Here is a 144179-nt window from a genome sequence, read left to right on the forward strand (position 1 = left end):
TAAAAATTCCTTTTATTTATAGACGTCTTTTCAAGATGCTCAAAGATGCTTTACACAACAAGAAATAAGGAATATTTACAGCTTCTTTCAATAATGTTAAACAGCTTCTGAGCAGAGACTAAAAATCATCAGACCTGTATCAGCGGGTCATGAGAAGGTTCATCTTTGTTTGTTTGTTTTTTACATTTGAGACCTACGGTAAACACAGCTCTGATGATGGAGATGAAAAATATTCATATAACCAGCGACGTCAGAGTGCCTGTACAGGTTGGACGGCTCCTCGTGAAAAAAAGTCATCATCATGTTTCTCTTGGGCCTCGAGGCCGCATGTCAGATACTCGGATGAGCTCTGGTCAGAGACACGTTTGGACAGCCCGGTTTCTGTTGCTCTTACTTCAGCATTTATTATCCCTGAGCCACCAAGTAGCTGCATGTTGAAGCATGTAAGACTGAAATATTTTATGCGGAGGATGTGAACTTTTAAAGTAAAAAAATCAAACAAGTAAATAAAGGATGATTTAAAGATTTGATATGCACACAAAGACATTCACATGCAGTATATACAAACATACTTTTATGTACATATACTCAGTCATATATACATTTAAAGTAAACAAATGCTTGTGCAGAAGAGGAAGCTAAAACTTCGTACAAAGATCAACAGAATTACATTAAATAAAAATAATGAGGAATAGAAAGGCCACAACAAAATGAAGAAATGTAAGTAAAAATAGAGATATATTATCAGTAAAGTGTACGTTAAGTTAAGTTACTACAATTCTAATGTTGTAGCAACTTGAGGTGGAGTTAATTTAACTACTTAGTTTGATGTATAAAAATGCCTCATCATTTGTTGGATGTTCAGCTGTTTTGAATTATTTAAAGGGGAAATATTCTGCACATTTCCAGGTCTATATTTATATTCTGGGGCTCTAATGGAATATCTTTGCTTGATTTAAAGTTAAAAACTCCTTATTTATATTATACTGGCTCTTTATGCAGCCCCTCAGTTCAGCCTCTGTCTGAAACAGGCTGTTTTAGCTCCTGTCTCTTTAAGGCCCGCCTCCTGATGAGCCCACACTGCTCTGATTGGTCATCGTCCAGAAGCTGCCCCTCAGTTCCGGAGGCTACGTAAACAAACAACAGTAGTAGGATTTCACTTCTTTTTCTTGTTCTTTACTCGAAATGGAAACTTCTCAAATAAATCTGTACATGTTTGAGCCCAAATCCGATCAGAAAAATGCAAGTGGACAATGTGAACAATCCGTTGAACGACTTTAGCAACAAAGGCTATCTCACGTCAGTTTGATGATGAAATAAAGGTGATATTACAAACGAAGCTTTCAGTGCAGGTTGAAGCCGTGACTTTTGACTTTCAACATACATTTTTACATACATTCATCTCAAGTTTTGGAACTTTAACCATGTTTAACGTAGACATCTGACATCATAACAGTATAAAAATGACAGACAATCACAAAAAGCATGATATGTCCCCTTTAATGTAGTGAAGGGGAAGTATAAATCAGCGCAAAATGGAAATACTCAAGTAGAAATACCTCAAAATTGCACTTAAGTACAGTACTTGAGTTAATGTATGTAGTTGATTTCCTTCCTTCACCCATTCCTACTTCCTCTCACTGAACTAGAAATGTCTGAAACACAAAGTCTCGTCCTAAACTATGCAGGACTAAGTGGACTACGGCACATACGTTTTCTGAACAGTGACAGCCAGGAACGGATCCAAAGATCTCTAGTGTGTTGTTGAGGTTTTCAGGTCTGGGGTTGTCATTTTTCATGAAGTCTCCTCCTCAACAACTACATTATGAAACCAGCGTTCATTCCACAGGAAAATAAGCCCTCTGTGCAGCAAAATCTCTCTTGCAGATACTAACGCTTTTCCCTGAAGAGAGACCTTGAGCTCTGACTAAAGACCTCTCTGATTATTCCTCTCTGCCAGGATTTGGGACACCCTTCGCTTTCATTAAACAATTATCCCTGACAGGCGAGGAGGATGCGCAAATCAGGTCCCAGGCCCGCACCCACACTGGTCCCACGTGGACTCTTTATGCCAATCTGACATTAACTCAGCAAGCTGGAAATCCTGCCCTAATTGGGGCCTTGTTAGAGGACCCCTCGAGCATTGGCTCAGGGAACGCTTCCAGTAAATTGTGCTCTGGGGTAAAAGAGGGGAGAAGGAGGGGAAAAAAACAGAAGCTGTCTTTAAGGTGGTCGCACTTTGAACGTTAGTTTCTATCTTCAGTAATTGAACCTGATTAGTGTGAGTCTCTGGGTGAGGAAGCACCCAAGGGTCCTCTGGTCTCCAGGGTTAAAAACATTTCTTCCCTCTAAAAAGGCAAAACCAGGAAGGCAAACTTTACATTGCACAGCGAGTAGTTAGAAGGTTTTTAACGATACGTAATATATATGTTTTTTGGAATTTAAGCTGGCAACGAACGTGATCTTCATTATTTTTTTAGTTGGACTATTTGCATACTTAAAATATATTTCTCACACACTTTTGTAACTTTCAGGGTAAAAAAAAGCTTATGATAAAACTGATACACAACAAAAACAACAAAAAGAGACCCAAAACAATACATTTTTGGACAATTACAGTCAAATTTGGTACATTTCACGAAAATTGATGCAGCAGAACCAGAGATATCATCCTTTTTGTTTCACACATTATTCTTTCTTGTCAAAATCTGGCACCTACATTAAATCTACATTACCCACAATGCATAATGACTCGATTCACTCGACTGTACAGATTTGGGTGTGTTATGCTAGTAGCGGCTAATGTAGCTTGGAGCCTCCAGCAGAGATGAGGAGCAGCTATAAAGGTCTGCTAACCTCACTTCTTTCTAACTCCACGCCTCCAGATTCATTTTCATTTTAAAAACTTGTAGTCTTCAGCCCCAGCCGACGCTGACTCGAGTGACATCACTTAAGGCAATTTATCAGATTTCACACAGCAGCTCCCTCTGGAGACACAGGAGGCTTTATACCAGTTTTTTTTTCAGATGTGCAGTAGTACTCACGCGGTGTTACTGTGTGTTCTGCTGTGTTACTGTGTGTTCTGTCGATGTTTTGCTGCTATGTTGCGTGTGAGGACACTGCCATGTCAGCAGCGTTTCCACCCTGATCCCCGGGTGCCTGCGCTGAGCCGAATGCAGCTGAGTGAGCGTTTTGACATGGCTGTCCCTGCACTGCCAACCCCCTCTCTCTCTCTAACACACACACACACACTCTCTCTCATACACACACACACACACTGCCCTTCGCTCAGCTCCCAGCACCATACATGCTGCTGCCGCTGCTCCATATGTATGACGGCCTCTGGGTTCAGTCCAGGTACAGTGTCCCTGGGTGCTTGTCCAAAAGTCTCAGTGTGAAATTCACGGGGCGTCCACCTCCATCTCACCTCAGTGAAAGATGCTCACCTGGCCTCAGGTCGCTGCAGTAACGCTGCAGTTTGTGCTGCAATGCCGTAGAGGACATTAGTATTCTCTCAACCTTTATTTATTGATGGAAAGTCAGCTGAGCACCATGTTGTTTTGCAGTACTCACATTACACATAGAGTTTAACCGTTGTTAGTTATCTCATTTTGTGCTCTTACATTTGATGGTTTTCATGCAAAATAATAAATTAAACTGTGGAGACTAAACTTCTTCAAAGTTTAGTTCACATTGACTTCTGTTGTGCTGACTGTGTGGAAGAGTTTTGTAAAAGTGAACTCAGTATCAGTGGTGGAATAATAGTATTCTGATCCTTTACTTAAGTAAAAGTATCAATACAGCAAGTATTATGAGCTTGATGTAGTTAAAGTATTGCAGTAAAAGTAGTGGTTTGGTCCCTCTGACTGATATATTATTATATATGACATCATTAGATTATTAATAGTGAAGCATCAGTGTTAGAGCAGCATGTTACTGTTGTAGCTGCTGGAGGTGGAGCTAGTTTCAACTACTTTATATACAGTTAGCTGGTTTAGTCCAGTGGTTCCCAACCTAGAGGTCGGGGCCTCTCCAAAGGGTCAGCAGATAAATCTGAGAGGTCATAAGATGATTAATGGGAGAGGAAAGAAGAAAAAACAAAGTTCTGATACACAAATCTGTTTCCAGTTTCTGGACTTTTTCTCTAATCTTTGATTTTTGCTGAAATATTGGATCATTTGAACATTTATTGAAATGAAAGCATGTGAGAAGTTTAGAGGGAAAAATCACTATTTGGTGGAGCTGTTAACAACTCATAGACATGTGAAATGTGACCCCGACTACACACTGCTTTTTGTAAGACGTCAAAAGACAAAAAGGTTGGAAACCACTGGTTTCATCTTTAACAATGTGTTGTATTTTAAAAGCTTGTTATATTATCCATTGTGTCAAATCTTCATCTGAAAAGTAACTAAAGCTGTTTAATAAATGTAGTGGAGTAGAAAGTAGAATACTTCCCTCTGAAGTGGAGTGGAGTGGAAGTATAAAGTAGCATCAAATATAAATACTCAAGTAAAGTACAAGTACCTCAAAATTGTACTTAAGTACAGTACTTGAGTAAATATACTTAGTTACTTTCCACCACTGCTCAGTATTGAGAAATGCATGTTAACAATTGTAAAACACCTGTCATGTCACAACTCTACATACTCCGATGCAGCAGGAGGCGCTGTGCAGCTTTTACGCTGCGATCCGCCAATAAACACGAAGACGACGATGAAGAATTTATAAAACCCAAAGTTGCAGAATAGAAACTGTTAGTGGAACATCGTTGACGTGACCGGACCGACCGGACCCAGACCACGTCATCGGTGTCTCAGTACGGTTGTCTTGTTTGGACCTCACCGGTGTGTTCAGACCTGCTCTGATGAAGCTTTGCAACGGGGGAAACGAATCAGAGTCTGAAACAACTGAACTAAAAACAACGCAGGTTTGTAAACTCCCAGATATTTACATCTGTCCACACTGTCACGTGGTTATCAGCTGAGTGTGTGATGTCAGTGTCAGTCAGTGTCAGTGTGTTGGTTTGTTTACAGTTACAGGTGGTGTACGGACACTGAGCAGCGGATGTGGCAGCAGGACACAAACAATCACATGCTGCTTTGTGTGTGTGTGTGTGTGTGTGTGTGTGTGTGTGTGTGTGCGTGTGTGTGTGTGTGTGAGGGAGAGAGTGAGTCTTTGCATTTTATAACTTTTTCATGTTATCTTTTTTGTTTTATTTCTGTTTCTAACAGGAAAACTAGAGAATGATCAACTCAAACTGCGCCCTCTCTTTCCAATTCCCTGCTTTCTTTTCTTTCCTTGTTTGTTTGTTTGTTTGTTTGTTTGTTTCACCAAAAAAATTAGGCTACTATTATTTCAAATGTCAATATGATCCTTTAAACGCCATAAATAGTGTTTTATTTCAATCTTTGCCACAAAGAGCGCCGTCTTTTACCGCACCAGTAGGCCTGTACTGGTTTTAATATGTTGCACACTGGGCTGGGTAGTAACTCGTTACAAGTAACGCAAATGATTAAAAAAAGTGTTTTTTTAGGACCTTTTTAAGGACCTTTTTAGTAACTTTTCACGTTCTCTTTTAAACGGCACTTTTACTTTCTACTTTAGTATATTTTAGGCCAGTAATCTACTTTTAACTTCACTCCATTTGCCATTTATACCGTCGTTACAACTAGTCTGTAGTTGTATCTACTATGAATCTATTATGCATTTTATTACATTAACTGAAATAAGTTGTCATCCAAGCTGTGTGCGCTCGGGTTACGCAGCAGAGCTTTAACTTGTCTCCTTTGCTTTGTGCCAGATATCAATGAGCTGGACAAATGCAAAAAAAAAAAAAAAGAGAAAATCAGGCAAATAACTTTTCAATTTAAAGTTTGGTTGTTTTACGAATGTAACAGTTATTCAAATCCAGTAACTACACATTGTGCCACTGTGCACCCTGCAACCCTTTTCACAAGTCGGTAGAAATACTTTCACTTTCTTTGAAGGGCGTATTAAAAAAAAAGTCTATGCAGAACAGATGTAGGCTTCACACTGAATAAACATCTAAATCAGACGATCACTGTATGATTCTGATGTATTAACAGAATCCTCTCGTTAATCTATTTCTTTTCTCTAATTCGCATTAGTTGTTATTTGTTTTATAGAGATGAATGATGGTGAATTCATTAAAAAGAATGTGACCGGTGAAACTCAGCTTGGCTTTCACTCAGCGGGCTTCCAGTTGTTATCTACTCAGGAAACACACATAGGCAGAGAGCAAATATGGGCGGATGAAACAGTCCTGTTGGGGTTTCCGCGTGACGCACGCGCCTCAACAATGCGCCGCTCCCATGTTATGACCACAATGAGTCTTTACACTGTAAAGATTATGCTTTAGGAATAATCATATTGTTTTGAGTGCCTGTGCTATTGGAGGAGGCAAATCATAAGTAGCGCCCTTCATATCAAAGCAAGTGGTTTAGTTGGCTACATGTCCATATACAGATAACAACACATACAGGCAACAATAGCAGGCTAGACAGCTAGCATGTATGATATTTTAAAGCGATACCTTCATATAGATTTTTAAAAAATGAAGTAAAATAAATAAAAACAAAAGTAATAGCTAAATTACAGATAATTAACATGTAAAGCAAAGTGCATTCCCTAGAAATAACCATGTTGCACAGTGGATTAACACTTATTATTCCAAAAAGAGACTTGACTCACACTCTTCATCAAAGACTTGAGATGTGGCTTGTACTTGCATAAACTGACACACTAAACAATATTAAACACGAGGTAACTTGTACTTGGAGTAGTTTATTGACCAAGTACTTTTATACTTTTAGTTGAGTAGGTTTGTGAAATGGTAATTTTTTACTTTGATTTGAGTATTTTTTATGGGAGTAATTGTACTTTTACTCGTGTAAGAACATTTCAGTACTCTACACACCACTGGTTGCACAGTAAACATCATATAGCGGTTTTGATGTTGGATATTAAGACATTCGACCTTGTTAACCCTCAATAATTGTTGAGTGAGATCATCAATCCTCACCAGATTTGTTGTGCATTAAAGAATAAAACTGATACAAGGAAAATAACAGGCTGAAGTTAGGGACTGTCTGTAAAGTACATTTATATTTCAAACTAGCTTTATTGTTCATCTCTGAGTCCACCTACTGCGCGCACATTCCCTATTTTTATAGATTAAAACCATGAAATATGGACTAATAAGGTGTTACAGCATTTTTTCTATAATTTATTTAATCTGAGACACTTGTTTTAATCTTGGCCTCCTCCCACTAGATGCACAATCCCCAGCTTTTCGATAAATGCATTATATTAGCTCAGGGGGCGATATCATGCAATATGGCCCAATGAACTATTACAGCCTGTTTTTCCCAAAGCTTTCCACACCTTCTGTCTGAGACTTGTCAAACCAGCTTTTTTTCATCTGGGCGTCCTCCAACTAAATGTTCCAGTTTTTAGATAAATATCATGCAATATTGCCCAATGAGCTACTGTCTATATATATTACTGTTAGAATAATGTATATAAGGATGTGAATAAAAAGCTTAGAAACAGATGTGGAGAAGAAAAGCTGTCCGATCTTCTGCTGTTGTCCATTGAGAAGGACGTCCCAATTGACCATAACGAGGCCGTTAACATTTACAAACTCATAGCCAAAAGAATTCTCCTTTTTATTTCAACAATCTTGCTTCTTGCAAGACAAGACTGCTCAAAGCAGCTAATTTTACAAAATGTTAATACAGTAGTTCCATGTTTTTACTACAGATGTGTTTGAGAAATAAAGATTTAAAACGTTACCCATTCTCAATAAATTATATTACAGTTTAAAAAGTAAATCCTCTTGAATACAGATGTATTGTTTTCCTTATATTCAGATTCATAAAATGTTTTTTAATTTATTCCTCTTCTAAAATAAATGAGATAAATAAATGCAGAGAGCATGAAAAACTAAATGACCACTATCTTTATGTCTCTACTTTACTTACAGTAAGACTGTCAGCATTAAAAATGTCTTTCACTCTGTTTATGTCTCAATGTGTCTGTATGATGAAGCTTTATAAATCCATTAAACTAAATCCCATAATGTGAGTTTATTCATGTGTAGGCCTACAGCACTGGAGAAAACCCAGAAAATAATTAGAAGATATTTTCTGGACAGTGTTTTGCGTTCAAAACCTTAAATTTTCTGTTTTTCAGTTCACAATTATTTTGTCTTCTGTTGTCTCTGGAGTCAGATCTGAGATGTGTTTAATGTGTCAGAGGTGTCATCCACGTGTAGTTGTGTGAGGAGTGAACTGAGATCAGCAGGGAACAAATACAGATGTTCTGGATGTCTCGTTTCCATGGAAACCACTGATTCTGCCCTGCCTCCTACAGCCTGTGTGTACACACCGCTGTTCACAGCACATTTGCAGTGCTTTTATGAAGGCTACTGTAGGTCATCTAATTTAAGTTTCTACCAGCTTATCTCCAGCAGGGTTCACATCAGTGAGTAATCTATTATATCATCTGAACATATTTCAGAATCTCTTTTAGTAATTATCATAAATTCATATTTTTTCTTTTTTGCAAAAAGGAAAAAGGAGATAAGTTTTGATGTAAAGATGCCTTTCCACCACTAGATGGTGTTATTGTACAAGATTTATGATATGTGATCTGTTGCTGAACAGTTCTGAACATATACTATTGTACTATAAGCTTTTAGATTTTTTTTTTTTCAATTATTATTTAATTAATTATTATTTCAACCTCTTTTAAGGTTAAAGTTTGGCACAGCAATGCAGAAAATGTATAAGTAAAAGCAGAGTAGGGAACTTCACCTATTAACAAAGATGCATGAAAAAGGAAAGAAATATGAAGGGATCAAGACTCCAAACTTTTTCACATCAAGGATCCCTAAACTGACACAAATTAGACCACAGACCCCCATCTGATTAGATGTTTACTTTTAGATGTTTTATTAAAGAAAGCGTATGAAACCCATGACCAAAACAGTCGTTGTGTTACTTATGGATGGAATTACAGTGAAAAGAAGTTATTCCCCTTTTTGCTGGGGAACCCCTGAAACCCTCTCAAGGATCCCTGGAGGTCCCCAGACCCCACTTTGAGAACCAGTGCTATAAAGAACAAGCGCGTTTTGGATCATGGCCTTCAGCAGTGTCTGTTTAGGCGTACAACACACCACAAAGAACACATACACAGGATACTTATGGGGAGATTTCAATTATATTTATTATTGCTTTGGGTTATATCATTAAGTAATTTGTGCTTTCCCGACAGCACTTGAAGGCAGCATCAGGTAAGCATTTGTCAGGTGAAAGTGTGCTGCTGCCTGGACTTTAAACTTTAATCGATATCACACACAGTTTCAGCTTCCTAAATAAAATCAACTGACTGATAAGTCCTGAATGAGTTACGTGCAGAAACGGGCATGTTTTAACTTGTTGATGTGAAGTAAGGAAAACGAAAGTAACAGTTGAGTCACACCCATGGAAATTTTGCCTTGCATAATTACTAACCAGGTGATTTAATCATTTCAACAGATTCAGTGGACTCAACTCATGCGTTGTGATCTCCAGCACAGTAAACGATCACAATCCTTATTTATTTATTTTTTATCCATGCAGGTAATACGATGGTGAGGCTCTAACAAGGAAACAGCACACTGAGACAAGAAAAATGGCTGCGCCAAGGTAAAGTTCGAATCTCTAAGTTGCTGCTACTGCACAGAAAATGAGGGAAAGGCTTTTAATACTTTAACAACAAAGTGTCAAAATGGTGGAAGTATGTTTTCCTGGAAAATTTCTATGTAATTTGCAGGTATGTAACGGTTATTTTTAGGACATTTTACAAAATTGGTGATGCAGTTTGGTTCAAATTTGGTTTATAGTTTGGTTCATATGTTAATTTGCAAAAAAAGGCTTAAGTTTGTGTGTCTTATGATAGCATATTAAGTTGTTTCTTAAAAACTGTATATTAGTGAGGGTCTGTCAACAATTTCAGTAGCACTTTTACTTTCACTTTTTATTTTACACATCTCTTTCTTTTCTACTAATTTCCAGGACATGTTTAAAATGCCAAGGCACTTACCATCTCAACCAACTTCACGCTTTCTTCAGTTTTTTCTTATAATTTGTCGCCAGTTTTAGGACACTTTTCTGCAAAGTGGCCTAAAGGTTAACTGTTTAATATTTGCAAATTACTCCAAAAATTTAAAAGAAATTAATATAAATTAAAGGACCTGTAAAACAAAGTGTTACTAAATAATAATAACTAATAACTTGTTAAAATATTTATAAAGATGTTAAGAAAAATCCAATATTACTGTTTTTTTTAACCCTCAGTGCACACTCACATACCTGACCCATATGGGTAGTAAATATAGAAATATATAATGTCTTTTAAACATTGTATTAATCATTGTTGTATTAATCATCATTGTAAATTAATCATACAGTTTAAAATATACTATACTGCAAATAATTATGCCCAAAGAATGAGTAAAATACTGCGTAATGATGGCAAAAATGAAGTTTTCTGAAACCTTGAATTCAGTTGCTTTAAACAGTGACTCACTGTGAAACCATGTGTGATCTGGCGACATCTGCTGGTGTATAAGTGTGAATGCAACAGCAAACCAAAAAAAAAAAAACACCCTTTGTAGGCCTTTTTCACAGCTGTTCACCTGTTTACACCTGGTATTAACATCCGTCTCGGGTGATCCGATCACAATTGGACAGCTTTAAGTACGTCTGTTTACACCTGGCATTAACATGCGTCTCCACATTCATCTTGAGTGACCACCTGTGATCAGATCTCCCCGCTCTATATGCAAATAAACACGGACATCATTTCCATTCGCAAACACCAAATTCGTTTGTTATTATCCGGCGAGAGAACTGAGAGGGAAGGAGAGAGAGAGAGAAAACCGGTTAAGGGAACGGGAAAAACAGGAAAAAACGGGAGGTGGATTACGGTTTTTTAATTCACATGAAAAACAAATTAATTATTTGTTCATCCTGTTATCAAACAAGTTGAACAGCTTTGGACCTGGAGGCAGCAATTCAATTCCCTGCCTAGTCTGACAGAAAATAGAGGATGTTGGTTGAGTGGGCGTCCAGGACGCATCTGCTGGTGTATTTGTGTGAATGCAACAGCAGACAAAAAACAGTGATACACCCTTTGTAGGCCTTTTTCACAGCAGACATTTGTATTTGTCACGGTAAGAAAAGCACACGTGTTACAGATGTTACTGAAGCCCCAGTAAACTGTGACTGTGACAATACCAGGATCTTGACACTGCAGTTACATTGAATTTAGTCATCATTCATTTTATTATTTACATGTCATTTACATGTCAAAATATCCTCCATGAAAAAGGCCTATTATTATGTAGAAAAGTTGTTCTCAACCTTTTTGGCTTGTGACCCTTAAAACAAAGCAATCTCTACTTGTGACCCATTGGCACTGGTTATATTGGGGCCTGAAGAGGTAAAATAATACATTATTTCACAAGCAAGTAAAAAAGTGTATAAATAAAGTGTATGTGTCTATATGTGTATTTGTGTTAAGTGTGAACTTTTCCTGCTATGGGCATTATTATCAGCTAACAAAAATTCTGGCTCAGAACTGAATTGATTATTTCTGTCATTTAAGAACATTAAAAGCTCAGCTGAGAGTAAAGGTTGGACTGGAGGGCAGAATATTTTCAGCAGCTCAGTGCTGACAAGACAGAGGTTCTGGTTTTTGCCCCAGAAAAGGTTGCCCCTGTGATTATAAAAAGTATTGAGCCTCTTTCCTCCGCTGCCCACTCCAACCTGCGCAATTTAGGGGAAATATTTGATCAATCCTCGTTGTTCGACACCCATATAAAGCAGCTGACCAGATCTTGTTTTTTCCACTTAAGAAATATCAGTAAATTGAGATCTGTTGAACTAGAAATGCTTATATATGCCTTTATCTCTTCTTGCATTGACTACTGTGACATACTATTCTCCTCTCTTAGTATCTCTGCCCTTGATCGTCTGCAGACGATCCAAAATTGGGTAACCTGTAAGAAACAAGTTGGCGTTTTTATGTTTTTATTGTGTATTTTATACTGCAGACTGTGGTTTTTATTGTACTGTGTTTGTCTATTTCGCACTTTTTAATCAAGTGACTTGGGTGGTCACCTCATCTGTTATTTCTTTCTTTGTTGCATCATGCTAATGTAAATCATTTTGTGACTAATGTCTATAGAAAGCTCTATATAACTAAATTTTACTTACTTTACTTACTATTAATCTCTCTAGCTCTCCTTTTTCATTCATGACACAACTATTTCTGTCACTCTTCATGCGAACAGTCGAGTGCAACACTATGAATGTCTTACAAGAGAGACTGTCTGAAAATGTGCGCTGTTATCCCTGTATTTTAATATTGCGTTGCCTCCATCCCCCTTCCCTCTCCGTGACGGTCTGCCTGTTGCTACAACACATTTGTCGTAAGAACCAGTTTTGATCGACCATAAATAGACCTTTACTAACTGCAGCTGAGTGTCATAAACATGTACAGTACATTTTAGAACAATATATAATGATGACATCAGCATAAAACTGAGACTCAAAGTTGACAACTAATGTTATTAGTGTTAATCATAAACATTAGAGGATCCAGTGCAGATCCCTGTGGTACACCCCTGGGGAATTATAGCAATTTTGACATAGAAACATTTTATTGTTTTATTGTTTTTTACTCCGTTGGAGTGTTAGGACTACTTCAGAGCTGTGTGCTCAGGTAGTGAGAACCAACAGTTAAGACTTTGGATTAAAAAAAACTGTCAGGCAATTTTCAGTGCTGAATATTTTTTGTCAGCAAATGCAGAATGGTAGATTCTGCCAGATCTTTCTCCTGTACTGGCACAGAGCAAATGTGGAGCTGTTTGGTTTACTCCACATTAACAGTCCTGTTGATTGTTTGAATTTATTTTGAAATCTCACACACTGGATGTTGTTTTGTTTTACAGAGAGGAACTACAGGAGGCCTTGTGCCAGTACACTACAGATACCCTTATCTGCATTGACACAGTGAGAGGATTCTGTGAGAAGATCTCTAAATGGATGCTTGGGAGGGAAACAGAGTTAAACATGATTATGGACATTAAAATCAGAGCTGACAAAATTGACCTGAGCATCAGCCATGTTACCCAGTCAGAGAACAGAGGCAATGCTTTTCTGGAATATATGAAGAGCAAGGTGACCCATGTGACTGCAGACAGCCGGCGTGAAGAGCTGGAGCAGGAGCTGGCTGCTGTGCTGAAGGACACTCTGGGAGGCCTGGAGAAGCTCGACTGCTTCCTGGATGCAGTGGAGAGGCTGGCGGTCACCTCGCTGCATGTGTTTAATGAGGAGAACCGGGTGTCGCATCTGCCCCAAGAGATCAGCCCTGACACTGTTCAGGTTGGCATCATTGCTGCACGGCGGGTCTGCCCACTCCTCCTCCAGTTTAAAAGAGATGCAAGCATCTTCTTCCTTCCCAAACTTCAGAATGTGGAAGTGTTCGCATATCAGTTGGACAGATACATCCAGACCACCCAGAAGATCTGTGACACATTAGAGAAAAGGTAAACTGACACTTCATTTTCAACAGCACATTCTGTTCTTTAAAATAATATACAGATTTGGAAAAGAAACAATATCTATTGTAGAAAGTAAGTGGAACTGTGTCGTTCACAGCTGTTTCAGTGAGTTTTCCCTGAAGATGGCTATGAATACTGTGGTAGACCTCGATGTGAATATGTCTGAAGATGACATACGAAGGATGCTTTGTCACATTAATCAGCTTGAGGAAATCAGGTAAGCAATGCTCCTGTGTTTGACCCACAGTATAGAAAGATGGGCGTAGCGAGGTGTGATGTCACCTATTGGTTTTCATTGGAGCCAGTGTGAAGCCCTGTCGCAACACTGAATGGTGCACACTTGGGTTAACACTAGCACAATTTAGTTAAAGTAGCTAACAGGGCAGGTATCATAATCAAGTAACATCAAACTTACTGAAATATTGCGACAATAGTCAGACTGAGTGTGAATCCTGGAGCCGGGAGAGCAGCAGGTGAGCCAAATGTCAGTCATAGCTGTCGATCAACGCCCACACAGCAGACACTAAAGCTAGGCTCCTATATCTCTTCAAATCTTGTTAACGGAGCAATAATTTCCAAAATGACTGCCAGCACATTCATAAAAAGGTCTGAATCAAGCAATTATTGTGACTTTGATGAAAACAATGATTGACTCTGTATTTCTACAGAGAAGTTGACACTTCTGGAATGGGAGTCAATTGGAGCCAGCATTTAACGGCCATCACTGGCGTTGCACTGCATGTGCTTCCACATTGGCTTCAGCCTCAAGCTGATGTAGTTGTAGTTTGTTTTGTCCCCAAATATTATGTTAGCACGGTTGTGCACAGTGTCTGTAGTTACAATAATGTAAATTTAATCAGCATGAATGATCCTCAAAAGACTGTTTGATAAATACTGCAAAAATAGGTGTATAGTGCAAAAGTATGTGTTTGCTTGCTTGATGGCATCCTACTCTGCAGAAAGGTCACAGTCCAAGCAATGCTATAAATCAATCTCTGTCTTGATTTTATTAGATATGCTTGTGGCAACAGCGCAGTGGATATTAATGTCAGTCTGTCGGACTGTCAATGTACCACTTTGGTTCAGATTGAAATATGTCAACAACTATTGGATGGATTGCCATAAACTTTGCTGTAAAACATTCATGGTCCCCAGACAGTGTCGTCTAATGACTTCGGTGATTAGGTCTAAATCCACAGTGTGTCCACACAGTCACTTTGTTCAAAAATGCATTTAAAAGTTGATCTGAAGCTTATATGAGGCTTCAGCAGTCTGAGTTAGTCTTATCAAGTGGATATCTACATTTACAGTCTTTTTAGCATCAAATTCCCACTGAGATAAACTTTTGTTTTTGCATAGAAGAATGCTTGTGGATTTTCACTTACATTGTAAGTGCATTATGAAGGGATCTTCTAATGGCCAGTATGGTCAGGAGAAATGATTATGGCCAGAGAAACCTATTTCAATGTTCATTTGGGCACCTGACTGTTATTTTAAGGGACGTAAAAAATTGTGAACCCGTCCTTTTAAAGCTAATTTTCATTCAGACTTTTGAGATGTGAAATCTTCTTATATATTCTTTTTTCTTTTCTCTTCATCAGGATGGACCAGCACTTCCGGATGGTGTTCTTGTTCGAGGAGGAATCATGTCGTCACTTCATCAGTGAGTTTGATGAACGACAGCCCAGGATGCTGCAGTTTCTAAATGACCTGGAGGAGATTGCTGTTCAGCTAGACAGGATGAATAAAGGGGCAAAGATCTCCAGCGTGGCAGGAAGCTCGGTTGGCGCGGTTGGAGGTGTTCTTTCCATCATTGGTTTGGCATTAATTCCTGTAACAGCTGGAGTGTCTCTTGCTCTGACAATGACTGGGGTGGGGCTGGGAATTACCAGTGGAGTTAACAGCGCTGTCACCACAGCCACAGAGATTGGAGTCAACCGCACATATCAAAAGAAAGCCAGTGAAGCCTTCCAGAGCTTCATGGAGGATGTGCAGAGTCTCCAGGATTGTCTGGACGAGGTCACCAACAGGGAAGCAAGTCAGATAGATGTGGCTGTGGGAGTAAGCAAGGTGCTTTGTAAAGTTGGTCTTGTTGGAAAAAGCATAGATTCACTTGCTGATGCTGCCTCTGCTGTTAAGATGTTGAAAAGTGAGGAGCTGATTGTAGGTGCTGGTAAGGTGGTGGCCCAGGAAGGTAAAGCATTACGTAATGTACCCAGAGTGGCGTCAGATATCCCAGATATTGGTCAGGCAGCAGTCAAAGGGCCCCTTGCTCTCACCAAGTCAGCCAGGGCTGGTCTCATTGCACTCAATGCTCTTTTCGTTGGCATGGACATCTTCTTCATCTGTAAAGACAGCATCAGTCTGGCCAAAGGCAACGAGACCGAAGTCTCACAGTTCATTAGAGCCAGAGCTGCACTTTGGAGCTCAGAGATGGACTCATGGAAGAAAACTCGCGATTCGCTGTGTCAGGGTCTGCTGACATCAGAGAAAAAACAAGTTATCCTGGAGACACCATTTGAGCCAGAGATGGAGATCAAGAAAGATAAAGAAACAGAAATGGAATTTCCATCTGACGAAGTGGATGAAAAAGTGAAAGAAAAACAGTCTTGTGTAATACAGTAGAACAGCTGGAAATCTTTGATCAGTGTTGAACATCATTTAAGTCTTTGAGCAATTCTTAATTAGCTGCATTTCTAATGACATGAACTGATGTATTGAGTGTATGATTTTTGACTGGATTTATATACCTTTTGCCAACTTTGAAGCTTGTTTAAACACATAATGCATTACATCTGCCATTCAGTGATACATTTGACATAGAATAGTATGTGAAAAATAAGAAAACTACTTTTAACGCAAGAGTTGTCATTTTCTACCATGTCCAATGCTTCAGTGTATGTTTTAATAACAGAGCACAATACTTAAATTAGATTGTATTAGAATAATGCTAGGTGCCTTTTCTGCTTCATTTATCAGACACCAAGCAGCCAAAATAAATGTGTTTTGATGTTGTTTTTTTTGTGATATTTACTTAACTATCTCTGAAGATATAGCATCACTTATGCTGTAGCACTTACTTTCCTGCACTCATCTGTAAATAATACTGTATTTTTGCACTTCTGGTTGGATGCTAACTGCATTTCATTGGCTTTGTACCCGTACTCTGAACAATGACAAAGTTGGATCTAATCTATTGTTTCATGAAATGGAGGCAGTTTTCAAAGATGTGGTGTCCATGGAGATACCTGCTTTTGTCTTTGCAGTGTCTTATTTTTGTAATGTTTTGATTTTATAATGAAACTATATCACTGTTTTCACTATTTTTACTATCTTGTTATTCTGACTTGAGAAAAGATCTGTATTCAATAAATGTATGTAAATGTAAGACACAGATTGACTTTCTTTCTTCTCTTTGTCTTAAACTTTTAGTCTTGTTTAGTTTAGTTTAGTTTGGTAAGTTTTATTACTAAAGTACTCTACTTTGACTTGACTTCAACCACTGGACACAAGATGTCTCCTACTTCACTGTAAAGTCCATTCTCAGTGTTTGTGCTCTGGAGGCTTCAAGTTTCCACATCACACCTGTGTAAGTTGCATACTGGACCATGATTGGCTGCCAACTGGTTGTGATGTCACTGCTTGTACCATGGTACCAATCCTGTATTTACATTTTTTATTAGTGAATTCAATTTTTAACTTGAAGTTATAAGATTTGTATCATCAATGGAAACAAATCTTTGCAGACTGACTGGAAAGACAGTTTGCTGAAGAGAACAACTTTAGGTTACAAAACAAGTGGAGTTTTCAGAATATGCATAGAGCCATGCAATTTCAGAGAACGTTTTTTACTCTGGCATGCAGACTTTGCTATCTGTTGAACAAATTGCAACTTATTTTAGTGACCAGTATTCACACGGGGACTTGACAAATTGACATGGAAAGGTGCATAGTGAGTCTACACCACAGATCTGTGTCTCAATACTGATGCTCATTTTATGTGGCCAGTTGCGGGACCTACACAGGAGGTGGGAAGACTTTTCTCATTTGTGTTAACAGACACGTCACTCATAATCATTAATCACTGCAGACCCCTCACACCCTGGACATAACCTGTTCCACCTTCTCCTCTCTGGTAGGCGCTACAGACCACGTTACACCAAAACCACCAGACACAGTTTCTTCCCTCTCGCCGTCACACTGATGAACAGTTAAATCAGTCATCCATCACTGTCAAATATATATTTAAGCAGGCTGTATACACTGTTCACAGACATGTACACCTGCATATACTGGACATAACTACTTACTATACGTATAAAAAGTAAATTATTTTTCATTCAGTATTTATTTCAGCAGTCTTACACACCTTTACACTACTTGTTGACAATCTACAGAAACTGTTAACCTGTATATAGACCTGTATGTTGTTGTCCATTTGTTGTTTCTATATGTATATATCTATTTTTTTCACCTACTGGCTTGTAAATAATAGTCATACATTTATGTTTACATATCTCTGTTCAGCTTGTTGTCCTTGTTTTGGCTGTATATCCATGTGTATCTCCTGAACATTGTTGTACATTGAGAGCCACTGGAATCTGGAGTCAAATTTCTTTTATACATAAACATACTGTACTTGGCCTCTTGTGACAACCTACACAAAATTATGTCCAGTCACTCAGCACGTATACAACTTCCTTCACAGCTGTGTAGCAGACCTGCAGAGGTCTGATGCTGATTTCCTGTAAGTCTGAAATACAATTTCACATGGTAGTCAAGGTGGCCTAAACCTCCTCAAATAGAAGAAAAGTGGGGAAAAGTCTGTTAATCTTTATTTGCAGTGATAATTTAAACCAATCAAGCAAAAAGCAACAAAACGTCATACATGTGGTGTAGCAGCATCCCAATGTCAGACAGCTACCATGACAAGCTTGCAACTTGTTCTTAAGCAGGATCAAAAGAGATCTGCTGAGCTGACATGATGTAAATGTAAATGTAGAAAATTAGAAAAAATACATAATCATCTCAGTAATAACACAGTAATACGGGGTAACAATAGGCTAATCTACTCACAATAAACACATTATATAAGGGTCATATCCTATCAATAATAGTGGGATAATAAGTAAAATGTCTGCATTTTGAAAACAGTAATGATTGTTATATTAAAGGATAACGCGGGTGACTTTCTATATTTATCTATTATTTCTATTATTATCTATTATCTATATTCCTCTGTGCTGTAGACCTCTGCTGTTGTCCAAAACTATAAAAACAAGTCAGTGAGTCAAACTGCTGCACTGGTTGACATGTTCTTTCACCAATAAGAGTTTGGGTATGTTAGTTTGGTTAAAAACGGCTCCAAAGACTAATAACAGTGATCATGTTTTCTGTCTAAGCTACTTTTTGACCCATGAAACACTTTTACTTAGATGCTGTGTAATCATTTTATTAAACATTGAACCAGGAATAGAAAGTTTACTTGTTCATTTTGGTTGTACAGAGGAAGACACTGAGACAAAAGGAGAAGATAAACAGACTAAGCATAAACTGGTAGCCACAGAAAAAGAAAGTGTAAGTAAGAAAACAACAAGACAGAACAGCAGCAAAGAATCACAAACCGAGTCAAAGTTTCATGGATGGAAACAGTGAAAACATAACAGTCGGTCAAATAAATAATGTTTTCCTTTCCCTTCTGGCCAAAGTGATGTGGAGGTTATTACAAACATTATTCAGAATTTACATTATATCAATTAATTCACGTGTTTATATATTTACAAGTATGAAATATTTAACACATTTTAATGCGTCTGAATGATGAACTTTTATAAATCCACTAAACTAAATCTTATAATGCCAGTTTATTCATGTGTAGGCCTACAGCACTGGAGAAAATACAGAATATATTTAGAAGATATTTTCTGGACAGTGTTTTGCATTCAAACATTAAATTTGCTGTTTTTCAGTTTAATTTGTCTTCTGTTGTCTCTGGAGTCAGATCTGAGATCTGTTTAATGTGTCAGAGGTGTTATCCACGTGTAGTTGTGTGAGGAGTGAACTGAGATCAGCTGGGAACAAATACAGATCTTCTGGATGTCCCGTTTCCATGGAAACAACACTGATTCCGCCCTGCCTCCTACAGCTTGCGTACACACCGCTGTTCACAGCACATTTGCAATGTTTTTATAAAGGCTACTGTAGGTCATCTAATGTAAGTTTCTACCAGCTTATCTCCAGCATGTTTTACAGCAGTGTTTAATCTATTGCATCATCTAAACATATTTCAAAATGTTTTTAGTAATTATCATAAATTCATATTTTTTGCTATTTTTCAAAATGGAAAAAAAGTGATACGTTTTGATGTAAAGATGCCTTTTCACCACTAGATGGTGGTGTTATACAAGACTTATAATATGTGAACTGTTACTGAACCATGCAGTAAAAAAAAGTTTTGGACATCATTACTTTATATTACTATCAAATATATTAGTAACATATTCTATTGTATTAATCATTTTTAGATTTATAATATTAATGATATTAATAATTGTTATTATTATTTACACATCAAAGGGCACCTAAAAACATTTTTCACTTATTTTTTTACCTCTTTTAAGGTTAAAGTTTGGCACAGCAATGCAGAAAATGTTTGAGTAAAAGCAGAGAAGGGATTTCTGGCACAACTTCACCGACTAACAAAGATGCATGAAGAAGGAAAGAAGTATGAAGGGGTCAAGACTCCAGCAACACTTGTACTACAATGCAGTGGTTCTCACACTTTTTAATGTCAAGGATCCCTAAACTGACACAAATTAGACCACAGACCCCCATCTGATTAGATTTTTGCTTTTAGATGTTTTATTAAAGAAAGTGTATGAAATACATGACCAAACTAGTCATACATTCTGTCGTTGTGTTACTTATGGATGGGCCCCGAATCCCACTTTGAGAACCAATGCTATAAAGAACAGTTGCGTTTTGGCTCGTGGCCTTCATCAGGGTCAGTTTAGGCCTACAACATATCACAAAGAATACTTACACAGGATACTTATGAAGAGATTTCAATTTGTTTTGAGTTATATCATCAAGTTATCTATGTTTCTCCCAAAGGCACTTGAAGGAAGCATCAGGTAAAAAGAGTTGGTCAGGTGAAGGTGTGCTGCTGCCTGGACTTTAAACACTTTTATTGCTACCACACACAGTTTCTGCCTCCCAAATGAACGCTGACTGAGTTACATACAGAAACGGGTGTGGTTTAACTTTATGAGGAGAAAGGAAAACGAAATCTAACACACCTGAGTGTCACCTGTCAAAGTTTTGCCTTGCATGATTACTAACCAGGTCATTTAGTTATTTCATCAGATTCAGTTGACACATGGGTTGTGATCTTCAGCACAGTATACGATCACATTTCCAATCTTGAATTTTGTTTTTTATCCATGCAGGTAATACGTTGATAAGGCTCTAATAAGGAAACAGCACACCGAGAGAAGAAAAATGGCTGCGCCAAGGTAAAGTTTGAATCTTTAAGCTGCTGCTGCTGCAAGGAAAATGAGGGAAAGGCCTTAAGTAACAAAAGTGTAAAAAAGACCTAAACTCCAAAACTCAAGAAAAAATATTTGGTAATGCTTTATGTTACAGGTCCTTACATTTTTCCCAAATGTTCCTAGAAAAATTCTATGTAATTTGCAGGTATGTAACAATTAATTTTAAGGAGTTTTTGCAAAATTGGTGGTGCAATTTGGCTCATAGTTAGTTGGGTTCATATGTTAATTTGCTTGTTTATTAAAAACTCTATAATGAGTGATAGTTTATCATCAATTTCAGTAGCACTTTATTTTACACGTCTCTTTCTTTCCTACAATTTCCAGGAGAATTTTTTCAACAATTTCCTAAAAGTAGCTACTGAGTAAAGGTCATATAATTTGGTAGTACTATATGGGAAATACATGTTGAAGAAAGAATTTGCTAAAATGTATTTCTGTCAGTTCTGTCATAATTTTTAAGTGTATTGAGAATTTCTAAAAACAACTATCCTACATATAAACCTAAATATAATGAGTTAGTTATCATCTCAACCAACTTTCTTCAGTTTTTTCTAAGAATTTGTAGCCAATTTGAGGACAGTTTTCTGCAAAGTGGCCTAAAAATGTACTGTTAAATACTTACAAATTACTCAGGAAATTTCAAAAAAATTAGTATAAAATTAAAGTACCTGTAAAAGAAAGTATTATCAAATAATAATAGCTTGTTAAATATTCTATCAAAATGTTAAATGTTAAAAATCCAATATCAAACCATTTTTTTAAACCCTCAGTGCGCACTCACATGCCTGATCCATATAAGTAGTAAATATAGAAATAAATGTATTTTAAACATTATGTTAAACATTGTTGTATTAATCATCAATATAAATTCACCACACAGTTTAAAATATGTTATTCTGCAAAGAATTATTCCCAAAGAATGTGTAAAATGATGGCAAAAATGAAGTTTTCTGAAGCATTGACCTCATTTGCTTCAGTGAGTTAGTGTGAAACCATGTGTGCTCTGGCGACATCTGCTGGTCTGTTTGTGTAAATGCAACAGCAAACAAAAACAGTTCTACACCCTGAACAGGACCTTTTCACAGCTGACATCTTGATTTGTCACAGTAGGAAAAGCACAGGCATTACAGATGTTACTGATATCATTGATGCCCCAGTAAGGCGTGACTGTGACAATACCAGGATCTTGACACTGCATTTATATTCAATTTAGCCATCATTAATTTTACTATTTAAACATATGCCTTTTCTACTCAGACATGTCAAAATGTCCTCAGTGAAAAAAGCCTATTATTATGCAAATCAGTGGTGCCAACCTTTTGACTTGTGACCCTTAAAACAAAGAAATCTCTACTTGTGACCCTTCATCACTGGTTGAAAATGTCTATTAATTATGATTCTTTTGTTTAATCTGAATTATTTTATTGAGGTTTGTGCACGGCAATTTCTGTAACTTTATGAAACAAATAAGCCGACATTCTCATACACTTGACACCATTGTATGTCAGCTGTGGAAGTGAGAAAGGAGTCAAGGTTTGAATTTCTCTCTGTTTTTCTCCTTTTTCACAACAACTACTTTTGTCACTTTTCATGTGAACAGTCAAGTGACAGTCTGCTTTTTTACTCCACCTTTTGAATGAAGCTGTTTGGAAACAGCTATAAACATATTTGTCACAAGAACCAGTTCTGACTGACCATAAATTGACCTTTACAAATGCTAACTGCAGCTGAGTGTCATAAATGTGTACAGTACATTTTAGAACAACATATAATGATGACATCAGCATGACACTGAGACTCAGCAGTTGACAACCAATGTTATCAGTGTAAATCATAAACATTAGAGGATCCAGTGCAGATCCCTGTGGTACACCCCTTGAGAGTTATACCAATTTTGACATAGGAACATTTTGTTTTATTGTTTTTTACTCTGTTGGAGTCTTTGGACTATACCACTGAGCCGTGTACCCAGGCACTCAGATGTCTGTCGTGAGGTGATAGTTAAGGCTTTGGTTTAAAAAAATTTTCAGGTAATTTTCAACAGTTCTGAATATATTTTGTCAGCAAATGCAGAACTGTAGATTCTGCCAGATCTTTCTCCTGTACTGGCACAGAGCAAATATGGAGGGTTTTGGTTTACTCCAACAATCCTGTTGAATGTTTGAATTTATTTTGAAATCTCACACACTGGATGTTGTTTTATCTTACAGAGAGGAACTACAGGAGGCCTTGTTCAAGTACACCACAGATACCCTTATCTGCATTGACACAGTGAGAGGCTTCTGTGAGAAGATCTCTAAATGGATGCTTGGGAGGGAAACAGAGTTAAACATGATTATGGACATTAAAGACAGAGCTGACAAAATCGACCTGAGCATCAGCCAAGTTAAACAGTCAAAGAAGAGAGGCAAGGCTTTTCTGGAATATATGAAGAGCAAGGTGACCCACGTGACTGCAGACAGCAGGCGTGAAAAGCTGGAGCAGGAGCTGGCTGCTGTGTTGAAGGACACTCTGGGAGGCCTGGAAAAGCTCAACTGCTTCCTGGATGCAGTGGAGAGGCTGGCGGTTACCTCACTGCATGTGTTTAATGAGGAGAACCGGGTGTCGCATCTGCCCCAAGAGATCAGCCCTGACACTGTTCAGGTTGTCATCATTGCTGCACGGCTGGTCTACCCACTCCTCCTCCAGTTTAAAACAGATGCAAAGGCCTTCTTCCTTCCCAAACTCCAGAATGTGGAAGTGCTCGCATATCAGTTGGACAAATACATCCAGACCACCCAGAAGATCTGTGACAAGTTAGAGAAAAGGTAAACTGACAGTTCATTTTCAACAGCACATTCTGTTCTTAAAAATAATATACAGATTTGGGAAAGAAACAATATCTATTGTAGAAAGTAAGTGGAACTGTTTCTTTCACAGCTGTTTCAGTGAGTTTTCCCTGAAGATGGCTATGAATACTGTGGTAGACCTCGATGTGAATATGTCTGAAGATGACATACGAAGGATGCTTTGTCACATTAATCAGCTTGAGGAAATCAGGTAAGCAATGCTCCTGTGTTTGACCCACAGTATAGAAAGATGGGCATAGCGAGGTGTGATGTCACCTATTGGTTTGCATTGGAGCCAGTTTGAAGCCCTGTCGCAACACTGAATGGTGCACACTTGGGTTAACACTAGCACAATTTAGTTAAAGTAGCTAACAGGGCAGGTATCGTAATCAAGTAACATTAAACTTACTGAAATATTGCGACAATAGTTCGACTGAGTGTGAATCCTGGAGCTGGGAGAGCAGCAGGTGAGCCAAATGTCATCATCTGTCAAACAACGCCCACACAGCAGACACCAAAGCTAGGCTCCTATATCTCTTCAAATCTTGTTAACGGAGCAATAATTTCCAAAATGACTGCCAGCACATTTATAAAAAGGTCTGAATCAAGCAATTATAATGACTTTGATGAAAACAATGATTGACTCTGTATTTCTACAGAGAAGTTGACACTTCTTGAATGGGAGTCAAATGGAGCCAGCATTTAACGGCCATCACTGGCTTTGCACCGCATGTGCTTCCACATTGGCTTAAGCCTCAAGCCGATGAAGTTGTAGTTTGTTTTGTCTCCAAATATTATGTTAGCACGGTTGTGCACAGTGTCTGTAGTTACAGCAGTCTGAGTTAGTCTTATCAAGTGGATATCTACATTTACAGTCTTTTTAGCATCAAATTCCCACTGAGATAAACTTTTGTTTTTGCATATAAGAAGGCTTGTGGATTTTCACTTACATTGTAAGTGCATTATGAAGGGGTCTTCTAATGGCCAGTATGGTCAGGAGAAATGATTATGGCCAGAGAAACCTATTTCAATGTTCATTTGGGCACCTGACTGTTATTTTAAGGGACGTAAAAAATTGTGAACCCGTCCTTTTAAAGCTAATTTTCATTCATTCTTTTGAGACGTGTAATCTTCTTATATATTCTATTTCTTAATTTTTTCTTTTCTCTTCATCAGGATGGACCAGCACTTCCGGATGGTGTTCTTGTTCGAGGAGGAATCATGTCATCACTTCATCAGTGAGTTTGATGAACGACAGCCCAGGATGCTGCAGTTTCTAAATGACCTGGAGGAGAGTGCTGTTCAGCTAGACAGGATGAATAAAGGGGCAAAGATTTCCAGCGTGGCAGGAAGCTCGGTTGGTGCGGTTGGCGGTGTTCTTTCCATCATTGGTTTGGCATTAATTCCTGTAACAGCTGGAGTGTCTCTCGCTCTGACAATGACTGGGGTGGGGCTGGGAATTACCAGTGGAGTTAACAGCGCTGTCACCACAGCCACAGAGATTGGAGTCAACCGCACATATCAAAAGAAAGCCAGTGAAGCCTTCCAGAGCTTCATGGAAGATGTGCAGAGTCTCCAGGATTGTCTGGACGAGGTCACCAACAGGGAAGCAAGTCAGATAGATGTGGCTGTGGGAGTAAGCAAGGTGCTTTGTAAAGTTGGTCTTGTTGGAAAAAGCATAGATTCTGATGCTGCCTCTGCTGTTAAGATGTTGAAAAGTGAGGAGCTGATTGTAGGTGCTGGTAAGGTGGTGGCCCAGGGGGGTAAAGCATTACGTAATGTACCCAGAGTGGCATCAGATATCCCAGATATTGGTCAGGCAGCAGTCAAAGGGCCCCTTGCTCTCACCAAGTCAGCCAGGGCTGGTCTCATTGCACTTAATGCTCTTTTTGTTGGCATGGACATCTTCTTCATCTGTAAAGACAGCATCAGTCTGGCCAAAGGCAACGAGACCGAAGTCTCACAGTTCATCAGAGCCAGAGCTGCACTTTGGAGCTCAGAGATGGAGTCATGGAAGAAAACCCGCGATTCGCTGTGTCAGGGTCTGCTGACATCAGAGAAAAAACAAGTTATCCTGGAGACACCATTTGAGCCAGAGATGGAGATCAAGAAAGATAAAGAAACAGAAATGGAATTTCCATCTGACGAAGTGGATGAAAAAGTGAAAGAAAAACAGTCTTGTGTAATACAGTAGAACCAGCAGTAGTCTCACAAAGTGCTTTTTTGACAACTCTGATTAATGTGAATGAACCATGTATGAAAATTCAGTCTTGCTAATAGCTGGAATTCATTGATCAGTGTTGAACATCATTTAAGTCTTTGAGGAATTCTCAATTAGCTGCATTTCTAATGACATAAACTGATGTATTGAGTGTATGATTTTTGACTGGATTTATATACCTTTTGCCAACTTTGAAGCTTGTTTAAACACATAATGCATAAACACATTTGATATAGAATAGTATGTGAAAAATAAGAAAACTACTTTTAACACAAGAGTTGCCATTTTCTACCATGTCCAATGCTTCAGTGTATGTTTTAATTACAGAGCACACTACTTAGATTAGATTGTAGTAGAATAATGCTAGGTGCCTTTTCTGCTTCATTTATTAGACACCAAGTAGCCAATATAAATGTGTTTTGATGTTTGTTGTTTTTCTTCATACAATGTGGGATATTTTGGTGCGTGCACATCGTGAGGCTCAGCGTCTCACCATTTTTTGTGATATTTACTCAACTTTCTCTGGAGATATAGCATCACTTATGCTGTAGCACTTACTTTCCTGCACTCATCTGTAAATAATACCGTATTTTTGCACTTCTGGTTGGATGCTAACTGCATTTCATTGGCTTTGTACCCGTACTCTGAACAATGACAAAGTTGGATCTAATCTATTGTTTCATTAAACGGAGGCAGTTTTCCAAAGATGTGGTGTCCATGGAGATACCTGCTTTTGTCTTTGCAGTGTCTTATTTTTGTAATGCTTTGATTTTATAATGAAATTATATCACTGTTTTCACTATTTTTACCATCTTGTTATTCTGACTTGAGAAAAGATCTGTATTCAATAAACGTATGTAAATGTAAGACACAGATTGACTTTCTTTCTTCTCTTTGTCTTAAACTTTTAGTCTTGTTTAGTTTAATTTAGTTTGGTAAGTTTTATTACTAAAATACTCTACTCTGACTTGACTTCAACCACTGGACACAAGATGTCTCCTACTTCACTGAAAAGTCCATTATTAGTGTTTGTGCTCTGGAGGCTTCAAGTTTCCACATCACACTTGTGTAAGTTGCATACTGGACCATGATTGGCTGCCAACTGGTTTTGATGTCACTGCTTGTACCAAGGTACCAATCCTGTATTTACATTTTTTATGTACAAGTGAATTCAATTTTTAATTTGAAGTTATAAGATTTGTATCATCAATGGAAACAAATCTTTGCAGACTGACAGGAAGGACAGTTCGCTGAAGAGAACAACTTTAAGTTACAAAACAAGTGGAGTTTTCAGAATATGCATAGAGCCATGCAATTTCAGAGAACCTTTTTACTCTAGTATGCAGACATTGCTATCTATTGAACAAATTGCAACTTGTTTTAGTGACCAGTATTCACATGGGGACTTGACAAATTGACACAGAAAGGCACATAATGAGTTTACACCACAGATCTGTGTCTCAATACTGATGCTCATTTTATGTGGCCAGTTGCAGGACCTACGCCGGAGGTGGGAAGACTTTTCTCATTTGTGTTAACAGACACGTCACTCATAATAATTAATCACTGCAGACCCCTCACACCCTGGACATAACCTGGTCCACCTTCTCCCCTCTGGTAGGCGCTACAGAACACGTATCAACAAAACCACCAGACACAGTTTCTTCCTTCTCGCCGTCACACTGATGAACAGTTAAATCAGTCATCCATCACTGTCAAATATATATTTAAGCAGGCTGTATACACTGTTCACAGACGTGTACACCTGCATATACTGGACATAACTACTTACTATACGTATAAAAAGTAAATTATTTTTCATTCAATGTTTATTTCAGCAGTCTTACACACCTTTACACTACTTATTGACAATCTACAGAAACTGTTAACCTGTATATAGACATGTATGTTGTTGTCCATGTGTTGTTTCTATATGTATATATCTATTTTTTCACCTACTGACTTGTAAATAATAGTCATACATTTATGTTTACATATCTCTGTTCAGCTTGTTGTCCTTGTTTTGACTGTATATCCATGTGTATCTCCTGAACATTGTTGTACATTGAGAGCCACTAGAAACTGGAGTCAAATTCAATGTATACATAGACATACTGTACTTGGTACCTTTTGTGACAACCTACACAAAGTTATATCCTGTCACTCGGCACGTATACAACTTCCTTCACAGTTGTGGTTACAGCTGCAGAGGTCTGATGCTGATTTCCTGTAAGTCTGAAATACAATTTCACATGGTAGTCAAGGTGGCCTAAACCTCCTCAAATAGAAGAAAAGAGGGGAAAAGTCTGTTAATCTTTTTTTGCAGTGATAATTTAAACTAATCAAGCAAAAAGCAACAAAACGTCATACATGTGGTGTAGCAGCGTCCCAATTTCAGACAGCTACCATGTCAAGCTTGCAACTCGTTTTTAAGCAGGATCAAAAGAGATCTGCTGAGCTGACATGACACTACACATGTAGTAAATTAGAAAAAATACATAATCATCTCAGTAATAACACAGTAATACGGGGACAACAATAGGCTAATCTACTCACAATAAACACATTATATAAGGGTCATATCCTATTAATAATAGTGGGATAACAAGGTAAAATCTCTGCATTTTGAAAACAGTAATGATTGTTATATTAAAGGATAAGATAAGGATAAGTGTTTTTCTATATTTTTCTTATTGTCAACAAATGTATTCTGTATTCCTCTGTGCTGTAAACCTCTGCTGTTGTCCAAAAATATAAATACTTGTAAAAGAGCCACACCGCTGCACTTGGTGACATGTTCTTTCACCACGCAGAGTTTGGTCATGTTAGTTTGGGTTAGAAACGGCTCCAAAGACTAATAACAGTGATCATGTTTTCAGTCTAAGCTACTTTTTTTTTTTTTTACCCATGAAACACTTTTACTCAGATACTGTGTAATCATGTAACCATGAACAGAAAGTTCACAGTCATGTGGGTTTTACAAATGTTATTTAGAATTTACAATTTATGAATGAATTCATTTATTTACATTTTTACAAGTGTGAAATATTTAACACATTTTTATGTTTTTGGATGGAAACTGAAGGAAATATGGTAGAAGGCATCACTGTAAGTCTGTTGGTTTCAATAATAAATCTATACCTTAATGTCAGAGTCTGAGTAACTTTCACAGAGGAAGGAAGTATATGGGTGGGGTATTGTTTGTTGGAATGGCTTTGTCTTAAAAAGCTGCTCAACAACTGTATCTCAATAGACACATATTAGTACATAAGAGACGAAGACACTCAGAGGCGACAAATGTCTGCAGAAAGGTAAGTTTTAAATCAGAGCTACTGCTGCCTCTGTGTAGTAATTTCAATATACACTTTATATCCAAATCAACATGTAATTAATATATTTGACATATTTTATATTGTAAACACCAAAACTGTATATTATATTATACTTGGGGTGTGTGCGTGTGTTGGTGGTGGTTATAAATGCAACAAAAACAACAACAAAAAGATATCAACAAAACACATCCACTACAATAAGGTGAATGTATTTGTCTTCACAGGCCTTGGGGTTACATTTTAATCATTTACTTTATATAATTTATGGATGCATACATATAGGGCATTCATATGTGTGTTGTTTTTAATTGATCTGATTGAATTAAAAAATCACTTGTGTATTGTATACTGTAAAAAAAACAATTCTGTCAATCAGAAACATTTGACAATTTTTTTTTTTTTTGTTGCTTTTATTGCATATAAATATCAGATAACTTGCACAATTGATTGTGGAATCTGAAGGAAAAAACACTTCTCTCAGGAAACACCTAAACAGTCTTACTAAACTTAAACCCAGACAACAAAAATCAATAATGGAGCTGGAAGTAAACGGAGTGATTATCACTGACAGTACAGAAATTGCAAATGAATTTAATCATTACTTCATTCAGTCAGTGGAGGAGTTTGCTGAAAATTTTGAACCAGCAAAATTACCACAGGTTATTTTGACAGATTCATCACAATCTTTCTACATTAAGGAGGTTGACCAAGAGAAAGTGGGTAAAATCATCAGTAAACTAAGTAACTCAAAGTCAAAGGATCTGTTTGGGTTGGATACTGTTCTTATCAAAACACACAGCTCCACCCTGATCAAACCTATAACGCATCTGATAAACCTCTCCATCAGAACTAGTAAATTCCCACAAAGCTGAAAAACAGCGATCATGACACCAATTTTTGAGGCTGGAGCACCAGACTAAGTGGGAAATTATCGACCAATTTCGATTAAACCTGTTTTCTCAAGTCTTGGAAAAAATTATTGCAGAGCTGGTTCCACACTGAAAACATCAAGAGCTCACTAGACAAGGGTAATGTAGTGGGAGCTGTGTTTTTAGACCTCAAAAAGGCTTTTGACACTGTGAACCATGACATACTTCTGAACAAACTTTAACCTTTAATTTTTCTGAGCAAGCAATTGGCTGGTTTGCATCATATCTTGACTGTAGAGAGCAACGTGTTAAAATCAATGCAAAGCTATCAGTCCCTTGATGATCTGATCCAACAATATACATAAATGACTTACCAACATGCTGTAAAAGAGCTGGTTGTCAAATGTACGCTGATGATACAATAATTTATGTATCAGCTAAAACTTCTGTTGCAACAGAGATATTAACAAATTAAATGGAGGGTGTATCCCAATGGCTCAAAAACAATCATCTAATGCTGAATCTTAAAAAGACTGTGTCAATGTGTTTCTCTGTGAGAAGGAAAGAAAAAGATAAATTTACAATCACAATAGATCAAGAGGAAATAAAAGAAGTCAGTGATTTTAAATTTTTAGGTGTCATTTTGGATTCCCAACTCAAACTTGATAAACATGTTAAAAAGCTATGCAAGACTGTAAAGACAAATTTGAACTATTTTAGAACAATTTTTGAACAACCTCACCCCAGCTGTACTTTGTCCATATGTAACAAATTTAAACACCAATAGAATTGCCAAAAGGGGATCAGAAAATGGCAACTGGAGGGTGGCATAGTGCAAAACCACTTTCAGTCAGTCATCTTTTTCAGTAAAAGGGATACATCTTTGGAATGCCTTTCCAACAGAAATAAAAATACAAAGTGATCTGAAAATGTTTAATGAAAAGGTGAAACATTGGCTGAAACAAAACCAAATCTGTGATCATTGATCAATGATCATGCACTTGTGCATGCACACATGCACATTGACATGTACACACAGATAGAGGAACAGATACATACAGATAAAGATACATGCATACTGATACAGACTATGCATGTATGTACACAGACACACACCTATAAATATTATGCACATAAATACATCATTGCCATGAATTAGGGAAAATACACACATGCACACATACATAACACATGTAAATTGATTGTTATGTGATGTAAATATTGTCATTATTGAGAATGTCACTATTTATTATGAGCTCTATTTAACTAATGTATTTCTGGTAATGATATGTAATGACTATCTTCACCATAGCAACGGTCGTTGAGGATCATGGGTAGGCTAATGTAGTCGCTTCCGCTTTTCGCTTGGTTTCTTTCTTTTCTTCTCCATTTCGTTTTCCTCTGCTCCATCCTATTCTTCAAAACTTTCTAATGAGTAAGCTTTGACAGCTTTGCTCTTTAATATTGCTATAGTTACAGGTTGGGTAGCGGATGAATTTAGAATGGTGATTAAACTTGAGCCGAGCTACGTTTGCATTAAACGGTTTTAACGCACACCTGCTGGTCAATCAGAAAAGAGTATTGACCCAGACCATGATATAATAAAGCATATCTTTTATTATTGAAAAAGGAGGTTCTGCCAGGTCTTTCTCCAAACTATCATTAGTTTACACACATGTTGTTTTGTCTTACAGAGGGAACCTGCAGAAGGCCTTGTGCCGGTACACCAAAGATACCTTCAGTTATATTAACAAGCTAATTGAATTCAGTGAGAAGCTTCCTGAATGGATAAATGAAAGGAAGACAGAGTTGAAGAAGGTGATAGATATCAAAGACAGAGGTGACAGTAAAAAGCGTGAAAAACTGGAGCAGGAGCTTGCTGCTGTGTTGGAAGACACTCTGGGAGGTCTCAAGAAGCTTGACTGCTTCCTGGATGCAGTGGAGAGGCTGGCGGTCACCTCGCTGCATGTGTTTAATGAGGAGAACTGGGTGTTACATCTGCCCCAAGAGATCAGACTTGGCAGTGTTCAGGATGTCATCAATGCTGCTCGGCTGGTCTGCCCACTCCTCCTCAACTTTAAAAGAGATGCAAAGGCCTTCTTCCTTCCCAAACTTCAGAATGTGAAAATGCTGGAATATCAGTTGAACAGATACATCCAGACCACCCAGGAGATCTGTGACAAGTTAAAGGAAAGGTAAAATTTTTCATAAACTTTGTTCATGAAATGCTACAATCCAAGCCTAAAAATGATTAATTGAGAACTTAGGAACATTTAATAAATGAAACAACATAGTTTCTATAAATTAATGGTATAGTCATATAATTCACAGCTCTTTCAGTGAGTTTCCCCTGAAGACAAATATGGAAACCGTGGTAGATCTTGATTTGTCTGAAGATGACATACAAGAGAAGCTTTGTCACATCAAGCAGCTTAATAAAATCAGGTAAGCATGAAGTGATAAAATATTACCTCATTGCAGTTGTACAAAGTTGTGTATTTCTGAAATGTAGTTGACACTTTCAATAGTAGAGACAGTTTGAGCTTTGTTTGGTGTTTCAGCTATTTAAAGACATGTTGTATAGAACAGATGTTTACAAAATTATTGGGCATCCAAAAGCACAAATATCCTGTAGAGGTTTGAGTGATCTAAAAATAGTCAAAAAAAGTTGTCTTTAGAATGCAATACTGAAAGGTTCAAGTACATCTAATCAGTATTATGTCAGTGTACTGTAGTGTAGTTTTCAATAGACTTTACAGACAACTACTTCTCACTGTGTCAAAGATTAAAATCAAATCAAATCAAGTTTATTTATAAAGCGCATTTAAAAACGACCAGAGTTGACCAAAGTGCTGTACAATAAAATGACAAAAGTAAATTAAAACAACATAACAAGGTTACAGCAATATGACATAACAATACTATCCCATACACATACACAAATAAATAAGTAATAGTAAAACATAAAGCTTTAAAGACACTCAAAGGCCCAAGAAAACTTGTGTCTTAAGGTTAGCCTTAAAAGTGTCTACAGAAGGGGAACAATTAATTGCAAAAGGTAAAGTGTTCCAAAGTTTTGAGATGGCTATGGCAAACACACGTCGCCCTTACCCCGCAGCCTCGAGGTTCAGTGTGTTGCGACACATAGTGAGGAGGAGCCAGGGATTGACCCACCTACCCTATGATTAGTAACTAAAATATGGCAGGTATATCCAACTGGTGGTATAAAACTGGACATGTAAGTTTCTGGAGACAGTTTCGGTTGAGGTGGAAAAGAGACAGGAAGGCCTTCTTTGACAATAAAAAGGATTTCTAAGTTAGTCAGTTCATTAAGCCCAGATTCTGAATTTTGTTCTCTGCAGATTTTATGACTTCCTATAACTTCCTATGGTTTATGTTAAATAAATGTGGAAAACATGTACCAAATCCCGAGTGGTTTTCATACTGTATTTTTAAATATCATGTTATACATAACAATGTCTCCTGTTTTTTTTCTTTCTTCTTTTCTTAATTTTATCTTTTCTCTTGATCAGGATGGACCAGCACTTCCGGATGGTGTTCTTGTTTGAGGAGGAATCACGTTGTCACTTCATCAAAGAGTTTGATGAACGACAGCCCAGGATGCTGAAGTTTCTACACGACCTGGAGGAGAGTGCTGATCAGCTAGACAGGATGAATAAGGGGGCAAAGATCTCCAGTGTGACAGGAAGCTCAGTGGGGCTGATTGGAGGCATTTTTTCCCTTGCTGGTTTGGCATTAATGCCTGTAACAGCTGGAGTGTCCTTCCCTCTGACAATGACTGGGGTGGGGCTGGGAGTTACCAGAGGAGTCAACAGTGCTGTCACCAGATTCACAAAGATTGGAGTCAACCACACATATAAAAAGAAAGCCAGAGAAGCCTTACAGAGCTTAATGAAGGATGTGCAGAGTCTCCAGGATTGTCTTGAGGAGATGTCCAGTCAAAGAGTCACCAACATGAAAGTAAGAAAGAAATATATGGCTATGGGAGAAGCTGAGGTGTTTTTGACAGTTTGTGGTGCTGGAAAAGGTACTCAGTCATTTGCTGATGCTGCCTCTGCTATGAGGATGTTGGAGAGCGAAGACCTGATTGCAAAGGCTAGTGAGGTGGTGGCCCAGGAAGGTAAAATGTTAGGTGACGTGCCCAATGTAGTGTCAGATATCCCAGATGTTGGTGAGGCAGCAGTCAACGGGCCCCTTGCTCTGTCTGATGCAGTCAGGGCTGGTTCCATTGCACTCAATGCTCTTTTCATTGTCAAAGACATCTACACCATCATTAAAGGCAGCATCAGTCTGGCCAAAGGCAGCAAGACCGAATTCTTACAGTTCATCAGAGCCAGAGCTGCACTTTGTAGTTCAGAGATGGACTCGTGGCAGAAGATCCGCGGTTCGCTGCGTAAGGGTCTGATGAAATCAGAGAGAAGACGAGCTATCCTGGACAAGCCATTTAAGCTGAAGATGGAGATCAAGAAATATGAAAAACAGAAATGGAATTTCCATCTGATGAAGTGGATGAAAAAGTGAAAGAAAAACAGTTTTGTGTACAGTAGAACCAGCAGTAGTCTCACAATGTGCTTCTTTGACAACTCTTATTGATGTGAATGAACCATGTATGAAAATTCAGTCTTTCTAATAGCAGGAAATCACTGATCAAAAATAAGTGTTTTGATGTTTGTTGTTTTTCTTTATACAATGTGGGATATTGTGGTGCATGCACATTGTGAGGCTCAGCGTCTCACCATTTTTTGTTTTAACGTATGCTGTAGTACTTACTTTCCTGCACTCATCTGTAAATAATACTGTATTTTTGCACTTCTGGTTGGATGCTAACTGCATTTGATTGGCTTTGTACCCGTACTCTGAACAATGACAAAGTTGGATCTAATCTATTGTTTCATAAAACGGAAGTAGTTCTCCAAAGATGTGGTGTCCATGGAGATACCTGCTTTTGTCTTTGCAGTATCTTATTTTTGTAATGCTTTGATTTTATAATGAAACTATATCACTGGTTTCGCTACCTTTACTGTCTTGTTATTCTGACTTGAGAAAAGTTCTGTATTCAATAAATGCATGTAAATGTAAGACACAGATTAACTTTCTTTCTTCTCTTTGTCTTAAACCTTTAGTCTTGTTTAGTTTAGTTTGGTAAGTTTTATTTGTATTCTAGAAAATTGAGTGGACACTAATTTTAAAGAAGAAATTTTGAAATACTCTTCTTTGACTTGACTTCAACCACTGGAAGCAAGATGTCTCCTACTTCACTGTAAAGTCCATTCTCAGTGTTTGTGCTCTGGAGGCTTCAAGTTTCCACATCACACTTGTGTAAGTTGCATACTGGACCGTGATTGGCTGCTAACTGGTTTTGATGTCACAAATCATGCTCAAGGTACCAATTCTGTATTTACATTTTGTATTAGTGAATTCAATTTTTAATTTGAAGTTATAAGATTTGTATCAACAATGGAAACAAATCTTTGCAGACTGACTGCAAAGACAGTTTGCTGAAGAGAACAACTTTAGGTTACAAAACAAGTGGAGTTTTCAGAATATGCATAGAGCCATGCAATTTCAGAGAACGTTTTTTACTCTGGTATGCAGACTTTGCTATCTGTTGAACAAATAGCAACTTGTTTTAGTGACCGGTATTCACATGGGGACTTGACAAATTGACACAGAAAGGCACATAATGAGTCTACACCACAGATCTGTGTCTCAAAACTGCTGCTCAATTTATGTGGCCAGTTGCGGGACCTACGCAGGAGGTGGGAAGACTTTTCTCATTTTTCTTACTAGGCACATCACTCATAATCATTAATCACTGCAGACCCCTCACACCCTGGACATAACCTGTTCCACCTTCTCCTCTCTGGTAGGTACTACAGACCACGTTACACCAAAACAACAACAACAACAACAACAACAACAACAACAACAATAATAATAATAATGATAATAACAATGCAGCTCAAAATACTTTACAACAAAAGAATTTATGTGCACAAAGTGCTTGACATCAAAAAAGACTAAATGAACATAAAAACATGGGAATATACATAAGATGGAAAATAAAACCCACTTGATAATAATAAAAAAGATGAAATAAAGTGAAAATAGAATACATAGAATGCATACTTCAGTGGTGGAAATTTGAAACTTAATAAGCAAAAACTCAGAAAGTATTTCGCCATGTGTACACAATCTATAAACCAGCGCCTAGGTCTCTGAAGCCACAAGCATAACATAACCTCCCTTTTCCCAACGCACACAAACTCACCACTGGTCTTAAATAATTGAAACAAGCCTCTTTCAGCTTACCCCAGGACGTCTTCCCACAGTTTTAACTTCACAGTGGGTCTTATCTTATTTATTTTGATAAATAATCATCATTAATGTGGATATAATGACTAAGTGGGTAAAGGCTAATAATAGAACAGCTAGAACAGTCTGGTGAGTTCAGAAAATAACATCACTTTACTGTATCATGATATAAAATCACGATATTACGATATCCAAAATCTAAGACAAGTCTCATATCACAGTATTGATATAATATTGATATATTGCCCAGTCCTAGGCTAATCTACTCACAATAAACACATTATATCAGGGTCATATCCTATCAATAATCGTGGGATAATAAGGTAAAATCTTTGCAACTTGAAAACAGTCATGAGTGTAATATTAAAGATAAAGGGCTGGTGATTTTCTATATTTTTCTTATTGTCAACAAATGCCTGTATCTCTCTGTGCTGTAGGCCTCCGCTGTTGTCCAAAAATATAAAATCACATCAATGAGTCCCACTGCTGCACTGGGTGACATGTTCTTTCACCACAAAGAGTTTGGGTATGTTAGTTTGGTTAAAAACAGCTCCAAAGACTAATTACAGATATCATGTTTTCAGTCTAAGCTACTTTAACCCATGAAACACTGTTACTCAGAAGTTGTGTGATCATTTTATGAAACATTAAACTATGATCAGAAAGTTTCCTTGGTCATTATGGTTGGACAGAGGAAGACACTGAGACAAAAAGGAAAAGATAAAGAGACTAAGCATGAACTGGTAGCCACAGAAAAACAAAGGGTTAATAAGAAAACAACAAGACAGACCAGCAGCGAAGAATCACCAACTGAGTCAAAGTGTCATGGATGGAAACACAGTGAAAACAAAACATTGTCAGTCAGATTAATAATGTTTTCCTTTCCCTTCTGGCCACAGTGATGTGGAGGTTATTACAAACATTATTCAGAATTTACATTATATCAATTAATTCATGTGTTTATATATTTACAAGTATGAAATATTTAACACATTTTAATATTTTAATGCGTCTGAATGATGAACTTTTATAAATCCACTAAACTAAATCTTATAATGCCAGTTTATTCATGTGAAGGCCTAAAGCAAAATACAGAATATGTTTAGAGGATATTTTCTGGACAGTGTTTTGCATTCAAACATTAAATTTGCTGTTTTTCATTTTAATTTGTCTTCTGTTGTCTCTGGAGTCAGATCTGAGATCTGTTTAATGTGTCAGAGGTGTTATCCACGTGTAGTTGTGTGAGGAGTGAACTGAGATCAGCTGGGAACAAATACAGATCTTCTGGGTGTCCCGTTTCCATGGAAACAACACTGATTCCGCCCTGCCTCCTACAGCTTGCGTACACACCGCTGTTCACAGCACATTTGCAATGTTTTTATAAAGGCTACTGTAGGTCATCTAATGTAAGTTTCTACCAGCTTATCTCCAGCATGTTTTACAGCAGTGTGTAATCTATTGCATCATCTAAACATATTTCAAAATCTTTTTTAGTAATTATCATAAATTCATATTTTTTGCTATTTTTCAAAATGGAAAAAAGTGATACGTTTTGATGTAAAGATGCCTTTTCACCACTAGATGGTGGTGTTATACAAGACTTATAATATGTGAACTGTTACTGAACCATACAGTAAAAAAAAGTTTTGGACATCATTACTTTATATTACTATCAAATATATTAGTTACATATTCTATTGTATTAATCATTTTTAGATTTATAATATTAATAGTATTAATAATTGTTATTATTATTTACACATCAAAGGACACCTAAAAAACATTTTTCACTTATTTATTTATTTTTTTTTACCTCTTTTAAGGTTAAAGTTTGGCACAGAAATGCAGAAAATGTTTGAGTAAAAGCAGAGAGGGGATTTCTGGCACAACTTCACCGACTAACAAAGATGCATGAAGAAGGAAAGAAGTATGAAGGGGTCAAGACTCCAGCAACACTTGTACTACAATGCAGTGGTTCTCACACTTTTTAATGTCAAGGATCCCTAAACTGACACAAATTAGACCACAGACCCCCATCTGATTAGATTTTTGCTTTTAGATGTTTTATTACAGAAAGTGTATGAAATACATGACCAAACTAGTCATACATTCTGTCATCGTGTTACTTATGGATGGTCCCTGAACCTCACTTTGAGAACCAATGCTGTAAAGAACAGTTGCCTTCATCAGGGTCAGTTTAGGCCTACAACATATCACAAAGAATACCTACACAGAATACTTATGAAGAGATTTCAATTTGTTTTGAGTTATATCATCAAGTTATCTATGTTTCTCCCAAAGGCACTTGAAGAAAGCATCAGGTAAAAAGAGTTGGTCAGGTGAAGGTGTGCTGCTGCCTGGACTTTAAACACTTTTATTGCTACCACACACAGTTTCTGCCTCCCAAATAAACGCTGACTGAGTTACATGCAGAAACGGGCGTGGTTTAACTTTATGAGGAGAAAGGAAAACGAAATCTAACACACCTGAGTGTCACCTGTCAAAGTTTTGCCTTGCATGATTACTAACCAGGTCATTTAGTTATTTCATCAGATTCAGTTGACACATGGGTTGTGATCTTCAGCACAGTATACGATCACATTTCCAATCTTGAATTTTGTTTTTTATCCATGCAGGTAATACGATGATAAGGCTCTAATAAGGAAACAGCACACCGAGAGAAGAAAAATGGCTGCGCCAAGGTAAAGTTTGAATCTTTAAGCTGCTGCTGCTGCAAGGAAAATGAGGGAAAGGCCTTAAGTAACAAAAGTGTAAAAAAGACGAAAGGATGTATGTTGATTAGACAGATCTATCAGACCTAAACTCCAAAACTCAAGAAAAAATATTTGGTAATGCTTTATGTTACAGGTCCTTACATTTTTCCCAAATGTTCCTAGAAAAATTCTATGTAATTTGCAGGTATGTAACAATTAATTTTAAGGCGTTTTTGCAAAATTGGTGGTGCAATTTGGCTTATAGTTAGTTGGGTTTATATGTTAATTTGCTTGTTTATTAAAAACTCTATAATGAGTGATAGTTTATCATCAATTTCAGTAGCACTTTATTTTACACGTCTCTTTCTTTCCTACAAATTTCCAGGAGAATTTTTTCAACAATTTCCTAAAAGTAGCTACTGAGTAAAGGTCATATAATTTGGTAGTACTATATGGGAAATGCATGTTTAAGAAAGAATATACTAAAATGTATTTCTGTCAGTTCTGTCATAATTTTTAAGTGTATTGAGAATTTCTAAAAACAACTATCCTACATATGAACCTAAATATAATGAGTTAGTTATCATCTCAACCAACTTTCTTCAGTTTTTTCTAAAAATTTGTAGCCAATTTGAGGACAGTTTTCTGCAAAGTGGCCTAAAAATGTACTGTTAAATACCTGCAAATTACTCAGGAAATTTCCAAAAAAATGAGTATAAAATTAAAGTACCTGTAAAAGAAAGTATTATCAAATAATAATAGCTTGTTAAATATTCTATCAAAATGTTAAATGTTAAAAATCCAATATCAAACCATTTTTTTAAACCCTCAGTGCGCACTCACATGCCTGACCCATATAAGTAGTAAAAATAGAAATAAATGTCTTTTAAACATTGTTGTATTAATCATCAATATAAATTCACCACACAGTTTAAAATATGTTATTCTGCAAATAATTATTCCCAAAGAATGTGTAAAATGATGACAAAAATGAAGTTTTCTGAAACATTGACCTCATTTGCTTCAGTGACTTAGTGTGAAACCATGTGTGCTCTGGCGACATCTGCTTGTCTGTTTGTGTAAATGCAACAGCAAACAAAAACAGTTCTACACCCTGAACAGGCCCTTTTCACAGCTGACATCTTGATTTGTCACAGTAGGAAAAGCACAGGCATTACAGATGTTACTGGTAACACTGATGCCCCAGTAAGGTGTGACTGTGACAATACCAGGATCTTGACACTGCATTTATATTAAATTTAGCCATCATTAATTTTACTATTTAAACATATGCTTTTTCTACTCAGACATGTCAAAATGTCCTCAGTGAAAAAGGCCTATTATTATGCAAATCAGTGGTGCCAACCTTTTGGCTTGTGACCCTTAAAACAAAGAAATCTCTACTTGTGACCCTTCATCACTGGTTGAAAATGTCTATTAATTATGATTCTTTTGTTTAATCTGAATTATTTTATTGAGGTTTGTGCACGGCAATTTCTGTAACTTTACGAAACAAATAAGCCGACATTCTCATACACTTGACGCCATTGTATATCAGCTGTGGAAGTGAGAAAGGAGTCAGGGTTTGAATTTCTCTCTGTTTTTCTCCTTTTTCACAACAACAAATTTTGTCACTTTTCATGTGAACAGTCAAGTGACAGTCTGCTTTTTTTACTCCACCTTTTGAATGAAGCTGTTTGGAAACAACTATAAACATATTTGTCACAAGAACCAGTTCAGATTGACCATAAATTGACCTTTACAAATGCTAACTGCAGCTGAGTGTCATAAATGTGTACAGTACATTTTAGAACAACATATAATGATGACATCAGCATGACACTGAGACTCAGCAGTTGACAACCAATGTTATCAGTGTAAATCATAAACATTAGAGGATCCAGTGCAGATCCCTGTGGTACACCCCTTGAGAGTTATAGCAATTTTAACATAGGAACATTTTGTTTTATTGTTTTTTACTCTGTTGGAGTCTTTGGACTGTACCGCTGAGCCGTGTACCCAGGCACTCAGATGTCTGTCGTGAGGTGATAGTTAAGGCTTTGGTTTAAAAAAATTTTCAGGTAATTTTCAACAGTTCTGAACATATTTTGTCAGCAAATGCAGAACTGTAGATTCTGCCAGATCTTTCTCCTGTACTGGCACAGAGCAAATGTGGAGGGTTTTGGTTTACTCCACATTAACAGTCCTGTTGAATGTTTGAATTTATTTTGAAATCTCACACACTGGATGTTGTTTTATCTTACAGAGAGGAACTACAGGAGGCCTTGTTCAAGTACACCACAGATACCCTTATCTGCATTGACACAGTGAGAGGATTCTGTGAGAAGATCCCTAAATGGATGCTTGGGAGGGAAACAGAGTTAAACATGATTATGGACATTAAAGACAGAGCTGACAAAATCGACCTGAGCATCAGCCAAGTTAAACAGTCAAAGAAGAGAGGCAAGGCTTTTCTGGAATACATGAAGAGCAAGGCGACCCAGATGACTGCAGACAGCAAACGTAAAGAGCTGGAGCAGGAGCTGGCTGCTGTGCTGAAGGACACTCTGGGAGGCCTGGAGAAGCTCAACTGCTTCCTGGATGCAGTGGAGAGGCTGGCGGTCACCTCGCTGCATGTGTTTAATGAGGAGAACCGGGTGTTGCATCTGCCCCAAGAGATCAGTCCTGGCACTGTTCAGGTTGTCATCATTGCTGCACGGCTGGTCTGCCCACTCCTCCTCCAGTTTAAAAGAGATGCAAAGGCCTTCTTCCTTCCCAAACTTCAGAATGTGGAAGTTCTCACATATCAGTTGGACAAATACATCCAGACCACCCAGAAGATCTGTGACAAGTTAGAGAAAAGGTAAACTGACAGTTCATTTTCAACAGCACATTCTGTTCTTTAAAATAATATACAGATTTGGAAAAGAAACAATATCTATTGTAGAGAGTAAATGGAAGTGTTTCTTTCACAGCTGTTTCAGTGAGTTTTCCCTGGAGATGGCCACCAATACTGTGGTAGACCTCGAGGTGAATATGTCTGAAGATGACATACGAAGGATGCTTTGTCACATTAATCAGCTCGAGGAAATCAGGTAAGCAATGCTCCTGTGTTTGGCCCATAGACTTTATATAAAGATGGGCATAGCGAGGTGTGATGTCACCGATTGGTTTACACTGGAGTTGGTTTGACGGTCTGTTGCAGCACTGAGCTGTGCACACTTGGGTTAACGTTAGCACAAATTTTACTGAAATATTGTAACAATAGTCCGACTCAGTGTGAGTCCTCATAGCTTTCAATCAGTGCCCACAGGGAAGACACCAAATGCTAATATACATCTTCAGATCTTATGAACGGAGTAATAATTTCCAAAATGACCACCAGCACACTTGTAAGAGGGTCTGAATTAAGCGATTGAGACTATAATGACACATGGTTCCCAGACATTGTATTATATTGATTATATTGGTGATTTTTATAAGGGGACCTTTCTTCTAGCACCGCTATGAGTTTGACATTTGTGATTTTGAGTGTCTTGACAGCTATTGGATGGATTACCAAAAAATTTGGTACAGACATTCATGTTCCCCTTGAGATTAATCGTAACAACCCTTACCTTTTCATCTACAGCAGCGCCACCATCAGGTCAAAACCAGGGATCTTAAATATTGAGTTGTAGCATAAGTACAGTTTTCATATCGCATGCTGAGTTGATTACTTTTTGATGGAGTTTAGATTACAGATGGCCTTGGGAAAGAAACTGTTCATGTAGTTTGTTTGTGTAGATTTGAATGACCTGTAATGCCAGAGGGCAACGGGTCAAACAGGTGGTGACCAGGGTGTGAACAATCTTGTTTAATGTTTGTGGCTCTGGAAAGGTAGTGGGTGTTGGCGATGTCCTCCACGGAGAGAGGAGAGCAGCCAGTGATTTTTCGTGCTGTATTTATGACCCTTTGAAGAGCTCTTTTTCTGCTGCTGCTGAGCAGCTGGCACACCACACTGTAATGCAGTAAAACAAAATGCTCTCTATCTAGGAGCGATAAAAGGTCATCAGCAGCTTTTCATTCAGTCCATTTTTCCTGAGCACTTTCAGGAAGTGGAGATGCTGCTATGCCTTTTTGACAACAGCTGTGGTGTTGGCAGACCAGGAGAGTTTGTCAGAAATGTGAATTCCCAGGAATTTGAAGTTCTGAACCCTTTCCACACAGTCTCCATTGATGATTAGTGAGAGGGGGTCTGACTACAGTAGTGTCATCCACAAATTTAATGATGGTGTTGGTGGGCCTAGATGTGGAGGAGGCACAGTTCTGTTGACATGCTTTATGTTGGAATACACATGGTCGAGTGTATTATTCCCCCTTGGTGGGGGTTCACATAGTGGGTGAATTTGGGGTGTACTTTCTTTAAGCATGCTTGATTAAAGTTCCCACCTATGATATAAAACTCCATCAGAATGGGCACGCTGCTGTATGTTTATGGTATTGTGTAGGTGGGCGAGGGCTAGCATCTGGTGGGATGTAGACAGCTGTAACAATTATTACTACAGTTAGCTCTCTTGTCAAATAGAAAGGTCTGGATATGACTGATAGAACCCCCAGATCAGGGTAACAGTGACTGTCTATGTGTACACCAGTCATTGTGCACATAAATGCAAAGTCCTCCTCCTCTGCTCTTTCCGGAGATTGTTTTTCTGTCTTGGCGGTGGATCGTGTGGCCTGCTAGCTGTACTGCAGCGCCGGGGATCGATGTGTGAAGCCAGGTTTCCGTTATTATCATCGCACAGCAATTTTGGATCAAACTGTTTGCCGCAATCTGCAGATTCAATTCATCCATTTTGTGAGCGATGGATCTGGTATTGGAGAGAACGATGCCTGGGAGGTTTGTGTGGTTGTTTCCTCAACCTAGCCAGTAGTCCTGCCTGGCATCCTCGCTTCTGCTTTCTCTCCCTGCGCTGCCTTCACAGTGGTCTCGGTATGTCCCCTGGTATATTGTGAGTCTGTTGAAAGTCACTTGCAACGGCTGTATTGTTTTGTAGACCAAAGTTAACTAAGTCCTGGTGACTATAGACATCATTTGCTCAACAAAACTCAAGAAGCAAAAGCAAGAAATACACAGAGAGCATAGAGCCACTGCACTCGTGTGCACCGCTATCCAAAAGAGGGACTTTGGCACTGAAAAACTATAATGATGAAAATTATCTACTTGGTTTGACTCATTTGGACAGCTGAAGGTTCGCTTCAGATGAAGTGTTAAATACATTTTCGCACAGAAGAACTGTGGATTTTCACTTACTTTGTAAGTGCATTACGAAGGGATCTTCTAACGGCCAGTATGATTATGGCAAGGAAAACCTATTTTAATGTTCATTTGGACACCTGACTGTTCATTTTATTGCTTCTTGTTTCCTCTTGTGTGTTCCAAAAATGTTATACTGACTTTTGAGATGTGTAATCTTCTCATATATTCTATTTCTTAATTTTTCTTTTCTCTTCATCAGGATGGATGAGAGCTTCCGGATGGTTTTCTTGTTCAAGGAGGAATCATGTCGTCACTTCATCAGTGAGTTTGATGAACGACAGCCCAGGATGCTGCAGTTTCTAAATGACCTGGAGGAGAGTGCTGTTCAGCTAGACAGGATGAATAAAGGGGCAAAGATCTCCAGTGTGGCAGGAAGCTCGGTGGGGGCGGTTGGTGGTGTTCTTGCCATCATTGGTTTGGCACTAATTCCTGTAACAGCTGGAGTGTCTGTCGCTCTGACAATGACTGGGATGGGGCTGGGAATTACCAGTGGAGTTAACAGCGCTGTCACCACAGCCACAGAGACTGGAGTCAACCGCACATATCAAAAGAAAGCCAGTGAAGCCTTCAAGAGCTTCATGGAGGATGTGCAGAGTCTCCAGGATTGTCTGGACGAGGTCACCAACAGGGAAGCAAGTCAGATAGATGTGGCTGTGGGAGTAAGCAAGGTGCTTTGTAAAGTTGGTCTTGTTGGAAAACGCATAGATTCACTTGTTGATTTTGCCCCTGCTGTTAAGATGTTGAAAAGTGAGGAGCTGATTGTAGGTGCTGGTAAGGCGGTGGCCCAGGAAGGTAAAGCATTATGTAACGTACCCAGAGTGGTATCAGATATCCCAGATATTGGTCAGGCAGCAGTCAAAGGGCCCCTTGCTCTCTCCAGAGCTAGTGTCATGGCGCTCAATGCTCTTTTCGTTGGCATGGACATCTTCGTCATCTGTAAAGACAGCATCAGTCTGGCCAAAGGCAGCAAGACCGAAGTCTCACGGCTTATCAGAGCCAGAGCTGCACTTTGGAGCTCAGAGATGGACTCGTGGAAGAAAATCCACGATTCACTGTGTCAGGGTCTGCTGACATCAGAGAAGAAACGAGCTATCCTGAAGACGCCATTTGAGCTAGAGATGGAGATCAAGAAAGATAAAGAAAGAAATGGAATTTCCATCTGAAGAAGTGGAGGAAAGAAAAACAGTTTTGTGTAATACAGTAGAACCAGCAGTAGTCTCACAATGTGCTTTTTTGCCAACTCTGATTAATGTGAATGAACCATGTACGAGAATTCAGTCTTGCTAATAGCTGTAAATCATTGATCATCGTTGAACATTATTTAAGTCTGTTCATGAGGAATTCTTAATTAGCTGCATTTCTAATGACATCAACTGATGTATTGAATCTGTATGTGTTTTCCTTGACTAGATTTATATACCTTTTGCCAACTTTGAAGCTTGTTTAAACACATAATACATTATATCTGCCATTCAGTGATACTTTTGATTTAGAATAATGATATGTGAAAAATAAGAAAACTACTTCTAACACAAGAGTTGTCATTTTCCTACTATGTCCAATGCTCCAGTGTATATTTTACCACATAAAGAGAGCACAATACTTAGATTAGATTGTATTGGAATAATGCTAGGTACCTTTTCTGCTTCATTTATTAGGCCAAGTTGCCAAAATAAATATGTTTTGATGTTTGTTGTTTTGCTTCCTACAATGTGGGATGTTGTTTCATAAAGTGGAAGCAGTTTTCCAAAGATGTTTCCATGGAGGTGCCTGTTTTACCTATCTCACCTATTTTTTTTTCTTTCCCTATATTTACTGTCTTAACAGGACTTCACTCTTTTCTACTAGTGGTTATTATCCTGACTTGAGGAAAGAGCTGTATTCAATAAATGTGTCTAAGACATAAATGGACTTTCTTGGATGATGATGATGATGGTGATGGATGATTTTTTTTAAAAAAGCTACATAATTTGTTTGTTTAGATTTAAGGTTTGTAATTAACAGACTGCTTCTCTTGTTTGTTGTCTTGTTTGGTTTAGTAATTGAAATAAAGTCATTATTAATCAGGGATATCAGGGAGAGCCATGATGTATTTTTTTTATTCAGCAGTTAGTAAAGTTTGGTGGCTTGATGAAAGTATTGATTAATTTCAGTAGTAAGGGAACGGACCCGTCTGAGTTCTTAGCAAGGCATTTTTAACCTTTACTTAACCAGTGAAATATTAGTGAGAGCCAGACTCTCTCTTTCAGAATTTCCCTGTTCACACTCACACAGTTCTACACATTCACACTTCAAGTCTGCCCAGTACAGTACAATCAGGTTGCCAATGAGCAGCTCCACTGGACTGGTTTCCCTTCCTCAAGGGCACCTCAGTATTGGTAATGACGGAGGGGACAGTGCCACTCTTTCACTTTCCCTGCCCTGACGTATCCTGCCAGACTGGTGACCTTCTGGTCACATGGACAGTGTAGTGGACTAGTTCACAATGGTTTCTATGGCTTTCACATTTAAACTCCCATCTCTGGGTGACTTCTAATTTTTAAGGTGGGTCAGGACTACATAATGAGATGCATCTGTAGCCTCCTCATGCTGCAGAAAGACAAATGGTCCAAATAAGGGAAATTATACTCAAGACTTGTCACTTTAGTGTGGTACCAGATGAGATTTGAAATGAGGAACTACGTGGATAATAAACTCTATATACACATTTAACTACCAGTTTAAAGTTATTCATATGGCCCCAATATTCCAAAACTAAACTAAGTGAAATCTATCTCATAGTATCACTAATATGTGATTGGCTGAAGGGTCACACGGTCATTTATTGTGATTTGGTCTTGGCTTTAAGTAGTGATTATTTTTTAGGGTATTAGGGTTCACAATTTTTCAAGTCTGTCCTAAAACAACAGTCAGGAGCCCAAATGAACATTGAAGCATGTTTTTCTTGCTGTAATCATTCCTCCTGGTCATACTGATCATCAGAAGATCCCTTCATAATGCATTTTCAATGTAAGAGATGGGGGACAAAATCCACAGTCCTCCTTCTGTGCAAAAATGTATTCAAAAGTTTATCTGAAACTAATATGAAGCTTCAGCATCCAAATGAGTCAAATCAAGTAGATATCTTTCAACGTTACAGTCTTTTTAGTGCCAAAGTTCCTCTTTTTGTTACTACACTTCCACCACAGCTCAACAGGAAACACAAAGAGGGAAGTTGATGCTTGATGAAATGTATTTTTAAAGCAACACAAATCATTTCATCTCATTTCATCAATAATGAAAACTATTTCTGTGAAGTGTTATAGAAAAGTTTGAATTTTAATTAAAATCTATGCATGCATATATACAATGTATGCATGTTGGATTACAAGTTTGCAGCTGTCATTGTATTCATGTCAATCTGCACATTTGTGAATATTCTTTCTGTGACTTCACATTTATAAAACGGGCGTGTAAATATTTTCTAAGGGGACATTTTTTCAACAAGCTCTTTTTTTTCTTTCTGTGAATTCAAATTGAGCTCACATGTGAGTGGATATTTTATACAAGGGAAAATATACGAGTTCAGATTTTTTTTTACAAGTTTTACAAGTTCTCACATCGGAAGTCTACAAGCTCTAACATTTTGCAACATTTTTACCTTCATAGAAAAGTCCATTCTCAGTGTTTGTGCACTGGTGGCTTCAAGTTTCCACATCCCACTTGTGTAAGTTGCATACAGAACCATGATAGACTGCAAACTGGTTGTGATGTCACAAATCATGCTCGTAGGTACAAAGTTTATATTTATTTATTTTGTATCAGTGAATCCAATTTTTAATTTGAATATATAAGATTTGTATAATCAATGGAAACGAATATTTGAAGAGCGGAAAGACAGTTTGCTGAAGAGAACAACGTGAGGTTACAAAACAAGTGGAGTTTTCAGAATATGCATAGAGCCATGCAATTTCAGAGAACATTTTTACACTGGCATGCAAACTTTGCTATCTGTTGAACAAATAGCAACTTGTTTTAGTGACCAGTATTCACATGGGGACTTGACGAATTGACACAGTAAGGCACATAATGAGTCTACACCACAGATCTGTGTCTCAATACTGATGGTCATTTTATGTGACCAGTTGCAGGACCTATGCAGGAGGTGGGAAGACTTTTCTAATTTTTCTTACTAGACACGTCACTCATAATCATTAATCACTGCAGACCCCTCACACCCTGGACATAACCTGTTCCACTTTCTCCTCTCTGGTAGCTGCTACAGACCACGTTGCACCAAAACCACCAAACACAGTTTCTTCCCTCTTGCCGTCACACTGATGAACAGTTAAAGCTACTTTTTTTTTTTTTTTTACCTATGAAACACTTTCACTCAGATTCTGTGTAATCATTTTTTTTAAACATTAAACCATGAACAGAAAGTTCACAGTCATGTGGATTTTACAAACATTATTTAAAATTTACAATTTATCAATGAACTCATGTGTTTACATATTTGATATTAGTAAAGTATGAAATATTTAATATAATTTAGTATTTTTGGATGGAAACAGAAGGAAATAGGGTGGAAGGCATCACTGTAAGACTGTTGGTTTCAATAATCAATCTAAACCTTAATGTCACAGTCTGAATAACTTGCACAGAAGAAGGAAGTATATGGGTGGGTGTTGTTTGTTGGAACGACTTTGTCTTAAAAAGCTGCTCAACAACTGTATCTCAATAGACACATATTAGTACATAAGGGAAGAAGACACTGAGAGACGACAAATGTCTGCAGAAAGGTAAGTTTTGATTCATTGAACTACTGCTGCCTCTGTGTAGTAATTTCAATATGCACTTTATATCCAAATCAACCTGTAATTAATATATTTGACATATTTTGTATTGTAAACACCAAACATATATTATATATTATGTTATATTTGGGGTGTGTGTGTTGCTCATTTTCAGCAGCAAACTGAGGTGCGCATGCTCACCCCTGCTTCTGGGTTGGGTTGCCAGGTCACCATCTCACACAGAAACTGGGGAGCCCCCATTTGTTTTGTATCATCATGAAATCCAATTTAAGTAAATTTTAAAAAAAATTATATAGTGACAAATCATAACAAAAGTTATCTCAGGGCACTTTTTACATAGAGCAGGTCTAGACTGTTAAATGGGACATTAACGGGAGAAATTACCAATTGGGAGAAAGGATTAATAATAGGGAGACTACTGCAAAAAGTGGGAGTGTTGGAAAGTGTGTTAATTTGGATCTGATCATCTGTCAAACCCCTTATGTATCAGTGTTCCACTGGATTTAAAATCTGGTGTTTTGATCAGTTTAATAAAGTTTATCTTTTATTATTGAAAAAGGAGGTTCTGTCAGGTCTCTCTCCCGCACTGACTTGCAAAACTAGTGTGGACATAAAGTAGGTGTTGCAAGTCCCTGATGATATTTTCTTTTCATTTGTTTGCACATTTCACTTCCTGGACAACTATCTTCGGTTTACACAAACGTTGTTGTTTTGTCTTACAGAGGAAAACTGCAGAAGGCCTTGTGCCAGTACAAAAAAGAAACCCTCACTGATATTAATGTGCTAAAAGAATTCAATGAGAGCCTCCCTGAATGGAAAGATGCAAGGAAGAAAGAGTTACAAAGGATCAGGGACATTAAAGACAGAGCTGATGAAATTGACCTGAGCATCGGCCATGTTAAACAGTCAGAGAACAAAGGCAAGGCTTTTCTGAAATACATGAAGAGCAAGGTGACCCATGCGTACTTTTCAACAGTTCTGAATATTTTTTTCCATCAAATGCAGAATGGTAGATTTTCAGACTTTTCTCCTGTACTGGCACAGAGCAAATGTGGAGGGGGTTGGTTTACTCCACATTAACAGTCCTGTTGATTGTTTGAATTAGTTTTGAAATCTCACACACTGGATGTTGTTTTGTCTTACAGAGAGGAACTACAGGAGGCCTTGTGCCAGTACACCACAGATACCCTTATCTGCATTGACACAGTGAGAGGCTTCTGTGAGAAGATCCCTAAATGGATGCTTGGGAGGGAAACAGAGTTAAACATGATTATGGACATTAAAGACAGAGCTGACAAAATCGACCTGAGCATTGGCCATGTTACCCAGTCAGAGAACAGAGGCAAGGCTTTTCTGGAATACATGAAGAGCAAGGTGACCCAGATGACTGCAGACAGCAGACGTAAAGAGCTGGAGCAGGAGCTGGCTGCTGTGCTGAAGGACACTCTGGGAGGCCTGGAGAAGCTCAACTGCTTCCTGGATGCAGTGGAGAGGCTGGCGGTCACCTCGCTGCATGTGTTTAATGAGGAGAACCGGGTGTCGCATCTGCCCCAAGAGATCAGCCCTGACACTGTTCAGGTTGTCATCATTGCTGCACGGCTAGTCTGCCCACTCCTCCTCCAGTTTAAAAGAGATGCAAATGCCTTCTTCCTTCCCAAACTTCAGAATGTGGAAGTGCTCACATATCAGTTGGACAGATACATCCAGACCACCCAGAAGATCTGTGACAAGTTAGAGAAAAGGTAAACTGACAGTTCATTTACAACAGCACATTCTGTTCTTTAAAATAATATACAGATTTGGAAAAGAAACAATATCTATTGTAGAAAGTAAGTGGAACTGTGTCGTTCACAGCTGTTTCAGTGAGTTTTCCCTGAAGATGGCTACGAATACTGTGGTAGACCTCGATGTGAATATGTCTGAAGATGACATACGAAGGATGCTTTGTCACATTAATCAGCTTGAGGAAATCAGGTAAGCAATGCTCCTGTGTTTGACCCACAGTATAGAAAGATGGGCGCAGCAAGGTGTGATGTCACCTATTGGTTGCCATTGGAGCCAGTTTGAAGCCCTGTCGCAACACCGAATGGTGCACACTTGGGTTAACGCTAGCACAATTTAGTTAAAGTAGCTAACAGGACAGGTGTCATAATCAAGTAACATTAAACTTACTGAAATATTGCGACAATAGTCAGACTGAGTGTGAATCCTGGAGCCGGGAGAGCAGCACGTGAGCCAAATGTCATCAGCTGTCAATCAATGCCCACACAGCAGACACCAAAGCTAGGCTCCTATATGTCTTCAAATCTTAATAATGGAGCAATAATTTCCAAAATGACCACCAGCACATTTATAAGAAGGTCTGAATCAAGCAATTATTGTGACTTTGATGAGAGCAATGATTGACTTTGTATTTCTACAGAGAAGTTGATGCTTTTTGAATGTGAGTCAATTGGAGCCAGCATTTAACGGCCATCACTGGCGTTGCACTGCATGTGCTTCCACATTGGCTTCAGCCTCAAGCTGATGTAGTTATAGTTTGTTTTGTCCCCAAATATTATGTCAGCATGGTTGTGCACAGTGTCTGTAGTTACAGTAATGTAAATTTAATCAGCACGAATGATCCTCAAAAGTCTGGTAACATACTGCAAAAATAGGTGTACAGTGCAAAAGTATGTGTTTGCTTGCTTGATGGCATCCTACTCTGCAGAAAGGTCACAGTCCAAGCTGCTAGTGGCAACAGCGCAGTGGATATTAATGTCAGTCTGTCGGACTGTCAATGTACCACTTTGGTTCAGATTGAAATATGTCAACAACTATTGGATGGATTGCCATAAACTTTGCTGTGAAACATTCACGGTCCCCAGACAGTGTAGTCTAATGACTTTGGTGATTAGGTCGAAATCCACAGTGTGTCCGCACAGTCATTTTGTGCAAAAACACATTTAAAAGTTGATCTGATGCTCATATGAGGCTTCAGCAGCCTGAGTCAGTCTTATCAAGTGGATATCTGCCACATTTACAGACTTTTCAGAATCAAATTCCCTCTTTGTGTTTCCTCGGACAGATTTTCCCTGTTGAGCTGCGTTGTAAGTATAGTAACAAAAAGAGGACTTTGGACGACTGAAGCTTCATATTAGCATCAGATAAACTTTTTTTTTGCACAGAAGAAGGCGTGTGGATTTTCACTTACATTGTAAGTGCATTATGAAGGGATCTTCTAATGGCCAGTATGGTCAGGAGAAATGATTATGGCCAGAGAAACCTATTTCAATGTTCATTTGGGCACCTGACTGTTATTTCAAGGGACTTAAAAAATTGTGAACCTGTCCTTTTAAAGCTAATTTTCATTCTTTTGAGACGTGTAATCTTCTTATATATTCTATTTCTTAATTTTTTCTTTTCTCTTCATCAGGATGGACCAGCACTTCCGGATGGTGTTCTTGTTCGAGGAGGAATCATGTCATCACTTCATCAGTGAGTTTGATGAACGACAGCCCAGGATGCTGCAGTTTCTAAATGACCTGGAGGAGAGTGCTGTTCAGCTAGACAGGATGAATAAGGGGGCAAAGATCTCCAGCGTGGCAGGAAGCTCGGTTGGCGCGGTTGGAGGTGTTCTTTCCATCATTGGTTTGGCATTAATTCCTGTAACAGCCGGAGTGTCTCTCGCTCTGACAATGACTGGGGTGGGGATGGGAATTACCAGTGGAGTTAACAGCGCTGTCACCACAGCCACAGAGATTGGAGTCAACCGCACATATCAAAAGAAAGCCAGTGAAGCCTTCAAGAGCTTCATGGAGGATGTGCAGAGTCTCCAGGATTGTCTGGACGAGGTCACCAACAGGGAAGCAAGTCAGATAGATGTGGCTGTGGGAGTAAGCAAGGTGCTTTGTAAAGTTGGTCTTGTTGGAAAAAGCATAGATTCATTTGTTGATGCTGCCTCTGCTGTTAAGATGTTGAAAAGTGAAGAGCTGATTGTAGGTGCTGGTAAGGTGGTGGCCCAGGAAGGTAAAGCATTACGTAACGTGCCCAGAGTGGCATCAGATATCCCAGATATTGGTCAGGCAGCAGTCAAAGGGCCCCTTGCTCTCTCCAAGTCAGCCAGGGCTGGTTTCATTGCGCTCAATGCTCTTTTCGTTGGCATGGACATCTTCGTCATCTGTAAAGACAGCATCAGTCTGGCCAAAGGCAACGAGACCGAAGTCTCACAGTTCATCAGAGCCAGAGCTGCACTTTGGAGCTCAGAGATGGACTCATGGAAGAAAACTCGCGATTCGCTGTGTCAGGGTCTGCTGACATCAGAAAAAAAACAAGCTATTCTGGAGACGCCATTTGAGCCAGAGATGGAGATCAAGAAAGATAAAGAAACAGAAATGGAATTTCCATCCGGTGGATGAAAAAGTGAAAGAAAAACAGTCTTGTGTAATACAGTAGAACCAGCAGTAGTCTCACAAAGTGCTTTTTTGACAACTCTGATTAATGTGAATGAAACATGTATGAAGATTCAATCTTGCTAACAGCTGTAATCATTGATCAGTGTTGAACATCATTTAAGTCTGTTCATGAGAAATTCTTAATTAGCTGCATTTCTAATGACAAACCGATTAATTGAGTCTGTATGTGTTTTCCTTGACTAGATTTATATACCTTTTGCCAACTTTGAAGCTTGTTTAAACACATAATGCATTATATCTGCCATTCAGTGATATGATATTTGATATTTGATATTTGATTTAGAATAATAGAATGAGAAAAATAAGAAAATTACTTTTAACACAAGAGTTGCCATTTTCTACCATGTCCAATGCTCCAGTGTATATTTTACCACATAAAGAGAGCACAATACTTAGATTATTAGATATTGTATTAGAATAATGCTAGATGCCTTTTCTGCTTCATTTATTAGACACCAAGTAGATATTGTGGTGCGTGCACATTGTGAGGCTCAGCATCTCACCGTATTTTTGGGATTTACTTAACTATCTCTGAAGATATAGCATCACTTATGCTGTAGCACTTACTTTCCTGCACTCATCTGTAAATAATACTGTATTTTTGCACTTCTGGTTGGATGCTAACTGCATTTCATTGGCTTTGTACCTGTACTCTGCACAATGACAAAGTTGGATCTAATCTATTGTTTCATAAAACAGAAGCAGTTTTCCAAAGATGTGGTGTCCATGGAGATACCTGCTTTTGTCTTTGCAGTGTCTTATTTTTGTAATGCTTTGATTTTACAATGAAACTATATTACTGGCTTCACTACTTTTACTGTCTTGTTATTCTGACTTGAGAAAAGATCTGTATTCAATAAATGTATGTAAATGTAAGACACAGACTGACTTTCTTTCTTCTCTTTGTCTTAAACCTTTAGTCTTGTTTAGTTTAGTTTGGTAAGTTTTATTTGTATTCTAGAAAATTGAGTTTGGACACTAATTTTAAAGAAGAAATTTTAAAATGCTCTTCTTTGACTTGACTTCAACTGCTGGATGCAAGATGTCTCCTACTTCACTGTAAAGTCCATTCTCAGTGTTTGTGCTCTGGAGGCTTCAAGTTTCCACATCCCACTTGTGTAAGTTGCATACTGGACCATGATTGGCTGCTAAATGGTTTTGATGTCACAAATCATGCTTGTACCAAGGTACCAATTCTGTATTTACATTTTGTATTAGTGAATTCAATTTTTAATTTGAAGTTATAAGATTTGTATCATCAATGGCAACAAATCTTTGCAAACTGATCGGAAAGCTATCTGTTGAACAAATAGCAACTGTTTTAGTGACCAGTATTCACATGGGGACTTGACAAATTCACACAGAAAGGTGCATAATGAGTTCACACCACATAATAATAATAATAATAATAATAATAATAATAATAATAATAACAACAATAATAATATTATTATTATATATACCTAACAACTTTATTTGTATAGCACCTTTCACACAAAAAATGCAGCTCAAAGAACTTAACAACAGAAGAAATTACATGCTCACATAAAAAATACATAAAATGAACATAAAAAATGCAAATATACATAATATGGAAAATAAAACCCACTTGATAATATTAATAAATGTGAGATAAAATAACGTGAAAATAGAATACATAAAATGCATATTTCGGTGGTGGTAATTTGAGACTTCATAAGCAGAAAATCAAAGTACTTTGCAATGTGTACACAGTCTATAAATCAGCACCAAGGTCTTTGAAACCAGAGGCATAACAGCACTCCCTTTTCGCAATGGACACAAACTCACCACTGGTCATGATTAACTGAAATAAGCTTCTTTCAGCCCTTTTAACCCTAGAACATCTTCCCATGGTTTTAACCTCACGGAGGGTCTTATCTGTGTCAGGAGCAAGCTGAAGCTGCCCTGGAAAAAAAACAAACAATGGACATAGACTCACCACTGATTGATATTGCAACAATATTGTAGGGATGACTATTGACACTTTCACAAAATATTTACACAATGAGGTTTTTGATAAATAATCATCATTAATGTGGATGTAATGACCAAGTGGGTAAAGGCAAAGAATAGAACAGCTAGAACAGTCTGGTGAGTTCAGAAAATAACATCACTTTACTGTAGTGCAGCCTTTAAAACCAGGAAAAGCAACACTAATATCACAATATTACGATATCCAAAATCGAAGACAATATCTAGTCTCATATCACAGTACTGATATAATATTAATATACTGCCCAGCAAGTCTAATCTACTCACAATAAACACATTATATCAGGGTCATATCCTATCAATAATCGTGGGATAATAAGGTCAAATCTTTGCGGTTTGAAAACAGTCATGAGTGTAATATTAAAGGAAAGGGCTGGTGATTTTCTATATTTTTCTTATTGTCAACAAATGCCTGTATTCCTCTGTGCTGTAGGCCTCCACTGTTGCCCAAAATATAAAAACAAATCAATGAGTCCCACCACTGCACTGGGTCATATGTTCTTTCACCACAAAGAGTTTGGTCATGTTAGTTTGGTTAAAAATGGCTCCAAAGACTAATAATAGTGATCATGAAACACTTTTACTCAGAAGTTGTGTGATCATTTTATGAAACATTAAACCATGATCAGAAAGTTTCCTTGGTCATTATGGTTGGACAGAGGAAGACACTGAGACAAAAGGAGAAGATAAAGAGACTGAGCATGAACTGGTAGCCGCAGAAAAACAAAGGGTTAATAAGAAAACAACAAGACAGAACAGCAGCGAAGAATCACCAACTGAGTCAAAGTGTCATGGATGGAAACACAGTGAAAACAAAACATTGTCAGTCAGATTAATAATGTTTTCCTTTCCCTTCTGGCCAAAGTGATGTGGAGGTTATTACAAACATTATTCAGAATTTACATTATATCAATTAATTCATGTGTTTATATATTTACAAGTATGAAATATTTAATAGATTTTAATATTTTAATGCGTCTGAACGATGAACTTTTACAAATCCGCTGAACTAAATCTTATAAATTTATGAATATGCAAATATTTTTCATATCAAATGTTTAGCTGCTGGACACAAGATGTCTCCTACTTCACTGAGAAGTATGAATGCATACTGTGAGTCAGGAGGAACTGGTGCTATAAGTGTTTCTGTGTAGATGCATTCATGTACCATTAATGCATGTTACTAACTTGGCCTCATCTTATAATGTCAGTTTATTCATGTGTAGGCCCACAGCACTGGAGAAAATACAGGATATATTTAGAAGATATTTTCTGCACAGTGTTTTGCATTCAAACATTAAATTTGTTGTTTTTCAGTTCACAGTTACTTTGTCTTCTGTTGTGTCTGGAGTCAGATCTGAGATCTGTTAAATGTAAGCACAAAGTCAGAGGTGTTATCCATGTGTAGTTGTGTAAGGAGTGAACTGAGATCAGCTGGGAACAAATACAGATGTTCTGGGTGTCCCGTTTCCATGGAAACAACACTGTTTCCGCCCTGCCTCCTACAGCTTGTGTACACACCACTGTTCACAGTGCTTTTATAAAGGCTACTGTAGGTCATCTAATTTCATTTTCTACCAGTTTATCTCCAGCAGGTTTTACAGCAGTGTGTAATCTTTTACATCATCTAAACATATTTCAGAATATATTTTAATAATTATCATGAACTCATATTTTTTCTATTTTGCAAAAAAGAAAAAAAAGACACTTTTCGATGTAAAGATGCCTTTCCACCACTAGATGGTGGTGTTATACAAGACTTATGATATGTGAGCTGTTACTGAACCATGCAGTAAAAAAGTTATTTTTACTTTATATTACTATTAAATATGATAGTTTTTTTGATATAAATATTACTTTATATTCTTATTCTTATTCTTATTCTTATTCTTAAATTTTACACATCAAAGGGCACAGCAATGCAGAAAATGTATGAGTACAAGCAGAGTAGGGATTTCTGGCACAACTTTACCTAATTCCACGGTGCATGAAGAAGAAAATAAGTATGAAGGTTTTCAAGACTCCAGCAACACTTGTACTATAATGACTTTATCATGAGACCAGCGTGTTTCAACTCATGACCTTCATCAGGGTCAGTTTAGGCTTACAACACACCACAAAGAACATAGAAAATTTAATTCGGTCACCAACCAATAGGTTTAAACCTACAAAGGATACTTATGGAGAGATTTCATTTATATTTATTATTGTTCTGGGTTATCTCATCAAGTTATTTGTGTTTTTCCAACAGCACTTGAAGGCAGCATCAGGTAAACAGCGTTGGTCGGGTGAAGGTGTGCTGCTGTGTGCGCTGTCTAACAGAGTTAGATATAACCGCTATTATTAATTTCTACAAAATTGATATGCTTGTCTTACATATGTATAGTTTGAGAGCCACTTGGTGGGTTAATAACTGCATAGATAGGGTTCCTCTTTGTGCACTGTATGTACCTCAGCAAAGAAAAATATTTCCAAGCTGGAAGTGGGTACATGTTAGCAATGTTGCAATGGATATTTTTAGGTTTCATTCCTTTAAATGTTTTTTGCAACAATCAGTGGCATGCATTTTGACTGTAAATACTACTATCATGTAATTGGAAAGTTACAGGCATTTGTTTGCAGGAATAGTAACTTTATCCACAAGCGGTTGCATGTTGAGCTAATGCTAGTTAGCTAGCCATGCACTTACTGGCTTGCTCCCAGCCGTAATATTTTCTAGTAATTATTTTAGATCGTAATTTTTCTACTCTTTGTTACATAGATCTGAATGCTTGCAGCTGTATAACACACTGTTGATGACAACAACCATTTTTACAGGTAGGCTTTGTGAAATGTGGGTTTCACATATTGTCATTGCATGAAAACCTCATGATTCCAGTTTTGTGATTTGTGTGAAATTAAGGCTTTTGTTGTCTTTCATTGGCCAATAGCGTTTCATGTCCCATTTATAGGCCATTGTAGAATTTTAGAGGTATATGGTAGTACAGTATAACACTATAAAAGTACATTTATTTTTCTGCATTCCTAAAATTTTGAAACAATGTTTTTGAACAACAGCAATAACATGTTGCACTATATAGGGCACAAAATGGTCTTTCATTTATTGTCTATGGACAAAATGTTTATTTAGAACATTTTAGAATCTTTATTGTGAATGTAAAAGAAAATAGGTCTTATTGTTTAGGTGCTCTATAGAAAATCATACATAATATTACCACTATACGATTACATGTTTGTTTTATAGCTAGAATGAAAGGAAAAAGACGATAATAGCATTGTAATGTGAAAATGTATTTTATATTGGTCTTTTGCTGAATGCTTGCAGTTGCATAACACACTATTGATGGCAACTGTGTGTTGCTGATTTTTGCACCAACTCCAGAATAAAGAGAGAAGCAGAGTGAGAGCAAGTCCTGTGTGGCCATGCTGTCCTTCCACCATCATGGACATAAGGGGACACAGCCACCATAAATCCACAGATAGACACAACCCATTACACCTGGACTTCAAACACTTTTATCGCTACCACACACAGTTTCAGCCTCCCACATATACTCACCTGGCTGCTGGGCCTGGAATGAGTTACTGCGGAAATGGGCGTGTGTCAACTTATTACTGTGAAGAACAGAAAACGAAAGCTAGAACACCTGAACCTCAAAGTCAAAGTCAAAACACTAATAAGGAAACAGCACAAAGAGAAGAAAAATGGCTGCACCAAGGTAAAGTTTGAATCTTTAAGCTGCTGCTGCACAGAAAATGAGGGAAAGGCTTTTAATACTATAAGAACAAAGTGTCAAAAAGGTGAAAGTGGATGTGTTGATTAGACAGCTCTTATAGACCTAAACTCAAAAACAAAAGAAAATTATTTGTTAATGGTTTATGTTACAGGTCCTTAAATTTTACACATTTTTTCTGGAAAATTTCTCTGTAATTTGTAAACACTTTGCAAAATTGATGGTGCAATTTGGTGCAATTAAAAGAAAAATAGAAAAGACTTCTGTTAGTTTATATTTGGGTTAATTTTCAAAAAAAGAGTGTCCGTGTAGTTTGTGTGTCTAATGATAAATTAGCATATTAGATTGTTTCTATAATGAGTTAGGGTCTATCAACAATCTCTTTCTTTCCTGTACTTTCCAGGATATTTTTTCAACAATTTCCTAAAAGTAGCTGCTTTGTAAGGGTTATGTAATTCGGTAGTATACGAGAAATTCATGTTTAAGAAAAAAATATGCTAAATGTATTTCTGTCAGTTCTGTCAGAATTCTGATGAGTATAATTTATTGAGAGATTCTGAAAATAAACAACTAACATGTGAACCTAAATATAATGAGTTGGCACCTTAAATTTTAATTAGGTCTCATTATTGATCACGAACGGCAGCCAATCAGAAAGCGGTAATTTGGTGCAAACCAAGAAGCATTCTTATTAATTGTGCCAATGGAAAACAAGAGCAGCCTACCAAGGAAAAAGCCTGAGGCCATTGTAAAAAAGTAGGATATGATTCCATAGCTGAGGTGTTCAATAGAACTTGCTGATATGATATGATTATTGTTGTTTTATTATGCTGTTTAGTTTATGACGGACTTGCAGCGGTCTGGCAGAGAGCTCAAGTAAAATAACAAGGTCAAAGGTCCACAGAGGATTTGGGGGTCCTCCCCCAAGAAAATTTGATGTGCCATAAAAAATAATAATCAGAAAACATTGGTAAAACAGGCTTATAGCGAATGGATTTAAACAGCGATTTTCTCATCCTCCCATAGTCAGACTGTAGCCACTAGCCAGCTGTAGGGACAGCTATGGTTAGAATTTTATCTTTTATCTTACCCACAAACAATTTATTTCTCGTTTTGCACATATCACAGACATACAACAGACTGCATTAATGCCATCTCGCCACTTTTTATTTCCTTGTTCCTACAACTGATAAAGATTTATACTGTTTGTTAATATTTGACTTTTGTTCCAGGTTTCTCATTCCAAAGCTGCTGTTCTATGATCAGATTTCCTTAAAGAACACTTCAGATTAAAGATGAATACAAAGAGTTAAGACTGTTTGTGAATCAACAGACCTGAAAAACCTGCTGGGAGTTTCATGTTTGTTCTTCTTCTGGCTGATTTCCTGGTTGAAGCTGCTGATTAATTTCATCTTCACTCATCAGCTTGATTCAGATTATTTTCAGTATCTAAAGGTATCATAACCAACAGTTTTGTGTCTACGGGTGTTAAAATGATTTGATAACAGTAGAGATGGTAATTATAGTGATGAGTTATGTTGCTTTGTTGACTGCATTGATGGAATGAACGAAACAACACAAGAAAGAAATGAACCAATAAAGAGTATTTATCAATACTCTTTATCGGTTCTTTTACATTACTAAATAATTGGGGGGTTTTGAATTATTATTTAAAAAATAATAACATAATAAATAACATCTCACTTGAAAGAAATACAAAATGTCAGTAAAATAAACAATATTCATGACATTAAAGTCCTGAGTGAAGTTTAGAAAGAATGACGAACACAGACATCAGTCAGTATCTTCATCCTGTCCTCCTCCTCCTCCTCCCTCTGCTTCTGGTTGAGATCAGGGTCTGTTTTCAGCCAGTAGCTATAAGTTTACAAGAATTTAACACATTTTAATATACGTTACAAACTAAGCTAAATACAAACACCGACAAACAGAGCAGAGGAGAGGACAGAGACGTTAGCACGACGATATGTGACAGCAAAACGCGGTAGAGACTCTCAATAGTTTCCCTGTGTGCCTACACAGGAGGCGTTCAGTTACACTGTTGAGCGTAGGTCACCCGCGTTTTCAAGAGCGCTCAGAGCCCAATACTCAAATTTGTATGTAGTTACATGCGCAAAACGGAGGAAAAAAAGACTCGAAAGCCTGTGAAAAAACACAGGAAAACCGAATGTAGGACTAAACTGGCAATAAAGACAGACACGCCCCCCAAGAACACCTCAGCACCCCTCTTTCAAAAACATTGCTTGCCTGAATACAAATGTGGCTTCTCTGAATTGGCACACGTCATTGTGCCAATGACATGTTTACCAGCCAAATCTGCCTTTTCTGGCTTCTACCTCTAAAAATGTTTTTTTGCATTTCACTCGCAGTTTTTCTACATCATCACGGGCCTCTTTGCAATAAGTGACATTTCTCTCCACTGTTGCACCACTCCAGTGTGGTAGTATGCTAATTACCAATAGTGGGCACATGCCTGTCAGTTTGGAATGAATCTGATTCACTAACATACGCATGGTGCTAAGAACAAAATTGGCTGGTGTGCACATGTCATGAATCCAACAGTAATTTTGCATGTGCACTTATTTTGTGCACAAAGTAAGAACCTTTCTATGCATGCATTAGTGAGGCCCAATGTCTTGTTGGAAGGTGAACCTTTGGCCCAGTCTGAGGTCCTGCGCGCTCTTGACCAGGTTTTCATTAAGTAGTAGGTTTTCCTGTGTCTTTCACTGGGGAGAGGTTTCCGTCCAGCCACTCTGCCATAAAGTCTGGATTGGTGGAGTATTGCAGTGATGGTTGTCCTTCTGAGAGTTTCTCCCATCTCAAATCAGGATCTCTGGAGATTGACCAGAGTGACCATTGGGTTCTTGGTCACCTCTCTTACCAAGGCCCTTCTTCCCTGATTGCTCAGTTTGGCTGGGCGGACAGCTCTAGGAAGGGTCCTGGTTGTTCCAAACTTCTTCCATTTAAGAATTATGAAGGCCGCTGTGCTCTTGGGAACCTTCAATGCCGCAGAAATTTTTTGTAGCCTTCCCCAGATCTGTGCCTCAAATCAATCTTGTCTGCAGCTAGCTCCTTCGACCTCATGGCTTGGTTATTGCTTTGATATGTATTTTCAGCTCTGAGACCTTATATAGACAGGTGTATGCCTTTCCAAATCATGTCCAATCAATTGAATATACCACAGGTGGTGTAGAAACATTTCAAAGATGATCAAGAAAAATGGAAGCCAACTGAGCAAAATTTCAAGCCTTTGAAGATATTAAACAAATGACATATAACGTGTTAATTAGTGAGCATTGAAGATGCTGGTAAGTGGATTTTGTTAGTTGTTTTGTTGTTGTATCGTCTTTGTGCTAGCGAATCATTTCATTTCATTTCAAGTGTCCGAATACTTATGTCAATGTGATATTTCCATTTTTCAGTTTGAATAAATTTGCAAAAATTTCTAAAATCCTGTTTTCGCTTTGTCATTATGGAATAGTGAGTTTAGACTGATGAGGGAAAAAAATGTCACTTCCTGGACAATTATCATTGGTTTGCACACATGTTGTTGTTTTGTCTTACAGAGGGAACCTGCAGAGGGCCTTGTGCCAGTACACCAAAGATACCCTCAGTTATATTTACACGCTAAAAGAATTCAGAGAGAGGCTTCCTGAATGGATAGATGCAAGGAAGAAAGAGATGAAGAAGGTGACAGATATCAAAAAGAGAGGTGAGAAGCATGAAGAACTGGAGAAGGAGTTTGCTACTGTGTTGAAGGTCACTCTGGGAGGTCTGGAGAAGCTCGACTGCTTCCTGGATGCAGTGGAGAGGCTGGCGGTCACCTCACTGCATGTGTTTGAGGAGGAGAACCAGGTGTTACATCTGCCCCAAGACATCAGCTCTGTCACTGTTCAGGATGTCATCACTGCTGCTCGGCGGGTCTGCCCACTCATCCTTGACTTTAAAAGAGATGCGAAGGCCCAAGTGCTGGAATATCAGTTGGACAAATACATCCAGACCACCCAGAAGATCTGTGACAAGTTAGAGGAAAGGTAAAATCTTTCAGTCATGAACAGCACCTTCTAATTTTTGTTGAAATAATACGCTGATTGTGAAAAAGACATTATTTGAAATCATATCTATAAATTAATGGTATAATTATATAATTCACAGCTCTTTCAGTGAGTTTTGCCAGAGGATGAATATGGAAACTGTGGTAGATCTTGATGTGGATTTGTCTGAAGATGACATACAAAGGATGCTTTGTCACATCAATCAGCTTAATGAAATCAGGTAAGCATGAAGTGATAATAAGAGGTTTGGTGGTGCTAAAATATTACCTCATTGCAGTTGTGCAAAGTTGTGTATTTCTGAAATGTAGTCGACACTTTCAATAGTAGAGACAGTTTGAGCTATAATTGGTATTTCAGCTATTTAAAAACATGTTGTATAGAACAGATGTTTACAAAATTATTGGGCATCCAAAAGCACAAATATTCTGTAGAGGTTTGGCTGGAAGTTGTCTTTAGAACGCAATACTGAAAGGTTCAAGTAGTTAATTTACTTTTGATTCCATTTCGTCAACAACATCTAATCAGTATTATGTCAGTGTACTGTAGAGTTCAATAGACTTTACAGACAACAACTTCTCTCTGTACCAAAGATTAAAATACAGTATGTCTGATATAATAAAAGCCTTTTAAACACTAAATTCAGTGACAAATGGGATTACATTTCCAATGATTAATTGATCTCTCATTATGTTATAACTAGTACAATCTGTATGAATCATGTAAACTCGAAACATTGAAAATATATGCAATGATTACATGTTATTTGTTTATTGATAAAAGAATGCAGGTGCACTGAAAGGACACTAGGGGACAATATGACCCTGATTATGAAGAACACATGACAGTTTATATGGGTGGCTGTAGTTCAACTAGTAGAGCAGAACATCCATTGACTGCAGGAGAGTTTGTGGTTCAATCCCCTGCTTCTTCTTTCCACATGTTGAAGTGTGTAAATGAGAGGGAAATTGTGCTAAATAACTGCAGCAAAACTTACCTTGTCTGTTCAAATAGCAGATATACTCTCTCTTACTTCAACTCTCTACCTTTAATGTCCAGTATTAAATTGAGTAAGATATAAAATGATAATTACCAAAACACAGTTACTTATCTAACAAAAAATACAGCTTGATGTGGCTCATTTGACAAATGCTTTTGTCCAAAGTGACTTCCTATTCATACAATTGAGAATAATTTTCAAGGTTCAGTGTGTTGCTTGAGGACACTTCGACACATGGAAAGGAGGAGCCAGGGATTGACCCACCAACTCTATGATTAGTAACTAAATTATGGCGAGTATATCCAACTGGTAGTATATATCAGACATGTAAGTTTCTGGAGACAGTTTTGGTTCAGGTGTTCATTGAGCCCAGATTCTGAGTTTTGTTCTCTGCTGATTTTATGACTTGTAACAATTTTGTGCTCATCTTTGCTGAGGTGATTTATTGCTGCTTTAGCCTCCTATAGTGTGTGTTAAATAAATGTAGAAAACATGTACCAAATCCCAAGTGTTTTTCATACTGTATTTTCAAATATCATGTTATAGTTAACAATGTCTACTCTTTTTTTCTCTCTTCTTTTCTTCTTTTATCTTTTCTCTTCATCAGGATGGACCAACACTTCCGGATGGTGTTCTTGTTCAAGGAGGAATCATGTCGTCACTTCATCAGTGAGTTTGATGAACGACAGACCAGAATGCTACAGTTTCTAAATGACCTGGAGGAGAGTGCTGTTAAGCTTGACAGGATGAATAAAGGGGCAAAGATCTCCAGTGTGGCAGGAAGCTCGGTTGGCGCGGTTGGAGGTGTCCTTTCCATCATTGGTTTGGCATTAAGTCCTGTAACTGCTGGAGTGTCTCTCACTTTGACAATGACTGGGGCAGGGCTGGGAATTACCCGCGGAGTTAATAGCATAGTCACCACAGTCACAGAGATTGGTGTCAACTGCACATATCAAACGAAAGCCAGTGAGGCCTTCAAGAGCTTCATGGAGGATGTGCAGAGTCTCCAGGATTGTCTGGAGGAGGTGTCCAGACAAACAGTCACCAACATGGAAGCAAGTAAGATATATATGGGTATGGGAGTAGGCAAGGTGCTTTTGAAAGTTGGTGGTGTTGGAAAAGGTATTAAGTCACTTGCTGATGATGCTTCTGCTTTGAAGTTGTTGAAAAGTAAAAAGCAGATAGCAGGTGCTGGCAAAGTAGTGGCCGAGGAAGGTAAATTGTTACGTAACATGTCCAAAGTGGCATCAGATGTCCCAGATGCTGGTCAGGCAGCAGTCAAAGGGTCCCTTGCTCTCACCAAGTCAGCCAGGGCTGGTCTCATCGGGCTCAATGCTCTTTCCGTTGGCATGGACATCTTCACCATCTATAAAGACAGCATCAGTCTGGCCAAAGGCAGTGAGACCGAAGTCTCAAAGCTCATCAGAGCCAGAGCTGCACTTTGGAGCTCAGAGATGGACTCGTGGAAGAAGATCCATGATTCTTTGCATCAGGGTCTGCTGACATCAGAGAAAAAACGAGCTATCCTGGAGACACAGTTTTATCCACAGAGGTAGATAAGAGACACAATGAAATTCCCATCTGATCAAGTGGGTGAAAAACAAATGAAAAACTATTTTGTGCATGTATGAGGATTTAACCCTGCATACAGCAGAAAATCAATGAATATCCTCATTTAAATTTATCTTTAGAGAATAAGCTTCTTATGACTGTTAACCAATTACTGTTTTCAATGATTACATAACCAGCATGTCTTTTTGTTTCTTGTTTCAGTCTATATATCGTACCTTTTGCTGATTATTTTAGTACATATATATATCACAAGTATATCACAAATACTTTAACTGAGAATAATTAAATGTCAATATAAAATGATTATGTTGGGTGTTAACCTCAGAGTTGCCATTTGAGGCCATTTGCTGTAGTTCTTTACTTTCTGTAACATTTACTGATAATCTGAAGATAATCAGAATATGTGCAGTAGATTGTATTACTAGGCATTTACTGTGCTTTAATCATCAGACACTGAAGTCAAATTATATCAGCATCTGGTTTGTTTTTTCCCTTTTGTTTTAAGTTTAATGTGTGACAACGTTTCATAAATTGGATCCATTATTACAGAGTCTGCTTGGACGCTGTAATAACACTGTTTTACCTCTTTGAAATGTTTTATTGTTGTAATGTTTTCATTTTATAATAAAGTCTTGCTGTTTCGTGATCTGTAACACCCATCTCAACATGTATGTAGCTCTTGTATGTACTCCTGATGAATCCAAATAAATGTAAATTCTGAACACAGACTTTAACAATCAATAAACAGATTTCTTCAAGTATCTTCTCATACCAAATGTGTTGTAGTTTGTTCATGATTCTCTTATATTTTAAAGCCATGATGAAGATAAGAGTAGGGGGCAGATAATAGGGACCTTCTGAGTTTACAGCAACCAAGATAAAGCAAAATCAAGGTTCAAGGTTAAGCTTTATTGTATTTACACAACATAGGATTGCTGCTGTCATTATATCCACATCAATGCTGTAGTCAATACTTGTCACTTTAGTGTGGTACCAGATGAGATTAGAAATGAGGAACTAGGTGGATTATAGACTCTATATGAAAATTTAAATACAAGTTTTAAGTTATTCATATTGCCCCAATATTCCAAAACTAAACTAAGTGAAATCTATCCGATAGCATCAATAATATGTGATTGGCCGAGGGGTCACATGGTCATTTATTTTGATTTTGTTCTGGCTGTAAGTATTCAGAATATTTTTAGGGTAGTTAAAGGACAGGTATGTCTGTAAATATGCTGTAATCATTCCTCCTGTTCATACTGACCATTAGAAGATCCCTTCATAATGCACTTACAATGTAAGTGATGGGGGACAAAATCCACAGTCCTCCTTCTGTGCAAAAATGTATTTGAAAGTTTAGCTGAAGCTAATAAGTCAAATCAAGTCGATATCTTTCAATGTTACAGTCTTTTTAGTGCTAAAGTCCCTCTTTTTGTTACTATACTTCCACCGCAGCTCAACAGAGAAACACTGTCTGAGGAAACAACTATGTAACAAAATGGCCGCCACGGCCCGTAGGAATGTCGTAGAGAGATCAAACCAAAACTCAATTATTCGTCTCATCAAGACCTACAAATCATATGCTGACACCCCTGACCTAAATCCAACAGGAAGTCTGCAATCAGCCTTTCAAAATAAGACTTTGCCCCAATTTTGGACACCAAACAAACGCTATCTCCTCTGAGGGCGTTGATGGTATCAGCTTCAAACTTTGATACATGACTTATGACGCCGTGCTGAAAAAAAGTTGTTAAAAACTTTGTAATAACTTGAACGGTTTGGATTTAATAAGCCCTGAAAGTTGCAGTACCACATCACACCTTACAATGTAAACCAATGGGGAGGCAATCTATGGGCATGAACTTTGTGTCAAACAGAGGCTTCTGATGTCTAAACTATAAGTCTGACCACTTTCAAACTTGTATCAATGGATTCGCCACAAAATTTCGTACAAAAAAAATGATTTTTAATGTAAGATTTGGCCAAAGTCATGGGATTTATGAGGAGATTTCACAAGAACCATTCTCTAAAATCCTCCTCTCCAAGTGCTCCTGGTGATGTCACTCCCTCAGTGCTGTGAAACATTCCGCAATACACACTCATTATAAAATCACAGGAGGAGCAAGAAAAGACTCTAAAACTCACACTCTAATATCTCAAAAACAATAAAAGATAGAAAAAACATGTAAATTCAAGATTTGTAGGTCAAAGTTTTGTGACTCATTTAAAGTTCAAATGTAGTCTGTATCTAAAACTATGTGGAAGCAGTAAATGTTCAAAAAGGTGTGGATTCACTCACAATCTCCATTAAAATCAAATTAAAGTGAATGAGCCCAAAACTTGCATAATTTTGATGACACAAGACAGACAGAGCAAGACAGACATGTCTCACCCTGCAGAAAATTCTCATTCTGTCAATCAATCTTTCAAAATAAAAGCACACCACACTTGGTATAAATAAAGCAAAATGATCTGATCCTGACGGGCCAGAGTGTGAGGTCCTGACCAACGCTGCTTGCAGCCTTAATTGTCCTTGTTTTGGCTGTATATCCATGTGTATCTCCTGAACATTGTTGTACATTGAGAGCCACTAGAAACTGGAATCAAATTCCTTTTATACATAAACATAGTGTTCTTCGCCTCTTGTGACAACCTACATAAAATTATATCCAGTCACTCAGCACGTATACAACTTCCTTCACAGCCGTGGTTACAGCTGCAGAGGTCTGATACTGATTTCCTGTAAGTCTGAGATTCAATTTCACATGGTAGTTACAATGGCCTTAACCTCCTCAAATAGAAGAAAAGTGGGGAAAAGTCTGTTAATCTTTATTTGCAGTGATAATTTAAACTAATCAAGCAAAAAGCAACAAAACGTCATACATGTGGTGTAGCAGCATCCCAATTTCAGACAGCTACCATGTCAAGCTTGCAACTCGTTTTTTAGCAGGGTCAAAAGAGATATGCTGAGCTGACATGTTGTAAATGTAAATAAGAAAAAATACATAATCATCTCAGTAATAACACAGTAATATGGGTGTAACAATAGGCTAATCTACTCACAATAAACACATTATATAAGGGTCATATCCTACCAATAATAGTGGGATAATTAAAGATAAAGTAAAATCTCTGCATTTTGAAAACAGTAATGATTGTTATATTAAAGGATAAAGCTGCCGACTTTCTATATTTTTCTTATTGTCAACAAATGCCTGTATTCCTCTGTGCTGTAGACCTCTGCTGTTGTCCAAAAACATAAAAACATGTAAAAGAGTCAAACTGCTGCACTGGGTGACATGTTGTTTCACCAATAAGAGTTTGGGTATATTAGTTTGGTTAAAAACGGCTCCAAAGACTAAAAACAGTGATCATGTTTTCTGTCTAAGCTACTTTTTAACCAATGAAACACTTTAAATCAGAGGTTACGTGATCATTTTATTAAACATTAAACCAGAAACAGAAAGTTTACTTGTTCATTATGATTGTACAGAGGAAGACACTGAGACAAAAGGAGAAGATAAACAGACTAAGCATAAACTGGTAGCCACAGAAAAAGAAAGTGTAAGTAAGAAAACAACAAGACAGAACAGCAGCAAAGAATCACAAACTGAGTCAAAGTTTCATGGATGGAAACAGTGAAAACATAACAGTCAGTCAAATAAATGATGTTTTCCTTTCCCTTATGGCCACAGTCATGTAGATTTTATTATAAACATTATTTAGAATTTAGAATTTATCAATTAATTCATGTGTTTACATATTTACAAGTATGAAATATTTAATAGATTTTAGTATTTTGGATGGAAACAGAAGGAAATAGGGTGGTTTCAATAATAAATCTAAATCTTCATGTCATAGTCTTAATAACTTTTCAGCAGAAAAAGGAAGTGTTTTGGGTTGGGTGGGGCTTGTTGGGACTGCTCAATATCTGTATTGGAATAGTCCCATATTAGTACATAAGAGAAGAAGACACTGAGAGACGACAAATGTCTGCGGAAAGGTAAGTTTTGAATCATTGAACTACTGCTGTCTCTGTGTAGTAATTTCAATATGCACTTTATATCCAAATCAACCTGTAATTAATATATTTGACATATTTTATATTGTAAACACCAAAACTGTATATTATATTATACTTGGGGTGTGCGTGTGTCGGTGGGGGTTATAAATGCAACAAAAACAACACAAAGATATCAACAAAACGTATCCACTACAATAAAGTGAATGTGTTTCAGCTAAAATTCTGAATTTAAACTCAGAACTCAAATATGATTTTCATATGTGGCAAGAGGTTTGTCTCCTCTTCCGTATGAGACAAACCAGCCCCTCCTCTCATTTTCAGCAGCAAACTGAGGTGCGCATGCTCACCTCTGCTTCTGGGTTGGGTTGCCAGGTCACCATCTCACACAGAAACTGAGGAGCCCCGATTTGTTTTGTATCATCATGAAATCCAATTTAATTGAATTTAAAAAAAATTATATAGTGACAAATCATAACAAAAGTTATCTCAGGGCACTTTTGACATAGAGCAGTTCTAGACTGTTAAATGAGACATTAACTGGAGAAATTACCAATTGGGAGCAAAGTGGGAGAAAGGGTTAATGATAGGGAGACTCCTGCGAAAAGCAGGAGTGTTGGGAGGTGTGCTAATTTGGATCTGATCACCTTTCAAACCATTTATGTATCAGTGTTCCACTGGATTTAAAATCTGGTGTTTATCTTTTATTATTGAAAAAGGTCTCCTGTCAGGTCTCTCTCCTGCACTGACTTGCATAACTAGTGTGGAGATAAAGTAGGTGTTGCAAGTCCCTGATGAGATTTTCTTTTCATTTGTTTGCACATTTCACTTCCTGGACAACTATCTATTTATGCAGACCTTGTTGTTTTGTCTTACAGAGGAAAACTGCAGAAGGCCTTGTGCCAGTACAAAAAAGAAACCCTCATTGATATTGACACGCTAACAGAATTCAATGAGAGCCTCCCTGAATGGAAAGATGCAAGGAAGAAAGAGTTACAAAGGATCAGGGACATTAAAGACAGAGCTGATGAAATTGACCTGAGCATCGGCCATGTTAAACAGTCAGAGAACAAAGGCAAGGCTATTGTGAAATATATGAAGAGCAAGGTGACCCTCGTGACTGCAGACAGCAGGCGTAAAGAGCTGGAGAAGGAGCTTGCTGCTGTGTCGAGGGTCACTCTGAGAGGCCTGGAGAAGCTCAACTGCTTCCTGGATGCAGTGGAGGGGCTGGCGGTCACCTCGCTGCATGTGTTTGAGGAGGAGAACCAGGTGTTACATCTGCCCCAAGACATCAGCTCTGGCACTGTTCAGGATGTCATCACTGCTGCTCGGCTGGTCTGCCCACTCATCCTTGACTTTAAAAGAGATGCGAAGGCCTTCTTCCTTCCCAAACTTCAGAATGTGGAAGTGCTGGCAAATCAGTTGGACAAATACATCCAGACCACCCAGGAGATCTGTGACAAGTTAGAGGAAAGGTAAAATTTTTCAATCATGAACAGCACCTTCTATTTTTTGTTGAAATAATATGCTGATTGTGCAAAAGACATTATTTGAAATCATATCTATAAATTAATGGTATAATTATATAATTCACAGCTCTTTCAGTGAGTTTTGCCTGAGGATGAATATGGAAACTGTGGTAGATCTTGATTTGTCTGAAGATGACATACAAAGGATGCTTTGTCACATTAATCAGCTTAATGAAATCAGGTAAGCATGAAGTGATAATAAGAGGTTTGGTGGTGCTAAAATATTACCTCGTTGCAGTTGTGCAAAGTTGTGTATTTCTGAAATGTAGTCGACACTTTCAATAGCAGAGACAGTTTGAGCTATAATTGGTATTTCAGCTATTTAAAAACATGTTGTATAGAACAGATGTTTACAAAATTATTGGGCATCCAAAAGCACAAATATCCTGTAGAGGTTTGGCTGGAAGTTGTCTTTAGAACGCAATACTGAAAGGTTCAAGTAGTTAATTTACTTTTGATTCCATTTCATCAACAACATCTAATCAGTATTATGTCAGTGTACTATAGTGTTCAATAGACTTTACAGACAACAAAAGTACAAAAAGTACTTTTGTTCAGGAGATACATATGGATATACAGCCAAAACAAGGACAAAAGTATTTTACAAAGAGTAAAATACATTATGTCTGATATAATAAATGTCCTTTAAACACTAAATTCAGTGACAAATAGGATTACATTCCCAGTGATGAATTGATCTCTTATTATACGATAACTAGCACAGTCTGTATGAATCATGTAAACTTGAAGCATTGAAAATATATGCAATGATTAAGTGTTATTTGTTTATTGATAAAAGAATGCAGGTGCACTGAAAGGACACTTGGGGGCAATATGACCCTGATTATAAAGAACACATGACAGTTTATGTTGGTGACTGTGGCTCAGCTGGTAGAGCAGGACATCCATTGACTGCAGGAGGGTTTGTAGTTCAATCCCCTGCTTCTTCTTTCCACATGTTGAAGTGTGTAAATGAGAAGGAAATTGTGCTAAATAACTGCGGCCAACTTACCATGTGTGTTTAAATAGCAGATAAAGGGATGAGGGGGGGGGGGGTGGGGGTGGGGGGACTGTCTTTTGCTTCAATTCTTTACCTTAAATGTCCAGTATTAAATTGGGTAACATATAAAATGGTATTTACCAAAACACAGTTACTTATATTACAAAAATTACAACTTGATGTGGCTCATTTGGGAAATGCTTTTGTCCAAAGTGACTTCCTGTTCATACAAATTAAGAGTAATTTTAATGGCTCAGTGTGTTGCTTGAGGACACTTCGACACATGGAAAGGAGGAGCCAGGGATTGAACCACCAACTCTATGATTAGTAACTAAATTATGGCTGTTATATCCAACTATTAGTATATTGTATATCGAACATGTAAGTTTCTGGAGACAGTTTTGGTTGAGGTGGAAAAGAGACAGGAAGACCTTCTTTGATTAAAAAAGGGATTTCTAAATTAGTCAGTACATTGAGCCCAGATTCTGTGTTTTGTTCTATACAGATTTTATGCCTTGTAACTATTTTGTGCTCATCTTTGCTGAGGTTATTTATTGCTGCTTTAGCCTTCTATAGTGTATGTTAAATAAATGTGGAAAACATGTACAAAATCCCAAGTGTTTTTCATACTGTATTTTTTAAATATCATGTTATAGTTAACAATGTCTACTCTTTTTTTTCTCTCTTCTTTTCTTCTTTTATCTTTTCTCTTCATCAGGATGGACCAACACTTCCGGATGGTGTTCTTGTTCAAGGAGGAATCATGTCGTCGCTTCATCAAAAAGTTTGATAAACGACAGACCAGGATGCTAAAGTCTCTGAATGTCCTGGAAGAGAGTGCTTTTCAACTAGACAGGATGAATAAGGGGTCAAAGATCTCCAGTGTGGCAGGAAGCTCGGTGGGGGTGATTGCAGGTATATTTACCATCGCTGGGGCGGCATTAAGTCCTGTAACAGGTGGAGCGTCTCTCGCTCTGTCAATGACTGGGCTGGGCCTGGGAGTTACCAGAGGAGTTAACAAGATTATCACCAAAGTCACAGAGATTGGAGTCAACTGCACATATAAAAAGAAAGCCAATGAAGCCCTCAAGAGCTTCATGAAGGATGTGAAGAGTATCCAGGGGTGTCTGGGGGAGGTGTCCAGTCAAACAGTCACCGACATAGAAGTAAGTAAGGAAGATGTGGCTACGGGAGCAGGCAAGGTGCTTTTGACAGTTGGTGGTGTTGGAAAAGGTATTAAGTCACTTGCTGATGATGATATCTCAAATGGAGGTCAAGCAATAGTCAACGGGTCCCTTGAGGTCCCTAGTTCCATCATGTTCAGTCCTCTTTTCATTGGTATGGACATCTACACCATCTGTAAAGACAGCGTCAGTCTGGCTAAAGGCCGCAAAACCGAAGTCTCACAGTTCATCAGAGCCAGAGCTGCACTTTGGAGATCAGAGATGGACTCGTGGAAGAAAATCCGTGACTCTTTGCAACAGGGTCTGCTGACATCAGAGGAAAAATGAGCTATCCTGGAGATGCCATTTTATCCACAGAGGTAGATAGAAATACAATGAAATTCCCATCTGATCAAGTGGGTGAAAAACAAATGAAAAAACAGTTTTGTGCATGTATGAGAATTTAATCCTGCATACAGCAGAAAATCACTGAACATCCTCATTTAAGTTTATCTTTAGAGATTAAGTTGTGATTCTTATGACTGTTAACCAATTACAGTTTTCAATGATTACATAACCAACATGTTTTTTTTTCTTTAGTCTATATATCATACATTTTGCAGATTATTTTAGTATATATATATCACATTTAGTAATAAATACTTTAACTGAGAATAATTGCATATCAATATAAAATGGCAATGTTGGGTTTTAACCTCAGAGTTACCATTTGAAGCCATTTACTGTAGTTCTTTACTTTCTATAAACAAACATTTACTGATAATCTGAAGATAATCAGAATATGTGCAGTAGATTGTATTACTAGGTGTGTACTGCACTTCAATCATCTGACACTGAAGTCAAATTATATCAGCATCTTGTTTGTTTTTTGCTTTTTGTTTTAAATTTAATGTGTGACAATGTTTCATCACTTGGATCCATTGTTACAGAGTCTGCAGGACACACTGTAATAACACTGTTTTACCTTTTTGAAATGTTTTATTGTTGTAATGCTTTCATTTTATAATATAGTCTTGCTGTTTCATGATCTGTAACACCCATCTCAACATGTATGTAGCTCTTGTATTTATTCCTGATGAATCCAAATAAATGTAAATTCTGAACACAGACTTTAACAATCAATAAACAGATTTCTTCAAGTATCTTCTCATATTAAATGTGTTGTAGTTTGTTCATGATTCTCTTATATTTTAAAGTGACAAATGGCATAAATAAGGGAAATTATAGTCATTACTTTATGTAAAGTGTTTAAGAAATTTTAAAAATTTTAATTTAAATCTATGCCTGCATAGATGCAATGTATACATTTGGCTGTATGTCCACGTGTATCTCCTGAATGTTGTTGGGTGTAAGTACATTGATAGCGACTAGAAACTGCAGTCAAATTCCTTGTATGCATAAACATACTTGGCCTGTAGTGACAACCTACACAAAATTAAAATCAGCCTCTTGGAGCTTTTTTTGCTTGCAATCTACAGGTAAAAACTTCTTTCACAGCTGTGGTTACAGCTTCAGAGGGAGAGGCTGATGCTGTAACAAAAAGAGGAACTTTGGCACTAAAAAGACTGTAACGTTGGAAAATATCTACTTTGAAAATATCTATTTGACTCATTTGGATGGCTAAAGCTTCATATTAGCTTCAGATAAACTTTTAAATACATTTGTACACAGAAGGAGGTTTGTGTATTTTCATTTAGATTACAAGTGCATTATAAAGACATCTGCTAATGGCCAGTATGAACAGGATTAATGATTATGGCAAGAAACCCCTATTTCAATGTTCATTTGGGCACCTGAGTGTTGTTTAAGACAGACTTGTGAATCTGTCCTTTAAAGCTAATTTATTGCTTTTGTATCTTCATGTGTGTTCCACAAGTCATTCTGACTTTTGTAGTAACATGCCCACTTTTGAAATGTATCATCTTCTTATATAGTCTTTTTCTTTTCTCTTCATCAGGATGGACCAACACTTCTGGATGGTGTTCTTGTTTGAGGAGGAATCATGTCGTCACTTCATCAGTGAGTTTGATGAACAACAGCCCAGGATGCTGCAGTTTCTAAACGTCCTGGAGGAGAGTGCTGTTCAGTTAGACAGGATGAATAAAGGGGCAAAGATCTCTAGTGTGGCAGGAAGCTCGGTCGGGGAGGTTGGATGTATTTTTTCCAAGTGAATGAAAAACAGTCTTGTGTAATACAGTAGAACCAGCAGTAGTCTCACAAAGTGCTTTTTTGACAACTCTGAAGTTGACTAAAGTGAATGAACCATGTATGGAAATTCAATCTTGCTAACAGCTGTAAATCATTGATCAGTGTTGAACATCATTTAAGTCTATTCATGAGAAATTCTTAATTAGCTGCATTTCTAATGACAAACCGATTAATTGAGTCTGTATGTGTTTTCCTTGACTAGATTTCTATACCTTTTGCCAACTTTAAAGCTTGTTTAAACACATAATGCATTATATCTGCCATTCAGTGATAGAATAATGATATGTGAAAAATAAGAAAACTGCTTTTAACACAAGAGTTGTCATTTTCTACCACGTCCAATGCTCCAGTGTATATTTTACCACATAAAGAGAGCACAATACTTAGATTAGATTGTATTAGAATAATGCTAGGTACCTTTTCTGCTTCATTTATTAGACACCAAGTAGCCAAAATAAATGTGTTTTGATGTTTGTTGTTTTTCTTTGTACAGTGTGGGATATTGTGGTGCGTGCACATCGTGAGGCTCAACGTCTCATCGTTTTTTGGATATTTATTTAACTTTCTCTGAAGATATAGCATCACTTATGCTGTAGCACTTACTTTCCTGCACTCATCTGTAAATAATACTGTATTTTTGCACTTCTGGTTGGATGCTAACTGCATTTCACTGGCTTTGTACCCGTACTCTGAACAATGACAAAGTTGGATCTAATCTATTGTTTCATCAAACGGAGGCAGTTTTCAAAGATGTGGTGTCCATGGAGATACCTGCTTTGGTCTTTGCAGTGTCTTATTTTTGTAATGCTTTGATTTTATAATGAAACTATATCACTGGTTTCACTACTTTTACTGTCTTGTTATTCTGACTTGAGAAAAGATCTGTATTCAATAAATGTATGTAAATGTAAGACACAGATTGACTTTCTTTCTTCTCTTTGTCTCAAACCTTTAGTCTTGTTTAGTTTAGTTTAGTTTGGTAAGTTTTATTTGTATTCTATAAAATTGAGTTTGGACACTAATTTTAAAGAAGAAATTTTGAAATACTCTTCTTTGACTTGACCTCAACTGCTGGATGCAAGATGTCTCCTACTTCACTGTAAAGTCCATTCTCAGTGTTTGTGCTCTGGAGGCTTCAAGTTTCCACATCCCACTTGTGTAAGTTGCATACTGGACCATGATTGGCTGCTAACTGGTTTTGGTGTCACAAATCATGCTCGTACCAAGGTACAAATTCTGTATTTACATTTTTTATTAGTGAATTCAATTTTTAATTTGAAGTTATGAGATTTGTATCAATGGAAACGAATCTTTGCAGACTGACCGGAAAGACAGTTCGCTGAAGAGAACAACTTTAAGTTTTCAGAATATGCATAGAGCCATGCAATTTCAGAGAACATTTTTACTCTGGCATGCAGACTTTGCTATCTGTTGAACAAATAGCAACTTGTTTTAGTGACCGGTATTCACATGGGGACTTGACAAATTGACACAGAAAGGCACATAATGAGTCTACACCACAGATCTGTGTCTCAAAACTGCTGCTCATTTTATGTGGCCAGTTGCGGGACCTACGCAGGAGGTGGGAAGACTTTTCTCATTTGTGTTAACAGACACGTCACTCATAATCATTAATCACTGCAGACCACTCACACCCTGAACATAACCTGTTCCACCTTCTCCTCTCTGGTAGGCGCTACAGACCACGTTACACCAAAACCACCAGACACAGTTTCTTCCCTCTCGCTGTCGCACTGATGAACAGTTAAATCAGTCATCCATCACTGTCAAATATATATTTAAGCAGGCTGTATACACTGTTCACAGACATGTACACCTGCATATACTGGACATAACTACTTACTATACGTATAAAAAGTAAATTATTTTTCATTCAATGTTTATTTCAGCAGTCTTACACACCTTTACACTACTTATTGACAATCTACAGAAACGGTTAACGTATATATAGACCTGTATGTTGTTGTCCATTTGTTGTTTCTATATGTATATATCTATTTTTTTCACCTACTGGCTTGTAAATAATAGTCATACATTTATGTTTACATATCTCTGTTCAGCATGTTGTCCTTGTTTTGGCTTTATATCCATGTGTATCTCCTGAACATTGTTGTACATTGACAGCCACTGGAATCTGGAGTCAAATTTCTTTTATACATAAACATACTGCACTTGGCCTCTTGTGACAACCCACACAAAATTTTGTCCAGTCACTCGGCACGTATACAACTTCCTTCACAGCCGAGGTCTGATGCTGATTTCCTGTAAGTCTGAGATTCAATTTCACATGGTAGTCAAGGTGGCCTAAACCTCCTCAAATAGAAGAAAAGAGGGGAAAAGTCTGTTTATCTTTATTTGCAGTGATAATTTAAACTAATCAAGCAAAAAGCAACAAAAAGTCATACATGTGGTGTAGCAGCGTCCCAATTTCAGACAGCTACCATGTCAAGCTTGTAACTCGTTTTTAAGCAGGATCAAAAGAGATCTGCTGAGCTGACATGACACTACAAATGAAGTAAATAAGAAAAAATACACATCATCTCAGTAATAACAGTAATATGGGGGTAACAATAGGCTAATCTACTCATAATAAACACATTATATAAGGATCATATCCTACCAATAATAGTGGGATAATAAGGTAAAATCTCTGCATTTTGAAAAGAGTAATGATTGTTATATTAAAGGATAAGGTTGGTGATTTTCTATATTTTTCTTATTGTCAACAACTGCCTGTATTCCTCTGTGCTGTAGACCTCTGCTGTTGTCCAAAAAGGAAGGAAGTAGATGGGTGCGGTGTTGCTTGTTGGAACGGCTTAGTCTTAAAAAGCTGCTCAACAACTGTATCTCAATAGACACATATTAGTACATAAGGGAAAAAGACACTCTGAGGCGACAAATGTCTGCAGAAAGGTAAGTTTTAAATCAGAGCTACTGCTGCCTCTGTATAATGATTTCAATATGCACTTTATAGCCAAATCAACATGTAATTAATATATTTGACATATTTCATATTGTAAACACCAAAACTGTAAATTATATTATATTTTGGGTGTGTGTGTGTTGGTTGGGTTATAAACACAACAAAAAGATATCAACAAAACACATATACTACAATAAGGTGAATGTGTTTGTCTTCACAGGCCTTGGGGTTATATTTAAACCATTTACTTTATATAATTTATGGATGCATACATATATGGCATTCATATGTGTGTTGCCTTTAATTGATCTGTCTGAATTAAAAAATCACTTGTGCACTGTATACTGTAAAAAAAAACAAAAACAGTTCTGTCAAATAGAAACATTTGACAATTTGCTCACTTTTATTGCATATAAATATCAAATGACTTGCACAAAACATGGAACCCCCTGACAAAAGCCTATATCCACTCAACCTAATTTATACCTGTCAACATCTAGGTTTCAAAAACACAGGAGGTTTTTCTCCCATCCACCATCAATATGTTTTACACGAGAACAGCTCGCTGGTCAAGCTGATAACACCAAATGCTTTTAAACTTGGCTGCTGGCAGAAACAAACAAGCCCCTCCTCTTATTTTCAGCAGGAAACTAAGCGGAGCAGACAACTTGAGTGAGTGCAGTGATGAGTGATACATATCAGGCAGGGTCGTTTGCACATATTCACCTCTGCTTCTGGGTTGGGTTGCCAGGTACCATCCCACACAGAAACTGAGGAGCACCCATTTGATTTATGTCACTATGAAATTGGTTGATTAACGGGAGAAATTACCAATCGGGGGCACAGCAGGAGAAAGTGTTAAAGATAGGGAGACTCCCGCAAGACTATTGGCAGATACGCTAATTTGGATCCGATCACCTTTCAAAAGCTATGAAAAGCCACATCAGTGTTCCACTGAATTTAAAAGCTGGTGTTCTTGATCAGTTTAATAAAGTTTATCTTTTATTATTGAAAAAGGAGGTTCTGTCAGGTCTTTCTCCTGCACTGTCTCGCAAATCTAATGTGGACATAAAGTAGGTCTTGCAAGTATCCGATGAGATTTACCTTTAATTTGTTTTCACATTTCACTTCTCAGAGAACTACCATTAGTTTACATAGACGTTGTTTTGTCTTACAGAGAGAACGTGCAGAGGGCCTTGTGCCAGTACACCAAAGACACCTTCAGTTATATTAACACGCTAAAAGAATTCAGTGAGAGCCTCCCTGAATGGAAAGATGCAAGGAAGAAAGAGTTACAAAGGATCAGGGACATTAAAGACAGAGCTGACAAAACCGACTTGAGCATCGACCATGTTAAACAGTCAGAGAACAAAGACAAGGCTTTTCTGGAATACATGAAGAGCAAGGTGACCCTCGTGACTGCAGACAGCAGGCGTAAAGAGTTTGAGCAGGAGCTGGCTGCTGTGTTGAAGGACACTCTGGGAGGTCTGGAGAAGCTCGACTGCTTCCTGGATGCAGTGGAGAGGTTGGCGGTCACCTCACTGCATGTGTTTCATGAGGAGAACCAGGTGTTACATCTGCCCCAAGAGATCAGCCCTGAGACTGTTCAGGTTGGTATCATTGCTGCTCTGCTGGTCTACCCACTCCTCCTCCAGTTTAAAAGAGATGCGAAGGCCTTCTTCCTTCCCAAACTTCAGAATGTGGAAGTGCTGGAATATCAGTTGGACGAATACATCCAGACCACCCAGAAGATCTGTGACAAGTTAGAGGAAAGGTAAAATTTTTCAATCATGACCAGCACCTTCTATTTTTTGTTGAAATAATATGCTGATTGTGCAAAAGACATTATTTGAAATCATATCTATAAATTAATGGTATAATTATATAATTCACAGCTCTTTCAGTGAGTTTTTCCAGAGGATGAATATGGAAACTGTGGTAGATCTTGGTGTGGATTTGTCTGAAGATGACATACAAAGGATGCTTTGTCACATCAATCAGCTTAATGAAATCAGGTAAGCATGAAGTGACAATAAGAGGTTTGGTGGTGCTAAAATATTACCTCATTGCAGTTGTGTAAAGTTGTGTATTTCTGAAATGTAGTTGACACTTTCAATAGTAGAGACAGTTTGAGCTATAATTGGTATTTCAGCTATTTAAAAACATGTTGTATAGAACAGATGTTTACAAAATTATTGGGCATCCAAAAGCACAAATATCCTGTAGAGGTTTGGCTGGAACTTGTCTTTAGAACGCAATACTGAAAGGTTCAAGTAGTTAATTTACTTTTGCTTCTATTTCGTCGACAACATCTAATCAGTATTATGTCAGTGTACTGTAGAGTTCAATAGACTTTACAGACAACAACTTCTCTCTGTATCAAAGATTAAAATACATTATGTCTGATATAATAAAAGCCTTTTAAATACTACTTAAATACTCACTTCAGTGACAAATAGGATTACATTTCCAGTGATTAATTGATCTCTCATTGTATTATAACTAGTACAATCTGTATGAATCATGTAAACTTGAAACATTGAAAATATATGCAATGATTACATGTTATTTATTTATTGTTAAAAGAATGCAGGTAAACTGAAAGGACACTAGGGGGCAGTATGACCCTGATTATGAAGAACACATGACAGTATATGGGGGTGGCTGTAGCTCAACTAGTAGAGCAGAACATCCATTGACTGCAGGAGGGTTTGTGGTTCAATCCCCTGCTTCTTCTTTCCACATGTTGAAGTATGTAAATGAGAAGGAAATTGTGCTAAATAACTGCAGCAAAACTTACCTTGTCTGTTTAAATAGGAGATATACTCTCTCTTGCTTCAATTCTTTACCTTAAATGTCCAGTATTAAATTGGGTAACATATAAAATGATAATTACCAAAACACAGTTACTTATATAACAAAAAATACAGCTTGATGTGGCTCATTTGACAAATGCTTTTGTCCAAAGTGACTTCCTGTTCATACAATTGAGAGTAATTTTCAAGGTTCAATGTGTTGCTCGAGGACACTTTGACACATGGAAAGGAGGAGCCAGGGATTGACCCACCAACTCTATGATTAGTAACTAAATTATGGCGAGTATATCCAACTGGTAGAATAAATCAGACATGTAAGTTTCTGGAGACAGTTTTGGTTCAGGTGTTCATTGAGCCCAGATTCTGAGTTTTGTTCTCTGCTGATTTTATGACTTGTAACGATTTTGTGCTCATCTTTGCTGAGGTTATTTATTACTGCTTTAGCCTCCTATAGTGTGTGTTAAATAAATGTGGAAAACATGTGCCAAATCCCAAGTGTTTTTCATATTTTTCAATATCATGTTATACTTAACAATGTCTACTCTTTTTTTCTCTCTTCTTTTCTTCTTTTATCTTTTCTCTTCATCAGGATGGACCAACACTTCCGGATGGTGTTCTTGTTTGAGGAGGAATCATGTCGTCGCTTCATCAGTGAGTTTGATGAACGACAGCCCAGGATGCTGCAGTTTCTAAATGACCTGGAGGAGAGTGCTGTTCAGCTAGACAGGATGAATAAAGGGTCAAAGATCTCCAGTGTGGCAGGAAGCTCGGTGGGGGCGGTTGGAGGTGTCCTTACCATCATTGGTTTGGCATTAATTCCTGTAACTGCTGGAGTGTCTCTTGCTCTGACAATGACTGGGGTGGGGCTGGGAATTACCAGCGGAGTTAACAGCGCTGTCACCACAGCCACAGAGATTGGAGTCAACCGCACATATCAAAATAAAGCCAGTGAAGCCTTCCAGAGCTTCATGGAGGATGTGCAGAGTCTCCAGGATTGTCTGGAGGAGGTCATCAACAGTCAGAAAGATGTAGTTGTGGGAGTAAGCAAGGTGTTTTGTAAAGTTGGTCTTGTTGGAAAAAGCATAGAGTCACTTGTTATGAAGATGTCGAAAAGTAAAAAGCAGATAGCAGGTGCTGGCAAAGTAGTGGCCGTGGAAGGTAAAGTGTTAAGTGACATGTCCAAAGTGGCGTCACATGTCCCAGTTGCTGGTCAAGCAGCAGTCAAAGGGTCCCTTGCTCTCACCAAGTCAGCCAGGGCTGGTTTCATCGGGCTCAATGCTCTTTTCATTGGCATGGACATCTTCTTCATCTGTAAAGACAGCATCAGTCTGGCCAAAGGCAGTGAGACTGAAGTCTCACAGCTCATCAGAGCCAGAGCTGCACTTTGGAGCTCAGAGATGGACTCGTGGAAGAAGATCCGTGATTCTTTGCATCAGGGTCTGCTGACATCAGAGGAAAAACGAGCTATCCTGGAGACACCGTTTTATCCAGAGGGGTAGACAGAGTCACGATGAAAATTCCCATCTGATCTAGTTTGTGAAAAACAAATGAAAAACAGTTTTGTGCATGTATGTATAAAGATTTAACCCTGCATACAGCAGAAAATCACTGAGCATCCTCATTTAAGTTTATCTTTAGAGATTAAGTTGGGATTCTTATGATTGTTAACCAACTACTGTTTTCAATGATTACATAACCAGCATATCTTTTGTTTCTTGTTTCAATCTATATATCATACCTTTTGCAGATTATTTTAGTACACACACACACACACACACACACACACACACACACACACACATATATATATATATGTAAAATATGAAAACTACTTTTAACACAAGAGTTGTCATTTTCTACCATGTCCAATGCTCCAGTGTTCATTTTACCACATAAAGAGAGCATAATACTTAGATTAGATTGTATTAGAATAATGCTAGGTGCCTTTTCTGCTTCATTTATTAGACACCAAGTAGCCAAAATAAATGTGTTTTGATGTTTGTTGTTTTTCTTTGTACAGTGTGGGATATTGTGTTGGTGCACATCGTGAGGCTCGGCATCTCACTGTATTTTTGGGATATTTACTTAACTTTCTCTGAAGATATAGCATCAATTATGCTGTAGCATTTACTTTCCTGCACTCATCTGTAAATAATACTGTATTTTTGCACTTCTGGTTGGATGCTAACTGCATTTCACTGGCTTTGTACCCGTACTCTGAACAATGACAAAGTTGGATCTAATCTATTGTTTCATAAAACGGAAGCAGTTTTCCAAAGATGTGGTGTCCATGGAGATACCTGCTTTTGTCTTTGCAGTGTCTTATTTTTGTAATGCTTTGATTTTACAATGAAACTATATTACTGGTTTCATTACTTTTACTGCCTTGTTATTCTGACTTGAGAAAAGTTCTGTATTCAATAAACATATGTAAATGTAAGACACAGATTGACTTTCTTTTTTCTCTTTGTCTCAAACCTTTAGTCTTGTTTAGTTTAGTTTGGTAAGTTTTATTACTAAAATACTCTACTCTGACTTGACTTCAACTGCTGGACACAAGATGTCTCCTACTTCACTGTAAAGTTCATTCTCAGTGTTTGTGCTCTGGAGGCTTCAAGTTTCCACATCACACCTGTGTAAGTTGCATACTGGACCATGATTGGCTGCCAACTGGTTGTGATGTCACTGCTTGTACCAAGGTACCAATCCTGTATTTACATTTTTTATTAGTGAATTAAATTTTTAAGTTGAAGTTATAAGATTTGTATCATCAATGGAAACAAATCTTTGCAGACTGACCGGAAAGACAGTTCGCTGAAGAGAACAACTTTAAGTTTTCAGAATATGCATAGAGCCATGCATTTTCAGAGAACATTTTTACTCTGGTATGCAGACTTTGCTATCTGTTGAACAAATAGCAACTTGTTTTAGTGACCAGTATTCACATGGGGACTTGACAAATTGACACAGAAAGGTGCATAATGAGTTTACACCACAGATCTGTGTCTCAATACTGATGCTCATTTTATGTGACCAGTTGCGGGACCTACGCAGGAGGTGGGAAGACTTTTCTCATTTGTGTTAACAGACACGTCACTCATAATCATTAATCACTGCAGACCCCTCACACCCTGGACATAACCTGTTCCACCTTCTCCTTTCTGGTAGGCGCTACAGACCACGTTACACCAAAACCACCAGACACAGTTTCTTCCTTCTCGCCGTCGCACTGATGAACAGTTAAATCAGTCATCCATCACTGTCAAATATATATTTAAGCAGGTTGTATATATTGTTCACAGACGTGTACATGTCCATATACTGTGCATAACCACTTACTATATGTATATGAAGTAACTTATTTTTTCATTCAATATTTATTTCATTGAATATTTAAACACCTTTACACTACTTGTTGACAATCTACAGAAACTGTTAACTTGTATATAGACCTGTATGTTGTTGTCCATTTGTTGTTTCTATATGTATATATCTATTTTTTTCACCTACTTGCTTGTAAGTAATAGTCATATGTTTACGTTTACATATCTCTGTTCAGCTTGTTGTCCTTGTTTTGACTGTATATCCATGTGTATCTCCTGAACATTGTTGTACATTGAGAGCCACTGGAATCTGGAGTCAAATTTCTTTTATACATAAACATACTGACCTTTTTTGACAACCTACACAAAATTATATCCAGTCACTCAGCACGTATATAACTTCCTTCACAGCCGTGTAACAGCTGCAGAGGTCTGACGCTGATTTCCTGTAAGTCTGAGATACAATTTCACATGGTAGTCAAGGTGGCCTAAACCTCCTCAAATAGAAGAAAAGAGGGGAAAAGTCTGTTAATCTTTATTTGCAGTGATAATTTAAACTAATCAAGCAAAAAGCAACAAAACGTCATACATGTGGTGTAGCAGCGTCCCAATTTCAGACAGCTACCATGTCAAGCCTGCAACTCGTTTTTAAGCAGGATCAAAAGAGATCTTCTGAGCTGACATGATGTAAATATAAATGTAGTAAATAAGAAAAAATACATAATCATCTCAGTAATAACACAGTAATACGGGATAACAATAGTCTAATCTACTCACAATAAACACATTATATAATGGTCATATCCTATCAATAATAGTGGGATAATAAGTAAAATGTCTGCATTTTGAAAACAGTAATGAGGTAAAAATTAAAGGATAAGGTTGGTGATTTTCCTTTTTTAAAATTTTTCATTTATTTATTTATTTATTTTTTTACAAATGTCTGTATTCCTCTGTGCTGTAGACCTCCTCTGTTGTCCAAAAACATAAAAACAAGTCAGTGAGTCAAACTGCTGCACTGGCTGACATGTTCTTTCACCAATAAGAGTTTGGGTATGTTGGTTTGGTTAAAAACGGCTCCAAAGACTAATAACAGTGATCATGTTTTCAGTCTAAGCTACTTTTTAACCAATGAAACACTTTAAATCAGAGGTTACGTGATCATTTTATTAAACATTAAACCAGGAACAGAAAGTTTACTTGTTCATTATGATTGTACAGAGGAAGACACTGAGACAAAAGGAGAAGATAAACAGACTAAGCATAAACTGGTAGCCACAGAAAAAGAAAGTGTAAGTAAGAAAGCAACAAGACAGAACAGCAGCAAAAAATCACAAACTGAGTCAAAGTTTCATGGATGGAAACAGTGAAAACATAACAGTCAGTCAAATAAATAATATTTTCCCTTCCCTTATTTAGAATTTAGAATTTATCAATTAATTCATGTGTTTACATATTTACAAGTATGAAATATTCAATAGATTTTAGTATTTTGGATGGAAACAGAAGGAAATAGGGTGGCAGGCATCACTGTAAGACTGTTGGTTTCAATAATAAATCTAAATCTTCATGTCATAGTCTGAATAACTTTTCAGCAGAAAAAGGAAGTGTTTTGGGTTGGGTGGGGCTTGTTGGGACTGCTCAATATCTGTATTGGAATAGTCCCATATTAGTACATAAGGGAAGAAGACACTGAGAGACGACAAATGTCTGCGGAAAGGTAAGTTTTGAATCATTGAACTACTGCTGTCTCTGTGTAGTAATTTCAATATGCACTTTATATCCAAATCAACCTGTAATTAATATATTTGACATATTTTATATTGTAAACACCAAAACTGTATATTATATTACACTTGGGGTGTGTGTGTGTCGGTGGGGGTTATAAATGCAACAAAAACAACAAAAAGATATCAACAAAACGTATCCACTACAATAAAGTGAATGTGTTTCAGCTAGAATTGTGAATTTAAACTCAGAACTCAAATATGATTTTCATATGTGGCCCGAATCCTCTTCCGTATGAGACAAACCAGCCCCTCCTCTCATTTTCAGCAGCAAACTGAGGTGCGCATGCTCACCTCTGCTTCTGGGTTGGGTTGCCAGGTCACCATCTCACACAGAAACTGAGGAGCCCCGATTTGTTTTGTATCATCATGAAATCCAATTTAATTGAATTTAAAAAAAATTATATAGTGACAAATCATAACAAAAGTTATCTCAGGGCACTTTTGACATAGAGCAGTTCTAGACTGTTAAATGAGACATTAACTGGAGAAATTACCAATTGGGAGCAAAGTGGGAGAAAGGGTTAATAATAGGGAGACTCCTGCGAAAAGCAGGAGTGTTGGGAGGTGTGCTAATTTGGATCTGATCACCTTTCAAACCATTTATGTATCAGTGTTCCACTGGATTTAAAATCTGGTGTTTATCTTTTATTATTGAAAAAGGTCTCCTGTCAGGTCTCTCTCCTGCACTGACTTGCATAACTAGTGTGGAGATAAAGTAGGTGTTGCAAGTCCCTGATGAGATTTTCTTTTCATTTGTTTGCACATTTCACTTCCTGGACAACTATCTATTTACGCAGACCTTGTTGTTTTGTCTTACAGAGGAAAACTGCAGAAGGCCTTGTGCCAGTACAAAAAAGAAACCCTCATTGATATTGACACGCTAACAGAATTCAGTGAGAGCCTCCCTGAATGGAAAGATGCAAGGAAGAAAGAGTTACAAACGATCAGGGACATTAAAGACAGAGCTGATGAAATTGACTTGAGCATCGGCCATGTTAAACAGTCAGAGAACAAAGGCAAGGCTATTGTGAAATATATGAAGAGCAAGGTGACCCTCGTGACTGCAGACAGCAGGCGTAAAGAGCTGGAGAAGGAGCTTGCTGCTGTGTCGAAGGTCACTCTGAGAGGCCTGGAGAAGCTCAACTGCTTCCTGGATGCAGTGGAGGGGTTGGCGGTCACCTCGCTGCATGTGTTTGAGGAGGAGAACCAGGTGTTACATCTGCCCCAAGACATCAGCTCTGGCACTGTTCAGGATGTCATCACTGCTGCTCGGCTGGTCTGCCCACTCATCCTTGACTTTAAAAGAGATGCGAAGGCCTTCTTCCTTCCCAAACTTCAGAATGTGGAAGTGCTGGCAAATCAGTTGGACAAATACATCCAGACCACCCAGGAGATCTGTGACAAGTTAGAGGAAAGGTAAAATTTTTCAATCATGAACAGCGCCTTCTATTTTTTGTTGAAATAATATGCTGATTGTGCAAAAGACATTATTTGAAATCATATCTATAAATTAATGGTATAATTATATAATTCACAGCTCTTTCAGTGAGTTTTGCCTGAGGATGAATATGGAAACTGTGGTAGATCTTGATTTGTCTGAAGATGACATACAAAGGATGCTTCGTCACATTAATCAGCTTAATGAAATCAGGTAAGCATGAAGTGATAATAAGAGATTTGGTGGTGCTAAAATATTACCTCGTTGCAGTTGTGCAAAGTTGTGTATTTCTGAAATGTAGTTGACACTTTCAATAGTAGAGACAGTTTGAGCTATAATTGGTATTTCAGCTATTTAAAAACATGTTGTATAGAACAGATGTTTACAAAATTATTGGGCATCCAAAAGCACAAATATCCTGTAGAGGTTTGGCTGGAAGTTGTCTTTAGAACGCAATACTGAAAGGTTCAAGTAGTTAATTTACTTTTGATTCCATTTCATCAACAACATCTAATCAGTATTATGTCAGTGTACTGTAATGTTCAATAGACTTTACAGACAACAAAAGTACAAAAAGTACTTTTGTTCAGGAGATACACATGGATATACAGCCAAAACAAGGACAAAAGTATTTTACAAAGAGTAAAATACATTATGTCTGATATAATAAATGTCCTTTAAACCCTAAATTCAGTGACAAATAGGATTACATTCCCAGTGATGAATTGATCTCTTATTATATTATAACTAGCACAGTCTGTATGAATCATGTAAACTTGAAACATTGAAAATATATGCAATGATTGAGTGTTATTTGTTTATTGATAAAAGAATGAGGGTGCACTGAAAGGACACTAGGGGGCAATATGACCCTGATTATAAAGAACACATGACAGTTTATGTTGATGACTGTGGCTCAGCTGGTAGAGCAGAACATCCATTGACTGCAGGAGGGTTTGTAGTTCAATCCCCTGCTTCTTCTTTCCACATGTTGAAGTGTATAAATGAGAAGGAAATTGTGCTAAATAACTGCGGCCAACTTACCATGTGTGTTTAAATAGCAGATAAAGGGGGGGGGGGACTCTCTTTTGCTTCAATTCTTTACCTTAAATGTCCAGTATTAAATTGGGTAACATATAAAATGACAATTACCAAAACACAGTTACTTATCTAACAAAAATTACATCTTGATGTGGCTCATTTGGCAAATGCTTTTGTCCAAAGTGACTTCCTGTTCATACAAATTAAGAGTAATTTTAATGGCTCAGTGTGTTACTTGAGGACACTTCGACACATGGAAAGGAGGAGCCAGGGATTGACCCACCAACTCTATGATTAGTAACTAAATTATGGCTGTTATATCCAACTATTAGTATATTGTATATCGAACATGTAAGTTTCTGGAGACAGTTTTGGTTGAGGTGGAAAAGAGACAGGAAGACCTTCTTTGATTAAAAAAGGGATTTCTAAATTAGTCAGTATATTGAGCCCAGATTCTGTGTTTTGTTATATACAGATTTTATGACTTGTAACTATTTTGTGCTCATCTTTGCTGAGGTTATTTATTGCTGCTTTAGCCTCCTATAGTGTATGTTAAATAAATGTGGAAAACATGTACAAAATCCCAAGTGTTTTTCATACTGTATTTTTAAATATCATGTTATAGTTAACAATGTCTACTCTTTTTTTTCTCTCTTCTTTTCTTCTTTTATCTTTTCTCTTCATCAGGATGGACCAACACTTCCGGATGGTGTTCTTGCTCAAGGAGGAATCATGTCGTCGCTTCATCAAAAAGTTTGATAAACGACATACCAGGATGCTAAAGTCTCTGAATGTCCTGGAAGAGAGTGCTGTTCAGCTAGACAGGATGAATAAGGGGTCAAAGATCTCCAGTGTGGCAGGAAGCTCGGTGGGGGTGATTGCAGGTATTTTTACCATCGCTGGGGCGGCATTAAGTCCTGTAACAGCTGGAGCGTCTCTCGCTCTGTCAATGACTGGGCTGGGCCTGGGAGTTACCAGAGGAGTTAACAAGATTATCACCAAAGTCACAGAGATTGGAGTCAACCGCACATATCAAAAGAAAGCCAATGAAGCCCTCAAGAGCTTCATGAAGGATGTGAAGAGTATCCAGGGGTGTCTGGGGGAGGTGTCCAGTCAAACAGTCACCGAAAGTAACGAAGATGTGGTTGTGGAAGTAGGCGAGGTGCTTCGGGATGTGCGTGGTGTTGCCATGAAAATATTGGAAAGTAAAAAGAAGATTGCAAATGCTGGCAACGTGGTGGCTAAAGGCCGCGAAACCGAAGTATCACAGTTCATCAGAGCCAGAGCTGCACTTTTGAGATCAGAGATGGACTCGTGGAAGAAAATCCGTGACTCTTTGCATCAGGGTCTGCTGACATCAGAGGAAAAATGAGCTATCCTGGAGACACCGTTTTATCCACAGAGGTAGATAGAAACACAATGAAATTCCCATCTGATCAAGTGGGTGAAAAACAAATGAAAAAACAGTTTTGTGCATGTATGAGAATTTAATCCTGCATACAGCAGAAAATCACTGAACATCCTCATTTAAGTTTATCTTTAGAGATTAAGTTGTGATTCTTATGACTGTTAACTAATTACAGTTTTCAATGATTACATAACCAACATGTTTTTTTGTTTCTTTAGTCTATATAACTAGTCTATATATATATATAGATAGTATATATATATCACATTTAGTAATAAATACTTAGTAATAAATACTATCAGAATATGTGCAGTAGATTGTATTAATAGGTGTTTACTGCGCTTCAATCATCTGACACTGAAATCAAATTATATCAGCATCTTGTTTGTTTTTTGCCTTTTGTTTGAAATTTAATGTGTGACAGTGTTTCATCAATTGGATCCATTGTTACAGAGTCTGCAGGACACACTGTAATAACACTGTTTTACCTTTTTGAAATGTTTTATTGTTCTAATGCTTTCATTTTATAATATAGTCTTGCTGTTTCATGATCTGTAACACCCATCTCAACATGTATGTAGCTCTTGTATGTATTCCTGATGAATCCAAATAAATGTAAATTCTGAACACAGACTTTAACAATCAATAAACAGATTTCTTCAAGTATCTTCTCATACCAAATGTGTTGTAGTTTGTTCATGATTCTCTTATATTTTAAAGTGACAAATGGCATAAATAAGGGAAATTATAGTCAATACTTTCTGTAAAGTGTTTAAGAAATTTTAAAAATTTTAATTTAAATCTATGCATGCATAGATGCAATGTATACATTTGGCTGTATGTCCACGTGTATCTCCTGAATGTTGTTGGGTGTAAGTACATTGATAGCGACTAGAAACTGGAGTCAAATTCCTTGTATGCATAAACATACTTGGCCTGTTGTGACAACCTACACAAAATTAAAATCAGCCTCTTGGAGCTTTTCTTCCTTGCAATCTACAGGTAAAAACTTCTTTCACAGCTGTGGTTACAGCTTCAGAGGGAGAGGTCTGATGCTGTAACAAAAAGAGCAAGTTTGGCACTAAAAAGACTGTAACGCTGGAAAATATCTACTTTGAAAATATCTATTTGACTCATTTGGATGGCTAAAGCTTCATATTAGCTTCAGATAAACTTTTAAATACATTTGTACACAGAAGGAGGTTTGTGTATTTTCATTTACATTACAAGTGCATTATGAAGACATCTGCTAATGGTCAGTATGAACAGGATTAATGATTATGGCCAAGAAACCCCTATTTCAATGTTCACTTGGGCACCTGAGTGTTGTTTAAGACAGACTTGTGAACCTGTCCTTTAAAGCTAATTTTATTGCTTTGTATCCTCATGTGTGTTCCACAAGTCATTCTGACTTTTGAAGTAACATGCCCACTTTTGAAATGTATCATCCTCTTATATATTCTTTTTCTTTTCTCTTCATCAGGATGGACCAACACTTCCGGATGGTGTTCTTGTTCAAGGAGGAATCATGTCGTCACTTCATCAGTGAGTTTGATGAACAACAGCCCAGGATGCTGCAGTTTCTAAACGTCCTGGAGGAAAGTGCTGTTCAGCTAGACGGGATGAATAAAGGGGCAAAGATCTCCAGTGTGGCAGGAAGCTCGGTGGGGGCGGTTGGAGGTATTTTTTCCAAGTGAAAGAAAAACAGTCTTTTGTAATACAGTAGAACCAGCAGTAGTCTCACAAAATGCTTTTTTGACAACTCTGATTAAAGTGAATGAACCATGTATGGAAATTCAATCTTGCTAACAGCTGTAAATCATTGATCAGTGTTGAACATCATTTAAGTCTGTTCATGAGAAATTCTTAATTAGCTGCATTTCTAATGACAAACCGATTAATTGAGTCTGTATGTGTTTTCCTTGACTAGATTTTTATACCTTTTGCCAACTTTGAAGCTTGTTTAAACACATAATGCATTATATCTGCCATTCAGTGATAGAATAATGATATGTGAAAAATAAGAAAACTGCTTTTAACACAAGAGTTGTCATTTTCTACCATGTCCAATGCTCCAGTGTGTATTTTACCACATAAAGAGAACACAATACTTAGATTAGATTGTATTAGAATAATGCTAGGTGCCTTTTCTGCTTCATTTATTAGACACCAAGTAGCCAAAATAAATGTGTTTTGATGTTTGTTGTTTTTCTTTGTACAATGTGGGATATTGTGGTGCGTGCACATCGTGAGGCTCAGTGTCTCATCGTTTTTTTGTGATATTTACTTAACTTTCTCTGAAGATATAGCATCACTTATGCTGTAGTACTTACTTTCCTGCACTCATCTGTAAATAATACTGTATTTTTGCACTTCTGGTTGGATGCTAACTGCATTTCATTGGCTTTGTACCCGTACTCTGAACAACGACAAAGTTGGATCTAATCTATTGTTTCATTAAACGGAGGCAGTTTTCCAAAGATGTGGTGTCCATGGAGATACCTGCTTTTGTCTTTGCAGTGTCTTATTTTTGTAATGCTCTGATTTTATAATGAAACTATATCACTGGTTTCACTACTTTTACTGTCTTGTTATTCTGACTTGAGAAAAGATCTGTATTCAATAAATGTATGTAAATGTAAGACACAGATTGACTTTCTTTCTTCTCTTTGTCTCAAACCTTTAGTCTTGTTTAGTTTAGTTTAGTTTGGTAAGTTTTATTTGTATTCTAGAAAATTGAGTTTGGACACTAATTTTAAAGAAGAAATTTTAAAATACTCTTCTTTGACTTGACTTCAACTGCTGGATGCAAGATGTCTCCTGCTTCACTGTAAAGTCCATTCTCAGTGTTTGTGCTCTGGAGGCTTCATGTTTCCATATCACACTTGTGTATGTTTCTATATGTATAGATCTATTTTTTTCACCTACTGGCTTGTAAATAATAGTCATACATTTATGTTTACATATCTCTGTTCAGCTTGTTTTGGCTGTATATCCATGTGTATCTCCTGAACATTGTTGTACATTGAGAGCCACTGGAATCTGGAGTCAAATTTCTTTATACATAAACATACTGTACTTGGCCTCTTTTGACAACCCACACAAAATTTTGTCCAGTCACTCGGCACGTATACAACTTCCTTCACAGCCGAGGTCTGATGCTGATTTCCTGTAAGTCTGAGATTCAATTTCACATGGCAGTCAAGGTGGCCTAAACCTCCTCAAATAGAAGAAAAGAGGGGAGAAGTCTGTTAATTTTTATTTGCAGTGATAATTTAAACTAATCAAGCAAAAAGCAACAAAACGTCACACATGTGGTGTAGCAGCGTCCCAATTTCAGACAGCTACCATGTCAAGATTGCAACTTGTTTTTAAGCAGGATCAAAAGAGATCTGCTGAGCTGCCATGACACTACACATGTAGTAAATTAGAAAAAATACATAATCATCTCAGTAATAACAGTAATATGGGGGTAACAATAGGCTAATCTACTCACAATAAACACATTATATAAGGGTCATATCCTACCAATAATAGTGGGATAATAAGGTAAAATCTCTGCATTTTGAAAAGAGTAATGATTGTTATATTAAAGGATAAGGTTGGTGATTTTCTATATGTTTCTTATTGTCAACAACTGCCTGTATTCCTCTGTGCTGTAGACCTCTGCTGTTGTCCAAAAAGGAAGGAAGTAGATGGGTGCGGTGTTGCTTGTTGGAACGGCTTAGTCTTAAAAAGCTGCTCAACAACTGTATCTCAATAGACATATATTAGTACATAAGGGAAAAAGACACTCTGAGGCGACAAATGTCTGCAGAAAGGTAAGTTTTAAATCAAAGCTACTGCTGCCTCTTTATAATAATTTCAATATGCACTTTATAGCCAAATCAACATGTAATTAATATATTTGACATATTTCATATTGTAAACACCAAAACTGTAAATTATATTATTTTTTGGGTGTGTGTGTGTTGGTTGGGTTATAAACACAACAAAAAGATATCAACAAAACACATATACTACAATAAGGTGAATGTGTTTGTCTTCACAGGCCTTGGGGTTATATTTAAACCATTTACTTTATATAATTTATGGATGCATACATATATGGCATTCCTATGTGTATCGCTTTTAATTGATCTGTCTGAATTAAAAAATCACTTGTGCACTGTATACTGTAAAAAAAACAAAAACAATTCTGTCAAATAGAAACATTTGACAATTTGCTCACTTTTATTGCATATAAATATCAAATGACTTGCACAAAACATGGAACCCCCTGACATCTAGGTTTCAAAAACACAGGAGGTTTTTCTCCCATCCACCATCAATATGTTTTACACGAGAACAGCTCGCTGGTCAAGCTGATAACACCAAATGCTTTTAAACTTAGCTGCTGGCAGAAACAAACAAGCCCCTCCTCTTATTTTCAGCAGGAAACTAAGCGGAGCAGACAACTTGAGTGAGTGCAGTGACGAGTGATACATATCAGGCAGGGTCGTTTGCACATATTCACCTCTGCCTCTGGGTTGGGTTGCCAGGTACCATCCCACACAGAAACTGAGGAGCACCCATTTGATTTATGTCACTATGAAATTGGTTGATTAACGGGAGAAATTACCAATTGGGGGCACAGCAGGAGAAAGTGTTAAAGATAGGGAGACTCCCGCAAGACTATTGGCAGATACGCTAATTTGGATCCGATCACCTTTCAAAAGCTATGAAAAGCCACATCAGTGTTCCACTGAATTTAAAAGCTGGTGTTCTTGATCAGTTTAATAAAGTTTATCTTTTATTATTGAAAAAGGAGGTTCTGTCAGGTCTTTCTCCTGCACTGTCTCGCAAATCTAATGTGGACATAAAGTAGGTCTTGCAAGTATCCGATGAGATTTACCTTTAATTTGTTTTCACATTTCACTTCTCAGAGAACTACCATTAGTTTACATAGACGTTGTTTTGTCTTACAGAGAGAACGTGCAGAGGGCCTTGTGCCAGTACACCAAAGACACCTTCAGTTATATTAACACGCTAAAAGAATTCAGTGAGAGCCTCCCTGAATGGAAAGATGCAAGGAAGAAAGAGTTACAAAGGATCAGGGACATTAAAGACAGAGCTGACAAAACCGACTTGAGCATCGACCATGTTAAACAGTCAGAGAACAAAGACAAGGCTTTTCTGGAATACATGAAGAGCAAGGTGACCCTCGTGACTGCAGACAGCAGGCGTAAAGAGTTTGAGCAGGAGCTGGCTGCTGTGTTGAAGGACACTCTGGGAGGTCTGGAGAAGCTCGACTGCTTCCTGGATGCAGTGGAGAGGTTGGCGGTCACCTCACTGCATGTGTTTCATGAGGAGAACCAGGTGTTACATCTGCCCCAAGAGATCAGCCCTGAGACTGTTCAGGTTGGTATCATTGCTGCTCTGCTGGTCTACCCACTCATCCTCCAGTTTAAAAGAGATGCGAAGGCCTTCTTCCTTCCCAAACTTCAGAATGTGGAAGTGCTGGAATATCAGTTGGACAAATACATCCAGACCACCCAGAAGATCTGTGACAAGTTAGAGGAAAGGTAAAATTTTTCAATCATGAACAGCACCTTCTATTTTTTGTTGAAATAATATGCTGATTGTGCAAAAGACATTATTTGAAATCATATCTATAAATTAATGGTATAATTATATAATTCACAGCTCTTTCAGTGAGTTTTTCCAGAGGATGAATATGGAAACTGTGGTAGATCTTGATGTGGATTTGTCTGAAGATGACATACAAAGGATGCTTTGTCACATTAATCAGCTTAATGAAATCAGGTAAGCATGAAGTGATAATAAGAGGTTTGGTGGTGCTAAAATATTACCTCATTGCAGTTGTGTAAAGTTGTGTATTTCTGAAATGTAGTTGACACTTTCAATAGTAGAGACAGTTTGAGCTATAATTGGTATTTCAGCTATTTAAAAACATGTTGTATAGAACAGATGTTTACAAAATTATTGGGCATCCAAAAGCACAAATATCCTGTAGAGGTTTGGCTGGAAGTTGTCTTTAGAACGCAATACTGAAAGGTTCAAGTAGTTAATTTACTTTTGCTTCTATTTCGTCGACAACATCTAATCAGTATTATGTCAGTGTGCTGTAGAGTTCAATAGACTTTACAGACAACAACTTCTCTCTGTACCAAAGATTAAAATACATTATGTCTGATATAATAAAAGCCTTTTCAACACTAAATTCAGTGACAAATAGGATTACATTTCCAGTGATTAATTGATCTGTCATTGTATTATAACTAGCACAATCTGTATGAATCATGTAAACTTGAAACATTGAAAATATATGCAATGATTACATGTTATTTATTTATTGTTAAAAGAATGCAGGTAAACTAAAAGGACACTAGGGAGCAATATGACCCTGATTATGAAGAACACATGACAGTATATGTGGGTGGCTGTAGCTCAACTAGTAGAGCAGAACATCCATTGACTGCAGGAGGGTTTGTGGTTCAATCCCCATGTTTCTTTCCACATGTTGAAGTATGTAAATGAGAAGGAAATTGTGCTAAATAACTGCAGCAAAACTTACCTTGTCTGTTTAAATAGGAGATATACTCTCTCTTGCTTCAACTCTTTACCTTTAATGTCCAGTATTAAATTGAGTAATATAAAATGCTAATTACCAAAACACAGTTACTTATATAACAAAAAATACAGCTTGATGTGGCTCATTTGACAAATGCTTTTGTCCAAAGTGACTTCCTGTTCATACAATTGAGAGTAATTTTCAAGGTTCAGTGTGTTGCTTGAGGACACTTTGACACATGGAAAGGAGGAGCCAGGGATTGACCCACCAACTCTATGATTAGTAACTAAATTATGGCGAGTATATCCAACTGGTAGAATATATCAGACATGTAAGTTTCTGGAGACAGTTTTGGTTCAGGTGTTCATTGAGCCCAGATTCTGAGTTTTGTTCTCTGCTGATTTTATGACTTGTAACGATTTTGTGCTCATCTTTGCTGAGGTGATTTATTACTGCTTTAGCCTCCTATAGTGTATGTTAAATAAATGTGGAAAACATGTGCCAAATCCCAAGTGTTTTTCATATTTTTCAATATCATGTTATACTTAACAATGTCTACTCTTTTTCTCTCTCTTCTTTTCTTCTTTTATCTTTTCTCTTCATCAGGATGGACCAACACTTCCGGATGGTGTTCTTGTTCAAGGAGGAATCATGTCGTCGCTTCATCAGTGAGTTTGATGAACGACAGCCCAGAATGCTGCAGTTTCTAAATGACCTGGAGGAGAGTGCTGTTCAGCTAGACAGGATGAATAAGGGGTCAAAGATCTCCAGCGTGGCAGGAAGCTCGGTGGGCGCGGTTGGAGGTGTCCTTACCATCATTGGTTTGGCATTTATTCCTGTAACTGCTGGAGTGTCTCTTGCTCTGACAATGACTGGGGTGGGGCTGGGAATTACCAGCGGAGTTAACAGCGCTGTCACCACAGCCACAGAGATTGGAGTCAACCGCACATATCAAAATAAAGCCAGTGAAGCCTTCCAGAGCTTCATGGAGGATGTGCAGAGTCTCCAGGATTGTCTGGACGAGGTCATCAACAGTCAGAAAGATGTAGCTGTGGGAGTAAGCAAGGTGTTTTGTAAAGTTGGTCTTGTTGGAAAAAGCATAGAGTCACTTGTTATGAAGATGTCGAAAAGTAAAAAGCAGATAGCAGGTGCTGGCAAAGTAGTGGCCGTGGAAGGTAAAGTGTTAAGTGACATGTCCAAAGTGGCGTCACATGTCCCAGTTGCTGGTCAAGCAGCAGTCAAAGGGTCCCTTGCTCTCACCAAGTCAGCCAGGGCTGGTTTCATCGGGCTCAATGCTCTTTTCATTGGCATGGACATCTTCTTCATCTGTAAAGACAGCATCAGTCTGGCCAAAGGCAGTGAGACTGAAGTCTCACAGTTAATCAGAGCCAGAGCTGCACTTTGGAGCTCAGAGATGGACTCGTGGAAGAAAATCCGTGACTCTTTGCATCAGGGTCTGCTGACATCAGAGGAAAAACGAGCTATCCTGGAGACACCGTTTTATCCAGAGGGGTAGACAGAGTCACGATGAAAATTCCCATCTGATCTAGTTTGTGAAAAACAAATGAAAAACAGTTTTGTGCATGTATGTATAAAGATTTAACCCTGCATACAGCAGAAAATCACTGAGCATCCTCATTTAAGTTTATCTTTAGAGATTAAGTTGGGATTCTTATGATTGTTAACCAACTACTGTTTTCAATGATTACATAACCAGCATATCTTTTGTTTCTTGTTTCAATCTATATATCATACCTTTTGCAGATTATTTTAGTACACACACACACACACACACACACACACACACACACACACACACACACACACACACACACACACACACACACACACATATATATATATATGTAAAATATGAAAACTACTTTTAACACAAGAGTTGTCATTTTCTACCATGTCCAATGCTCCAGTGTATATTTTACCACATAAAGAGAGCATAATACTTAGATTAGATTGTATTAGAATAATGCTAGGTGCCTTTTCTGCTTCATTTATTAGACACCAAGTAGCCAAAATAAATGTGTTTTGATGTTTGTTGTTTTTCTTTGTACAGTGTGGGATATTGTGGTGCGTGCACATCGTGAGGCTCAGCGTCTCATCGTTTTTTTGGGATATTTACTTAACTTTCTCTGAAGATATAGCATCAATTATGCTGTAGCATTTACTTTCCTGCACTCATCTGTAAATGATACTGTATTTTTGCACTTCTGGTTGGATGCTAACTGCATTTCACTGGCTTTGTACCCGTACTCTGAACAATGACAAAGTTGGATCTAATCTATTGTTTCATAAAACGGAAGCAGTTTTCCAAAGATGTGGTGTCCATGGAGATACCTGCTTTTGTCTTTGCAGTGTCTTATTTTTGTAATGCTTTGATTTTACAATGAAACTATATCTATATCTGACTTGAGAAAAGTTCTGTATTCAATAAACATATGTAAATGTAAGACACAGATTGACTTTCTTTTTTCTCTTTGTCTTAAACTTTTAGTCTTGTTTAGTTTAGTTTGGTAAGTTTTATTACTAAAATACTCTACTTTGACTTGACTTCAACTGCTGGATGCAAGATGTCTCCTACTTCACTGAAAAGTCCATTCTCAGTGTTTGTGCTCTGGAGGCTTCAAGTTTCCACATCACACTTGTGTAAGTTGCATACTGGACCATGATTGGCTGCTAACTGGTTGTGATGTCACTGCTTGTACCAAGGTACCAATCCTTTATTTACATTTTTTATTAGTGAATTAAATTTTTAATTTGAAGTTATAATTTGTATCATCAATGGAAACAAATCTTTGCAGACTGACCGGAAAGACAGTTCGCTGAAGAGAACAACTTTAAGTTTTCAGAATATGCATAGAGCCATGCAATTTCAGAGAACATTTTTACTCTGGCATGCAGACTTTGCTATCTGTTGAACAAATAGCAACTTGTTTTAGTGAGCAGTATTCACATGGGGACTTGACAAATTGACACAGAAAGGTGCATAATGAGTTTACACCACAGATCTGTGTCTCAATACTGATGCTCATTTTATGTGGCCAGTTGCAGGACCTATGCAGGAGGTGGGAAGACTTTTCTTATTTGTGTTAACAGACACGTCACTCATAATCATTAATCACTGCAGACCCCTCACACCCTGGACATAACCTGTTCCACCTTCTCCTCTCTGGTAGGCGCTACAGACCACGTTACACCGAAACCACCAGACACAGTTTCTTCCCTCTTGCCGTCGCACTGATGAACAGTTAAATCAGTCATCCATCACTGTCAAATATATATTTAAGCAGGTTGTATATATTGTTCACAGACGTGTACATGTGCATATACTGTGCATAACCACTTACTATATGTATATGAAGTAACTTATTTTTTCATTCAATATTTATTTCAGCAGTCCTAAACACCTTTACACTACTTGTTGACAATCTACAGAAACTGTTACTGTTACTGTAACTGTATATAGACATGTATGTTGTTGTCCATGTGTTGTTTCTATATGTATATATCTATTTTTTTTCACCTACTGGCTTGTAAATAATAGTCATACATTTATGTTTACATATCTCTGTTCAGCTTGTTGTCCTTGTTTTGACTGTATATCCATGTGTATCTCCTGAACATTGTTGTACATTGAGAGCCACTAGAAACTGGAGTCAAATTTCTTTTATACATAAACATACTGACCTTTTTTGACAACCTACACAAAATTATATCCAGTCACTCGGCACGTATACAACTTCCTTCAAAGCCGTGTAACAGCTGCAGAGGTCTGACGCTGATTTCCTGTAAGTCTGAGATACAATTTTACATGGTAGTTACAATGGCCTTAACCTCCTCAAATAGAAGAAAAGAGGGGAAAAGTCTGTTAATCTTTATTTGCAGTGATAATTTAAACTAATCAAGCAAAAAGCAACAAAACGTCATACATGTGGTGTAGCAGCGTCCCAATTTCAGACAGCTACCATGTCAAGCCTGCAACTCGTTTTTAAGCAGGATCAAAAGAGATATGCTGAGCTGACATGATGTAAATGTAAATGTAGTCAATAAGAAAAAATACATAATCATCTCAGTAATAACACAGTAATACAGGGTAACAATAGGCTAATCTACTCACAATAAACACATTATATAAGGGTCATATCCTATCAATAATAGTGGGATAATAAGGTAAAATCTTTGCAATTTGAAAACAGTAATGAGGTAAAAATTAAATGATAAGGCTGGTGATTTTCCTTTTTTCATTTATTTATTTATTTATTTTTTACAAATGTCTGTATTCCTCTGTGCTGTAGACCTCCTCTGTTGTCCAAAAACATAAAAACAAGTCAGTGAGTCAAACTGCTGCACTGGCTGACTGCACTCTTTCACCAATAAGAGTTTGGGTATGTTAGTTTGGTTAAAAACGGCTCCAAAGACTAATAACAGTGATCATGTTTTCTGTCTAAGCTACTTTTTAACCAATGAAACACTTTTACTCAGAGGTTACGTGATCATTTTATTAAACTTTAAACCAGGAACAGAAAGTTTACTTGGTCATTATGGTTGTACAGAGGAAGACACTGAGACAAAAGGAGAAGATAAACAGACTAAGCATAAACTGGTAGCCACAGAAAAAGAAAGTGTAAGTAAGAAAACAACAAGACAGAACAGCAGCAAAGAATCACAAACTGAGTCAAAGTTTCATGGATGGAAACAGTGAAAACATAACAGTCAGTCAAATAAATGATGTTTTCCTTTCTCTTATGGCCACAGTCATGTAGATTTTATTACAAACATAATTTAGAATTTACAATTTATCAATTAATTCATGTGTTTACATATTTACAAGTATGAAATATTTAATACATTTTAGTATTTTTGGATGGAAACAGAAGGAAATAGGGTGGCAGGTATCACTGTAAGACTGTTAGTTTCAATAATAAATCTAAATCTTCATGTCATAGTCTGAATAACTTTTCAGCAGAAAAAGGAAGTGTTTTGGGTTGGGTGGGGCTTGTTGGGACTGCTCAATATCTGTATTGGAATAGTCCCATATTAGTACATAAGGGAAGAAGACACTGAGAGACGACAAATGTCTGCGGAAAGGTAAGTTTTGAATCATTGAACTACTGCTGTCTCTGTGTAGTAATTTCAATATGCACTTTATATCTAAATCAACCTGTAATTAATATATTTGACATATTTTATATTGTAAACACCAAAACTGTATATTATATTACACTTGGTGTGTGCGTGTGTTGGTGGGGGTTATAAATGCAGCAAAAACAAAAGATATTAACAAAACGTATCCACTACAATAAAGTGAATGTGTTTCAGCTAAAATTCTGAATTTAAACTCAGAACTCAAATATAATTTTCATATGTGGCCCGAATCCTCTTCCGTATGAGACAAACCAGCCCCTCCTCTCATTTTCAGCAGCAAACTGAGGTGCGCATGCTCACCTCTGCTTCTGGGTTGGGTTGCCAGGTCACCATCTCACACAGAAACTTAGGAGCCCCCATTTGTTTTGTATCATCATGAAATCCAATTTAATTCAATTTTAAAAAAATGTATATAGTGACAAATCATAGCAAAAGTTACCTCAGGGCACTTTTGACATAGAGCAGGTCTAGACTGTAAAATGGGACATTAACTGGAGAAATTACCAATTGGGAGCAAAGCAGGAGAAAGGGTTAATAATAGGGAGACTCCTGCGAAAAGCGGGAGTGTTGGGAGGTGTGCTAATTTGGATCTGATCACCTTTCAAACCATTTATGTATCAGTGTTCCACTGGATTTAAAATCTGGTGTTTATCTTTTATTATTGAAAAAGGTCTCCTGTCAGGTCTCTCTCCTGCACTGACTTGCATAACTAGTGTGGAGATAAAGTAGGTGTTGCAAGTCCCTGATGAGATTTTCTTTTCATTTGTTTGCACATTTCACTTCCTGGACAACTATCTATTTACACAGACCTTGTTGTTTTGTCTTACAGAGGAAAACTGCAGAAGGCCTTGTGCCAGTACAAAAAAGAAACCCTCATTGATATTGACACGCTAACAGAATTCAGTGAGAGCCTCCCTGAATGGAAAGATGCAAGGAAGAAAGAGTTACAAACGATCAGGGACATTAAAGACAAAGCTGATGAAATTGACTTGAGCATCGGCCATGTTAAACAGTCAGAGAACAAAGGCAAGGCTATTGTGAAATATATGAAGAGCAAGGTGACCCTCGTGACTGCAGACAGCAGGCGTAAAGAGCTGGAGAAGGAGCTTGCTGCTGTGTCGAAGGTCACTCTGAGAGGCCTGGAGAAGCTCAACTGCTTCCTGGATGCAGTGGAGGGGTTGGCGGTCACCTCGCTGCATGTGTTTGAGGAGGAGAACCAGGTGTTACATCTGCCCCAAGACATCAGCTCTGACACTGTTCAGGATGTCATCACTGCTGCTCGGCTGGTCTGCCCACTCATCCTTGACTTTAAAAGAGATGCGAAGGCCTTCTTCCTTCCCAAACTTCAGAATGTGGAAGTGCTGGCAAATCAGTTGGACAAATACATCCAGACCACCCAGGAGATCTGTGACAAGTTAGAGGAAAGGTAAAATTTTTCAATCATGAACAGCGCCTTCTATTTTTTGTTGAAATAATATGCTGATTGTGTAAAAGACATTATTTGAAATCATATCTATAAATTAATGGTATAATTATATAATTCACAGCTCTTTCAGTGAGTTTTGCCTGAGGATGAATATGGAAACTGTGGTAGATCTTGATTTGTCTGAAGATGACATACAAAGGATGCTTCATCACATTAATCAGCTTAATGAAATCAGGTAAGCATGAAGTGATAATAAGAGATTTGGTGGTGCTAAAATATTACCTCGTTGCAGTTGTGCAAAGTTGTGTATTTCTGAAATGTAGTCGACACTTTCAATAGTAGAGACAGTTTGAGCTATAATTGGTATATCAGCTATTTAAAAACATGTTGTATAGAACAGATGTTTACAAAATTATTGGGCATCCAAAAGCACAAATATCCTGTAGAGGTTTGGCTGGAAGTTGTCTTTAGAACGCAATACTGAAAGGTTCAAGTAGTTAATTTACTTTTGATTCCATTTCATCAACAACATCTAATCAGTATTATGTCAGTGTACTATAGTGTTCAATAGACTTTACAGACAACAAAAGTACAAAAAGTACTTTTGTTCAGGAGATACACATGGATATACAGCCAAAACAAGGACAAAAGTATTTTACAAAGAGTAAAATACATTATGTCTGATATAATAAATGTCCTTTAAACACTGAATTCAGTGACAAATAGGATTACATTCCCAGTGATGAATTGATCTCTTATTATATTATAACTAGCACAGTCTGTATGAGTCATGTAAACTTGAAACATTGAAAATATATGCAATGATTAAGTGTTATTTGTTTATTGATAAAAGAATGCAGGTGCACTGAAAGGACACTAGGGGGCAATATGACCCTGATTATAAAGAACACATGACAGTTTATGTTGGTGACTGTGGCTCAGCTGGTAGAGCAGGACATCCATTGACTGCAGGAGGGTTTGTAGTTCAATCCCCTGTTTCTTCTTTCCACATGTTGAAGTGTATAAATGAGAAGGAAATTGTGTTAAATAACTGTGGCCAACTTACCATGTCTGTTTAAATAGCAGATAAAGGGGGGGGGGGACTCTCTTTTGCTTCAATTCTTTACCTTAAATGTCCAGTATTAAATTGGGTAACATATAAAATGATAATTACCAAAACACAGTTACTTATCTAACAAAAATTACATCTTGATGTGGCTCATTTGGCAAATGCTTTTGTCTAAAGTGACTTCCTGTTCATACAAATTAAGAGTAATTTTAATGGCTCAGTGTGTTACTTGAGGACACTTCAACACATGGAAAGGAGGAGCCAGGGATTGACCCACCAACTCTATGATTAGTAACTAAATTATGGCTGTTATATCCAACTATTAGTATATTGTATATCGAACATGTAAGTTTCTGGAGACAGTTTTGGTTGAGGTGGAAAAGAGACAGGAAGACCTTCTTTGATTAAAAAAGGGATTTCTAAATTAGTCAGTTCATTGAGCCCAGATTCTGTGTTTTGTTATATTTGCTATACAGATTTTATGACTTGTAACTATTTTGTGCTCATCTTTGCTGAGGTTATTTATTGCTGCTTTAGCCTCCTATAGTGTATGTTAAATAAATGTGGAAAACATGTACAAAATCCCAAGTGTTTTTCATACTGTATTTTTTAAATATCATGTTATAGTTAACAATGTCTACTCTTTTTTTTCTCTCTTCTTTTCTTCTTTTATCTTTTCTCTTCATCAGGATGGACCAACACTTCAGGATGGTGTTCTTGTTCAAGGAGGAATCATGTCGTCGCTTCATCAAAAAGTTTGATAAACGACAGACCAGGATGCTAAAGTCTCTGAATGTCCTGGAAGAGAGTGCTTTTCAACTAGACAGGATGAATAAGGGGTCAAAGATCTCCAGTGTGGCAGGAAGCTCGGTGGGGGTGATTGCAGGTATATTTACCATCGCTGGGGCGGCATTAAGTCCTGTAACAGGTGGAGCGTCTCTCGCTCTGTCAATGATTGGGCTGGGCCTGGGAGTTACCAGAGGAGTTAACAAGATTATCACCAAAGTCACAGAGATTGGAGTCAACTGCACAAATCAAAAGAAAGCCAATGAAGCCCTCAAGAGCTTCATGAAGGATGTGAAGAGTATCCAGGGGTGTCTGGGGGAGGTGTCCAGTCAAACAGTCACCGAAAGTAAGGAAGGTGTGGTTGTGGAAGTAGGCGCGGTGCTTCAGGATGTGCGTGGTGTTGGAAAAAAGATTCATTCTGCTGTGAAAATGTTGAAAACTAAAAAGCAGATTGCAAATGCTGGCAACGTGGTGGCCCAGGAAAACATAGGGTTAGGTAACGTGTCCACAGTGGCGTCAGATATCTCAGATGGAGGTCAAGAAATGGTCAACGGGTCCCTTGAGGTCCCTAGTTCCATCATGCTCAGTTCTCTTTTCATTGGTATGGACATCTTCACCATCTGTAAAGACAGCGTCAGTCTGGCTAAAGGCCGCGAAACCGAAGTCTCACAGTTCATCAGAGCCAGAGCTGCACTTTTGAGATCAGAGATGGACTCGTGGAAGAAAATCCGTGACTCTTTGCATCAGGGTCTGCTGACATCAGAGGAAAAATGAGCTATCCTGGAGACACCGTTTTATCCACAGAGGTAGATAGAAACACAATGAAATTCCCATCTGATCAAGTGGGTGAAAAACAAATGAAAAAACAGTTTTGTGCATGTATGAGAATTTAATCCTGCATACAGCAGAAAATCACTGAACATCCTCATTTAAATTTATCTTTAGAGATTAAGTTGTGATTCTTATGACTGTTAATCAATTACAGTTTTCAATGATTACATAACCAACATGTTTTTTTGTTTCTTTAGTCTATATATCATACATTTTGCAGATTATTTTAGTATATATATATCACATTTAGTAATAAATACTTAGTAATAAATACTATCAGAATATGTGCAGTAGATTGTATTACTAGGTGTTTACTGTGTTTTAATCATCTGACACTGAAGTCAAATTATATCAGCATCTTGTTTGTTTTTTGCCTTTTGTTTTAAATTTAATGTGTGACAGTGTTTCATCACTTGGATCCATTATTACAGAGTCTGCAGGACACACTGTAATAACACTGTTTTACCTTTTTGAAATGTTTTATTGTTCTAATGCTTTCATTTTATAATATAGTCTTGCTGTTTCATGATCTGTAACACCCATCTCAACATGTATGTAGCTCTTGTATGTATTCCTGATGAATCCAAATAAATGTAAATTCTGAACACAGACTTTAACAATCAATAAACAGATTTCTTCAAGTATCTTCTCATATTAAATGTGTTGTAGTTTGTTCATGATTCTCTTATATTTTAAAGTGACAAATGGCATAAATAAGGGAAATTATAGTCAATACTTTCTGTAAAGTGTTTAAGAAATTTTAAAAATTTTAATTTAAATCTATGCATGCATAGATGCAATGTATACATTTGGCTGTATGTCCATGTGTATCTCCTGAACATTGTTGTGTGTAAGTACATTAATAGTCACTAGAAACTGGAGTCAAATTCCTTGTATGCATAAACATACTTGGCCTGTAGTGACAACCTACACAAAATTAAAATCAGCCTCTTGGAGCTTTTTTTGCTTGCAATCTACAGGTAAAAACTTCTTTCACAGCTGTGGTTACAGCTTCAGAGGGAGAGGCTGATGCTGTAACAAAAAGAGGAACTTTGGCACTAAAAAGACTGTAACGTTGGAAAATATCTACTTTGAAAATATCTATTTGACTCATTTGGATGGCTAAAGCTTCATATTAGCTTCAGATAAACTTTTAAATACATTTGTACACAGAAGGAGGTTTGTGTATTTTCATTTAGATTACAAGTGCATTATAAAGACATCTGCTAATGGCCAGTATGAACAGGATTAATGATTATGGCAAGAAACCCCTATTTCAATGTTCATTTGGGCACCTGAGTGTTGTTTAAGACAGACTTGTGAACCTGTCCTTTAAAGCTAATTTATTGCTTTTGTATCTTCATGTGTGTTCCACAAGTCATTCTGACTTTTGTAGTAACATGCCCACTTTTGAAATGTATCATCTTCTTATATAGTCTTTTTCTTTTCTCTTCATCAGGATGGACCAACACTTCTGGATGGTGTTCTTGTTTGAGGAGGAATCATGTCGTCACTTCATCAGTGAGTTTGATGAACAACAGCCCAGGATGCTGCAGTTTCTAAACGTCCTGGAGGAGAGTGCTGTTCAGTTAGACAGGATGAATAAAGGGGCAAAGATCTCTAGTGTGGCAGGAAGCTCGGTCGGGGAGGTTGGATGTATTTTTTCCAAGTGAAAGAAAAACAGTCTTGTGTAATACAGTAGAACCAGCAGTAGTCTCACAAAGTGCTTTTTTGATAACTCTGATTAAAGTGAATGAACCATGTATGGAAATTCAATCTTGCTAACAGCTGTAAATCATTGATCAGTGTTGAACATCATTTAAGTCTGTTCATGAGAAATTCTTAATTAGCTGCATTTCTAATGACAAACCGATTAATTGAGTCTGTATGTGTTTTCCTTGACTAGATTTCTATACCTTTTGCCAACTTTGAAGCTTGTTTAAACACATAATGCATTATATCTGCCATTCAGTGATAGAATAATGATATGTGAAAAATAAGAAAACTGCTTTTAACACAAGAGTTGTCATTTTCTACCATGTCCAATGCTCCAGTGTATATTTTACCACATAAAGAGAACACAATACTTAGATTAGATTGTATTAGAATAATGCTAGGTGCCTTTTCTGCTTCATTTATTAGACACCAAGTAGCCAAAATAAATGTGTTTTGATGTTTGTTGTTTTTCTTTATACAGTGTGGGATATTGTGTTGGTGCACATCGTTAGGCTCAGCGTCTCATCGTTTTTTTGTGATATTTACTTAACTTTCTCTGAAGATATAGCATCACTTATGCTGTAGTACTTACTTTCCTTCACTCATCTGTAAATAATACTGTATTTTTGCACTTCTGGTTGGATGCTAACTGCATTTCATTGGCTTTGTACCCGTACTCTGAACAATGACAAAGTTGGATCTAATCTATTGTTTCATAAAGCAGTTTTCCAAAGATGTGGTGTCCATGGAGATACCTGCTTTTGTCTTTGCAGTGTCTTATTTTTGTAATGCTTTGATTTTATAATGAAACTATATCACTGGTTTCATTACTTTTACTGTCTTGTTATTCTGACTTGAGAAAAGATCTGTATTCAATAAATGTATGTAAATGTAAGACACAGATTGACTTTCTTTCTTCTCTTTGTCTCAAACCTTTAGTCTTGTTTAGTTTAGTTTGGTTAAGTTTTATTTGTATTCTAGAAAATTGAGTTTGGACACTAATTTTAAAGAAGAAATTTTAAAATACTCTTCTTTGACTTGACTTCAACCGCTGGATGCAATATGTCTCCTGCTTCACTGTAAAGTCCATTCTCAGTGTTTGTGCTCTGGAGGCTTCATGTTTCCATATCACACTTGTGTATGTTTCTATATGTATATATCTATTTTTTTCACCTACTGGCTTGTAAATAATAGTAATACATTTATGTTTACATATCTCTGTTCAGCTTGTTGTCCTTGTTTTGGCTGTATATCCATGTGTATCTCCTGAACATTGTTGTACATTGACAGCCACTGGAATCTGGAGTCAAATTTCTTTTATACATAAACATACTGCACTTGGCCTCTTGTGACAACCCACACAAAATTTTGTCCAGTCACTCGGCACGTATACAACTTCCTTCACAGCCGAGGTCTGATGCTGATTTCCTGTAAGTCTGAGATTCAATTTCACATGGTAGTCAAGGTGGCCTAAACCTCCTCAAATAGAAGAAAAGAGGGGAAAAGTCTGTTTATCTTTATTTGCAGTGATAATTTAAACTAATCAAGCAAAAAGCAACAAAACGTCACACATGTGGTGTAGCAGCGTCCCAATTTCAGACAGCTACCATGTCAAGCTTGCAACTCGTTCTTAAGCAGGATCAAAAGAGATCTGCTGAGCTGCCATGACACTACAAATGAAGTAAATAAGAAAAAATACACATCATCTCAGTAATAACAGTAATATGGGGGTAACAATAGGCTAATCTACTCACAATAAACACATTATATAAGGGTCATATCCTACCAATAATAGTGGGATAATAAGGTAAAATCTCTGCATTTTGAAAAGAGTAATGATTGTTATATTAAAGGATAAGTTTGGTGATTTTCTATATTTTTCTTATTGTCAACAACTGCCTGTATTCCTCTGTGCTGTAGACCTCTGCTGTTGTCCAAAAAGGAAGGAAGTAGATGGGTGCGGTGTTGCTTGTTGGAACGGCTTAGTCTTAAAAAGCTGCTCAACAACTGTATCTCAATAGACACATATTAGTACATAAGGGAAAAAGACACTCTGAGGCGACAAATGTCTGCAGAAAGGTAAGTTTTAAATCAAAGCTACTGCTGCCTCTGTATAATGATTTCAATATGCACTTTATAGCCAAATCAACATGTAATTAATATATTTGACATATTTCATATTGTAAACACCAAAACTGTAAATTATATTATTTTTTGGGTGTGTGTGTGTTGGTTGGGTTATAAACACAACAAAAAGATATCAACAAAACACATATACTACAATAAGGTGAATGTGTTTGTCTTCACAGGCCTTGGGGTTATATTTAAACCATTTACTTTATATAATTTATGGATGCATACATATATGGCATTCATATGTGTGTTGTTTTTAATTGATCTGTCTGAATTAAAAAATCACTTGTGCACTGTATACTGTAAAAAAAACAAAAACAATTCTGTCAAATAGAAACATTTGACAATTTGTTCACTTTTATTGCATATAAATATCAAATGACTTGCACAAAACATGGAACCCCCTGACAAAAGCCTATATCCACTCAACCTAATTTATACCTGTCAACATCTAGGTTTCAAAAACACAGGAGGTTTTTCTCCCATCCACCATCAATATGTTTTACACGAGAACAGCTCGCTGGTCAAGCTGATAACACCAAATGCTTTTAAACTTGGCTGCTGGCAGAAACAAACAAGCCCCTCCTCTTATTTTCAGCAGGAAACTAAGCGGAGCAGACAACTTGAGTGAGTGCAGTGACGAGTGATACATATCAGGCAGGGTCGTTTGCACATAATCACCTCTGCTTCTGGGTTGGGTTGCCAGGTACCATCCCACACAGAAACTGAGGAGCACTCATTTGATTTATGTCACTATGAAATTGATTGATTAACGGGAGAAATTACCAATCGGGGGCACAGCAGGAGAAAGTGTTAAAAATAGGGAGACTCCCGCAAGACTATTGGCAGATACGCTAATTTGGATCTGATCACCTTTCAAAAGCTATGAAAAGCTACATCAGTGTTCCACTGAATTTAAAAGCTGGTGTTCTTGATCAGTTTAATAAAGTTTATCTTTTATTATTGAAAAAGGAGGTTCTGTCAGGTCTTTCTCCTGCACTGTCTCGCAAATCTAATGTGGACATAAAGTAGGTCTTGCAAGTATCCGATGAGATTTACCTTAAATTTGTTTTCACATTTTACTTCTCAGACAACTACCATTAGTTTACATAGACGTTGTTTTGTCTTACAGAGAGAACCTGCAGAGGGCCTTGTGCCAGTACACCAAAGACACCTTCAGTTGTTTTAACATGCTAAAAGAATTCAGTGAGAGCCTCCCTGAATGGAAAGATGCAAGGAAGAAAGAGTTACAAAGGATCAGGGACATTAAAGACAGAGCTGACAAAACCGACTTGAGCATCGACCATATTAAACAGTCAGAGAACAAAGACAAGGCTTTTCTGGAATATATGAAGAGCAAGGTGACCCTCGTGACTGCAGACAGCAGATGTAAAGAGTTTGAGCAGGAGCTGGCTGCTGTGCTGAAGGTCACTCTGGGAGGTCTGGAGAAGCTCGACTGCTTCCTGGATGCAGTGGAGAGGTTGGCGGTCACCTCACTGCATGTGTTTAATGAGGAGAACCAGGTGTTACATCTGCCCCAAGAGATCAGCCCTGAGACTGTTCAGGTTGGTATCATTGCTGCTCTGCTGGTCTGTCCACTCCTCCTCCAGTTTAAAAGAGATGCGAAGGCCTTCTTCCTTCCCAAACTTCAGAATGTGGAAGTGCTGGAATATCAGTTGGACGAATACATCCAGACCACCCAGAAGATCTGTGACAAGTTAGAGGAAAGGTAAAATTTTTCAATCATGAACAGCACCTTCTATTTTTTGTTGAAATAATATGCTGATTGTGCAAAAGACATTATTTGAAATCATATCTATAAATTAATGGTATAATTATATAATTCACAGCACTTTCAGTGAGTTTTTCCAGAGGATGAATATGGAAACTGTGGTAGATCTTGATGTGGATTTGTCTGAAGATGACATACAAAGGATGCTTTGTCACATCAATCAGCTTAATGAAATCAGGTAAGCATGAAGTGATAATAAGAGGTTTGGTGGTGCTAAAATATTACCTCATTGCAGTTGTGCAAAGTTGTGTATTTCTGAAATGTAGTCGACACTTTCAATAGTAGAGACAGTTTGAGCTATAATTGGTATTTCAGCTATTTAAAAACATGTTGTATAGAACAGATGTTTACAAAATTATTGGGCATCCAAAAGCACAAATATCCTGTAGAGGTTTGGCTGGAAGTTGTCTTTAGAACGCAATACTGAAAGGTTCAAGTAGTTAATTTACTTTTGCTTCTATTTCGTCGACAACATCTAATCAGTATTATGTCAGTGTACTGTAGAGTTCAATAGACTTTACAGACAACAACTTCTCTCTGTATCAAAGATTAAAATACATTATGTCTGATATAATAAAAGCCTTTTAAATACTACTTAAATACTCACTTCAGTGACAAATAGGATTACATTTCCAGTGATTAATTGATCTCTCATTATATTATAACTAGCACAATCTGTATGAATCATGTAAACTTGAAACATTGAAAATATATGCAATGATTACATGTTATTTATTTATTGTTAAAAGAATGCAGGTGCACTGAAAGGACACTAGGGAGCAATATGACCCTGATTATGAAGAACACATGACAGTTTACGTGGGTGGCTGTAGCTCAACTAGTAGAGCAGGACATCCATTGACTGCAGGAGGGTTTGTGGTTCAATCCCCTGCTTCTTCTTTCCACATGTTGAAGTATGTAAATGAGAAGGAAATTGTGCTAAATAACTGCAGCAAAACTTACCTTGTCTGTTTAAATAGGAGATATACTCTCTCTTGCTTCAACTCTTTACCTTTAATGTCCAGTATTAAATTGAGTAACATATAAAATGCTAATTACCAAAACACAGTTACTTATATAACAAAAAATACAGCTTGATGTGGCTCATTTGACAAATGCTTTTGTCCAAAGTGACTTCCTGTTCATACAATTGAGAGTAATTTTCAAGGTTCAGTGTGTTGCTCGAGGACACTTTGACACATGGAAAGGAGGAGCCAGGGATTGACCCACCAACTCTATGATTAGTAACTAAATTATGGCGAGTATATCCAACTGGTAGAATATATCAGACATGTAAGTTTCTGGAGACAGTTTTGGTTCAGGTGTTCATTGAGCCCAGATTCTGAGTTTTGTTCTCTGCTGATTTTATGACTTGTAACGATTTTGTGCTCATCTTTGCTGAGGTGATTTATTACTGCTTTAGCCTCCTATAGTGTATGTTAAATAAATGTGGAAAACATGTGCCAAATCCCAAGTGTTTTTCATATTTTTCAATATCATGTTATACTTAACAATGTCCACTCTTTTTTTCTCTCTTCTTTTCTTCTTTTATCTTTTCTCTTCATCAGGATGGACCAACACTTCCGGATGGTGTTCTTGCTCAAGGAGGAATCATGTCGTCGCTTCATCAGTGAGTTTGATGAACGACAGCCCAGAATGCTGCAGTTTCTGAATGACCTGGAGGAGAGTGCTGTTCAGCTAGACAGGATGAATAAAGGGTCAAAGATCTCCAGTGTGGCAGGAAGCTCGGTGGGGGCGGTTGGAGGTGTCCTTACCATCATTGGTTTGGCATTAATTCCTGTAACTGCTGGAGTGTCTCTTGCTCTGACAATGACTGGGGTGGGGCTGGGAATTACCAGCGGAGTTAACAGCGCTGTCACCACAGCCACAGAGATTGGAGTCAACCGCACATATCAAAATAAAGCCAGTGAAGCCTTCCAGAGCTTCATGGAGGATGTGCAGAGTCTCCAGGATTGTCTGGAGGAGGTCATCAACAGTCAGAAAGATGTAGCTGTGGGAGTAAGCAAGGTGTTTTGTAAAGTTGGTCTTGTTGGAAAAAGTATAGAGTCACTTGTTATGAAGATGTCGAAAAGTAAAAAGCAGATAGCAGGTGCTGGCAAAGTAGTGGCCGTGGAAGGTAAAGTGTTAAGTGACATGTCCAAAGTGGCGTCACATGTCCCAGTTGCTGGTCAAGCAGCAGTCAAAGGGTCCCTTGCTCTCACCAAGTCAGCCAGGGCTGGTTTCATTGGGCTCAATGCTCTTTTCATTGGCATGGACATCTTCTTCATCTGTAAAGACAGCATCAGTCTGGCCAAAGGCAGTGAGACTGAAGTCTCACAGCTCATCAGAGCCAGAGCTGCACTTTGGAGCTCAGAGATGGACTCGTGGAAGAAGATCCGTGATTCTTTGCATCAGGGTCTGCTGACATCAGAGGAAAAACGAGCTATCCTGGAGACACCGTTTTATCCAGAGGGGTAGACAGAGTCACGATGAAAATTCCCATCTGATCTAGTTTGTGAAAAACAAATGAAAAACAGTTTTGTGCATGTATGTATAAAGATTTAACCCTGCATACAGCAGAAAATCACTGAGCATCCTCATTTAAGTTTATCTTTAGAGAATAAGCTTCTTATGACTGTTAACCAACTACTGTTTTCAATGATTACATAACCAGCATATCTTTTGTTTCTTGTTTCAATCTATATATCATACCTTTTGCAGATTATTTTAGTACACACACACACACACACACACACACACACACACACACACACACACACACACACATATATATATATATATATATATATATATATACACATCACATTTAGTAATAAATACTTTAACTGAGAATAATTGCATGTCAATATAAAATGACTATGTTGGGTGTTAACTTCAGAGTTGCCATTTGAGGCCATTTGCTGTAGTTCTTTACATTCTGTAACATTTACTGATAATCTGAAGATAATCAGAATATGTGCAGTAGATTGTATTACTAGGCATTTACTGTGCTTTAATCATCTGACACTGAAGTCAAATTATATCAGCATCTGGTTTGTTTTTTGCCTTTTGTTTTAAGTTTAATGTGTGACAACGTTTCATTAATTGGATCCATTATTACAGAGTCTGCTTGGACGCTGTAATAACACTGTTTTACCTCTTTTAAATGTTTTATTGTTGTAATGTTTTCATTTTATAATATAGTCTTGCTGTTTCATGATCTGTAACACCCATCTCAACATGTATGTAGCTCTTGTATGTATTCCTGATGAATCCAAACAAATGTAAATTCTGAACACAGACTTTAACAATCAATAAACAGATTTCTTCAAGTATCTTCTCATATTAAATGTGTTGTTGTTTGTTCATGATTCTCTTATATTTTAAAGCCATGATGAAGATAAGAGTAGGGGGCAGATAATAGGGACCTTCTGAGTTTACAGCAACCAAGATAAAGCAAAATCAAGGTTCAAGGTTAAGCTTTATTGTATTTACACAACACAGGATTGTTGCTGTCATTATATCCACATCAATGCTGTAGTCAATACTTGTCACTTTAGTGTGGTACCAGATGAGATTAGAAATGAGGAACTAGGTGGATTATAGACTCTATATGAAAATTTAAATACAAGTTTTAAGTCATTCATATTGCCCCAATATTCAGTAAATAATAGTGAAATCTATCTGATAGCATCAATAATATGTGATTGGCCGATGGGTCACATGGTCATTTATTTTGATTTTGTTCTGGCTTTAAGTATTCAGAATATTTTTAGGGTATTTAAAGGACAGGTATGTCTGTAATCATGCTGTAATCATTCCCCCTGTTCATACTGACCATTAGAAGATCCCTTCATAATGCACTTACAATGTAAGTGATGGGGGACAAAGTCCACAGTCCTCCTTCTGTGCAAAAATGTATTTGAAAGTTTAGCTGAAGCTAATAAGTCAAATCAAGTCGATATCTTTCAACGTTACAGTCTTTTTAGTGCTACAGTCCCTCCTTTTGTTACTATACTTCCACCGCAGCTCAACAGAGAAACACTGTCTGAGGAAACAACTATGTAACAAAATGGCCGCAACGGCCCGTAGGAATGTCGTAGAGAGATCAAACCAAAACTCAATTATTCGACTCGTCAAGACCTACAAATCATATGCTGACACCCCTGACCTAAATCCAACAGGAAGTCTGCAATCAGCCTTTCAAAATAAGACTTTGCCCCAATTTTGGACACCGAACTAACGCTATCTCCTCCGAGGGCGTTGTTGATATCGGCTTCAAACTTTGATACATGACTTATGACGCCGTGCTGAAAAAAAGTTGTTAAAAACTTTGTAATAACTTGAACGATTTGGATTTAATAAGCCCTGAAAGTTGCAGTGCCACATCACACCTTACAATGTAAACCAATGGGGAGGCAATCTATGGGCATGAACTTTGTGTCAAACAGAGGCTTCTGATGTCTAAACTATAAGTCTGACCACTTTCAAACTTGTATCAATGGATTCGCCACAAAATTTTGTACAAAAAAATGATTTTTAATGTAAGATTTGGCCAAAGTCATGGGATTTATGAGGAGATTTCACAAGAAGTGTTCTCTAAAATCCTCCTCTCCAAGTGCTCCTGGTGATGTCACTCCCTCAGTGCTGTGAAACATTCCGCAATACACACTCATTATAAAATCACAGGAGGAGCAAGAAAAGACTCTAAAACTCACACTCTAATATCTCACAAACAATAAAAGATAGAAAAAACATGTAAATTCAAGATATGTAGGTCAAAGTTTTGTGACTCATTTAAAGTTCAAATGAAGTCTGTATCTAAAACTATGTGGAAGCAGTAAATGTTCAAAAAGGTGTGGATTCACTCACAATCTCCATTAAAATCAATTTCAAGTGAATGAGCCCAAATATTTCCCTCTGAAATGTAGTGAAGTGGAAGTATAAAGTAGCATCAAACTCAAATAAAGTACAAGTACCTCAAAATTGTACTTAAGTACAGTACTTGAGTAAATATACTTAGTTACTTTCCACCACTGCTCAGTATTGAGAAATGCATGTTAACAATTGTAAAACACCTGTCATGTCACAACTCTACATACTCTGATACAGCAGGAGGCGCTGTGCAGCTTTTACGCTGCGATCCGCCAATAAACACGAAGACGACGATGAAGAGTTTATAAAACCCAAAGTTGCAGAATAGAAACTGTTAGTGGAACATCGTTGACGTGACCGGACCGACCGGACCCAGACCACATCATCGGTGTCTCAGTACGGTTGTGTTGTTTGGACCTCACCGGTGTGTTCAGACCTGCTCTGATGAAGCTTTGCAACGGGGGAAACGAATCAGAGTCTGAAACAATTGAACTAAAAACAACGCAGGTTTGTGTGTGTGTGTGAGAGAGTCACACTTCTGATTTGTCATCTTTCGCTTTCCATTTTATTACATAACTTTTTCATGTTATTTTGTTTGTTTCATTTCTGTTTCTAACAGGAAAACTAGAGAGTGATCAACTTAAACTGCGTCCTCTCTTTCCTTAATTCCCTGCTTTCTTTTCTTTTCTTTCCTTTCTTGTTTGTTTGTTTGTTTGTTTGTTTCACCAAAAAAATCAGGCTACTATTATTTCAAATGTCAATATGATCCTTTAAACGCCATAAATAGTGTTTTATTTCAGTCTTTGCCACAAAGAGCGCCGTCTGGTTTTAATATGTTGCACACTGGGCTGGGTAGTAACTCCTTACAAGTAACACAAATTATTTTAAAAAAGTATTTTTTTTAGGAACTTTTTAGTGACCTTTTTTAGTAACTTTTCACGTTCTCTTTTAAAACGGCACTTTTACTTTTTACTTGAGTATATTTTAGGCCAGTAATCTACTTTTAACTTCACTCCATTTGCCATTTATACCTTCGTTACAACTAGTCTGTAGTTGTATCTACTATGAATCTATTATGCATTTTATTACATTAACTGAAATAAGTTGTCATTTAAGCTGTGTGCGCTCGGGTTACGCAGCAGAGCTTTAACTTGTCTCCTTTGCTTTGTGCCAGATATTTATGAGCTAGAAAAATGCAAAAAATGAGAAAATCAGGCAAATAACTTTTCAATTTAAAGTTTGGTTGTTTTACGAATGTAACAGTTATTCAAATCCAGTAACTACACATTGTGCCACTGTGCACCCTGCAACCCTTTTCACAAGTCGGTAGAAATACTTTCACTTTCTTTGAAGGGCGCATTAAAAAAAAAAAAAGTCTATGCAGAACAGATGCAGGCTTCACACTGTATAAACATCTAAATCAGACGATCACTGTATGATTCTGATTTATTAACAGAATCCTCTCGTTAATCTATTTCTTTTCTCTAATTCGCATTAGTTGTTATTTGTTTTATAGCGATGAATGATGGTGAATTCATTAAAAAGAATGTGACCGGTGAAACTCAGCTTGGCTTTCACTCAGCGGGCTTCCAGTTGTTATCTATTCAGGAAACACACATAGGCAGAGAGCAAATATGGGCGGATCCTGTTGGGGTTTCCGCGTGACGCACGCGCCTCTACAATGCGCCGCTCCCATGTTATTGCCACAATGAGTCTTTACACTGTAAAGATTATGCTTTAGGAATAATCATATTGTATTGAGTTCCTGTGCTATTGGAGGAGGCAAATCATAAGTAGCGCCCTTCATATCAAAGCAAGTGGTTTAGTTTGCTACATGTCCATATACAGATAACAACACATACAGGCAACAATAGCAGGCTAGACAGCTAGCATGTATGATATTTTAAAGCGATACCTTCATATAGATTAAAAAAAATGAAGTAAAATAAATAAAAACAAAAGTAATAGCTAAATTACAGATAATTAACATGTAAAGCAAAGTGCCTAGAAATAACCATGTTGCACAGTGGATTAACACTTATTATTCCAAAAAGAGACTTGACTCACACTCTTCATCAAAGACTTGAGATGTGGCTTGTACTTGCATAAAATGACACACTAAACAATATTAAACACGAGGTAACTTGTACTTGGAGTAGTTAATTGACCAAGTACTTTTATACTTTTAGTTGAGTAGGTTTGTGAAATGGTAATTTTTTACTTTGATTTGAGTATTTTTTTATGGGAGTAATTGTACTTTTACTTGTGTAAAAACATTTCAGTACTCTACACACCACTGGTTGCACAGGAAACATCATATAGCGGTTTTGATGTTGGATATTAAGACATTCGACCTTGTTAACCCTCAATAATTGTTGCCTGAGATCATCAATCCTCACTAGATTTGTTGTGCATTAAAGAATAAAACTGATACAAGGAAAATAACAGGCTGAAGTTAGGGACTGTCAGTAAAGTACATTTATATTTCAAACCAGCTTTATTGTTCATCTGCAGTAGAGTCCACCTACTGCACGCACATTCCCCATTTTTTTTTTTTTTAGATTAAAACCATGAAATATGGACTAATAAGGTGTTACAGCATTTTTTCTATAATTTATTTAATCTGAGACACTTGTTTTAATCTTGGCCTCTTCCCACTAGATGCACAATCCCCAGCTTTTTGATAAAATCATTATATTAGCTCAGGGGGCGATATCATGCAATATGGCCCAATGAACTATTACAGCCTGTTTTTCCCAAAGCTTTCCACACCTTCTGTCTGAGACTTGTCAAACCAGCTTTTTTTCATCTGGGCGTCCTCCAACTAAATGTTCCAGTTTTTAGATAAATATCATGCAATATGGCCCAATGAGCTACTGTCTATATATATTACTGTTAGAATCATGTATATAAGAATGTGAATAAAAAGGTGAGAGACAGATGTGGAGAGCTCTCCGATCTTCTGCTGTTGTCCATTGAGAAGGACGTCCCAATTGACCATAACGAGGCCGTTAACATTTACAAACTCATAGCCAAAAGAATTCTCCTTTTTATTTCAACAATCTTGCTTCTTGCAAGACAAGACTGCTCAAATCAGCTAATTTTACAAAATGTTAATACAGTAGTTCCATGTTTTTACTACAGATGTGTTTGAGAAATAAAGATTTAAAACGTTACCCATTCTCAATAAATTATATTACAGTTTAAAAAGTAAATCCTCTTGAATACAGATGTATTGTTTTCCTTATATTCAGATTCATAAAATGTTCAATGTTTTTTAATTTATTCCTCTTCTAAAATAAATGAGATAAATAAATGCAGAGAGCATGAAAAACTAAATGACCACTATCTTTATGTCTCTACTTTACTTACAGTAAGACTGTCAGCATTAAAAACGTCTTTCACTCTGTTTATGTCTCAATGTGTCTGTATGATGAAGCTTTATAAATCCATTAAACTAAATCCCATAATGTGAGTTTATTCATGTGTAGGCCTACAGCACTGGAGAAAACCCAGAAAATAATTAGAAGATATTTTCTGGACAGTGTTTTGCATTCAAAACCTTAAATTTTCTGTTTTTCATTCACAATTATTTTGTCTTCTGTTGTGTCTGGAGTCAGATCTGTGATGTGTTTAATGTGTCAGAGGTGTCATCCACGTGTAGTTGTGTGAGGAGTGAACTGAGATCAGCTGGGAACAAATACAGATGTTCTGGATGTCTCGTTTCCATGGACACCACTGATTCTGCCCTGCCTCCTACAGCCTGTGTGTACACACCGCTGTTCACAGCACATTTGCAGTGCTTTTATAAAGGCTACTGTAGGTCATCTAATGTAAGTTTCTACCAGCTTATCTCCAGCAGGTTTCACATCAGTGAGTAATCTATTATATCATCTGAACATATTTCAGAATCTCTTTTAGTAATTATCATAAATTCATATTTTTTCTTTTTTGCAAAAAGGAAAAAGGAGATAAGTTTTGATGTAAAGATGCCTTTCCACCACTAGATGGTGCTGTTGTACAAGATTTATGATATGTGATCTGTTGCTGAACAGTTCTGAACATATACTATTGTATTATGTTGGGCCGTGGCTACAAGTTTGGCTATCAGCAATAATTAATGATTATCAAAGGTAATTGTTAATTATCAAAATCAATAAAATTATTAATAAGATTTAATAATAACGGGCACCACCCTGGACTCAGGGAAAAAGATAGCCAATTCAGTCTCAAAGTGTACTAATCTATGAATTTGGGACTTTGATTAATAATTAATTTAATAACTATAAACAAAATCACCATATCAATAGCTAGTAAAGGTTGAAGGATTTGGAGTTCTTTACAGAGCAGAGGTTGGCAAAACTCATTCTTGTGCAACATTAAAACAGACAACAGGTATATCCAAAAGCATTTATTTAACAAAAGGGTAAAAGCAACACACAATACTAATCTAGCTAAGTGTATCTATATACAAGTGTGAATGTGTGAGTGTGTGTGTGTGTGTGTGTGTGTGTGTAGGGAAGACAATAGCAAGATGGCTGCAGTCACCTGGTGACTGAGCACATGGCATGCCGACACTTTGGCTGATAAAGGGAACTACAGGGATAAAAGGCCAGACCATGTGGTGTCTTGAACCACATGTGCTGCCTGAACCAAAGTTTGCCAAACTAGGTTTTAACCTCTTAACTGTGTGGTTCTCTATTCAAGGCCAATTGGTGTATGCTAAAGGTGCCAGGTTAAAACGAGGTTAGTTGCATGCAAGGCCTAGTTACTGGATGTAACATGTGTTAAGCATGCTAACATTAACCTAGCGGTGTGGCTATGCAGTAACCTGACTATAGGCAACAAGGACATCACAACAACAGTTCAATGTATAACCTTAACCAAATCAATACATGTACAGTACATTGTTTGAGTTAAACATTCTTGCTTAGCCGTACTATGCTTCACTGTGTTGCTAGGCTATGCCCAGTTGTTACCAGTCCATGAAGTAAGAGATGCTTTGTGGTGTCCTGCTTTGTAGCCGGTGAATCCGTGGGTGAGTCAGGCTGAGAAGGCTTTGGCTCTGAAGCTGAAAGATGCAGGCGTTGCTGGGGAGAGAGCACTCCAGTCGTGCGGAGGGCCCAGGTCACTCCGTTGTGTAGAGTTAGCGGCAAGCTAACTCCATTTCGCGGCTCCTGTACTTGTTAAACTGGCCAGCAGACTTGTGTGTTAGCTGCTGGCACAAGGAAACTTAGTTTCTGAGTCTTAGGCAGACTCTCGCGTCTTCTGCCGTAAAGAAGAAAGTGTGTGTCTGCTGTGAGCAGGCCACACAAGAGAGCAGAGAGCTGCTCCAGCAGCTGCTGGAGGTGTGAAAGAGAGCAAGGAGCTGCTCCTGCTGCAGCTCGTGGAGAAAAGAGAGAGATAAGAGGGGAATCTCTAGTTTTGATAACCTGGATCCATGGGTGGAGCTTCACACTTTGGGTGCGAACCCCCAGGGCTCAGGTTTCTTGGAGTCTTGAAACATGTGGTAAACTGTGGTCCACATGTAGTTCCAACAATTATAAGCTTTTAGATTTTTTTATTTTTAATTATTATTATGATTTTACACATTATTTTGACCTCTTTTAAGGATAAAGTATGGCACAGCAATGCAGAAAATGTTTGAGTAAAAGCAGAGTAGGGATTTCTGGCACAACTTTACCTACTAAGAAAGATGCATGAAGAAGGAAAGAAATATGAAGGGGTCAAGACTCCAAACTTTTTCACATCAAGGACCCCTAAACTGACACAAATTAGACCACAGACCCCCATCTGATTAGATTTTTACTTTTAGATGTTTTATTAAAGAAAGCGTATGAAACCCATGACCAAAACAGTCATATATTCTGTCGTTGTGTTACTTATGGATGGAATTACAGTGAAAAGAAATTATTCCCCTTTTTGCTGGGGAACCCCTGAAACCCTCTCAAGGATCCCTGGAGGTCCCCAGACCCCACTTTGAGAACCACTGCTATAAAGAACAAGCGCGTTTTGGATCATTGCCTTCAGCAGTGTCAGTTTAGGCGTACAACACACCACAAAGAACACATACACAGGATACTTATGGGGAGATTTCAATTATATTTATTATTGTTTTAGGTTATATCATTAAGTAATTTGTGTTTTCCCAACAGCACTTGAAGGCAGCATCAGGTAAGCATTTGTCAGGTGAAAGTGTGCTGCTGCCTGGACTTTAAACTTTAATCGCTATCACACACAGTTTCAGCTTCCTAAATAAACTCAGCTGACTGATAAGTCTGGAATGAGTTACGTGCAGAAACGGGCATGTTTTAACTTGTTGATGTGAAGTAAGGAAAACGGAAATAACAGTTGAGTCACACCCATGGTAATTTTGCCTTGCATGATTACTAACCAAGTGATTTAATCATTTCAACAGATTCAGTGGACTCAACTCATGTGTTGTGATCTCCAGCACAGTAAACGATCACAATCCTTATTTATTTATTTTTTATCCATGCAGGTAATACGATGGTGAGGCTCTAACAAGGAAACAGCACACAGAGACAAGAAAAATGGCTGCGCCAAGGTAAAGTTCAAATCTCTAAGTTGCTGCTACTGCACAGAAAATGAGGGAAAGGCTTTTAATACTGTAACAACAAAGTGTCAAAATGGTGGAAGTATGTTTTCCTGGAAAATTTCTATGTAATTTGCAGGTATGTAACGGTTATTTTTAGGATATTTTACAAAATTGGTGATGCAGTTTGGTTCAAATTTGGTTTATAGTTTGGTTCATATGTTAATTTGCAAAAAAAGGCTTAAGTTTGTGTGCCTTATGATAGCATATTAAGTTGTTTCTTAAAAACTGTATATTAGTGAGGGTCTGTCAACAATTTCAGTAGCACTTTTACTTTCACTTTTTATTTTACACATCTCTTTCTTTTCTACTAATTTCCAGGACATGTTTAAAATGCCAAGGCAATAACCATCTCAACCAACTTCACACTTTCTTCAGTTTTTTCTTATAATTTGTTGCCAGTTTTAGGACACTTTTCTGCAAAGTGGCCTAAAAGTTAACTGTTTAATATTTGCAAATTACTCCAAAAATTTAAAAGAAATTAGTATAAATTAAAGGACCTGTAAAACAAAGTGTTACTAAATAATAATAACTAATAACTTGTTAAAATATTTTATAAAGATGTTAAGAAAAATCCAATATTAGACTGTTTTTTTTTAACCCTCAGTGCACACTCACATACCTGACCCATATGGGTAGTAAATATAGAAATATATAATGTCTTTTAAACATTGTATTAATCATTGTTGTATTAATCATCATTGTAAATTAATCATACAGTTTAAAATATACCATACTGCAAATAATTATGCCCAAAGACTGAGTAAAATACTGCGTAATGATGGCAAAAATGAAGTTTTCTGAAACCTTGAATTCAGTTGCTTTAAACAGTGACTCACTGTGAAACCATGTGTGATCTGGCGACATCTGCTGGTGTATTTGTGTGAATTCAACAGCAAACAAAAAACAGTGATACACCCTTTGTAGGCCTTTTTCACAGCAGACATTTGTATTTGTCACGGTAGGAAAAGCACACGTGTTACAGATGTTACTGAAGCCCCAGTAAACTGTGACTGTGACAATACCAGGATCTTGACACTGCAGTTACATTGAATTTAGTCATCATTCATTTTATTATTTACATGTCATTTACATGTCAAAATATCCTCCATGAAAAAGGCCTATTATTATGTAGAAAAGTTTTTAAAAACCTTTTTGGCTTGTGACCCTTAAAACAAAGCAATCTCTACTTGTGACCCATCGCCACTGGTTATATTGGGGCCTGAAGAGGTAAAATAATACATTATTTCACAAGCAAGTAAAAAAGAAAAGATTAAAGGAACATAACAAATGAATGTAATTTTGTGTAGTGGAAATATTTGCCGCTTTTCTATCCTGTTAATCATTTCACAAGCCTTCAGGTTAATCTTGTGACCTTGGAGGGGTAGAACATATAAGCCTATAGATATAGGTGGGCCTTGTGGTTATATTTTAATCAATGTGTGTATAAATAAAGTATATGTGTCTATATGTGTATTTGTGTTAAGTGTGAGCTTTTCCTGCTATGGGCATTATTATCAGCTAGCAAAAATTCTGGCTCAGAACAGAATTGATTATTTCTGTCATTTAAGAACATTAAAAGCTCAGCTGAGAGTAAAGGTTGCCTTATACTCCCTCAGACATGCTTGTTGGAAGGTGGAAAAGACTGGAGGGCAGAATATTTTCAACAGCTCAGTGCTGACAAGACAGAGGTTCTGGTTTTTGCCCCAGAAAAGGTTGCCCCTGTGATTATGAAAAGTATTGAGCCTCTTTCCTCCGCTGCACACTCCAACCTACGCAATTTAGGGGAAATATTTGATCAATCCTCGTTGTTCGACACCCATATAAAGCAGCTGACCAGATCTTGTTTTTTACACTTAAGAAATATCAGTAAATTGAGATCTGTTGAACTAGAAATGCTTATACATGCCTTTATCTCTTCTTGCATTGACTACTGTGACATACTATTCTCCTCTCTCAGTATCTCTGCCCTTGATCGTCTGCAGACAATCCAAAATGCTGCCACAAGACTCATCACTGGCTTCCTGTAGGATTCAGTTGCATGGCGAGGCTCCTGCATATGTGGCTGATCTACTACACCCAAACTCATCGGCTCGCTCTCTTAGGTCAAACATGCTAAACTTGCTTTCTGTTCTACGCACCCGTCTTAAGATCTGTGGTGATCGAGCTTTTGAGGCTGTTGCACCTGAACTTTGGAAAGCTCTGCCCTGCACCCTTTCAGTCTGCTGATTCTGTTGATTCATTTAAAAAGTAGCTAAAAATACACCTGTTTAGACAGATGTTTGGGTAACCTGTAAGCAACAAGTTGACGTTTTTTATGTTTTTATTGTGTATTTTATACTGCACACTGTGGTTTTTATTGTTTATTGTTGTTTTGTATTATGTGTTTGTCGATTTTGCACTTTTTAATCAAGTGACCTGGGAGGTCACCTCATCTGTTATTTCTTTCTTTGTTGCATCATGCTAATGTAAATCATTTTGTGACTAACGTCTATAAAAAGCGCTATATAACTAAATTTTACTTACTTACCTGGCACAGAGCAAATGTGGAGCTGTTTGGTTTACTTTCTTTTTTCTCTTAGTCTTAAACTTTTAGTCTTGTTTAGTTTAGTTTAGTTGGTAAGGTAAGGTTGGAAAGTTTTATTACTAAAATACTCTACTTTGACTTGACTTCAACTACTGGACACAAGATGTCTCCTACTTCACTGTTAAGACCATTCTCAGTGTTTGTGCTCTGGAGGCTTCAAGTTTCCACATCACACTTGTGTAAGTTGCATACTGGACCATGATTGGCAGCTAATTGGTTTTGATGTCACAAATCATGCTTGTACCAAGGTACAAATTCTGTATTTACATTTAGTATTAGTGAATTCAATTTTTAATTTGAAGTTATGAGATTTGTATCATCAATGGAAACAAATCTTTGCAGACTGACTGCAAAGACAGTTTGCTGAAGAGAACAACTTTAAGTTACAAAACAAGTGGAGTTTTCAGGATATGCATAGAGCCAAGAAATTTCAGAGAACGTTTTTTACTCTGGCATGCAGACTATCTGTTGAACAAATAGCAACTTGTTTTAGTAACCAGTATTCACTGCAGACCCCTCACACCCTGGACATAACCTGTTCCACCTTCTCCTCTCTGGTAGGCGCTACAGACCACGTTACACCAAAACCACCAGACAGTTTCTTCCCTCTCGCCGTCACACTGATGAACAGTTAAATCAGTCATCCATCACTGTCAAATATATATTTAAGCAGGCTGTATATATTGTTCACAGACGTGTACACCTGCATATACTGGACATAACTACTTACTATACGTATAAAAAGTAACTTATTTTTCATTCAATGTTTATTTCAGCAGTCCTACACACCTTTACACTACTTATTGACAATCTACAGAAACTGTTAACCTGTATATAGACCTGTATGTTGTTGTCCATTTGTTGTTTCTATATGTATATATCTATTTTTTTCACCTACTTGCTTGTAAGTAATAGCCATATGTTTACGTTTACATATCTCTGTTCAGCTTGTTGTCCTTGTTTTGGCTTTATATCCATGTGTATCTCCTGAAAATTATTGTACATTGAGAGCCACTAGAAACTGGAGTCAAATTCAATGTATACATAAACATACTGTACTTGGCCTTTTGTGACAACCTACACAAAATTATGTCCAGTCACTCAGCACGTATACAACTTCCTTCACAGCGTGTAACAGCTGCAGAGGTCTGATGCTGATTTCCTGTAAGTCTGAGATTCAATTTCACATGGTAGTCAAGGTGGCCTAAACCTCCTCAAATAGAAGAAAAGAGGGGAAAAGTCTGTTAATCTTTATTTGCAGTGATAATTTAAACTAATCAAGCAAAAAGCAACAAAAAGTCATACATGTGGTGTAGCAGCATCCCAATCTCAGACAGCTACCATGTCAAGCTTGCAACTCATTTTTAAGCAGGATCAAAAGAGATCTGCTGAGCTGACATGACACTACAAATGAAGTAAATAAGAAAAAATACACATCATCTCAGTAATAACAGTAATATGGGGGTAACAATAGGCTAATCTACTCACAATAAACACATTATATAAGGGTCATATCCTACCAATAATAGTGGGATAATAAGGTAAAATCTCTGCATTTTGAAAAGAGTAATGATTGTTATATTAAAGGATAAGGTTGGTGATTTTCTATATTTTTCTTATTTCTTATTTTTCTTGCCTGTATTCCTCTGTGCTGTAGACCTCTGCTGTTGTCCAAAAAGGAAGGAAGTAGATGGGTGAGGTGTTGCGTGTTGGAACGGCTTTGTCTTAAAAAGCTGCTCAACAACTGTATCTCAATAGACACATATTAGTACATAAGGGAAAAAGACACTCTGAGGCGACAAATGTCTGCAGAAAGGTAAGTTTTAAATCAGAGCTACTGCTGCCTCTGTATAATAATTTCAATATGCACTTTATAGCCAAATCAACATGTAATTAATATATTGGACATATTTCATATTGTAAACACCAAAACTGTAAATTATATTATATTTTGGGTGTGTGTGTGTTGGTTGGGTTATAAACACAACAAAAAGATATCAACAAAACACATATACTACAATAAGGTGAATGTGTTTGTCTTCACAGGCCTTGGGGTTATATTTAAACCATTTACTTTATATAATTTATGGATGCATACATATATGGCATTCATATGTGTGTTGTTTTTAATTGATCTGTCTGAATTAAAAAATCACTTGTGCACTGAATACTGTAAAAAAAACAAAAACAATTCTGTCAAATAGAAACATTTGACAATTTGTTCACTTTTATTGCATATTAATATCAAATGACTTGCACAAAACCTGGAATCCCCTGACAAAAGCCTATATCAGCTCAACCTAATTTATACCTGTTGACATCTAGGTTTAAAAAACACCAAATGCTTTTAAACTTAGCTGCTGGCTGAAACAAAATCAGCCCCTCCTCTTATTTTCAGCAGGAAACTAAGCGGAGCAGACAACTTGAGTGAGTGTAGTGACGAGTGATACATATCAGGCAGGGTCGTTTGCACATACTCACCTCTGCCTCTGGGTTGGGTTGCCAGGTACCATCCCACACAGAAACTAAGGAGCACCCATTTGATTTATGTCACTATGAAATTGGTTGATTAACGGGAGAAATTACCAATCGGGGGCACAGCAGGAGAAAGTGTTAAAAATAGGGAGACTCCCGCAAGACTATTGGCAGATACGCTAATTTGGATCCGATCACCTTTCAAAAGCTATGAAAAGCCACATCAGTGTTCCACTGAATTTAAAAGCTGGTGTTCTTGATCAGTTTAATAAAGTTTATCTTTTATTATTGAAAAAGGAGGTTCTGTCAGGTCTTTCTCCTGCACTGTCTCGCAAATCTAATGTGGACATAAAGTAGGTCTTGCAAGTATCCGATGAGATTTACCTTTAATTTGTTTTCACATTTCACTTCTCAGACAACTACCATTAGTTTACATAGACGTTGTTTTGTCTTACAGAGAGAACCTGCGGAGGGCCTTGTGCCAGTACACCAAAGACACCTTCAGTTATATTAACACGCTAAAAGAATTCAGTGAGAGCCTCCCTGAATGGAAAGATGCAAGGAAGAAAGAGTTACAAAGGATTAGGGACATTAAAGACAGAGCTGACAAAACCGACTTGAGCATCGACCATGTTAAACAGTCAGAGAACAAAGACAAGGCTTTTCTGGAATACATGAAGAGCAAGGTGACCCTCGTGACTGCAGACAGCAGGCGTAAAAAGCTGGAGAAGGAGCTTGCTGCTGTGTCGAAGGTCACTCTGGGAGGCCTGGAGAAGCTCAACTGCTTCCTGGATGCAGTGGAGAGGTTGGCGGTCACCTCACTGCATGTGTTTAAAATGTGGAGCCGTTTGGTTTACTCCACATTAACAGTCCTGTCGATTGTTTGTATTTGTTTTGAAATCTCACACACTGGATGTTGTTTTGTCTTACAGAGAGGAACTACAGGAGGCCTTGTGCCAGTACACCACAGATACCCTTATCTGCATTGACACAGTGAGAGGCTTCTGTGAGAAGATCCCTAAATGGATGCTTGAGAGGGAGACAGAGTTAAACATGATTATGGACATTAAAATCAGAGCTGACAAAATCGACTTGAGCTTCGACCATGTTAAACAGTCAAAGAACAAAGACAAGGCTTTTCTGGAATACATGAAGAGCAAGATGACCTTCATGACTGCAGACAGCAGGCGTAAAGAGCTGGAGCAGAAGCTGGCTGCTGTGCTGAAGGACACTCTGGGAGGCCTGGAGAAGCTCGACTGCTTCCTGGATGCAGTGGAGAGGCTGGCGGTCACCTCGCTGCATGTGTTTAATGAGGAGAACTGGGTGTTACATCTGCCCCAAGAGATCAGCCGTGACACTGTTCAGGTTGGTATCATTGCTGCATGGCTAGTCTGTCCACTCCTCCTCCAGTTTAAAAGAGATGCAAAGGCCTTCTTCCTTCCCAAACTTCAGAATGTGGAAGTGCTGGAATATCAGTTGGACAAATACATCCAGACCACCCAGGAGATCTGTGACAAGTTAGACAAAAGGTAAAATCTTTCATAAACATGTTCATAAAATGCCACAACCCAAGCCTAAAAATGATTAATGGAGAACTTAGGAACATTTAATAAATAAAACAACATAGTTTAATAAATAAATAAATAAATGTATTTATTATACACTAATTGCACAAAAGACATTATTTGAAATCATATCTATAAATTAATGGTATAATCATATAATTCACAGCTCTTTCAGTGAGTTTTGCCAGAGGATGAATATGGAAACTGTGGTAGATCTTGATTTGTCTGAAGATGACATACAAAGGATGCTTCGTCACATCAATCAGCTTAATGAAATCAGGTAAGCATGAAGTGACAATAAGAGGTTTGGTGGTGCTAAAATATTACCTCATTGCAGTTGTACAAAGTTGTGTATTTCTGAAATGTAGTCGACACTTTCAATAGCAGACAGTTTGAGCTATAATTGGTATTTCAGCTATTTAAAAACATGTTGTATAGAACAGATGTTTACAAAATTATTGGGCATCCAAAAGCACAAATATCCTGTAGAGGTTTGGCTGGAAGTTGTCTTTAGAACGCAATACTGAAAGGTTCAAGTAGTTAATTTACTTTTGATTCCATTTCATCAACAACATCTAATCAGTATTATGTCAGTGTACTGTAGTGTTCAATAGACTTTACAGACAACAACTTCTCTCTGTATCAAAGATTAAAATACAGTATGTCTGATATAATAAAAGCCCTTTAAACACTAAATTCAATGACAAATGGGATTATATTTCCAATGATTACTTGATCTCTCGTTGTATTATAACTAGCACAGTCTGTATGAGTCATGTAAACTTGAAACATTGAAAATATATGCAATGATTAAGTGTTATTTGTTTATTGTTAAAAGAATGCAGGTGCACTGAAAGGACACTAGGGGGCAATATGACCCTGATTATAAAGAACACATGACAGTTTATGTTGGTGACTGTGGCTCAGCTGGTAGAGCAGGACATCCATTGACTGCAGGAGGGTTTGTAGTTCAATCCCCTGCTTCTTCTTTCCACATGTTGAAGTGTTTAAATGAGAAGGAAATTGTGCTAAATAACTGCGACCAACTTACCATGTCTGTTTAAATAGCAGATATACTCTCTCTTGCTTCAATCCTTTACCTTAAATGTCCAGTATTAAATTGGGTAACATATAAAATGATAATTACCGAAACACAGTTACTTATATAACAAAAATTACAGCTTGATGTGACTCATCTGCCAAATGCTTTTGTCCAAAGTGACTTACTGTTCATACATACTTTCTTCATTTCTTATTTTATTTTATGGCAAGAGAAACCTATTTCAATGTTCATTTGGGCACCTGACTGTTATTTTAAGACAGACTTGAAAAATTGTGAACCCGTCCTTTAAAGCTATTTATCACTCTGACTTTTGAGATGTGTAATCTTCTTATATATTCTTTTTCTTTTCTCTTCATCAGGATGGACCAACACTTCCGGATGGTGTTCTTGTTTGAGGAGGAATCATGTGGTCACTTCATCAGTGAGTTTGATGAACGACAGCCCAGGATGCTGCAGTTTCTAAATGACCTGGAGGAGAGTGCTGTTAAGCTAGACAGGATGAATAAGGGGTCAAAGATCTCCAGTGTGGCAGGAAGCTCGGTGGGGGCGGTTGGAGGTATTTTAACCATCGTTGGGGCGGCATTAAGTCCTGTAACAGCTGGAGCGTCTCTCGCTCTGTCAGTGACTGGGGTGAGCCTGGGAGTTACTTGTGGAGTTGGTAGCATAGTCACCACAGTCACAGAGATTGGAGTCAACTGCACATATCAAAAGAAAGCCAGTGAAGACTTCAAGAGCTTCATGAAGGATGTGCAGAGTCTCCAGGATTGTCTGGGGGAGGTGTCCAGACAAACAGTCACCAACATGGAAGCAAGTCAGATATATATGGCTATTGGAGTAGGCAAGGTGCTTTGGAAAGTTCGTGGTGTTAGAAATGGTATTAAGTCACTTGTTGATGATGCCTCGGTGTTGGCCCAGGAAGGTAATGTGTTACATAACGTGTCCAGAGTGGCATCAGATATCCCAGATATTGGTCAGGCAGCAGTCAATGGGTCCCTTGCTCTCACCAAGTCAGCCAGGGCTGGTCTCATTGCACTCAATGCTTTTTTCCTTGGCATGGACATCCTCTTCATCTGTAAAGACAGCATCAGTCTGGCCAAAGGCAGTGAGACTGAAGTCTCACAGCTCATCAGAGCCAGAGCTGCACTTTGGAGATCAGAGATGGACTCATGGAAGAAAATCTGTGACTCTTTGCGTCAGGGTCTGCGGACATCAGAGAAAAAACAAGATATCCTGGAGACACCATTTTATCCACAGAGGTAGATAGAAACACAATGAAATTCCCATCTGATCAAGTGGGTGAAAAACAAATGAAAAACTGTTTTGTGCATGTATGAGGATTTAATCCTGCATACAGCAGAAAATCAATGAACATCCTCATTTAAGTTTATCTTTAGAGATAAGTTGTGATTCTTATGACTCTTAGCCAATTAAAATTTTCAATGATTACATAACCACATTACCACATTTAGTAATAAATACTTTTACAGAGAATAATTGCATGTCAATATAAAATGATCCTGTTGGGTGTTAACCTCAGAGTTCCCATTTGAAGCCACTTGCTGTAGTTCTTTACATTCTGTAACATTTACTGATAATCTGAAGATAATCAGAATATGTGCAGTAGATTGTATTACTAGGCATTTACTGTGCTTTAATCATCAGACACTGAAGTCAAATTATATCAGCATCTGGTTTGTTTTTTGCCTTTTGTTTCAAGTTTACCGTATAACATATAAATAACGTTTCATGAATTGGATCCATTATTACCGAGTCTGCTGGGACGCTGTAATAACACTGTTTTACCTTTTTGAAATGTTTTATTGTTGTAATGTTTTCATTTTATAATATAGTCTTGCTGTTTCATGATCTGTAACACCCATCTCAACATGTATGTAGCTCTTGTATGTATTCCTGATCAATCCAAATAAATGTAAATTCTGAACACAGACTTTAACAATTAATACATTTGATTGTTTCAAGTAACTTCTCACACTAAATGTGCTGTAGTGTGTTCATGATTCTCTTATATTTTAAAGCCATGACGTTTGGATTAGGAGATGAAGATAAGAGTAGGGGGCAGATAATAGGGACCTTCTGAGTCCAGGTTCACAGTCAAGGTTCAAGGTTAAGATTTACTGTCTTTACACAACACAGGATTGCATAATAGATGCATCTGTAGCCTCCTCATGCTGTAGAAAGACAAATGGTACAAATAAGGGAAATTATAGTCAATACTTGTTACTTTAGTGTGGTACCGGATGAGATTTGAAATGAGGAATTAGGTGGATTATAAACTTTATATACACATTTAAATACAAGTTTAAAGTTATTCATATGGTCCCAATATTCTATAACTAAGTGAAATCTATCTGATAGCATCACTAATATGTGATTGGCTGAAGGGTCACATGGTCAATTATTTTGATTTTGTCCTGGTTTTACTTATAATTTTTCAAGTCAGTCCTAAAACAATAGTCAGGAGCCCAAATAAACACTGATGTGTTTTTCTTGCTGTAATCATTCCTCCTGTTCATACTGACCATTAGAAGATCCCTTCATAATGCACTTACAATGTAAGTGATGGGGGACAAAATCCAGTCCTTCTTCTGTGCAAACATGCAGAAGACTCAGATCCAATATTGACATATGGATGTGTTCTGGGCGGGACTCTTTACAAGCACAAAAGATTTGGATCTCTTAGGATCATGTATGCCGGAGTTATGACTGTTTCACTTTTCATGGCGAAGGATCAAAATTCTACCCCTGGCCACGCCCCCTTGGCAATGTCGAAAACTCACCGTTTTGATAACTTTTCATCTCCCAGGTCTGTAGATGATACTGACTGAATTTGAAGTTGCTGAGGTCAAATCTCTAGGAAGAGTTTGTTAAAGCATGCAGCCTGGAAATTACCAAATTGGAGTCAAAATCGCAACTTTTACCCAAAATGGCCGACTTTGTGTTGTGACTTAGGGTATGTGTCCAAGAGACTTTTTGGTGCGTCTGGTCATGATACATAAGCATACTGAATTTTGTTCCTCTACGACAATCTGTATCAAGGGGCTCAATTTTCCAAATTTTCTAGGGGGCGCTGTCGAGCCATTTTGCCCCGCCTTTTTGCGAGACCCATAAAATATCAAATTTTGTATGTGCAAAGTTTAACAACTTTTCCTGCATGTTTAGGCCCTCAAAAATGCATTTGTTACGGAAGAAAAATAATAGAGAAAAATTCCTTGAGTTACAATAGGGCCTTCGCACTGTCAGTGCCCTAAAGATGTCAACCAAACATATGCACTACAATAAAGTGAATGTATTTCAGCTAGGATTCTGACTTTAAACTCAGAACTGAGAGAGATGCAAAGGCCTTCTTCCTTCCCAAACTCCAGAATGAGGAAGTGCTCGCATATCAGTTGGACAAATACATCCAGATCACCCAGAAGATCTGTGACAGGTTAGAGAAAAGGTAAACTGACAGTTCATTTTCAACAGCACATTCTGTTCTTTAAAATAATATACAGATTCGGAAAAGAAACAATATCTATTGTAGAAAGTAAGTGTAACTGTTTCCTTCACAGCTGTTTCCGCAAGTTTTCCCTGGAGGTGGCCACCAATACTGTGGTAGAACTTGATGTGAACATGTCTGAAGATGACATACGAAGAATGCTTTGTCACATTACTCAGCTTTAGGAAATCAGATAAGCAATTCTCCTGTGTTTGGCCCACAGACTTTATATAAAGATGGGCATAGCAAGATGTCATGTCATCCATTGGTTTACATTGGAGCTGGTTTGACGGCCTGTTGCAGCACTGAGCTTTGCACACTTGGGTTAACGTTAGCATAATTTAGGTAAAGTAGCTAACAGGGCAGGTATCATAATCAAGTAACATTAATTTTACTGAAATATTGTAACAATAGTGCGACTCAGTGTGAGTCCTGGACCTGGGGAGAGCAGCAGGTGAGCCAACTGTCAATCATAGCTTTCAATCAGTGCCCACAGGGCAGACACCAAATGCTAATATACATCTTCAGATCTTATGAACGGAGCAATAATTTCCAAAATGACCACCAGCACACTTGTAAGAGGGTCTGAATTAAGCAATTGAGACTATAATGACACATGGTTCCCAGACATTGTATTATATTGATTATATTGGTGATTTTTATAAGGGGACCTTTCTTCTAGCACCGCTATGAGTTTGACATTTGTGATTTTGAGTGTCTTGACAGCTATTGGATGGATTACCAAAAAAATTGGTACAGACATTCATGTTCCCCTTGAGATGAATCATAACAACCTTTACCTTTTCATCTACAGCAGCACCAGTGGTCGCATCAGACTTTCTCATTATCCGTCATTTTGACGGACAGGGTCGTAAAAATTCCGTCATCATCTATTATTACCCGTCATTTTAATTTTAATTTTTCTATGATAATTACACATAGGCCTATTTAATAGCTTTTGTTTTCATTCATTCATTTTCATTTTTAATGATTAATTTAGAGAACAATGTAACCCGGGTCACAAAGAGTTAACAACACAGAAGTGCCTCAGCCAATCAGAGCGCAGGTCCGCAGCACCGTAGGTAAGCTACACAGCGTATGCTGGTCAGACACTGGGTGACACTGTTGAGCGAGGATTTACCGCTGAACGGTAAAAATATAACTCAGATAAAACAGTAAAAACACCATATACTGTTATCAAAACAGAACAGTAACAGCCTGTACTTTCTTGTAAGCTCGTAGAGGTGTGTGTGTGAGAGGCTGCTCACTGAAACCTGCCGAGTGACACAGAGGAACCCCCGAATTGGTGAGTCATAGTAAAAGTAAACAATTAAATGCTGCGCCACATGATGCTAGGCTAAGCTGGCTAGCTCAAGTGAATGAGTCTAGAGCTAACAAAAATGAGCATTTAGTGCTGAGCAGTGCAATTAGTCGACTCTTGTAGAGCTCAAATAAACTAAAACTGTTTGACAACTCAACTGGAAAAAATATAAAGATGTGACATGTGGAGTATTTAATTGCTCAATGTTTTCTGTGGCTGGTAAAGCTGCTGAACTGTTAAATACTGAAGCAACATACTAAGATATGTTTTGTCGGGTATTATATTTCATTGGTATAGTGAATCTGATTTAAAGAACAGAAGATATAAGAATATAGAGTGTAAAGTTCACACTGTTGGTCTGTAATTCATGTTGTATTGTTTTAATTTAAAAATACCAGGTTAAGATAAAAAATAGTAATTTAGTTCATTTTACTCAGAAATTCATTTACTGTAAAGGTTATTTAAAATGTGTTGATTGTTTACATTATATCTATATATTTTGTTGAGGTTTAAGGAATTAATCATTCCTGACAAATCAGAATGGCAATTGATTAATGATCATTTCTGGTAATGTCAATGACTGCAGGTCAGGTTTTTTGAGTTGATTTGAAGTTGATTGTTTATTGCCAAAAATAATACATGGTACCAGTTTACAGCTTCTTGTCTCGTGTGGTCATTTAATGTTGCAAATAGCCATTTCTGCCTCCTGTCTGAATCTGGTATCCTCTGATTCTGGTCCAAAATTATTAAAATCCTTACTAAATTGTAGTGTTAGGAGCTGAGTGCTACAATAAGCTTATACAGTATGCATTTATTTATTTATGGAGAATAAAGATGAACAGACACTGACGTGCGGTCTCTTCTCATGTCAACACATTTTTTCCCGCAGTGACAGCAGGGCCGCCAAAAACATTGTGGCCATTTAGCCTTAACAGGCAAATACGAACAATGCAAATTTACAACGTTAGACAATTGCTATTAAAATATGAACAAACCACTTACAAAAATTTGACTGACTTAAACTAAATTGACCTGCTGTAGACTAGCCTAAGCTCAAACCTTCCTCCTGGTCCACATGGACTTAAACTGGGTGCTCGCTTGTGCGTAATCAAACGCATCAAGGGAGACTGCTGCAGAGGCGACTGTCATTAGATTTTGCGTCTTTGCCTCGGACAGACGACTTCTCATGGCCGTTTTAATTTTGTTCTGAAGGCTGAACCCGTGCTCTGCTGCAACACTGGAGACTGGAATTACCAGCACCACTTCAGCAAAATTTTTGAAGTCAGGGAACATTTCTCCCAGGGAATTGATCAGAAGTTGGCAAGACTCTCTGAACGTGGGACTTCCTGATCCTGCAGCACACGCTCTTTCTGCACCAGTGGCGCAGCTGCACCCTTTTGTGACCCGTAGTGGTCACAGACGCGCTCCAAAGCATCCAGTCTGTAGCTCTTCAACGCGCTGTCAGCACCCGGATAGCGAGAAGCGTTGAGTACGGTGTCGGGGTCAGCGGTGATGCCCAGATGCTCTGAAGGGAATCTTTTTTTGATCAATTTAGTTACCTCCGTGATGTACTCTTTGCGCAAAATTGAAAGGATCTGCGCGCCTGCCTGTGTGAATGTGATGCCACAGAATCTGCCGTCTTGTAAAGCCTCATTGAATTTCGTCTCCACCTCACCTGGCCCATTCATCAAGTCCTCTAGGCTAGCTAGGGTCATGTTCACGACAGGTTGGATGGAGGAGATATTAACATTAGTTTGTAGCGATGGCTAAAGCCAGCTAGACAATGAGGTTGTGCACGTGAGGCCAAAGATGAGACAAGACTAGCTAATTAATATGCACACTCGCCACCAACTGGACAGGGGTGTGAATTACTTAAAGTTAGTTTATCACCCTCAGTGTAATCTGTCAAAATGACTGACAGCATTCAGATTTTTCCATCATTGTTAAAAAAATTCAGTCAATGAATATTCGGTTAATGCAACCTCTGAGCAGCACCACCATTAGGTCAAAATTTCAGTTTTTGATTCATTTCAACTAAAGGAAATTAGAGGGAGCCTGGGTCTTGTCCAGCAGAAGTCCAGATCTCTGTATAATTTTCTACTCACTCTGTTTCAAAGGATATGTTCACAATTTATCACATCTGTTTTAAAACAACAGTCAGGGGCTCATATGAACACTGAAATACTGGGTATTAAAAGATCCCCTTCAATTGCACTTTTCAATGAAAGTGATTTGTGTGTCCATGCGGTCATTTTAAAAGTTTGTCTGAAGCTTATATGAGCACTCAGCTTCAGCATTCTGAGTTAGTCATATCTAGTGGATATCTGCCACATTTACAGTCTTTTTAGCATCAAATTTCCTCTTTTGTTTCCTCGGACAGTGTTTCCCTGTTTAGCTGCAGTGGAAGTATAGAATAGAAAGCCTTTAGTGTAATTGTATTGTAAATACAACAAAGTTAGGAGTGTTACTCCTGGTTGGTGTATTAAAAACACAGTACAACATAGTCTCACACAACCACACAACTCAAGTCCTAAAATAAATAAATATATATAAAACAGTAAAGTGTATCAATGGAAATAGGTGTAGTATACTCCAGAGTAATATGAAATATTGCACATAAATAGAACTGATTATTGCACAGCGTGAAATTCATGAGAATGATATATTATTGCACTTCATGAGAGTAAATATTGAGTTGTAGCATAAGTACAGTTTTCATATTGCATACTGAGTTCATTACTTTTTGAGAAAGATGTGGCTGTGGGAGTAAGCAAGGTGCTTTGTAAAGTTGGTGTTGTTGGAAAAAACATAGATTCACTTGCTGATGCTGCCTCTGCTGTTAAGATGTTGAAAAGTGAAGAGCTGATTGCAGGTGCTGGTAAGGTGGTGGCCCAGGAAGGTAAAGCATTACGTAACATGCCCAGAGTGGCATCAGATATCCCAGATATTGGTCAGGCAGCAGTCAAAGGGCCCTTTGCTCTCACCAAGTCAGCCAGGGCTGGTTTCATTGCACTCAATGCTCTTTTCATTGGCATGGACATCTTCTTCATCTGTAAAGACAGCATCAGTCTGGCCAAAGGCAACGAGACCGAAGTCTCACAGTTCATCAGAGCCAGAGCTGCACTTTGGAGCTCAGAGATGGACTCATGGAAGAAAACTCGCGATTCGCTGTGTCAGGGTCTGCTGACATCAGAGAAAAAGCGAGCTATCCTGGAGACGCCATTTGAGCCAGAGATGGAGATCAAGAAAGATAAAGAAACAGAAATGGAATTTCCATCTGACGAAGTGGATGAAAAATTGAAAGAAAAACAGTCTTGTGTAATACAGTAGAACCAGCAGTAGTCTCACAAAGTGCTTTTTTGACAACTCTAATTAAAGTGAATGAACCATGTATGGAAATTCAATCTTGCTAACAGCTGTAAATCATTGATCAGTGTTGAACATCATTTAAGTCTGTTCATGAGAAACTCGTAATTAGCTGCATTTCTAATGACAAACCGATTAATTGAGTCTGTATGTGTTTTCCTTGACTAGATTTATATACCTTTTGCCAACTTTTAAGCTTGTTTAAACACATAATGCATTACATCTGCCATTCAGTGATACTTTTGATTAAGAATAATGATATGTGAAAAATAAGAAAACTACTTGTCCAAACTACCATGTCCAATGCTCCAGTGTATATTTTACTACATAAAGAGAACACAATACTTAGATTAGATTGTATTAGAATAATGCTAGATGCCTTTTCTGCTTCATTTATTAGACACCAAGTAGCCAAAATAAATGTGTTTTGATGTTTGTTGTTTTTCTTTGTACAGTTTGGGATATTCTGGTTGAATGCTAACTGCATTTCATTGGCTTTGTACCCGTACTCTGAACAATGACAAAGTTGGATCTAATCTATTGTTTCATAAAACGGAGGCAGTTTTCCAAAGATGTGGTGTCCATGGAGATACCTGCTTTTGTCTTTGCAGTGTCTTATTTTTGTAATGCTTTGATTTTATAATGAAACTATATCACTGGTTTCATTACTTTTACTGTCTTGTTATTCTGACTTGAGAAAAGTTCTGTATTCAATAAATGTATGTAAATGTAAGATACAGATTGACTTTCTTTCTTCTCTTTGTCTCAAACCTTTAGTCTTGTTTAGTTTAGTTTGGTAAGTTTTATTACTAAAATACTCTACTTTGACTTGACTTCAACCACTGGACACAAGATGTCTCCTACTCCACTGTAAAGTTCATTCTCAGTGTTTGTGCTCTGGAGGCTTCAAGTTTCCACATCACACTTGTGTAAGTTGCATACTGGACCATGATTGGCTGCCAACTGGTTGTGATGTCACTGCTTGTACCAAGGTACCAATCCTGTATTTACACCTTTTATTAGTGAATTAAATTTTTAATTTGAAGTTATAAGATTTGTATCATCAATGGAAACAAATCTTTGCAGACTGACCGGAAAGACAGTTTGCTGAAGAGAACAACTTTAAGTTTTCAGAATATGCATAGAGCCATGCAATTTCAGAGAACATTTTTACTCTGGCATGCAGACTCTGCTATCTGTTGAACAAATAGCAACTTGTTTTAGTGACCAGTATTCACATGGGGACTTGACAAATTGACACAGAAAGGTGCATAGTGAGTTTACACCACAGATCTGTGTCTCAATACTGCTGCTCATTTTATGTGGCCAGTTGCAGGACCTACACAGGAGGTGGGAAGACTTTTCTCATTTGTGTTAACAGACACGTCACTCATAATCATTAATCACTGCAGACCCCTCACACCCTGAACATAACCTGGTCCACCTTCTCCTCCCTGGTAGGCGTTACAGACCACGTTACACCAAAACCACCAGACACAGTTTCTTCCCTCTTGTCGGCACACTGATGAACAGTTAAATCAGTCATCCATCACTGTCAAATATATATTTAAGCAGGCTGTATATATTGTTCACAGACGTGTACATGTGCATATACTGTGCATAACCACTTACTATATGTATATGAAGTAACTTATTTTTTCATTCAATATTTATTTCGGCAGTCCTAAACACCTTTACACTACTTGTTGACAATCTACAGAAACTGTTAACCTGTATATAGACATGTATGTTGTTGTCCATTTGTTGTTTCTATATGTATATATCTATTTTTTTCACCTACTGGCTTGTAAGTAATAGTCATACATTTATGTTTACATATCTCTGTTCAGCTTGTTGTCCTTGTTTTGGCTTTATATCCATGTGTATCTCCTGAACATTGTTGTACATTGAGAGCCACTGGAATGTGGCGTCAAATTTCTTTTATACATAAACATACTGACCTTTTTTGACAACCTACACAAAATTATGTCCAGTCACTCGGCACGTATACAACTTCCTTCACAGCCGTGGTTACAGCTGCAGAGGTCTGATGCTGATTTCCTGTAAGTCTGAGATTCAATTTCACATGGTAGTCAAGGTGGCCTAAACCTCCTCAAATAGAAGAAAAGAGGGGAAAAGTCTGTTAATCTTTATTTGCAGTGATAATTTAAACTAATCAAGCAAAAAAAACGTGCTACATACATGTGGTGTAGCAGCGTCCCGATTTCAGACAGCTTCCATGTCAAGCTTGCAACTCGTTCTTAAGCAGGATCAAAAGAGATCTGCTGAGCTGACATAATGTAAACGTAAATGTAGTAAATAAGAAAAAATACATAATCATCTCAGTAATAACAGTAATACGGGATAACAATAGTCTAATCTACTCACAATAAATACATTATATAAGGGTCATATCCTATCAATAATAGTGGGATGATAAGGTAAAATCTTTGCAATTTGAAAACAGTAATGAGGTAAAAATTAAAGGATAAGACTGGTGATTTTCCTTTTTTAAAATTTTTTATTTATTTATTTATTCATTTTTACAAATGCATTGCAATGTATTCCTCTGTGCTGTAGACCTCTGCTGTTTTTCAAAAACATAAAAACATGTAAAGGATTCAAACCGCTGCACTGCGTGACATGTTCCTTCACCACGAAGCGTATTGGTCACGTTAAAAAGGGCTCCAAAGACTAATGACAGTGATCATGTTTCCTGTCTAAGCTACTTTTTAACTCATGAAACACTTTTACTCAGAGGTTACGTGATCATTTTATTAAACATTAAACCAGGAACAGAAAATTTACTTGTTCATTATGGTTGTACAGAGGAAGACACTGAGACAAAAGGAGAAGATAAACAGACTAAGCATAAACTGGTAGCCACAGAAAAAGAAAGTGTAAGTAAGAAAACAACAAGACAGAACAGCAGCAAAGAATCACAAACTGAGTCAAAGTTTCATGGATGGAAACAGTGAAAACATAACAGTCAGTCAAATAAATGATGTTTTCCTTTCCCTTATGGCCACAGTCATGTAGATTTTATTACAAACATTATTTAGAATTTACAATTTATCAATTAATTCATGTGTTTACATATTTACAAGTATGAAATATTCAATACATTTTAGTATTTTTGGATGGAAACAGAAGGAAATAGGGTGGCAGGCATCACTGTAAGACTGTTGGTTTCAATAATAAATCTAAATCTTCATGTCACAATCCAAATAAGTTTTCAGCAGAAAAAGGAAGCGTTTTGGGTTGAGTGGGGCTTGTTGGGACTGCTCAATAATTGTATTGGAATAGTCCCATATTAGTACATAAGGGAAGAAGACACTGAGAGACGACAAATGTCTGCGGAAAGGTAAGTTTCAAATCACTGAACTACTGCTGTCTCTGTGTAGTAATTTCAAAATGCACTTTATATCCATTTGATATATTTTATATTGTAAACACCAAAACTGTATATTATATTATACTTGGGGTGTGCGTGTGTTGGTGGGGGTTATAAATGCAACATAAACAACAAAAAGATATCAACAAAACGTATCCACTACAATTAAGTGAATGTGTTTCAGCTCGAATTCCGAATTTAAACTCAGAACTCAAATATAATTTTCATATGTGGCAAGAATCCTCTTCCGTATGAGACAAACCAGCCCTTCCTCTCATTTTCAGCAGCAAACTGAGGTGCGCATGCTCACCTCTGCTTCTGGGTTGGGTTGCCAGGTCACCATCTCACACAGAAACTGAGGAGCCCCCATTTGTTTTGTATCATCATGAAATCCAATTTAATTGAATTAAAAAAAATTATATAGTGACAAATCATAACAAAAGTTATCTCAGGGCACTTTTGACATAGAGCAGGTCTAGACTGTTAAATGGGACATTAACGGGAGAAATTACCAATTGGGAGCAAAGCAGGAGAAAGGGTTAATAATAGGGAGACTCCTGCGAAAAGCGGGAGTGTTGGGAGGTGTGTTAGTTTGGATCTGATCACCTTTCAAACCACTTATGTATCAGTGTTCCACTGGATTTAAAATCTGGTGTTTATCTTTTATTATTGAAAAAGGAGGTTCTGTCAGGTCTCTCTCCTGCACTAACTTGCATAACTAGTGTGGAGATAAAGTAGGTGTTGCAAGTCCCTGATGAGATTTTCTTTTCATTTGTTTGCACATTTCACTTCCTGGACAACT

The 144179-nt window shown here is 37.5% G+C and overlaps 9 protein-coding genes, 1 long non-coding RNA gene and 2 pseudogenes across 15 annotated transcripts in view; all 12 read left to right on the top strand.

The window, feature by feature from the left end:
* The first annotated feature begins 4708 nt into the window (after positions 1 to 4708).
* Positions 4709 to 17003, top strand: LOC122966124. Of its 2 annotated transcripts, XM_044330118.1 has the most exons (5): positions 4709 to 4930; positions 9648 to 9713; positions 13025 to 13621; positions 13734 to 13853; positions 15238 to 17003. In XM_044330118.1, the coding sequence occupies exons 2-5, from the start codon at positions 9700 to 9702 to the stop codon at positions 16259 to 16261; spliced, it is 1755 nt and encodes a 584-aa protein (XP_044186053.1). In that variant the 5' UTR covers positions 4709 to 4930; positions 9648 to 9699; the 3' UTR covers positions 16262 to 17003. The 2 variants fall into 2 exon arrangements, with proteins under 2 accessions (XP_044186053.1, XP_044186052.1); XM_044330117.1 differs by lacking the exon at positions 4709 to 4930 and having other exon boundaries at positions 9273 to 9713.
* Positions 17004 to 21093: 4090 nt separating this feature from the next.
* LOC122966995 (apolipoprotein L6-like) lies at positions 21094 to 34978 on the top strand. Its single transcript, XM_044331346.1, has 4 exons — positions 21094 to 21150; positions 32131 to 32631; positions 32753 to 32881; positions 33970 to 34978. The coding sequence occupies exons 1-4, from the start codon at positions 21137 to 21139 to the stop codon at positions 34976 to 34978; spliced, it is 1653 nt and encodes a 550-aa protein (XP_044187281.1). The 5' UTR covers positions 21094 to 21136.
* Positions 34979 to 38094: 3116 nt separating this feature from the next.
* LOC122966125 (apolipoprotein L4-like) lies at positions 38095 to 67185 on the top strand. 4 transcript variants are annotated; one of them, XM_044330121.1, is made up of 6 exons: positions 38095 to 38178; positions 39409 to 39474; positions 41753 to 42282; positions 63768 to 63834; positions 63956 to 64075; positions 65460 to 67185. In XM_044330121.1, exons 2-6 carry the CDS (start codon positions 39461 to 39463, stop codon positions 66406 to 66408), a joined length of 1680 nt encoding a protein of 559 aa, XP_044186056.1. In that variant the 5' UTR covers positions 38095 to 38178; positions 39409 to 39460; the 3' UTR covers positions 66409 to 67185. The 4 variants fall into 4 exon arrangements, with proteins under 4 accessions (XP_044186056.1, XP_044186057.1, XP_044186054.1 ...); XM_044330122.1 differs by lacking the exons at positions 41753 to 42282; positions 63768 to 63834; positions 63956 to 64075 and adding exons at positions 50727 to 51323; positions 51436 to 51555; XM_044330119.1 differs by lacking the exons at positions 41753 to 42282; positions 63768 to 63834; positions 63956 to 64075; positions 65460 to 67185 and adding exons at positions 50727 to 51323; positions 51436 to 51555; positions 52997 to 54853.
* Positions 58119 to 63711, top strand: LOC122966136. Of its 2 annotated transcripts, none has more exons than XR_006398327.1 (3): positions 58119 to 58318; positions 58810 to 58865; positions 63367 to 63711. It is a non-coding gene; the product is annotated as an uncharacterized LOC122966136 (long non-coding RNA). The 2 variants fall into 2 exon arrangements; XR_006398328.1 differs by having other exon boundaries at positions 58318 to 58342.
* A 3213-nt stretch (positions 67186 to 70398) lies between the features above and the next one.
* LOC122966130 lies at positions 70399 to 75232 on the top strand (annotated as a pseudogene).
* Positions 75233 to 79211: 3979 nt separating this feature from the next.
* Positions 79212 to 84527, top strand: LOC122966126. Its single transcript, XM_044330123.1, has 4 exons — positions 79212 to 79303; positions 80491 to 81087; positions 81209 to 81328; positions 82719 to 84527. The coding sequence occupies exons 1-4, from the start codon at positions 79290 to 79292 to the stop codon at positions 83626 to 83628; spliced, it is 1641 nt and encodes a 546-aa protein (XP_044186058.1). The 5' UTR covers positions 79212 to 79289; the 3' UTR covers positions 83629 to 84527.
* Positions 84528 to 87090: 2563 nt separating this feature from the next.
* LOC122966131 lies at positions 87091 to 91335 on the top strand. Its single transcript, XM_044330127.1, has 4 exons — positions 87091 to 87172; positions 88062 to 88658; positions 88780 to 88893; positions 90409 to 91335. The coding sequence occupies exons 1-4, from the start codon at positions 87159 to 87161 to the stop codon at positions 91091 to 91093; spliced, it is 1410 nt and encodes a 469-aa protein (XP_044186062.1). The 5' UTR covers positions 87091 to 87158; the 3' UTR covers positions 91094 to 91335.
* Positions 91336 to 94907: 3572 nt separating this feature from the next.
* Positions 94908 to 99495, top strand: LOC122966128. Its single transcript, XM_044330124.1, has 4 exons — positions 94908 to 94950; positions 96097 to 96693; positions 96815 to 96934; positions 98310 to 99495. The coding sequence occupies exons 1-4, from the start codon at positions 94937 to 94939 to the stop codon at positions 99217 to 99219; spliced, it is 1641 nt and encodes a 546-aa protein (XP_044186059.1). The 5' UTR covers positions 94908 to 94936; the 3' UTR covers positions 99220 to 99495.
* Positions 99496 to 102743: 3248 nt separating this feature from the next.
* Positions 102744 to 107629, top strand: LOC122966134 (annotated as a pseudogene).
* A 3049-nt stretch (positions 107630 to 110678) lies between these two features.
* Positions 110679 to 115909, top strand: LOC122966133. The gene is made up of 4 exons (XM_044330129.1): positions 110679 to 110770; positions 111957 to 112553; positions 112675 to 112794; positions 114185 to 115909. The coding sequence occupies exons 1-4, from the start codon at positions 110757 to 110759 to the stop codon at positions 115092 to 115094; spliced, it is 1641 nt and encodes a 546-aa protein (XP_044186064.1). The 5' UTR covers positions 110679 to 110756; the 3' UTR covers positions 115095 to 115909.
* A 1925-nt stretch (positions 115910 to 117834) lies between these two features.
* Positions 117835 to 140001, top strand: LOC122966132. Its single transcript, XM_044330128.1, has 6 exons — positions 117835 to 117998; positions 123994 to 124059; positions 130102 to 130698; positions 130901 to 131014; positions 132157 to 132640; positions 139393 to 140001. Exons 2-6 carry the CDS (start codon positions 124046 to 124048, stop codon positions 139945 to 139947), a joined length of 1764 nt encoding a protein of 587 aa, XP_044186063.1. The 5' UTR covers positions 117835 to 117998; positions 123994 to 124045; the 3' UTR covers positions 139948 to 140001.
* A 3301-nt stretch (positions 140002 to 143302) lies between these two features.
* LOC122966135 overlaps positions 143303 to 144179 on the top strand; it is a 7120-nt gene continuing 6243 nt past the window's right edge. Inside the window, exon 1 of the mRNA XM_044330130.1 lies at positions 143303 to 143347. Within this exon, the coding sequence (XP_044186065.1) occupies positions 143334 to 143347 (14 nt within the window). The 5' untranslated portion in view covers positions 143303 to 143333. The remainder of the gene's footprint in view (positions 143348 to 144179) is intronic.

Source organism: Thunnus albacares, chromosome 17, assembly GCF_914725855.1.
Source record: "Thunnus albacares chromosome 17, fThuAlb1.1, whole genome shotgun sequence".
Lineage (NCBI taxonomy): Eukaryota > Metazoa > Chordata > Actinopteri > Scombriformes > Scombridae > Thunnus > Thunnus albacares.

Coding starts and splice junctions, on each gene's coding strand:
- LOC122966124 (XM_044330118.1), top strand. Junction 13,622..13,733: donor TGTGACACATTAGAGAAAAG/GTAAACTGACAC, acceptor TGTCGTTCACAG/CTGTTTCAGTGAGTTTTCCC. Junction 13,854..15,237: donor AATCAGCTTGAGGAAATCAG/GTAAGCAATGCT, acceptor TCTCTTCATCAG/GATGGACCAGCACTTCCGGA.
- LOC122966995 (XM_044331346.1), top strand. Junction 32,632..32,752: donor TGTGACAAGTTAAAGGAAAG/GTAAAATTTTTC, acceptor TTAATGGTATAG/TCATATAATTCACAGCTCTT. Junction 32,882..33,969: donor AAGCAGCTTAATAAAATCAG/GTAAGCATGAAG, acceptor TCTCTTGATCAG/GATGGACCAGCACTTCCGGA.
- LOC122966125 (XM_044330119.1), top strand. Junction 51,324..51,435: donor TGTGACAAGTTAGAGAAAAG/GTAAACTGACAG, acceptor TGTCGTTCACAG/CTGTTTCAGTGAGTTTTCCC. Junction 51,556..52,996: donor AATCAGCTTGAGGAAATCAG/GTAAGCAATGCT, acceptor TCTCTTCATCAG/GATGGACCAGCACTTCCGGA.
- LOC122966126 (XM_044330123.1), top strand. Junction 81,088..81,208: donor TGTGACAAGTTAGAGGAAAG/GTAAAATTTTTC, acceptor TATAATTCACAG/CTCTTTCAGTGAGTTTTTCC. Junction 81,329..82,718: donor AATCAGCTTAATGAAATCAG/GTAAGCATGAAG, acceptor TCTCTTCATCAG/GATGGACCAACACTTCCGGA.
- LOC122966131 (XM_044330127.1), top strand. Junction 88,659..88,779: donor TGTGACAAGTTAGAGGAAAG/GTAAAATTTTTC, acceptor TATAATTCACAG/CTCTTTCAGTGAGTTTTGCC. Junction 88,894..90,408: donor AATCAGCTTAATGAAATCAG/GTAAGCATGAAG, acceptor TCTCTTCATCAG/GATGGACCAACACTTCCGGA.
- LOC122966128 (XM_044330124.1), top strand. Junction 96,694..96,814: donor TGTGACAAGTTAGAGGAAAG/GTAAAATTTTTC, acceptor TATAATTCACAG/CTCTTTCAGTGAGTTTTTCC. Junction 96,935..98,309: donor AATCAGCTTAATGAAATCAG/GTAAGCATGAAG, acceptor TCTCTTCATCAG/GATGGACCAACACTTCCGGA.
- LOC122966133 (XM_044330129.1), top strand. Junction 112,554..112,674: donor TGTGACAAGTTAGAGGAAAG/GTAAAATTTTTC, acceptor TATAATTCACAG/CACTTTCAGTGAGTTTTTCC. Junction 112,795..114,184: donor AATCAGCTTAATGAAATCAG/GTAAGCATGAAG, acceptor TCTCTTCATCAG/GATGGACCAACACTTCCGGA.
- LOC122966132 (XM_044330128.1), top strand. Junction 130,699..130,900: donor TGTGACAAGTTAGACAAAAG/GTAAAATCTTTC, acceptor TATAATTCACAG/CTCTTTCAGTGAGTTTTGCC. Junction 132,641..139,392: donor TGGCTATTGGAGTAGGCAAG/GTGCTTTGGAAA, acceptor GGAGTAAGCAAG/GTGCTTTGTAAAGTTGGTGT.